The following is a 144,179-nucleotide window of genomic DNA, read 5'->3' as shown; positions in this document are numbered from 1 at the left end:
TTCAAGTTTCAGATGAATCATACCTTGCTAATCAGAAGATAGATTTAGAAGACTGATATCAGGGCCAGTTTTGACAAAGTTCGTGAAAAATTACCAAAAAATAAACTAGATATAGTGTAAATTCCCTGTTATCTCACACTTTTGGAAGCCATAGGTAGATATCATTGCTCATGGAGTTTTGGCCTGAAAAATAATCTAAACTGGTTAGATCCTTAGAAACTTCAAGCACCAGTAGTGCCAAAGGAACAAAGAAAAGAAGAAAACAGAAAGGAAAGGATAGAAAAGGAAAATATTTCCTCTTCATACTTGTAATTTCATGTCATTAGGTACAAGAATTGAGAGGATTTGTTTATTGTTTGAGGATTCAGGCCTCTCTAACATGAAAGCATTTATTTCAAATAATTATTGTATTACTACTATTCATTAACTTATTATTCTTGGAGATTGAACCCATGGCTTTGTACATATTAGTCTAGTTCTACAACTGAGCAGTACTCCAGGTCTCTTGTATAGTTTTGGAAATTGTTTATGAATTCTTCAATAGCTAGCTATTCTACTTTTCATCTTATCTTTTCTCTCCCAACTTTTCCCCTACATATTTTAGCTCATGTGTTGAAAACTTTCCTCAATTTTATCTTCTATACGTAGAATCTTGCTGCTGAGTTTACAGAGAAGTCGGTTGTTTTATGACACCTTTAAAAAATATATACACATATATGTAATTCACATGTATGATTGATTCTTAGAGTTCATTACAATAAGCAACATTTAATCTCATCATATGCATATAGGTATTGAGCCATTGTGATCCTCTCCTAGGAATAGCTTCCCTTCTTCTTGCTATGCGAATGCTTAGAGGGCTGTTAGTTAATCATGTCCAAGTGTAATTATTTGTCTTTTACTATCTATTGTATTAAATTGTAGATTTATGGACATGGTGCAATTATTACAAATGAGGAAAACCATGCAGCATATATTTAATTGGACCTGGCTTATTTCACTTAGTATCATTTTTTCCCAGTCTTTCCATTTCCTCAGGAATAGTGTAATGCCATTCTTTCCAATGGAAGCACAGAATTCCATCAATACAAGAGAATTGAAAACCCAGAAATGAATCCAATCCTATAGGCACATAATCTGTACTCAGAAAACTGAATTTAGATCCTTATATATCCCCCTTCACCAGAATTGATGCCAAATGGATCGCAGACCTCAATGTAAGTCCAGATACCTTGAGAATGTTACAGGAAGATTTAGAGGAAACCCGAGAGATCCTTGGCACAGGTCACAACTTCCAAAGTAAGTACGGATAAATGAGATTACATCAAACCAAATCAATCATTTGTCAGACTCAAAAGCAATGAAGAAAAAAGAGATACTGTAGCACAGATTTATTAGGGAGCAAACCTATAGATGAGAGTCTCAGCCAATGATAAACCCTTACTGCATTTTCTAACTAGGTTATTTATTATGGTTTTACATGAATACAAGTATTTTCTGATGGGGATTAGTAAGAAAACAACTAATGCTAAAACACAGATAGCATGTAGAATGTGTTGTAGCTGGAGAAAGGGCGGGATTAAGGCAGGGCGGGGGTGTAGTTCAAAGACTTGGTTTGGTGCCAGCTAAGTAATGTAAAGCTGCACAAAGGGAGAGGTGTAAAGCAGAGTGGTTATAAACAAAAGCACTGGTCTTAAGCCTCAAAATAAGGACCCCAGTCTGCGTGAACAAAACAGTCTCTAACATGAGATTCTTTTTAAATTAACAAGAACGATTTTAGATTTTTACAGAGTGGGATGGTGCATAGTCACAGGAAATGTCTGCTATGTCAGGTAATCCAGTCTGCTCTTTCAAATGTTACCCAATAGCCAGGTTTCAATGCAAATGACTACAATGAGATTGTACAAATGAGACTGTGACTTTTCCCTCTCATGAATCAAAATTCTGTCAAATGATTTCTGTCTTCCAGATGTTTGCACAACATTTCTCATGACCTTTTCTACTATTTTGTCTTCATTATTGATGTTCATAATATTTTTTGTAGTTGTCTTGTGTGTGTATGACATTTATAGGGCTTAAACTCAACGTTTATTGTATCCCTTGTATTTTTTTGTTCATGGCTGATGACAATCTATTCCTTGAGCTACATCTTCACCTTCTGCTTCTTGTCTGTTTAGGCTGACATTTAACCCAAATCTTCAGGTCTTTGCCTCCTGAGTTTCTAGGATTCTACACATGAGCCGCAAACACCAAGCTTTACTTTACTGTTATTTTAATTATGTGTTAGAAGAAAGTGGAAGCATATTTGTGTTAAGTGTGCGATTTTCAAATATAAGTTTGAATCAACTTGATATAATGTAACTGTTATCAATTTTAAGTTAAATCAATGAATATTACACATTCCCAAAGAAATATAATTGGAAACAAAAGGCATAATTTTTTTCTTAAAACAAGTAATGGAACCATGAATTTCCTTCACTTTACAAATAATGTTTTATATAACTTTAATTAGCAGATTTCCATGACTATAAGTAAATCTACTAATTGTATACCACAAGATGTAAAATGATTATAGTTAAGAGTAGATATTTCATCAGAACCAGAAGATAAGTTTTTGAGCATTCTCACTAAAAAGAAATGTTACACAACACATACATGAATGGGATTACCATTGAATACTTCATAAATATGTAAAAACTAATTGTGAAGCTAGGTGCTAGCGGCTCATGCTTGTAATCTTAGCTACTAAGGAGGCTGAGAGCTGAGAATCATGGTTCATAGCCAGTCTAGACAGGAAAGTCCATGAGACACTTATCTCCAACGAGCCACCAGAAAACAGGCAGTTGCTCAAGTCAGAGAGCAGTAGTTTTGAGCTGAAGAGCTGAGGGACAGTGTCCAGGCACAGATTTCAAGACCCATGACCGAAAAAAAAAACTAAAAAAGTTAAAAATAAACATAATTTGACATAAATATTAAAATATATTCTAAAAAATTTAATTTCCTTTTTCAAGTTTTTAAAGTTTTCATCATAAGGTCCTTCACTTCTTTGGTTAAGTTAATTAATTCCTAGGCATTTTATTTTTTGTGGGTTATTACAAATCTTTCCTAATTTCATCCCCACTTTTCTCATTGTTGTCATACAGAAAAGCCATTGATTTTTGAGGGTTAATTTTATACCCTGCTACTTTCCCAAAGTTTTGAATCAGCTTGAGTAATTTGGGAGTGGAGTCTATGGGATTTTTTAAATACAAGATCATGTCATCTGCAAAGAGGGAGAGTTTTATTTCTTCTTTCCCTATTTGGGTCCCCTTTATGTTTGCATCTTGTCTTATTGCTGTAGCTAGGCATTCTAATAGGTTGAAGAGAAGTGGAGAGTGTGGACATGCTCCTGGTTTGGAAAGATTAACATCGTGAAAATGGCAATACTTTCCAAGGCTATCTACAAATTCAATGCGGTATCTATCAAAATTCCAACCTCATTCTTCAAGGAAATAGAAGAGGCAATCCAAAAATTCATATGGAACAATAAAAGACCCAGAATAGCAAAAACCATCCTCAACGGAAAGAACACTGCTGGAGGAATATCAATACCAAATTTCAAACTCTACTATACAGCCATAGTAATCGAAACAGCTTGGTACTAGCACAAAAACAGACCACAGGACCAATGGAATAGAATTGAAACCCCAGAAATGAACCTACAGACTTATAGCCATCTATTCTTTGATAAGGGAGCTAAAAAAAAAATAGAATGGAAGAAAGTCAGCCTCTTCAGTAAATGGTGCTGACAAAATTGGTTAACTACTTGTAGAAAACTAAAGCTGGATCCTTCTATATCACCCTGCACCAGAATCAACTCCAAATGGATCAAAGACCTCAGAGTCAAAGCAGATGCTCTAAAAAACATTACAGGATGGAATAGGAGAAACTCTAGGTCTCCCTGGCTCAGGCCGAAATTTACTTAATAGAGACCCGGAAATATAACAAATCAAAGAAAGATTGGACAAATGGATTGCATGAAGTTGAAGAGCTTCTGCATGGCAAAGGACATAGCTAGCAAGATCAATAGAAAGCCTACACATTGGGAGAAGATCTTCACTAGCCATACAACGGACAAGGGTCTCATATCTAAAATATACTTGGAACTCAAAAAATTAAATCTCCCAACAACAAATCCTCAAAGAAACAACTGCCCAATAAATACGTGGGCTAATGACTTAGAAACTTCTCTGAAGAAGAAAGAAGTATGGCCAATAGACACATGAAGAAACGCTCAAACTCCCTAGCCATATAGAAATGCAAATCAAAACAACATTGAAATACCACCTCACATCAGTTAGAATGGCAAAAATCAAGAAATCTAATAACAACAGATGCTGGACGGGATGTGGACAGAAGGGAACCTTACTTCATTGTTGGTGGGAGTGTAAACTTTTCCAAACTCTTTGGAAAGTATTATGGAGGTTCTTCAAAAGACTCCACATAGAGTTCCCCTATGACCCACCAATCCCACCTTTGGGCATTTACCCAAATGTTTACAAACAAGACCACACTAAAGCTACCAGCACAACTATGTTTATTGCAGCATTATTTACCATAGCTAAGATCTGGAACCAACCCAGATGCCCCTCAGTAGATGAATGGATCAAGAAAATGTGGTATATATACACAATGGAATTCTGTGCCTCCATCAGAAAGAATGACATTGCCCCATTTGTTAGGAAATGGAAAGACTTGGAAAAAATTATATTAAGTGAAGTAAGCCAAGCCCAAAAAAACATAGGTCCCATGATTTCCCTTATTTACAATATCTAGTATACGTATGAGTCAAGCAGAAAAGGTCAGATAAGGTGATGTTAGGAAAATGAACCCTAAGATATGTATTTTAAATGTTTTTTTTCTTTCATGCATTTGTTTCTAACGCAATTATAAGATTATTTCTTTGTTGCTTTGTATGTCCCTCCCCCACAGTATAACCACTTCTTTCACTCTATTTGATGTCGGTATAATTTGTGGAGGGGAAGGGGAAAAACAAGTCGTTTAAATAAGGATACATGTGGACCTGTTGCAACAATGAGAAGTACAAGTTGTCATATAGAAAACGAACTTTACAACTTGGGGGGGTGGGAAGATTGTGTGTGGAGGGAGGGAGGATGGGAAGGGAAGGGAAGGGTAAACAAGGGAGGAGGCTACAATGCTTGATAAGAAATGTACTCACTATCTTGCCCATGTAATTGTAACCCCTCTGTACAATATTAAACTAAAATAACAAAAAAGAGAAAAAAATATTCTAAAAAATTTAAATCTTCAGTAGATGTAATAGTTTATATAAATGTAGAGCAGTGTTTTCTGGTTTTAGTTGTCATTGAGTCAATTGTGTAAATCATACATTTCTCACTCAATTCATATTTGTATGTTTATACACTAATATGCCATAAGTATAATTAACTGATAAGCGATAGGCAGTGCTGTTTTATTAATCTCCCTAGGGTTTCTAACATTAACCCTTCTACTCTAAAATCGATATGCCTTCAAACCTTGTAAAAGGTTTCATCTCATTAGATCAGAATAGTATAAGCCATAATCATTGTTTGGAACAAGTGTAACATTTTACATGCATTTCACTTAGTTTAAGAACCAAAACATTCAGGTCATCTTAACCATACCAGTAATAGCAAAATGTCTTCTGAGCTTTTCTGTCTCTTAAGAGATGAAAATCTTTAATTATACATCTTTTATTTTGTCTAACATCTTATATGTTAGGAATATCTTTTTGTGTAACCCTGTGTTCTTGATTAGAAGACCGGAACAAAGGCAATAATGAAAATAGCCAAGGAAAATACTTGAAAACAATTAAGCAATCACATACACTCTTGTTTTCACCGGTTTCAATGAGAATATGCGTTAAAGTTTCATGCTTTTTATTATCATTTAAAAAGCAATAATTAAACTTGAATTATCAATGAAGAAGAGAAAAGAAAACTTTGTTTTAAAACAACTTGACTGAACAATCCAACATAAGCATAATGAATTTATATCGTTTTTCTATGTTGTTGCCAAAATAATAGAGAGCAACACGCAAAAGCAGGAAAGTAACTAAGCCAAAGCAATAACGTTTTGCTATAAAATAATTGTGAGGTTCTGACTCTTTCAAAGTCAGGCTTGCAAAGAGGAAAAGTGTATTTGATTTAGTGTGAATAATAAAAAGTATAAAATTCCTTTATTAATGTTTTACATATCTTGACTAGGACTTCTCATGTTGGAGAAGAGGAAAGGTATGTAAAATTTCAAGATTGTTTGACTATTCCCCAAGATCATTCTTATTTATCAGCTATAGCAACACAAGTAGCTTTGGTTACTCTTAGAATCATGCTTGTTTACATTTAGAAGCTTTATTAGTTGCTGGGTTATAACTGCAAACCCTTGAGTATTAATAAAAATTCATTTCCTAAGTGAGGAAAATTGCTGTGAAAAGAAACATAAAATATCAAAGACTTAGCATAGTGGAAACTATTTTCTAGCTATATTACAATCTGTAGGTGTAGATTTTGTTTCACATTGTTCCAGGGGACCCATTTTTGTTATCTTCTTTTTCAACATCTAGTGATCCTATAACATCCTATGACATCCTGGGAATCTATATCTTCACTGGATTCTCTAATTTCTGTTGGAAATTTAGGAAGAATAGGAAATTGAGTTTCTGTTTCTGTCATGATATTTTGTATTAATTTACACACTATAACTCAAAATGACAAATTTTCTTTATAATATTAGGAGACAGATTTCATTTCCATATTCTTACGCTAGCCTTCTACATAAGTTTGGTAGTTAGTAATTCCAAAATGTGAAAATAAAGTTAGGGAGCTTCTTATTTAGATATTATTTAGAATTTCAAGACGTCATTAATTAAGGCCCTTAGTAGTATTTACATCATACACGTGTACAAAGCCTGTGGCAACTTTTTCTTATTCTCAGAAACTGGGACATGTGGTGTCCCTGTAGTTGCATCAGGGAAAGGCCGAAATTTAGTTAGTTTACAAAACCAAATCTCCTGCAAAAAAATTTCTACAAGTTAATTGGCTGGAATAATGCCTATTTTCATTTTACACTTCTAAAGGACAGAAATCTAAAAGAAGTCTCACTAGATTAAAATCAAGCCATCTACAGAGCTAAAATATTTTTCAGATGATTCTAGTGAAAAAGTCATTTACTTCCTGTTCTGCTTTCCACAAACTTCAGAATCTGGGTGGTTTTCCTTTATTTTCTAATGTAGCATCTTTACATATTTCTGATGGTTCTTACCTAATCATGTCCCTTTGAACTACAGCTGGGACTTTTAAGTACTTGTTTGAGTATACTTTCCCCATCTGATAATTATTGAAATTTGTGTTCCTTGGGTAATGAAAGGTGATTGTTTTACAAAATTATATATAAAATGTAAATCTACATTTGAGGGAATAGATATATGGGGACTATGTATATTTTGGGAAGGTATTTTACTGCCTACCACAGTAAGTGTGTAAGCATTCTTTCTATTATAACCTGTTATCCTTTCATTAATTTTGAACAACATATTTCTTCAATGAAATATAACTAGAAAAAAATTTAGTTCCTGAAAGCATTTAATCCTGATGAGAACATTGTTATGTACAAGAAATCTTAAATGCTAAAGAGCAGCTCTTGAAACAGTTCTGGAACTATCACATTTTATACACTTTGCTTAAAAATCTCTTTTCAAGAGCATTTGATTGTTATTATTTTGGAATTATGGTTAATATTTATTTGACTGCTATTTTTAAAGAACTCACCACCCAATACTGGTTCTTTTCTTTTAACATTTTTGGGTCTAATCTAGTTCTGAAAGAAACACAGTTATTTGAATTACATGAACTGCTTGTTGAAGTTGAATCAGTGCGGAGAAGAAAAGAAGAAAAAAGATGTCTCTGTGTGTTTGTCAGGTTAAAAATGTATCTAAAAGCTATGTATCTTAAAATCATTTATTTTTCATTATGTTTAGATTCTGATAAAATTTAGCCTCTCAACTCACACAGTGTTAATGCAGTCTTATTTCATACCTCATAGAAGCAAACAACAAATTACTATTTATTTTAGAAATATTCTTTTTAATTTTTAAAATTCTATTTATTTAAAAAAACTATATTTTTAAAAAAGTTAGCCAAAGCAAATGGTGTATTAGTTATTTAGAGTCATGTTCAGACTCTATGATGGAAGCCAGAAAGGGAAAATAGTTATGTTATTATTCTTACTCTTGCCACTCTGATTTACTTCATCTATTTCTGAAAGAATGAAATTCTGGCTTTGAAGCCTTTTGCTTGATATCCACAATGTGTCATTCTTCCTTTATTAATAGGAGAATTTGGAGAATGGATGAGAATTCACACTAGAAAAAGGAGAAGAGCAAAAGAGAAGGTGAAATCTAGATATTTTGTTCTTCCTCATCTCAATCACAAGGTCTGGATAATGATTGTGGATATTAGATACAGTGGTCTAAAGTGATTAAAAACATTTATAAAAAAGTTAGCCCCACAAGTGATCACATAGATAATGCTTATTTATTAAAAAATGCAATAGCATCAAACAGGAAGTGTTATCTATTTGTTTAGTACTTATTCAGTATTTGTTAAATTTTGGTGTGTTATAGTCAACTATCGTAAAGGTAAACAACAATGGTAAGAAACTAATATCTTAATATCATATTCTAATATTAGCTTAATTCTTCCTTGTTTGAGTTTTGCCTCAATTTCACATACTATATTCTCCCAGTATATAAGTAGAAAGAAGATTCCCTCTGTATATATTCTTTTTTTATAGCTAAGCGAAAAGAAGTTAGTTCTTAGAGAGTGACAAGGGGATAGAAATCTTCCCCTAAAAATAAAACCTTTGACCACTTCTGGTTCATTTTTGTAAGCTTAAGTATGTCACATGACCCATCTTGACATTGCAGAGTAGAGGTAAATCTCACCTACAGTAAGCTGATGCAGGGCAGAATAATATGCCAAGGTATGCAACACTTGAGATAAAGAAGAAAAAGAAGAGAACTATAACACAATCAAACATACTTGCCATCACATGTCTCTGCAGGAAGGAAGGTATTATGTACCTTTGTTTCTAAAACTACTGATATCTTCAAATTATTTCTGTTATGCTTGGATATTACTAGAATTAGAGAACATTTTGATTCTGAGACAGCATAAAATGTCAAAGAAATCTGGAGTAATCATTTCAATATTACATTTTTGTTTTGCTAGGAACAATACTTTATACTTTTTTAGCTAGTCTCTTTTGTTTCCAGAACTGGATTTTGATAATATATGTGACTATCCACCAGAAGAAATATCTTCATTTATCTGCATCTTGTGCAGATAGCATAGTCAATTATATGTATGTGCGAATTCATCAGTAACACTTTTAAAAAATGCAAAAAAATGTTGACAGGGAGCCAATATACATATATTCCCACCATCAACTTCCACATCCTCCTGCCTTCCTTGGAATCACACTCAATCACTAAAAGGCTGACAATTTTTGGCTCTTTTTTATTTTTTATTGTGAAAATACTGTACAGAGGGGTTACAATGACATGGGCAAGATAATGAGTATATTTCTTATCAAGCATTGTAGCCTCCTCCTTTGTTTTCCCTTCCCATCCCTTCCCATCCTCTCCCAGCCCCCCACCCAATCCTTCCCACCAAAGTGGTAAAGTTCATTTTCGACATAACAACTTGTACATCTCATTGTTGCAAAGGGCCCAGCTGTATCCCTAGTAAAACGATTTGATTTTGCCCTTCCCCTTCACAAATTATACCAACATAAAATACAGTGAAAACAGGGGTTATGCTGTGGGGGAGCGACATACAAAGCAACATAGAAATCACCTTATAAATATGTTAGAAACAATTGTGTGAAAGGAAAAAAAAACATTTAAATACTTATCTTGGGGTTCATTCCCCTAACATCAAGAAAATGTGATATATATACACAATGGAATTCTATGCCTCTATCAGAAAGAATGGCACTTGTTAGGAAATGGAAAGAATTGGAAAAAAAATTATATTAAGTGAAGTAAGGCAGGCCCAAAGAAACATAGGTCCCATGGTTTCCCTTATTTGCAACAACTAGTATTTGTCTGAGTCAAGCAGAAAAGTAAAGATAAGTTGATGTTAGGGAAATGAACCCTAAGATACGTATTCAAATGTTTTTTTTTTTACTTTCATGCCATTGTTTCTAACACATTTATAAGATCATTTCTTTGTTGTTTTGTATGTCCCTCGTCCACAGTATAACAACTGCTTTCACTGTATTTGATGTCGGCATCATTTGTGAAGGGGAAGAGGAAAAACAAATCGTTTGTCTCTTGACCTTGAAAGTGAAACAGAATGTTTTGGATGTAGGAGATGACTGTTAAATGTTTTTTTTTTTTTCCCCATAATAATGTTACATGAAACAGCCTTTTGAGTCCTGCAGTTCTTAACACTGTACTTCCTTAGTGATGTGATAGGAATGTCAACCTTACTGGACTTAGTATTGGTTTCCACATCCTTTTCTACCATCCAGTCTAAATTAAAATAATGGAATGAAAAAGTAATGCCATCTTAAGAAAGTCATTTAAGGCTATGAGAATGTGGCTTCGTAGCAGAGATTGCTTATCATGCATGAAACCCTGGGTTCAATTCCTCAGTACCACATAAACAGAAAAAGAAGTGGTGATGCGCCTCAAGTTGTAGAGTGCTAGACTTGAGCAAAAAAACGGAAAAGCTCCGGAACAGTTCCATGGTCCTGAGTTCAAGCCCCAGGACTGGTAAAAAAAGTCATTTAGCTAGTAAATGACAAATAAAGAAAGTATAATTGAAATATATAATTGTTCTTCCCAACTATGTCTAACAATCGTCCTTAATTCATATACTTTACCTATATTAGAATACTGTGTCGAAAGCAAAACAAAAAAAGGTTTGCTAATAGATCACAGCAATTAATGTTAGGAATGTGCTTAGATATCAGGTGAGGATTAATCCTGGAAATTCAAAGATTCCAGGCTTCTGAGTGGTCACTGCTAATAACAACGAGGATAGTCTAAGTGAGATTTGGAAAAATTTTGTTCAGTTATGGCACCAAAAATCACAGGCTAATTAATAGTTTTGACAGAAGTGAAGAAATAACTCCAGATGGAAGAAATAAATGATAATAATAAATAATTATACTGGAAACTGTTCTAGGGAACAAGTTTTGTTTATTGAAGAACTAGTTATCAACTATACTTATTCCTCATTGCCTTTATCTCTTAGGCTAGTTCTTAATCTCTGTGGGATAAGTTGTATCTATTTCTATGTTGTTTTTTCATACCGGATCTTCTTTGCTTTCTAAAAATCAGTCTTTCTCTATTTCCCTATTAACAATTATTGATACTAAGTCCACATTGGCAGACAGCAGAGGATGCTAATGTAAGAGTCATTAATGTAACAACATGGAAAAGGAGGACATATTTATTGCTACCTCAATTTTTCTGAAAACCTGCAATGTCAGATCATTTGATTCAAATTTCCATTCTTTGTCCACATAGTGTCATTAAGTGCACATAAATGCAAATATGAGCCGGGTGCTGGTGGTTCACGCCTGTAATTCTAGCTACTCAGGAGGTTGAAACAAGAGGATTGTAGATCAAAGCCAGCCTGTTCAGCAAAGTCCATGAGACTCTTATATTCAATTAACCACCAGAAACTTGGAAGTGGTGCTGTAGCTAAAGTGGTAAAGCACTCAACTGCAGCTGAAGAGCTGAGGGACATTGCCCAAAATCAGAGTCCAAGCCTCACGACCAATAGACAAAAGTGCAAATATGACATTAAGTTTCCCCCAAAAGAACTACAAAGTCAATAGTTATCTTCCCAAGCAGAAAAAATGATTTCAAAATGATTCAGTGTACCTACTTTTGCTGTTATTTGTTATGGCTTCTTTGTTGGACATATTCTCTTCTTTTAAAAATTGTCAAATATCAGCTTTATAATAAACTTCATCTAATATTTCTCAAATGAGAAGTCCATATAGTTGATGTCACTTGGCTTTCTTACTATCACAGTTCAAAGCCAACCCTGGCAAGAGAAGTTTGTCAAATTCTTATCTCTAATTAAACACCAAAAAAAAACCAGAAGTGGAGTATTTGTTCAAGCAATAGTGTACTAGCTTTGGGGTCAGGTGGGCAGGAAAGACAATTGTTCAGGGACAGGGTCCAGCCTCTGAGTTCAAGCCCCAGAACCAGCACAAACTAAACAAACAAAAAAATAACCCCACATATTTCTTTGGGACATCCTTTAACACTGTTTGAGAAAAGGCTCTTTTTGCTGATCATACGCACTGCATCCTGCTTTTGGGAATCTTTATTGCTATGGCAAACTCAGGACCAGATTAAAGGAATGGATAAAGGACTTCTGCAACAAAACAATCATGTCAGGAGTGAAATATCCATGCATAAGACATTTTAAAACCTCCATGTCTTTCTTTCTTTGCAGTAGAACACTTTAAAACAAAGTTATTTCGTTTTTTTTTTTTCTATGCTGGCCTGCGAATGGCATATTGTTTCTTTTTGTAATACTCTCAACTAGAAGTTTACAGAAAAGTTTTATATGAGTAAAGTACACACTCGAAAAAGTCAGGGACAGATTTTCCTTCCAGCCTTGTATTATTTTCTTTTTCAGTAAAAAGAACAGCACAAATTATCTTGAACTTTGTCATTTCTCTATGTTCAATTCCTGTCTTGGAATCATTTTCCACTGCCCATAACAGTTCCTTCCATCTACTTCCAATAACAATCTATGGTGCTGCTCCCAGTAAAAAGGAATATTTTCTGGATTCATTGAAATAGCACAAGTACATCTTTGGACATGAGGTAACATGTCTTTCAGAAACAACTTAGAAATGAGAAAATATGGAATTTACATGGCTTATAAAAATTATCCATGTACATATCGCCATATAAGATGATGTTAAGTGAAATGAATCCCAAGATAGGGACACAACATTTTTTTTTGCTTTCTTGCTATTTTTAATGTATCTAACATGTAATATGTCTTTTTTTTTTGGGGGGGGGTCCGGTGGTGGGTCCTGAACTCTGGGCCTGGGCGCTGTCCCTCAGCTCTTCAGCTCAAGGCTAGCACTCTACCACTTGAGCCACAGCACCACTTTTGGCTTTTTTCTTTTTGATTCTGTGGTTCTGAAGAATCGAACCCAGGGCCTCATGTATGCAAGGCAAGCGCTATACCACTGAGCCACCTTCCCAGCCCTACTATGTCGTTTGTTTGTTTCTGTTCTATTTTCATCCTCCACGGTATTTTTTCACCATATTTGAGTTTGGTGATCTGCTTCTTGCACATACATTTTCCTAATGTGGGGATGGGAAGGGAAATATCAAAATGCTGAAACAAGGATAAAGTATGATCCATTGTAACAATAAGATGAACAAGACACCATGTAGAGAACAAACTTTACAACTTGGGGAGGGGAGGAGTAAGTTGTGGAGGGGGAGAGAAAAGGGATGGCAGGGGACAAATAAAAGAGGAGCTAACAATGCTCGTTAGATAATGTACTCATTAGCTTACTTATGTAACTAACCCACAATAAAAAACATGAAAGAAAACATTATCCTGGAGTACATTAAGTATAAATTTCCTAAATGCTCTGTAAATTAAGCCCAATTTTAATTGGGAAGAAGGTTCTCAGAAACATTTTTTTGTGAGTGTGGGTGTTGTTCATTCTTTTCCAAGTGTACATAGGTTAACATTAGGAGAAACATTAGGAATAATAGGAGAAAGAGAAGTTTTGTGTTTAAGTATAATGGTTCAAAACACTATAGAAGACTCTGCAAATAAGACAACTTTGAAACAATAAGGTCAAGGCCAATATTTCGATCTATGAGTGTGATATAGAGAAAGCATTACTAATAAGTGGAACATGACATATGAGGCTCTTTCATCTCTTTCATCATGGTAGCCAATCATGTAAATTAGTGAAAATTACAGTGGAAGTATAATTTTGGTTCCTAGCAAGTCAGATATAAGAGCATGGACATAACTGGAAAAAAAAGGGCATGTTGATAGAGCAAGAATGATACTAGCAATGAACTGGTGGCTAAGATCACTTTTCTTTTTCTTTTTTCTTTCTTTTCCTTTCTCTCTCTTTTTTATGGTAGTGGGGCTTAAACTCTGGGGTTGGGAACTGTCCCTCTGCTATTCAGCTCAAGGCTAGTGCTCTACCACTTGAGCCACAGTGCCATTTCAGGATTCTGGTAGTTAATTGGAGAAAAGAGTCTCTGGGACTTTCCTAGCTGGGCTGGCTTTGAACCCCATCCTCAGATCTCACTGCCACCCTGCTTAAGATCACATTTTTAACAGTGTACATTCAGGATATGTAATGTGTATGTTCATCTATCTTTATATGTATTCTTGAGTTAAAAATTTGGGCTACAGCTCAGACTTTATACTCACAAAAATGTTTGTCATTTAAAAGTTGATACTCCTGGAGAAATAAAACCTAAGGATGTAAAGGAGTCTGGGAAGTTCAGTTTATATCTTGCCTGGGAAGAACAGGCTTTGAGACACTACCTATAATTATCCAGGCAGAAGCTGAATTGGAAGAAGTTCTCAGGTGATGGAATACCAGTCATGAGCAAGATGGCTGAATAAGATATTGAGGCTTTTGCATACATACATACAAATATACATATACACATACACTCAGAGGCACTTATATGTGCACAAACAAATACACAAATGAAACAACTCTCAGAATATATAGAAAAGTTAGAAAACAATAAAAAATATTTCCTGAGTAAGACTAGAATCAAGTGATAATTTTTAATATTAGAAAGTATTCAAGTGAACTTTCTTCAAAAAAGTTTGAGACTAATACATAGGTAGGGACTAGAGATAGTAAGAGAGTCAAGTAATCATTATTAATGGGATCAGATCCATGGAGGAATGAATCAGAGACACCTGCAGGTGCATCTGAAAATGTTCATATCCTGTGTCAAATGTTAGAACATCTTTCAAAAATGTACATAAACAGTCCAAGCAGTCAGTCTCATGGATAATATCATCAGAGAAGTTCAGAATTGCTAGTCTGTATATAGATTAAATAAACCAACAAACCATGGTAGGAGAATGTGATACAAGACAAAAATTCTAGCACTGAGACTAAGACAAGAGAATAGAGAGTGGAATTACATAGCGATACCTTCCCTGGACCAGTAGCATAATTTTGTCTCAATAAAACAAACCAAACAACAAGAAAGGAATACACAGTTTGAAGTTTGGGCTAATTTTGTCACTATGTTTTGAGATGTCAAGTTTCCTATTGACATGCAACTCATATATAATCCTCAGTTGTGTTTTAAATGCTCTTTTCATTACAGAACATTCCTAGATGCAAAATGACTCATGATTCCCAATGAAAAATTTGAAAAAGTAAGCATCATTCTGTTGGATTCCAAAGAAATGATGAAGTATTACGAAAGCTTAAGCCTGGAGAAATAGCAAAATTCATCTAATGTAGGACTTAGTAGACCTGGCTAAATTAGAATTTAGATTTAAAATAATGTTTTGGGTTTGTAATTTCATATTCTATAGGATATTACAAAATGCTTTTCAAGTAGATGATTTAATCCCATCCCTGGCCCCTGGCTCCTGAAAGCTTCTGGGTATGGACAGGAAAGTTCATTTATATCTGTCCCCAGAGGCCTCCTCCCCTCGCAGCATGTAGGGGCATGCCCCAGCCATCACTCTGGGCCAGGAACTGGCTCCAGAGCCAGGCCAACCCATCCCTCCTTCTCCCCTTGTGCCAGGACTCATGTGGGAGTTAGAGTCCACCCAGCCTTCTGTTCCCATGGCCGCCATGGGCCTCATGGTCTCCAGCCATTCCCACCCCCTGTCCCATGCCCCGGAGCCTGGATGCTAACTGCTCCCCCCTTTCCTGTTTCTCCAGGCCCCAGTTCCTGCATGTCCAGCAGTCCAGGCCATAAGTGTGCCTGCCCCTAGGACAAGAGGCCCACTGGAACCTTCCCGCATTTCTGTGCCTAGCACCAGATGGGCTTTTTCACAACTCTCCCCCTCGTCCCCCACCCCCCGCCAGCTCTTCCCTGCTCCACCCACTGCTGAGCCAAAGGGTGCTCCCTGTACACCATGCATCCTCCATTGCTCCTTCCTGGGCTTGATTCTGCACTGTGCTCTCCCTCTCCACCTTCCCCGTGCAGGAAGGACCTCTCCATGGCTGGATAAGGCTTGTGGGACATGCCCTTGCCCCCTCCCCCACCTAGGGAGCCAAAGGCGCAATCCCACCCCTCCCTCCACTCCAGGGAGACAGCTCACTAGGAGAGATGGACTCCCTGGTGGGGCAGGGGTAGGCCCAAGCACCTGGCTCACGTTTCTCCCTCTTCCTTCCTGGCCTGTTTCTGCTGTGGTCTCTGCAGGTGCATGCGGCCTCTCCCAAACCCTTTCCTTTGGAGATGGCTTTCCTCACCCCACCTGGGGAGGTCACCAGCTGATTCCCCCCCACACTCATCCCCAGCTCCTTCTTGGCTCCCTCTTGGCTGCCCAGCCCTATGCAACCAAGTCCGATCTGTGTGGGAAATCCAGAAGCTGGGCTGCCCCGTGGGAGGCTCCCCCGTCCACTGCTCCCAGATGTGTCTTGAGTTCCATCCCACAGGCTCGCCCATTTCCCTGGGAAATGACCTCACACACAGCCACAGCCACACACAGAGCTGGGTCATGTCAGCCACAGTGGGTCTGAATTAGAGAGGCCTCAGGAGCCAGAAGGGACCCACAGGTTGAGGGCAGCGTTTCCTATCTCCTACATTCCCCCTTCCCAGGATGTTATGCTGGGAGGAGGTAGGCCTCACCCACTGATGGTGCTGGTGCCCCGTGGCCCCACTGGTATGGTCGGATGTGCTGTAGCAAAGCCTGCTGGAGGCCTAGCCCCCCCCAGGCAGATGGCAGCAGCCCCGAGTTCCCCCTTCCACACTGCTGGGTTGGCCTGCTCTCCATTTGCTGCCCCTCCCTGGCAGCCCGGGTTGGTTCTCATTGAGAAAGCCCAGAACTCCTGCCTTCCTCTTCCCTGCTTGGCCAGCCCTTTCTCACTGACTGCTCTTGCCTCTCCTGCCCCTCCAATCCCTCTCCTGCTTCTCCTAACCATAGGGGGATAGGGGACCAGCAGCCAAAACACCAAGACTCCCTCCTTGATCCTCCATTTCCCTTATCGGCCCCACCTCCTCCATTCCTGGCCTGCCCCTGTCCTAAGTTTCATGCCCCTTCCACTTATGCCAACCCTCCTGGGCAGCCCAGCCCTCTCAGAATGGCAAATGCTCCATGGGCCATCAAGATTCAGTTCCCAGTCCTGGAGCTTGCTCCAACCTCTTCCCTTCCGGGCCTGCTCCTTCCAAAGCAGCCTTTCCTGGGGCAAAGTTCCCAGGTGCAGGCCCCCATTCCCCCTTCTACTCCCAACCCACAAATCTCTACTGAGGGCCCCGCTCCCCAAGGGTACAAAATCTGGCTCAGCTCCTCATTCCTCTGTAAAGGGCTCTGCAACAGTTCTCACTGGGTCTGGGTAGGAAAGCCCATGGGATTCAGAGGCCATGCAGGACAATAGCACCTTGGATCACCCATGTCTTACCTTCCAGCTTCCCAGCCTGTTCCCAACATGACTTCCTGTGGTACAGGGCCATCCCCTGATTTCCAGGAAATGACTTCTGGAGCTTTCCCACTCTCATGGGTTAACACGGGGAGGAGGAAGAGTTGCTGGGTCCTCAGCCTGGAGGTCTTGCCTGGGGTACCGGGGCTGCAAAAGGCCTACTGGGAACAAGGCACTGGTTTGTGGGTCTGACCTGGGATCCGGGATACAAGCAGCAGCAGGAAAAATGGGGTGGGACCAGGCTCAGGAAACAGATGTCAGCAAGCCTGAAAGGGCAGGGCCCTGGCACAAGTCTGTCTCCTGTGATGCAGGTGGGAGCAGGAGGAAGTGGGTGGGCTCAGTCAGGCCCCTGCATCTGTTCTGCCCTGAATCTAAGGGATGGCGGGAGACCTAAAGGGTGATTCCTGCCCAAGGTGCGGGTACTGGTGGGCAAACCGATGGGATGGGGCCCTAGTTCAGATGCTGCCCAAGGCACTCCTGCCAGAGAGTCCCATGGCAGAAACCACCCCAAGCACCTCTGCTGGCAGGCAAGCTAGGAGGTGGAGCCTTGGAGCTGGTCTTGTCAAATGATGCTGGTGCCTGCAGGCAAGAATGGATAGGTGGAGCCCAAGTGCCAGCAGGTGCCAGCCAAGGGGTGGAGGCCCGTGCTGTCTCCTCGAAGGCAGGGGATTCTGGAGGCTGAACTACGGGGTGGAGCCCAGGTGTAGTTGCCAGTCCCTCCTAAGACACCTCTGCTTGTGAGTGAATTGAGGGACAGAGCCCCGGTGCAGGTCCTGCCCCAGGCAGGGGGTGCAGGCAGGCAATATTAGGAACAGAGCCCCAGTGCCAGCGGGCTACATAAGGGGCAGATCCCTAATGCCGGTCCCGCCCTAGGCAGCCGAATGGGCAGATTCCAGGTGTGAACCTCCTTGAAAGCGCTGGTGCTGGTGCTGGCGGGCGAACTAAGGGGTGGAACCCTTGTTCAGGTCTCGCTTACTGGGCAGTGCAGGAGTGTGAACGAATGGGCAGAGCCAAGGTGTGGATGTTGTCAAAAGGACCGCTGCTGGTGGGCAGTCTGAGGGGCAGAGCCCCAGTGCTGATGTCGCCCAAGGCACCACCACCATCAACTAATTAATGGGTGGAGCCCACCGGCCATCTCTCAAGGTTGCCAGTACTGGCGGCTGAGTCAAGGGGCGGGGCCCCGATGCAGGTGTCATCCAAAGCACCTATGCCTGCTGGCAAACACGGGGGCGGAGCTCCTGTGTTAGTCCCACCCAAGGCGCCCTTACTGGCCATCTAATGGAGGAGTGGTGCAGGTCTCGCCCAAGGGTCAAGCCCCAAAGAGGGTCGTGACCTAATGCAGGGAGCAGGGGTGGTTGTGACCTAATGCGGGGAGTCCGGGGTTGGTCTTGCCAAAGGCCTGGGGACTGGTGGGCAAACCAAGTGTTGGAGCCTCCCTGCAGTTCTGTCAGAAAATTAGAAAACAAGATAAACTTACAAGGTTCATGGAACAGGGACTTTGAAGCCCGACTGGATTCAAACCGCCATCCTCTCCATGTCAGGTTCCTGAGTAACAGTTTGGGTAGCAGGCCTGAGCAGGTTCAAATGTCGTTCCATACTACCACTTCTTCGAACTCCACTCCGCTGCTGGATCCCCCCTAATGTGCATGACACCAGGGCCTGGGTCCTGGGACTATGCGCCTCTCTCCTCTCTCTATGTATATTCACATCAATACATTTGCCATATGTGTATTTATTTATACGTGCCCTTTTTCTGTACTGGACTTTTTTGACTTCGGTCATGCAGACTCTATAAATACACATGAGTATATATACACACATTCATGCATTTTGTCTCCGATGAATGATAGAAAAGTGAGGTTGCCCAACATTAATAAGCTAGGACCCGACTTGGGCAGGGCTTTTCTCCCATAGAAACTCTGTAGGGGACTTAGGTTTCTCCTGAGATCTAAAGCTTTGAGACCCTAAATATTGACAGGGAGAGACTTCAAGATGAATGTGGACCTAGATCTTCTCTTGGTTCCATAATTAGGGAGTCAGATGGCATTCTGAGGAGGTTGCCTGCACCTGCACCTGCCACCAATCCCAGTTCAAAGGAGAGAAGGCACCCAGACCCCTCACCCCCCACATTGGCCCCTTTCAGTGGCCATGTCAAGTGGGTGCATTCCTTTACACTGGAGGAAGGAGGTGTGGGGGGGGGTCTATGAGGAATATGCCTTTCCCCTCCAGTGACCTGAGACCTGTGGCCAGCTATGGGCTCCCGAACAGGACTGAGAAGTGCTAACACAAAGAGTGTTGCTTCTTGAGTCCTTCCTTCAACCAACCACACCTGTTTCCTTCCACGCTAGAAGCCAACTGAATCACTTCTGGAAGAAACCCATTAGCAGACAGTCTAGGATAGGGGCTTAGTTCCTTCTGGAAGAGAAAGACCAGCCTGGTGGAACACTCCAACTGGAAAGGCAAATGATAGAGAGATCCAGGCACCAGTTCTCGTTTGAAAGGAAGGGAGAGTTTACACACCAGAGATGTTGGAGGTCTTCTCTCCTCTAAGAGTCCCTAGTGTTAGGATGGAATGGGATTGTATGAAGCCAAGCCTGACACATCTCTGAGAGGCCATGAATGACTGAAATCAGGAATGGTATATCTCTAATTTCTGGGCAGGGTGTGTGTATCTCAGCACCTCATTCTGCACAGACCGCCATGGATAGTTCTTCACTGGCCTCTCAAAATCTTCCACATGGCGACGCCGTGCTTGCCGACTGCTCCCGTGCATGTACCAATCCCATATCAAGTAGCTTTAACTGGAGAAACCTGAGGCATCATGAGACCAGGAGGTGGTTCATGGTTTCTGAGCCAAGAAAGGATTTTAAGCTGAGTAAACACAGCCAGGAAGTCTGGATATGAACACATATGTTCTCATGAGTTCATGTGCACGACTTGAACTGAGGGTCTGGTTGCTGTGCCCGAGCTCTTTTGCTCAAGGCTGGCATTCTAACACTTGAGTGATACCTCCCTCCACCTTTGGCATATATATATTTGGTTCTTCATTGAAGAAGAGATACTTGTGAACTTCAGTCCCTGGCTGGATTTGAACCACGATGCTCAGATCTCAGCCTGCTCACTAGCTGGGTATTACAGACACGAATCATCGGTGCCAGGCCACATACATACGTTATAAGGGAGAAGCTGGTGGCCCACTGAAAAGATGTGGTTCAGGAACAGGAAACTGAAATGGGATGTGCAGCCTAGTAGAGTGCATGCGAGAATGTTCTAGTCTAGACACCAGGCACAGATAGAAAACAGGCCCTCCTAGAACACTTGAGAGGAGCTTAGGGTTGGCTCAAAGGGCATTGACCATGCACTACACACCAGCAGTCTGGTGAATGCAAGAATACTGAAGAGGTAGGCCTTTGGAATGAAAGCCCTGATGTAGGAGACACAAGAGGGCAGGGTGGGGCTCTAGAGTACCAGGCAAGGCTTCTGGGAGGACCAAAGGGAAAAAGGCCCAGCCACTAGGGCAGGAGGGACTTTTCTGTCAGGGGCCTAAAGTTGCTTGCTTTTGAATTTCTGCCCTGTGAGCCACATCCCCAATACAGTTTCTCAGCCAACCTGTCTGCCCATCTGTGTGACTGCTGATCATGGTAGTCACTCTGGCTGACTGTCATGTCTTTTTGACTGTTCAGGTAGATGAGCCTTAGGTGTTAGCTGCAGGTTCCTTAAGCTTCCTAGCTGAGCTTGGTCTTACAGGAACAAGGTTGGCACTGACTGGCAGTGTACCTGGCGGAAGCATAGCCCCACCTTAGGGAGACATAGAAAGGAGGTAGTGGCCTTCAAATGGTTTCTGGGGGTTCTGGCTGGCTGTCTTCCCAGAGCCCACTGGGCCCACTGTCACCAAGAAAAGGCATCTTGCTTCCCTCTCTCCTTGAATTTTCTGGGGCTCTCTGAGTCTTTCATGACATGCACCCCTGCCATCTCTTGCTCTGTTTGTCTCTTCACCTGATTGTTTCTGATTGGTCGGCCAGCACTTTTTCTCTCACTTCTCTGGCTGTCTTTCTCTTTGTCTCCCTTTCTGAATGCCTATCCATCTATCAACGAATGTTTTTTGTCTGTTCTCCTCTAATTGTGTCCCATCCATCTTGCTCCTGGGCCTCTGTTCTGTCTAGTTCAGTATGTGTCATGGTGTGTGTGTGTGTGTGTGGATTTTCCCCTCATCTTTCTCTTTCCCCTCTCTGGGTGCCTGTCTGTCTCTTTCTGACCTCTGATGGGGCCCCACCTCCATGCCGACCTTGCCTTTAGACCCCTATCAGGGTCTACAATGAATCCTTAATTGCCAGAGACCCGCATTCCAGATATTCATTGGGGCCCAAGTCTGTCCTGTCCAAATCTTTGGCCACCTCCTGGAGATTCTGGGTCAGCAAGGCCAGCTGGAATTAGGGTATCCGTGGGTCTTGTGGTGGGGCTTAGTCATGGGATGTCCTGTCCTTTCTTCAGCTGGATTTTTGGCTGTGCATCCCTCCCAGCAGGCTGGCAGTGGAGTGGGAGAAGGTAGGAGCATTTCCAGATGCCCAGAATACAGAGGCACAGACTTTAGATTCCAGGGCCATGGAACTGGGGAATGAGAGAGTGTTATGGACAATGCCTTAATTTTCTGGGGCATTAGCCTTGACCTGGCTATGCTCCCCTTGTGTATGCTCACTTTTTAACCCAGTGCTGGCCACATACCAGCCACTTCTGGCAGTGCTATGGAAGTGAGATCTAGGGTGACTGAAGTCTGGATTTATGGCCTGATTGGGGGTGGGGTGGAGGCAAAGGGTGTCTTTAAAATAAATCTTAGAACTGGAACTCAGGTTTTAGGCACTGCCCCTGAGCTTCCTTTGCTCAAAGCTAACACTCTACCACTTGAATCACAGCTCACCTTTCATCTTTTTTAGTAGTTTAGTAGAGAGAAGAGTCTCACATACTTCCCTGCCTAAGCTGGCTTCAAGTTGCCATCCTAAGAGTGTAGCTTCTTGAGTAGCTAGGATTGCTTGTTTGACCACTTGGCACCTACTAAGGATGTCCGTGTGTGTGTGTGTATGTGTGCGCGCGTGCACGCGCAAGTGTGTGTGTGTGTGTGTGTGTGTGTGTGTGTGTGTGTGTGTGTGTTTAGTGGGGCTTGAACTCAGAGCGTAGGTGGGTATCCTTTAGCTTGTTTGCACAAGGATGGTGCTGTACCACTTGAACTACAGCAGCTATGCTTCCCACCTTTTTGATGATTTATTGGAGATAAGAGTCTGCCCAGGCTAGCTTTAAATCTTAATTGATCCTCAGGTGTCAGCCTTGGATAGCTAGGATTATAGGCATGAGCCACTGGCACCCAGCTGCAAGGATGTATTTTCATCCTCTCTTCTGTTCTAACAGCTGTCTACTTGCCCTGGCCTAGATCAAGGGTGGGTATGTTTCATCTGAAGCCTGGGGTAGGAGGGGTAGCGGTAGATGGGTGCATGGCTTGGAGAAAGGTAGTTTGTATTAGCCAAGAAGGAAAGCGTGGCCAGATATTAATAGCTCATATTCTCATATTCCTAGCTCCTCAGGAGGCTGAGATATGAGGATTGCCATTCAGAGGCAGCCCAGCTAGAAAAGTCTGTGAGACTCCATTTTGCAAATAACCACCTGAAAGCTGGAAGAAAAGCTGTGGCTCAAGTGGTAGAGTGCTAGCCTTGAACAAAAAAAAAAACTATGGGACAGAGCTCAGGCCCTGTGTTTAAGCCCTAGTATCAAGATGTGTGCACACCCACACACACACACACACACACAGAGGAAGGTAGTAATGATGAGCTGAGCTAGAATTGTGGGCAGTCCTGAGGCATAGACATAGTAAACTCTCAAGGCAAATCAAGTAGTTTCTCCCTATCCTTCTTGGGCTGAGGATTCTGGGCCATGGCAGTTAGTGTCATGGAACCTGCCCCTCCATCCATGCATGGGGCCACAGGACCAAGGGAAGGACACTATGGATGCTCCTTTGTAGTCGGCCCACGATTGCAGACCTTCATATACCCCCAAGCACTGGTGAGGAAAGCAGGGCTCTGAGCCCTGGGATTCCAGAGATAGCCACTGCTACAAGCAGCAGACAGCTGGCTTTAGATTCTTGAGCCTACAAGTCTATCATGAGCCCAACTCAACACCCGCTCAAGGTGTGCCTGATGATTCACAGTTATGATACTCATGTAAGTGGGTGTTATCTGCTGTGCTATTTTGCAGCCCTTGCCCCTCCTGGCCCAGAACTATGATCTGAGATGTCAATTGCATGGTCTGATGCACACTGCACCCATGACAGATGCCGTTCTGATGACCTGACCGATGACCTCCGTACCCCAGGGCTCGATCCTTCTCTGATACTGTGGCCTGCTCTACAGGAAAAGGCCTCAGAAGAGGCTGCACTCAAGACTTGTAAGACACCAAAACATTAGGAGATCCTCAGGGGCCCACTGGAAAGTACTCTGCCTAGAGTCACAGAGTGAGGTCCAAGAAGGCCAGGTGTTGGTCACGGGGCTGTAATGCTAGTCCTGGGTGCTGTCCCCCAGCTCTTCAGCTTACCATTTGAGTTACAGGGCCAATTCCGTTATTCAGGACTTTGCTTTTAGATCATAGTCTCCCAGAATTCCTGCCTGGGATTGGTTTTGAACTGAGATCCCCATATCTCAGCTTCCTGAGGAGGTAGGAGAGGTGTGAGTCACTAGCACCTGGCTGATCTGACCTTTCAGGAGCTCCTGAAAGTTTTATTTTATTTTTTAGGTGCCAATGCTGGGCTTGAACTCAGGGTCTGGCCTCTGGTCTCTTAAATTTTTCCCTCAAAGCTGACACTCTACCACTTGAGCCACAGCTCCATTTCTGGCTTTTGGTAGTTCATCGGCAAGAAGAGTCTCACTAACTTTTCTCACCTGAGCTGGCTTGACCCATGATCTCTGATCTCAGTCTTCTGAATAGCTAGGATTTACAGGGGTTGAGCCACTTCTGGCATTGTGTTAGAAGCTTTTCTTAAGCAAGCATTCTTCCCTGTGTTTACCTTGAATCCTCCATGCAAAGGAGGCCTGAGGGTCAGGAGGTGTGAAAAATAAGCTTCCAGCCACAGGAAATGTCTGGGGTCCATGGTGAAAAACCAAGCTAATCTTCCCCCGGGCCCCATTCTGGTACCCCACCATTTGCCCTACCTGTGTCTCAACAAGCCTTGACCCAGCCTTGAATGTTCTGCCAGAATGTCTGAAGCCACAGAACCTTCATTCCACCTACACCACTTGCTCCAATCGACATCGAAGGACCGTTGTCCATCCATGATGGACCTTCTGCCTGAGGCTCTCTGTCCTTAGAACTCTTGTGGAATTTTGGCATTGGTTATATCACCTCCTGGAGCAAGTCTTTCCTTCCCTTCTACCTCTTTTTTTTTTTTTTAATATTGAGTTGCTATAGACGGAACTTTGTGCAGGGTGACTGGCAAATGCTCTATCTTGGTGTGTTGAGTGTGTGTGTGTGTGTGTGTGTGTGTGTATGTGTGTGTGTGTGTGAGCACGCGCGTGCACAGGTGCGAGCATGCGCGTGTGTGCATGCCAGTCCTGATGTTTGAAATTATGGCCTGGACATTGTCCTATCCCTGAGCTTTTGTGCTCAAGGCTAGCACTCTTCTACTAGAACCACTGCTCTACTTCTCGCTTTTTGGCTGTTTAATTGGAGAAAAATGTCTCATATATATTTTTATGTTTGTAATTGGGATCCTCAGATATCAGCCTCCTGAGTAGCTAAGATTACAGGGGTGAGCCAGCAGCACCTGCCTTCTACATTACCTCTTACTTGTAACCCCCGCCCTCCTCTGTGTCCCAAAAGAATATGTCTCAACAGACTCACTTTTTTTTCTTTTTGCCAGTCTTGGGGCTTGAACTCAGGGTCTGGGTGTGTTCCTGAGCTTCTTTTGCTCAAGGCTAGCACTCTCTCACTTAAGCCACAGTGCCACTTTTGGCTTTTTCTGTTTCTGTGGTACTGAGGAATGGAACTCAGAGCTTCGTGCGTGCTATATAAGCGCTCTACCACTAAGCCACATTCGCAGCCCAAGGTTCACTTCTAACAGGAGTTATGAGGGTGGGATTTATTGACTTACCCCTTTTGGCATAGAAATCACTGATTATTTCATGTCTATGCCAAGATTTGGGACTAGCCTTTGACTTGGCAATGAGGAATGATAGATGAGTGATAGCCACCAGGCCCCAGAGCTCTAGGCTCACATCCTACAGAGGGATAGAGACTATGGAGAGAGAACCTTGGACAACTCCTACAGCCTAGGGACTGTGGATTCTCTGGAGGCAGTGGCTGGCTGCAAAGTGTCCCAATGGGATGCCTCAGTCAGAACATTATGCACCCATTGCACACACTAGCCCAGGCAAAGCCTTCAGGGCTTCAGTTATTAAATGGCAGAGGGTGCTTTGTTCAAGCTGCCAGCTCACACTTAGAACTCTATATAATGCCCGTCATCCATACAGAGATCCATGCATGGAGTTATTGTAACCTTTTTAGGGGAGGGCAGGTACACTGTTGTACTATGATCCTAGTCCCTGTTCTTGACTTCCTTTTCTCAAGGGTAGCGCTCTGCCCTTGAGTCACAGCCCCATTCATGTTTATTTTTCCGGTGATCTCTTAGAAAGAAGAGTCTCCTAGACTTTCCAACCCCAGCTGAATTTAAATTGGCATTTTCTACATCTCAGCATCCTGAGGAGCTAGGGTTATAGGAAGGAGCCACTGGCACCTTACTTTCTTCTTGTTGTTCTTTTTTTCAATCATAACAGTCTGAAATTTTCAATGTGTCATTCCAATGGTTTGCATTCAAAGTAAACTACCCAGGCCTGGAGTTCGAATACTAGGACTGCCACCCACAAATAGAGGGAGATCCTGACAAACTCATTCCTGTTCATGTGAATGCTAATGGAATGTTATAAAAGTAATAAATGTGCCATTGATTCATGATTCTATTTTAGAATGCCACACAAAAAATATTGGATTTATGTGTTCCATTCTAGCACCATGGTATGATTAAGGATATTGAATAATTTTTAATTAATATTTTTATAAGTATTCAACAGTGATATTTCATTAAATGGAGGCATAATTTAATAACTAATAATTGGTAATAATATATATAATTTAATTTCCTCACAGTCCCTCTCTTTGTATATGTATATATATCAATGTATGCACATCTCTATCTATATCTATCTATCAATCTATCTATCTATCTATTTATCTATCTATCTAAGTACCAGGAACTCCTGTGGATTGATCACAGGTACTCAGAACTTCCTGGCAGCTCAGTTTGCCAAAGGCTGGTCTGATAAGACTGTGATCCCATTTATGGATTGGGCATTCTAGGCTGTGAGTTGAAATCGCAGGATGGCCAAAAATTTGTTCATGCAGTAAGAAGCCTATATTAGCACATTGTTTTCCTTTTCTGTTAAAGTCCATGGTCTCAGAATGATGTATAATCTATATTTACATATATCCTATGTGAGATGATGTAATAAAAGAAATGTTATATGTGTAATAATGCTAAATAAGTAAGGGTAATAAATGTCATATTTCTACAAAATTTTGGTCAAACGACATTCAACAATTCATCCAAAAAATCATACACCACGATCAAACAGGATTCATTTCAGGGATGCACAGCTGGTTCAATATATGCAAATCAATTAATATAATTCGTCACATAAAAAGGAGCAAGGATAAGAACCACATGATTATCTCAATAGATGCAGAAAAAGCATTTGCCAAGATCTAACACCCCTTTATAATGAAGGTTCTGGAAAAATTAGGAATCCATGGAACATTCCTCAATACAATAAAGGCTATATATTACAAACCAACAGCAAGCATTATACTTAATGGTGAAAAACTAAAGCCATTTCCTCTTAACTCAGGAATGAGACAAGGAGGTCCACTCTCTCCTCTTCTTTTGAATCTAGTATTAGAATACCTAGCTACAGGAATTAGACAAGATGTAAACATAAAGGGGATCCAAATAGGGAAAGAAGTAAAACTCTCCCTCTTTGCAGATGACATGATCTTGTATTTAAAGAATCCCACAGACTCCACTCCCAGATTTTTCAGGCTGATTCAAAACTTTGGCAAAGTAGCAGGGTATAAAATTAACCCTCAAAAATCATTGGCTTTTCTGTATGCCAACAATGAGAAAAGTGTGGCTGAAATTAGGAAAGCAACTCCATTCGTTATAGCCCCACAAAAAAATAAAATACCTAGGAATTAACTTAACCAAAGAAGTGAAGGACCTCTATGATGAAAACTTCACAAAACTGAAAAAGGAAATCAAAACAGAATTTAGAAAGTGGCGAAAACTCTGATATTCCTGGATTGGAAAGATCAACATCATGAAAAATGGCAATACTTCCAAAGGGTATCTACAAATTCAATGTGATACCCATCAATATTCCAACCTCATTCTTCAAGGAAATAGAAGACGCATTCCAAAAATTTATATGGAACAATAAATGACCCCAAATAGCAAAAACGATCCTCAATAGAAAGAACAGTGCTGGAGGAATATCAATTCCAAATTTCAAACTCTACTACAAAGCCATAGTAATCAAAACATCTTGGTACTGGCACATGAACAGACCTCAGGACCAAGGGAATAGAATTGAAAACCCAGAAATGAACTTACAGATTTATTGCCACCTAATCTTCGATGAGGGAGCTAAAAAAATAGAATGTCAAAAAGACAGCCTCTTCAGTAAATAGTGCTCGCAAAATTGGTTAATCACTTGTAGAAAACTAGAGATAGATCCTTATATATCACACTGAACCAGAATCAACTCCAAAAAGATGAAAGACCTCGGAGTCAAAGCAGACACTCTGAAAACATTACAGGGTATAATAGGAGAAACCCTAGTTCTCCTTGGGACAGACCAAAATTTTCTTAATAGAGACCCAGAAACGCAACAAATCAAAGAAAGGTTGGACAAATGGGATTGCATGGAATTGCAGAGCTTCTGCATGGCAAAGGACATAGTTAGTAAGATCAATCAAAAGTCCACGGATTGGGAGAAAATCTTCAGTAGCCATACAATGGAAAAGGGTCTCATATCTAAAATATACCTGGAACTCAAAAAATTAAATCCTCCTAAAATAAATCTAGACACATGAAGAAATGCTCAACCTCCCTAGCCATTAAAGAAATGCAAATCGAAACAACATTGAGATACACCCTCACCCCAGTTAGAAAGGCTATAATCACGAACTATAATAACAACAGGTGCTGGAGGGTATGTGTACAGAAGGGAACCTTACTGCATTGTTGGTGGGAGTGTAAACTTGTTTAACCACTTTGGAAAACAGTATGGAGTTTCCTCAAAAGACTCCACATAGAGCCTCCCTATTACCCAGCCATCCCACATTTGGGCATTTACCCAAATTTTCACAAACAAGAGCACACGAAAGCTACCTGCATGACTATGTTTATTGCAGCATTATTTACCATAGCTAAAATATGGAACCAGCCCAGATGCCCCTTAGTAGATGAATGGATCAACAAATGTGGTATATATACACAATGGAATTCTATACCTCTATCAGAAAGAATGACATTGCCCCATTTGTTAGAAAATGGAAAGACTTGGAAAAATTATATTAAGTGAAGTAATCCATGCCCAAAGAAACATAGGTCCCATGGTTTCCCTTATTTGCAATAACTAGCATATGTCTGAGTCAAGCAGAAAAGCTCAGATAAGTTGATGTTAGGGAAATGAACCCTAAGATATGTATTCAAATGTTTTTTTTTCTTTCATGCAATTGTTTCTAACACATTTATAAGATTATTTCTTTGTTGCTCCCCCATGGTATAACCCCTGCTTTCACTGTATTTGTTGTCGGTGTATTTTGTGGAGGGGAAGGGAAAAATCAAATCATTTAAATAGGGATACAGGTGGACCCATTGCAACAATGAGATGTATAAGTCGTTATGTCAAAATACGATCTTTACAACTGTGGTGGGGGTGGGGGACATTGGGGAATGATTGTGTGGGGGGATGGGGGGAGGGGAGAGAATGGGAAAGGATAGAGGGGGAAACAAAAAGAAGAGGCTATGATGCTTGATAAGAAATGTACCCATTATCTTGCCCATGTAATTGTAAACCCTCTGTGCAGTATTTTCACAATTTAAAATAAAAGAAAAAAGTAACAATTAAATTTTTGATTATATAAAATTATACACAACAATTATACTACATTGACTAATTTTCAATTAATACTTTATTAGTTATTCAATCATGTTACTTAAAAAAGGAAGGAATATTTTAAATAGCAATAATCGGTAGTAAAATTTATATGCAATTTCCTAGTATACAGATATCTTTCTCTTGTTTTATACATATGCATCTATTTATCTATCTACCAATCTACATGTTTTTTATTCATATTTACATATTCAATTTACATATTTATGTGTTCATACACTTGTCAGTCATGGGGCTCATTTGTAGATTGTTCACCTACTACGTACAAAGCCCTGGGTTCGATTCCTCACTACCTTGTGCACAGAAAAATCTAGAAGTCGTGCTGTTGCTTAAGCAGTCGAGCACTCGCTTTGAGCATAAAAGCTTCGGGACTGTGTCTAGACCCTTTCTCAAGACCCAGGATTGGCACACAAAAAAAAAATAGAATGTTCTGACTGCAACAATATAAGTATAGTACTGCAAATACCTCATCACAGAACAAGCATGGAGTTTGGTGCTTGCAGCTGCCATACTACCTGACTTAGCCAGAAATAAACCACTGCAACCCAGCTCCACGGAACCAGAAGCTGCTGGTTCACTCACCACTGTCATCCAAGATACTCGTGGGCTGATCTGTGAAACTCTGAGTTTGGTTCACAGTAGTAGAGATCTAGCCTTGAGCAAGAGATCTTAGAACAGTACCCCCAAATTTTCAGTGCATTCCCCGTGGCTCCTTGCAACGGAGTTATGATCTAGACGTCTGTAGCTGAGGTCTGTCACCCTGCCTACTCAAGAAACTGAGATGTAAGGATCTGGGTTCCAAACTATCCCAGACACAAAAGTTCCCATGAGACTATTATCTCCTATTCACCACTTAGAAACTTGAAATGGAAGCTAGGCACCAGTGACTAACACCTGTCATCCTAACTACTCAGGAGCCTGAGAGCTGAGGATCATGGTCCAAAGCCAGCCTGGTCAGGAAATTCCTTGAGATGGACAATTCTCTCCAGTGACCCACCAAAAACCTGAAGGGGTGCTGTAGCTTAAGTGGTAGAGTGCTTGGTTTTAGCTGAAGAGCTCTAGGATAGATAGCACCCAGGCCTAGACTTCAACTCTTCCAACTTACAAGAAAAGAAAAGAAAGAAAGAAACCTAAAGAGGAGGGGTTAGACTGCTTTGCATGTATGAATCCCTGAATTTGAATCCTCACTACCACATCACTAGAAAAAAGCCTGAAGTGGCCCTGTGGCTCAAGTGGTAGAGTTCTATCTTTGTACAGGAGAAACTCAGGAACCATGCTCAGGTCCTGAGGTCAAGTTCCAGGAAAGTGTATGCATGCGTGCACACACACACACACACACACACACACACACACACACAGATACCAGAAGTGAAGCTGTGACACCAAATGGTGGTAAAGCACTGAGCTTCTCTTCTGAGCTCATGGTCAGCACCCTAGCCCTGTGTTCAACCCCGAAACCTAGCCATCCAGGGCTCAACTAGGATAGGTCAAAGGTTTCACAATTTGATGCACTTCACCAACCCTAGATGACAGGAAACATTGGGATTTTGCACAAATGCTTATATTAGCAAGCTTCTGGAAACCTAGGGAGGCACCATTGCCAATTAGGAATCTTTTCATTAGGTTCAGCTCCCTTATTGACTGCCAGAAGGACCCATGAATTAATTGTAGCAGGTTATTTCAATACTGGAACATAATCTAACAAAGACAGGATAAGTGCAGGGAACTTGGCCTGCCACAGGAGTTAGCACAAATGAAAGCTTCCTGGGGAGAGAGATAGCTTAGAGTACAAAGAGGCCTTTTTCTCCTGGCCTTCAAATTCTGCCTACACTCATCCTCACTAATTGGCTCAGATGGAGTTGTTTGTTACACAGCTGTATAGGAATGAGTCCTTTTTGTCTGTCTGTCCAGACCATGAGGCAGACTTCCTCCAATAGCCTGGAGTGCACAGAAACCCTCAGGCAACACTGGGAACAGTGAGGGGAGCCCCAGAACAGGCATGTCTTGAAAACACTCTCTGTGCTATGAAATCATTCTATTCAAAGCAAATTTCCTAGCTGGGTGCCTTTCAACATAGCGACTCTGGATCTTCACCAATACAAATACATGCATACATACATGGGGAGACATGGATTTACTGGCTTTTTCTTTTTTGGCAGGTCCAGGGCTTGTACTATGAGCCTAGGCACTCTCCCAGAGCTCCTTTTGTTCAAGGGTGGTGCTCTGCCCTTGTGTTTCAGTCCCACTCATGGGTTTTTATATTCCTGTGATCCCTTAGAAATGAGAGTGTCCTGATCTTTCCTGTCCCGACTGAATTCAAGCTGCCATTCTCTAACTCTCAGCCTCCTGAGGAGCTACAATTACAAGTATGAGCCTCTGAGACCTGGCTTTCTTTTATTCTTGTTGTTCTTTGTTTTATCATGACAATCTGAAATCTTCACAGTGTCATACTAATGGTTTGCATTTCAAAGTAAATTACCCAGGCCTGGAGTTCAAATGCCAGGACTGACACCTACAAATAGAGGGAGATCTTGAGAAAATAATTCCTATTCATGGGAGTGCTTAATGGAATGTTATAAAAGTAACTATTAAATCCACAGTTTTTCATGATTCTCTTAAAGAATGCCACACAAAAAGTATTGGATTATGTCTTTAATTCTAGCACCATGGTATGATTCTCCTAATTAAAGAATACTGAATACTTTTACATTAATGCTTTAATAAGTTATCAACCATGATACTTCATTAAATGGAGGCTTAATTTAATAACTAATAATTCACAATATATATTATTCAATATCCTCATATTGTCACTCTCTCATATATATATAGAGAGAGAAAACTACACATCTATCTATCTATCTATCTATATCTATATTTAAATCTATATCAAGGCCACTACTATGGCTTGATCACACATCCTCAAAACTGGCTGGCAGCTCAATTTGCCAAAGGCTTTGTCTACAACTGACACTTTCATGAATTGGGCATTGTGGGCTGTGAGTTCATATCCCAGAATGGCCAAAAGTTTATAGGTGGAGTAAGAAGCCACATTTGACATATATTTTTCCTTCTCTGTAAAAGTCCTGGGTCTAAGGATGATGTAAAATCCACGTGCAAATATATCCATGTGATACAATGTAATAAATGAAATAAATATTATATATGTAATAATAATAAAATAAAGAATAAATAAATAAGGGTAATAAATGTAATATGGGGTAAACACATGTATGTAAAAAGATCTCATACATGAATATTATTTTTTCCAGTGCTGTGGCTTGAATTCGGCCCTGGAAATTGGTCTGAATTTCTTGTTTTCAATGATGGTGAGTTTCCTCTCCCCCACAGTGCCACAGAGTTACCTAGACCCTGAGTTCAAATCCCAGGCCTGCCAGAAAATTGGTGCAAATTCCAACCCAGGGCCTCATTTTTCTATGGCCAGGCCCGGGACTTGAACTCAGCTTGTATCAAGTCTGCCTCAGCTTTGATTATCCTAGGCTGGGGTGCAACCTCTGGACCCACAGCCCATCCTGAGATCCCAGGACCCAAGTTTAAATCTCGGGACTGGCAAAAAGAAAAAAAAGGTGAAGGGCTGGGATGGTGGCTCAATAGTAGAGTGCTTGCCTTGCATGCATAAGGCCCTGGGTTCGATTCCTCAGCACCACATAAGCAGAAACAAGCTGGAAGTGGTGCTATGACTCAAATGGTAGAACGATAGCCTTGAGCTGAAGATTTGAGGTATAGTGCCCAGACCCAGACTTCTGGCCCCACAACAGACAAAAAAAAAAAAAGATGGGGAAAAAAGGAGAAGTATAAAACTGGGAACTTCCGGAAGGCAGTTTTACATTTTTTTTTCCTTTGCATTGTGACCATCCTGTGTCTAAATGACAGGACCCGAAAACTGTACATGGCCTCGCATTGTTGAAGTTTGGTAGGCTATCAGGGAAGCCACAACCTGAACCAGGAACCTAGGTCCAGGGTTGGGATCCCGTACTGCTATCTACAAATGGCAGGAGATCCTAAGAAACATATTCTGTTAGACATCCATATGAATGGAATGTTGTAAAAGTAACAATTACATTAGTATTTAGTGTATGATTATATTAAAATTATACACAATAATCATAGTACATTGACTAATTTTCAATAAATCCTTTATTATGTATTTAACCATGATACTTAAATAAAGGAAGAAATAATTTGTTTTGGTTTAGTTTTCTCCATCATGAACATTCAACTTAGAGCCTAGGCACTGACTTTCCTCTTGGGCTCATGGCTAGTGCTCTACCTCGTAGTTAAGGACCCCCTTGGAGCAAAGTGTGTCTTTAGCTGAGGTCTGTCCTCCTGCCTTCTCAGGAAGCTGATGATCTGGGTTCCAAACTATCCCAGACACAAAAGGTCCCATGAGAATATTATCTCCTATTCACCACTTAGAAACTTGAAGTGGAAGCTAGGTACTGGTGATTCATGCCTGTCATCCTAGCTACTCAGGATCCTGAGAGCTGAGGATCACAGTCCAAAGCCAGCCTGGGCAGGAGATTCCTTGAGATGCTTATCTCCAGTGAACCACCAGAAAGCCTGAAGGGGCGCTGTAGCTCAAGTGGTAGAGTGCTAGACTTGAGCACCCAGTCCCAGACATCAACTCCTCCAACTACAAGAAGAGAAAGAAAGAAACCTGAAGTGGAGTGCTGGAAATGTGTCTTAGGGGTAGAGTGCTTTGCATGTATGAAACCCTGGGTTTGAATCCTCAGTACTACATCCCTAGAAAAAAAAAAGCCTGAAGTGGTTTTGTGGCTCAAGTGGTAATGCACTATCCTTGTACAGGAGAAACTCAGGTACAGAGCTGAGGTACTGAGTTCAAGCTCCAGGACTGGTGTTTGCACACACACGCACAGACGCACACAGACACACACCTACACACACACACACACACACACACACACACACACACAGATACCATAAGTGAAGCTGTGACACTAAATGGTAAAGGAAAGAGCTTCTGCTCTGAGCTCTTGGTCAGCACCCTGGCCCTGTGTTAAACCCCAAAATATAAACACCCAGAGCCCAACTAGGAGAGGGCAAAGGTTTCAAAACCTGATGAGTTTCACCAGCACTAGATGACAAGAAGCATTGTGATTTTGCACAAGTGCTTAGATTTAGCAAGCATCCGGAAAACTAGGGAGGCACCTTTTCCAATTAGGAATCTTTTCATTAGGTTCAGCTCACTTGTTTTCTGCCAGAAGGACCCTTGAATTAATTGTAGTAGTTTTTTCAACACTGGAAAATAGTCTAACAAAGACAGGGTGAGTGCAGGAAACTTGGACTGCCCCGAGAGGCAGCACAAATGAAGGCTTCCTGTCAAAACAGAGCACTGGGAGGAGAGATAGCTTGGTGTACAAAGAGGCCTTTTCCTCCTGGCCTTCAGAGTCTGCCCTCATCCTCACTATTTGCTCATCCTCACTAATTGCTATGGATGAATTGTTTGTTACACAGATGTTCAAGAGGGAGGCCTTTTGTCTGCCTGTTCCAACATTGAGGCAGACTTCCTCCAGCAGTCTGGGGTGCACAGAAGCCCTCAGGGTACACTGGGAACAGTGAGGGGAGCCCTGGAACATGCACTGTCTTGAAAGCATTCTCTGTGCTATGAAATCATTCCATTCATATCTTTCTTCATAGCAACTCTAGATGTTCACTGCTAGAAATACATGCATACATACACAGACACATGGAGTCACTGGCTCTATTTTTGTAGCAGGTCCTGAGGCTTGAACTGTGACCCTAGGCACCATCCCTGAGTTTCTTTTTCACAAGGAAGCACCGAATTGTGTCTTAACCCATGATTACCCTAGGCCGGTTTACCGCATTTACACCCACAGATGATCCAGTCATCCTAGGACCCCAGTTCAACTCCCAGCACTGGCAAAAATACATCAAACCAACAAAAATGGAGGAGGAAAAATCCAGAAAATTTTACACAACCGTTTTACCTTTGTTTCCTTTGCACTGTGACCACCATGGGTCTCAATATCTCGGCTTGAAAATTGTATGTGACCTTGCATGGCCAAAGGCTCACAGATTGTTGGTGAAGCCTGAGCCCAACCCAGATACCTAGGCCGTGAGTCCAATCCTCGGACTGCCACCTACACACAGCTGAAGATCCTAGGAATCTCGTTCCTATCAATAGGAACATTAATAGTATGTTTGGCATGTACAAATTGAATTACTATTTAGCTAGACTTTCTAATATAATATTGTACGCATAAATATATGTCATCGATTAATTTAATTAATAACTTATTAAGTCTTCTACCGTGATTAATTAATGGAGGCATAATTTTAGACCAAATAATTGGTAGTAATAGAATATATAATTTGTAGTAATAGAATATATAAAAATAAGATATAGACATCACTTTATATAAAGAGTTATACACTAGAATCTACATAAATGTCTGTCTCTGTATACATTATTTATAGATCCATATTCATATGTTAATACACACCCACTTCAATCTATATATCCAGGGCTTGATCTCAGGTCCTCAAATTTGCCCGACAACTTCATTTGCATCAGACTGGTGTGCTAACATTGAGCCATTCATGAAGTTGGCCTTCTAGGGCCGGAGTTCAAATCACAGAACTGCCAAAAACTTAATCCTGGTGGAAGAAGCCAATTGTCCCACTTGTTTTCTTTATGGGTGTCAAAATTCCTGGGTCTCAGGAATGATGTATAATACATAGGCAAATTTATGTCCTATGTAATAGGATGTAAAAAATGTTATATGTGTAATCATACTCACTAAAATACATAAAAAATACATAAAAATAAAATAAAATGAATAACTACACTAACTGCAAGATAAGTAAACATGTGTATGCAAATATAAATCATGTATTTAAAATGTATGTGAATATTATTTTTTGAGTGCTAAGACTTGAATTCAGTCCCTGGGAACAGGCCTGAATTTCTTGTCTTCCAGCACGGTGAGCTTCCCCTTCCCAGACAATGCTGCAGATTTACCCAGACACTGAATTCAAATCCCAGGCCTGCCAGAAAAAATGGCGTGAATTCCAAGCCAAGGAGCCTCATAATTTTTTAAAATATTTTTAATGAATTTATTTATATATTTTTAGTTTGTCAAGCACAGGGCTTGAACTCAGGTTGTGGCAACTCTGCCTCATCTTTAATCGCTCTAGACTGGGGTGCAACCACTGGACCCACAACCGAACCTGGGTTCCTGGGCCCCAAAGATTTACAGGAAAAATATAAATAAAATGACACAGATAAAAATCTGGCAACTTGCAGATGGCTGTCTGTTTTACATTTGTTTTTTTTGCAAGGTAACCATCTTAGGTCTGAATGACATTGCTGAAAATTTTGTAACCTGACATTGCTGAAGGCTGGTGGGCTACCAGGCAAGCCATAGGTCAACACTGCAACATAGGCCCTGTGGTTGAGACCCGGTCCCGACCCCTACCAATGGTGGGAGATCTTAAGGGTCTCATTCCTATTCATAGGAATATTGATGGAATATTATGAATATCAAGATTAAATTAATTGTTCCTGAATGATACTACTATAAAATTAGTGATTTTAGGAGGCTGATGGATTTTAAGGAATATTTTGACACATTAAAGAATATTATTAATTACATGGACGCAATAGTTTTGTGATAGTGGTTAATTAAATTAATAATTCATTAAGGATGAACACAATAATATTAATTACATGGGGGCATAATAAATACCCAAGCATTGTTAAAAATGTAGTCTATTTAACTGAAGAATATATAAACATCTCTGCCACTCTATAAAAATATATATTTATTTGTGTACTACCATCCACATGTCAATCTATCTTATTTTGTCAATCCCTGGGGCTGGATCTCAGGTGCTGGGAACTGCTTGTCAGCTCCATATGGCCCAGGCTGGCCGTGCTGACACTTACCCATTCATGAATTGGGCCTTGTAGGCTTTGAGTTCAGATGCCAGCACTCACAAAAATTGAATCGTGGAGTAAGAAGCACTGGTGACACATGTTTTCTTTTTCTGTGAGCGTCTGGGTGTCCAGTGTGAAGTTTCTTACATAGGCAAATCTATATCCCATGTAATAAATGTAATAAATATTCTATGAGTATTACCAGTCAATAAAATAAATGAATAAAACAACAAATAAAATGCATAACTACACTAAGCGCAATATGGGGTCAACATACGGGGATCAGTCTCATGGCCTGGGAACTGCCTGCCAGCTGAATTGGCTAGAGGCTGCTGTGCTGACAGTCACCCATTCATGAACTGAGCCTTCTAGGCCCTGAGTTTAGATCCCAGCCCTGCCAAAAATGCAATCTTGGTGTAAGAAGCCGAGAGTGACACATATTTTCCTTTTCTATGAAATTGCTCGATGTCAGGTAGGATGTATAATTCATATGCAAATCTATATGCTATGTAATAGGATATCATAAAGGTAAAAATGTCATAGGTGGAAGAATTGTCACTATAATAAATGAAAAACAGATTGAATTATTAGTGAATCATTCTGGGATAATATTAGACAAAATAATTATAGGATGTGGATTAAGTTTAATTACTATATTATTAAGCATTAACAGAATGAAAAGTAAATGGAGACATATTTAAAAACCTAATAATTGGTAGTAACACATGATGCATAAATTAATATAAATAGACGTATCATTCTATAAAATATGTAATTGTATGTATGGATGTATGTACATATATGATAAACAATAACAGTATATTGAGTAATAATTAATGTTTTATTAATTGTTCAACTGGGATCCATCTTTAAATGGAGACATCATTTAATACCTAATAATTGGTAGTACTATTAGCTATAATTTAATAATATGCATACCTCTCTCTCTCTCTTTATTTTTTTTTTGGGGTCCAGTCGTGGGCCTGAAGTCTGGGCCTGGGTGCTGTCCCTCAGCCCTTCAGCTCAAGGCTAGCACTCTACCACTTGAGCCACAGCACCACTTCCGGCTTTTTTTCTGCTTATGTGGTACTGAGGAATTGAACTCAGGGCCTCATGCTTGCAAGGCAAGCGCTCTATCACTGAGTCACATACCCAGACCACATATCTCTTTTTGTATATATAATATTTATATTCAGCAATCTCTATTTATACCTCATGCACTCCTGGGACTGGGTGGTTGAGTGCTCGCCTAGTAAGCAGGAAGCTCTGGCTACCATTCCTCAGTACCACATACAAAGTAAAACCTGAAGTTCTGCTTTCTTTCAATCAATTGTGTACTAGCCTGGAGCACAAATGCTTGGGGAGAGTGTCTAAGCCCTTACTAAAGGCCCAGGACTGCCGCCAAAAAAGGTAGACTGTTCTAACTGCAACTATAGAAAGTCAAGACTTCAAATACCTCATCACAGAGCAAGGTAGGAGTCGGGTGCTGACAATTTCCACCTAACCTGACTTATCCAGACGTAAATCGCTGCAACCCAGCTCCACCAAACCAGACGCTGCTGGCTTACCTCAGTCATTCTAGCTGCTCATGGGCTTTAAAACCCAGCCCTGGCAGGAAGTCTGTGAGACTCTTCAAAATGTGGTTCCAAGTAGTAGGGCTGTAGCCTTGAGCAAATGTTATTAGAACAGTATCCCTATATTTGAGTTCAAGCCCCATGGGTAACCTCCCCCCCTACAAAGAAACACTCCACTAAACCATTAGATGTGAACTTGTGTGGTTTGTGAAATGTTCCTCAAAGAATGGTGATACTGAAGAAAGCATGCTGATTCTAATGACAGCTTGTGGAATAGAGCTATGTGCTGAGTCCTTCATAGGGTGCTCTGTGCTGAGTAATGCACAGGGTGCTATATGCTGAGTCTTTCACATGATGCTGTGTGCTGAGTCCTTCAAACAGTGTCATGTGCTGTGTCCTTCACAGGGTGCATTTATTCATCTGGTCCTTGTAAGAGCTCCACAACTGAGATGCTTACGCAGATAAGAATATTGAGGCTCATATATAACCACATGGAAGGGACAAAATTAAGTATTACTGAAGACTAGTGAGTTGTCTCCTGCAGACCATTGTTTTGCTTTGTTTTTTTCTCAGTCATGAACCTTGATCTCAGGACCTATATTCTGACCCTTACCTCTTGGGCTCAAGGCTAGCACTCCACACGTGGAGCCAAGGATCCCTTTGCAGCAGAGTTCCATGGCCTAGGGGTCGATAGCTGAGGTCTGTCATCCTCCCTTCTCAGCAAGCTGAGATCTGAGGATCTGGGTTCTAAACTATCCCAGACACAAAAAGTCCCATGAGACTATTATCTCCAATTCACCACTAACAAACATTAAGTGGAAGCTTGGTGCTTGTGGCTCATGACTATCATCCTAGGTTCTCAGGAGGATGAGAACTAAGGATCATGGTTCAAAGCTGGAAAAGCTGTTGCTGCTATTGATGAATAACATACTGCTATTATTGGTCTTTTTATACAAATATATATATACATATATATAATTTGAATTTTTGGAAACTTTACCTGTGCTGTCAGCTTTGGAAAAAGTATCCCAGTTTACCATGTTGAGTTGGCATTGTACAGAAATTAATAGCCATATTGGTCTAGAAACGTTAAACTTAAGTTTTTTCCATTTGTACAGGGGTAAAAGCACTGTATTAAATATGTAAGGTCTTTTCTATGTGGGTTTGATTACAGAAACTAATAAAGTATTCTTTAAATAATGAGAAAAAAAAGAACTAAGGATCATGGTTCAAAGCTAGCCTCGGCAGGAATGTCCTTGAGACACTTAGCTCCAATGGACCACCAGAAAACCTGAAGTGGAGCTGTGACTCAAGTGATAGAGCACAAGACTTGAGCTGAAGAGCTCAGGGACAGCATCCAGGCCCAGACTTCAACTCCTACAACCGACAACATAAAAAAAAAAAAAAAAAAACCAGAAACAATCTAACAAACCTGAAATACAAGGCTGGGAATGTGCCTTAGGGGTAGAGTGCTTTGCATATATGAAACCCTGGGCTTGATTACTCAGGACCAAATCACTAGAAAAAGTATGAAGTGGTTCTGTGGCTCAAGTGATAGAAGGCTATCCTTGTACAAGAGAAATTAGGTACAGTGCTGAGTTCAAGCTCCATGACTGTATGTGTGCACACATGGACATAACCTCACATAGACCAGAAGTGAAGCTCTGACACAAAATGGTAAAGCACTGGACTTCTGCACTGAACTTATGGTCAGCAACCAGGCCCTGTGTTTAATCCCCAAACCTACCCACCCAAGGCCCAATTAGGAGAGGTCAAAGTTTCAGAACCTGATGATCTTCACGAGCCCTAGATGACAGGAAGCTTTGTTATATCAGACATGTGCTTGGATTTCTCAAGCTTCTGGAAAACCAAGGAGAGGTATCATAGGCCTATCATCGCCTGCAATGTAATATTTCATTATATATTATATTGAGCACTGTATCTGAGCACCGGAATATAGTCTCACAAAGGCAGGATAAGTGCAGGGAACTTGGACTGCCATGGGAGGTGGCACAAATGAAGGCTTCCTGTAAAAACAGAGCACTAGGAAGAGAGATAGCTTGTAGTGAAAGAGGCCTTTTTCTCCTGGCCTTCAGAGCCCACCCACACTCATCCTAACTAATTGGCCTAGATGGAGTTGTTGTTACAAAGCTTTACAGGTCTGAGGCCTTTTGTCTGCCTGTACAGAAAATGAGAGAGACTTCTTCCAGCAGGCCTGGGATGCAGAGAATTCCTCAGGCTACACTGGGAACAGTGAAGGTAGCCCTGGAACATACATTGTCATAAAAGTAGTCTGTGTTATGAAATCATTGTATTGAAAAAAAAATCCTTGCTTGGTGCCATTCATCATATCTACTCTGGAGATTTGCCTATAGGAATACACCCATACATACACAAAGACATGGAGGTATAGGCTCTATTGGGGGTGGGCAGGTCCAGGGGTTGAACATTGAGCCTAGACATTGTCCCTGAATTCCTTTTGCTCAAGGGTAGTGCATTAACCTTGAGTCACAGCCTCACTTCTGGGTTTTTCTGGGATCTCTTAGAAATAAAAATGTCATGTCCTTTCCTATGCTGGCTGGGTTCAAACTAAGATTCTCTACATCTCAGCCTCTTAAGAAGCTGGGATTACACTGACACCTGCCTTACTTTTCTTCTTCATTTTTTTAATCTGGACAATCTGACTTAATAACAGGATCATTCCAATAGTTTGAATTTATAAGTAAACTACCCCAATATTCTTTATAGCTGCTTTCTCTGAGAAGGATTTTCTCTCCTCATCTTCTCTGGTCACAGATTTGAAGCCAAAAGTGAGAAATGAGTGTCACAGGATTTGGGAGCATATGTCCACAAGACATGCCAGTTCTGTCACTTAGCATTGAGCTGAAATGATTTTACTGTCTCAAGATGAGAGTACTGAAGCTGGAGTGATCCTCATACTGTCTGCATTGCTCCTTTTGCCTATAAAATGATCTAATAATTATGAGTGTTTTGTGTCTCCAACCTTAAGTATCTGGAGAATACTAGAAGCAACTGCATGTTTCTGTTTTCTCTAGTACCTCCCGAGATTAAGACTAAGGGTTTGTGTGGAGAGGCTCCTCAGCGAATCCCTGAGAGAAGCCGCTTGAAACCTCCTTAGGAGATCGCCATCCAAAGTCAGCCCAAACAGGAAAGTCTGTGAGACTCTTATCTCCAATAAACCACCAGAAAACCAGAAGTGGAGCAGTGGCCCAGAGGGTTGAGCTCAAGCTTTAAGAGAACAAGCTGAGTGGGAGATTCAGTCCAGACGAGGCAGGAAAGCCTGGGAGGTGCTTATGTCCAATTAACAACCAGATGGCTGGAGCTGTGGCGGTGGTAGAGCCTCAGCCTTGAGCAAAATAGCTCAGCAACGCATAGGGCCCTGAGTTTAAGCCCTGGGATGGCCAAAAAGAAAATTCAAAAAGAGGAGGCCATGTTTATGAATCAGTGCCCTACCTATTTATGTGTGTAAATTACCTCCCTGAATGTAAACAGAGCACATGTAATGCTTCTGCTTTTATTTACTGATTTATTTTTCAGATATGTTCATTGGGCATACTACATCATTCTCTTCACTTAAGGCCCATCTCTTTTCTCTTCTAGGGTTCCTGGCCTCTGTCTTTATATGATGCACACTTAAGCAGCCTTTATTTACATTTTCTTATGAGGCCAATGCCAAAATTAGGCAGGGAAAGAGAAGATCAGGTTTCATAGTAGTAACCGGTATTCAGAAAATTAAACGTGAAATGGAAGCATGCTCAAGTAAAAACTACCATTAACAAAAAATGAGGGGGCTGGGAATGTGGATTAGTGAGAGTACCTAACATGCAAGAAGTCCTGGGTTTGATTTCTCAATAGCACATATACAAAAAAAGCCAAAATTGATGCTGTGGCTCAAGTAGTAGAGTGCTATAGACAGTGCCCAGGCCTAGAGTTCAACCCAAGAACTGGCAAAAAGATACCTAGCTGGCTAGGTAGGTAGATTGATGATAGATAAATAGATAGATACATAGATACATAGATAGATGATAAATGAATCTGATCTTGGTCGTTAGAAGGAAAGAAAGGAACAATTCTGTCATGAGGCCTTTTACAGTGTGCCAGACACCAGCATCGACTTCACACAATCACAGAGCAAGAAGACAGTCTCTGTCCCACTTCTCAGGCAGCCGATGGCCCCAGAGCCAAGAAGGCACAGCCAGGTTCTAACTCAGGTGCTTGGAGACAGTAAAGAAAGGGCATTGCCTCTCCTTGGACTGGGGATTTGCATTAATGACGTGGAGAATGAAGGAAGGAGAATGGCCTGGAAGAGGTAGAAGATGGGCCTTCAAATCTGACAGATGGAGAGTCAAAAATCCACTCCCTAAGTCCAGAGAGCATGGCGTTTCTACTCTGTTCCTGCCCTCTCCCCCACTAAACTGGCTCACTATTATGAACTTAATGATAGCTTGAAGCTCAGTTCACCTGAGGGAGGAAGGTTAATTAGTCATTGTTTGAAGAGGCTGAGAAAAGCCTGACCCTAGTGAAAGTCTAACAAATATTTCAAGTTTCCCCCTATTTCTGGCTGTGCCTGGAATGAATGAAGTGGTTTTGCAGCTCTCTTCACTGTTGAGTGTGTACATTCTGCCTCCTTATCCTGCAGGCCTAGGTCTCTTCACCTAGCCCGGCTTTTGAAACTGTTTTCTGTCCTCCCAATATAGTGTTTCAGTGGAGTTCTTCCTGCCAACAGGGCTAAGGCTTGGCTCCTGAGAACTTCATTTGAACCCAGGATGGGTCAATGATGTTTCTTTCCTGATTCTATAGCTCAAGAATTCTAAGAACATTTAGAATTCTTGAGCTATAGAATCAGGAAAGAAACATCATAAGAAAATTTAGAGTGCAAGTAACTTCTCATCACCAAGCGAAACACAGTAAGCTCTTGAACATCTGACCTTTCAGAAGTGGAAGTCAGAGTGTCATAGACTTTGCTGCCCTGGCTGGCTTCAGCCTGTGATACTGAGACCTCAGCCTCCTGTGCTAGGGTGATGGGCATGAGCTACTGGTACTCTGCTAGCTTCAGAACTGTAATGACATTGACAATAGAAGTCAACTGCTTATCACAAAGGGCTTGGGGATGATATTAATCCCTTCAACATTGGACCTTTCAGAACCCTGTAGGACACAAAGTTATAATGCTAGGGTCAGAGAGGCTGGGTATATGGATGTGTTCACTTGAACCTTGAGCTCTGACTCCAATTCTGGTTACATCTGTGTTCATTTTCCACAGGATGTTCTCATAATTAGCAAATAGGAAAAGTACTTTCATTAATCCTCACTTTTTTCCAGTTGTGTGTCTTGTATCAAGCCTGGGCACTGTCCCTGAGCCCTTCAGTTCAAGGTGAACACTGTACCACTTGAGCCACAGCGCCATGTTAGGTCTTTTGGTGGTGCATTGGAGATAAGAGTCTAACAGGCTTTCCTTGTGCAGGCTGTCTTTGAACTGTGGTGTTCAAATCTCAGCCTCCTGTGAAGCTAGGTTTCCAAGAGTGAGCCACTGGCATCTAGCCTATTGTTTTTGACAGTCCTGGGGCTTGAATTTAGGGCCTGGGTACTGTCTCTGAGCTTCTTTTTCTCAAGCCTAGTGCTGTACCACTTGAGCCACTCCACAGCTTCTGGCTTTTTCTAAGTATGTGGCTCTGAGAATTCAAACTTTGGCATTCATGCATGCTGAGCAATCTCGTTACCACTAAGCCACATTTTAACCACACCCTTGCAATTTTATCCGTCAATTTGCCTATCCTCAAGAAAAGGCTTCTGAGTATAAATCATGTAAAGAAATCCCTATAGGAAGATGCCATAGATAAGTAAGACAAGGTTCATACTAGGGACAGATTCTAAACATGTTAAGACTGTGACAAATACCTCCATTTTATTATGTATTTTGTTTCAACACGTAATATAGTATTAATGAAAAATGAGTCAATGTCCTAATTTATTTTGTTTTTTTTATAATACATGTACAACATGTAAAATATGTGTATAATAACACTAAATACAATAAACAATATATGAATCAAATAAATACATAATCAATAATAAAAATAATAATATGTAATAAACATACATATGTAAGTATATATCATCTATTACACATGCATGGAAATATTTTTTCCATTGCAGGGCCTTCATTTAGTTCCTGAGAACTCTAGACTGAATTTCTTTTCCTCAAGTACAGTGAACTTCACCTTCAACCTTGTTGCAAAAGAGTTACCGGGCAATGCAATCAAATCCCAGCAATGGCAGAAATACTGGCCCAGTTCCAAGACAGTGACTTGATTTTTTTAATGGAAGCAGTTATGTTTATTCAGTTCCATACTGAGCATTAAAAGCAAAGCAGTGTAGAATTTTGTACAGCTAGTTAGACATCCTTCCCTTACGCCTCAAATGCTTCTCTGAGCATTATATTGTTTTGTTTTTCTTTTGCACATTTATAATTGTAAAAATGTTGGACTGAGAGTTACAGTTACATGAACAAGGTAATGAGTACATTTTCTATTGAGCATTGTTGCTTCCTCCTTTGTTTTCCTCCTACCATCCCTTCCCTCCAATCTCCACATTTGCTCCCCGTGCCAAGGTCAGTGACTTAATTTTTTATTTTTGGCTTGGCATGGGGTTTGAACTCAAGTATTGGCAACTCTGAACCTTCCCTTACATTGCTACAGATATACCAAGACCCTGAGTTCAAATCCCAGGGTAGGAAAGAAAATTAGCATATATTTCATACCAGGGAGATTTTTTTTATTTAGTTAAATAATTAATTAATTTTGTATTTATTCTTTTTACTTTTGCCAGCCATGGGGATTGAACTCGGGTCGTGGAAACTCTGTCTCAGCTTTAATCACCCTAGGCTGTGGTGCAGCTTCCAGACCCACAGCCAGTCCTGGGATCCTAGGCTCAGAGGGTTTGCAGGACGAAACAAAAAGTGGGACAGCACAAAAAGTTACAAGCTACAGAGGGCTGGAGGTTTTACATTTTTTTTCTTTGCATGGTGACTCAGTTGCAAAGTGGACCTGACCTGCCATAGTTGAAGGCTGATGGACTATCAGGAAAGCTATAGGCCGACCTGTCAACATAGACCTCATTTTCAAATCCCAGTCCCGACAACTACCAATGGCAGGAGATCACAAGAGACTCGATTGAGAGAGTAGTTTGTGCATCAGTCAAGTCTAAAATTGGATGCAATAATCCTAGGATGCTGATGGATCTTTTTTGGGGGGGCGGGGGTGCATCCAGTCATGGAGCCTGAAATCTGGGCCTGGGCAATGTCCTTCAGCTCTTCAGCTCAAGGCTAGCACTCTACCCATTGAGCCACAGCACCACTTCCAGCTTTTTTCTTTTTTCTGCTTATGTGTTGCTGAGGAATCAAATTCAGGCCTCATGCATGCAAGGCGAGCGCTCTACCACTGAGCCACCTTCCCAGCCCCTGATTGATCTTAATTAATAGTTTATTAAGCATGGAAAGAATAATATTCCTTCAATGGCAGTATAATAAATACCTAAGTGTTGGTCGGAATGTAGTAGAGGTCATTCAGTTATAGATAGACAGCTCTGGCAATCTTTACCAATATATATTTGTTTGTATACCACCGTCTGGCTATTCATGTATTGCTGTTTTGGCCAAACCTGGAACTCGATCTCACTATGTGGGAACCACCTGACAGTTTCATTGTCTAGCGGCTGTCGTGCTCAAACAGACCCATTCATGAATTGGGCCAGCTAGGCCCTGACTTCAGATCCCAGCACTGCCAAAAATTTAATCTTGGAGTAAGAAGCTGAGTGTGACACATGTTTTCCTTTTCGGGGAGAGTCCTGGGTGTCTGGCATGATGGAGACCACATCTGCCAATCTAGATCCTATGTGATAGGATGTAAACAATGTAATAAATGGTATAGGTGTCATCAGAGTCAATAAAATATATGGTAAATAAATGCATAAAACAAGAAATAAAATGAATAACCACATCAAACATGATATGGACTGAATATCTGTATGGAAGTGTAAATCCTATCTTTAAAATCTACATAAAGAGTATGTTTTCCAGGACTAAGGCTTGAATTCAGGCCTAGGGAACAGGCCTGACTTTCTGTCTTCAAGCATGGTGAGATTCCCCTTCCCCCACAGTGCTGCATATTTGCCCAGACCTTGAGTTCAAATTCCAGGCATGGCAGAAAAAAAATACCACGAATTGCAAACCAGGGAGTTAAGCAATTTTTTTTTACTTTTTTTAGTTGTCTTAATTTTTTTCTTTTTTCTTTTCTTTTTTTATTTTTTTGGCCATGCATGTGGCTTGAACTCAGATCGTGGCAGCTCTGCCTAAGCTTCTATCACACTACCCTGGGGTGCAGCCTCCGGAACCAAAGCTGATCCTGGAATCCTAAGACCCGAGGTCTGACAGGAAAACAAAATGAAAATGGCACCAAAAAAAAAAAAAAAAGCCGCGAGCCACACATGGTAGGTGGTTTCTTGGCTTTGGTTCCTTGCACAGTGACCATCATAGGTCTGAATGACATGTCTGCAACACAGAGGTGACCTGTCATTGCTGAAGGCTGGATGGCTGTCAGAAAAGCCATAGGCCAACCACACAACAGAATGCCTGAGTTCAAATCCCCGTCCTGACACCTACCAATGGCAGAAGATCCCAAGAGACTCCTGCCCATTCATAGAAGTTCAGATGGAATGGTATCCAACTCATGATAGAATGAGTAGTCCGTGCAGAGGTCTAGTCTCAAATTAGATGCAATAATCCTAGGATGCATATTGAATTTAATTAGTGGTTAATTAGGCACAAAAAGAATAATATTCCTACAATTGAGGCATAACAAATACCAAAGACTTGGTAGGAATGTAGTAGATGTCATTGAATACTAGATACATGACTATGGCACTCTGTACTAATACACATTTATTGGTATACCACCACCTGCCTATCCATCTATGGCTATTTTGGTCACCCCTAATGCTCGATCTCAGCTCCTGACAAAAATTTCATCCTGGAGTTAGAAGCCAAGTGTGACATCTGTTTTTCTTTTCTGTGAGAGTGCTGGGTGTCAGGCATGATGGATAACAAGTCTACAAATCTAAATGCTATGTGATAGGATGTAATACATGGTTAGGTATCATCACAGCCAATAAAATAAATGGAAAATAAATGAATAAAACAAAAAATACAATAAATAACCACACCAGACTTAATATAGAATGAACATCTGTATGGAAGTTCAATCCTATCTTTAAAATATATATAAGGAGTACGTTTTACAAGGCTAGGGCCTGAATTCAGGCCTAGGGAAAAGGCCCGACTTTCTGGTCTTCAAGCACAGTGAGCTTCCACTTCCCCCACAGTGCAACAGAGGTACCTGGACCCCAAGTTCAAATCCCAGGCCTTGCAGACAAAAAATGTCACACATTCCAAGCCAGGGAGCGTCATTAGCATTTTAAATATTTTTTTAAAGTTCACTTTGCCTTTATTTGATACATTTTGATTTTAAAACATGAGAGTTTTTCAATAAAGGGGTTTAAACTTTTACATTTTAGCATAGCACATTGGTGTTTCTATTTTGGCCATCTGCCATGAAGAGTGAGAATGAAAATGAGGACATCATTTCTCCCTAGAAGGTTGGGAGAGTTGATGATATATTTTTTTTTTTTTTGGTTGGTCCTGAGGCTTGAACTCTGTGCTTGGGCGCTGTCCCTGAGCTCTTCAGATCAAGGCGAGCACTCTACCTCTTGAGCCTCAGCACCACTTCCGGTTTTCTAGTGGTTTATTGGAGATAAGAGTCTCATGGACTTTCTTGCCTGGGCTGGCTTTTAACCGTGACCCTCAGATCTGAGTCATTGGCACCTGGCAACTGATGTTTTTTTCAATTCAGAGTTACTTCTGTAATTATAAACTGTCTGCAATTTGTGTGAGTTTTCCTTGTGCCTACCACGAAATACACTAGGGGTGTCTTCATACCACAAAAGGTTGGGTTTGTGGATAAAAACTCACTTGTGTGAGGAGAGTAGTTACTTGTAAGCATTTTGGGAATAAACTGGATTGTAAAATTAAAAACAAAAACATTGGGACTGGGATGTAGCCCAGCAGTGGAGTAGTTGCCTAAAGAGCATAAGACCCTGGAAGAAAAGATTCCTAAAGCTTAGAATGTTAGAATTTTGTATGAACAAAGTTCTTTCTTCGGTGGTGGGGCTTGAACTCTTGGCTTGGGCGTTATCCCTGTGCTCTTCAGACCAAAGGCGTGCACTCTACTGCTTGAGCTACAGCACCACTTCCAGTTTTCTAGTGGTTTAATGGAGATAACAGTTTCATGGCCTTTCCTGCCAGAGCAGGCCTTGAAGCACCATCCTCAGATCTCTGCCTCCTGAGTAACTAGGATCATAGGCATGGGACTCCAATGCCTGGCACATGAACAAACGTCTTAAAGATTGATTCTGAAGAAAGAAACTTGGAATATACTTTTAGTACAAATAATTTATAATGCCATGGTTAAGGCACTAATTCAGAAGTATTTATTCATTGACTGGTTTCTTAGTTTCTTCACATATATATACATTATTAATATATATACATAACATACGTTATTAACATATACATATATATTACTAGAAACATAGCTTTGAAGTGTACCTAAGAACATATGTGATCATGTAAAGTTATACAACTGCACAAGCTTGATCTTTTTTTCCCTTTGTTTGGTACCCTAAATTAGGTGGGATTTGTGTACTGTTGTTTGTTCTCTGTTTTTGGAGGAGTTCTCTCCCCTTTATGCCCCAAACCCCCTCTCCCTGCACTTGATCTTAGCTTGCTCTTTCTTGGCTTTGTTTTTCATAGCTGATTTTCTACCAATTCAGCCATCCCTGTAACCTGGTTTTTGACCAGTTAATTGGAGATGACATCTCTCAGACTTTTCTGCTTGGATTGGCTTTGAAACTTTATCTTCCACTTCTCACCTCTGAGTAGCTGGGATTACAGATGTGAGCCACTGGGGTACCTATGGATAAATTAGACTTTGGTTGATGTATTCATTCTGTTTTTCTATGCATGGGATGATCTACTATAGAATTTCTGTGAATGTCCTGGGTCTGAAGTAAGATATATAATGCATATGTAAATCTGTATAGTTCTCAGAAGATGTAATCAATTTAATACATAAGTATAATAATAGTCAATAAAAATAATGAAGGAATGAATAATACAAAAAGTAAAATAAATATACTCAAAGCAATATGCAATAAGCATAAGTATGTAGATATTAATCATTATTTCAAATGTGGATGAATATTATTTTAACAGGGCTGGGGATTCAATTCAGGCCTAGGGAACAGGCCTGAATTTCTTGTGTTCAAAGTGGGTAAGTTTCTCTGTCCACAGCAGTGCATTAGAGTTACCCAGTCTCCGAGTTCAATTCCCAGGCCTGGCAGAAAAAAAAAGGCATGAATTCCAAGCCAGGGAGCTTCATTAGTTATATATATATATATATATATATACATTGGGACTTGAACTCTGGCCTTGGAAGATGTCCTTGGGCTCTTCAGCTCAAGGCAAGCACTCTACCACTTGAACCACAGCACTACTTCGCTACTTCGGGTTTTATAGTGGTTTAATGGAGATAAGAGTCTCAAGGACTTTCCTGCTTGGGCTGGCTTTGAACCGCGATTTTCAGATCTCAACCTCCTGATTAGCTAAGATTACAGGCATGAGCCTTTGATACCCGACTATTTTTAATATTTTAAAATTATTATTTATTTATTTATTTATTCGTTCATTTATTTATTGCCAAGCACAGGGATTGAACACCTAGGCCCTGAGTTTGAATCCTGATTATACCACTTACAAAGGGCTGGAGGGCCTACAAAATTATTGCCTGTCCCTAGGAGCACCAAAGGAATGTGATCAATGTCATGGTTGGATGAGTAGTTCATGAATCAGTCTGGCATAAAATTAGACCCAATAATCACAGGACACAGATTGATTAAAATTCATAGTCTATTTTGCATTAAAAGAATACCATTGATAAAATGGAATCCTCACTGAAGACCTGAGAATCCATAGGAATGTAGTATATATCATTGAATACCAGATAGACATTTCTGACAGTATCTAAATATCTAAATTTATATTTATTTATATACCATCATCTGCATAGAGAGTTATTGCTATTTTGGCCAAACCTGGGGCTTGATCCCAGACACTGGGATCCACTTGGCAGTTGAATGGGCTAGCGGCTGCCATGATGACACTCACCCATTCATGAATTGGGACTCCTTGGCTCTTAGTCTAGTTTCAATCATTGCCAAAAGTTTCTTTCTGGTGTAAGATTCCATGTGTGACACCTGTTTTCCTTTTCTGTGCAAGTACTGGGTATCAGGTATGATGTACATAATATATTTGCAAAGCTACATGCTATGGAATAGATTGGAATAAATGTAATAAACGTTATAGGTGCACTCACAGCCCATAAAATAAATGGTAAATCAATCTATCAATAATAAAATATAATGAATCACTCCAACAAACACGATATAGACTGAATATATAGATGTAAGTATAAATCATATATTTAAGATGTCTATAAATGTTACGTTTTTCGGGCTGGTGCTTGAATTCAGGTCTAGGGAAGAGTTGAGAAGTTAATGCATGATTCACATAGGAAATGATAGACAAGACCTTTGGCACAATGATTATTTTAAATTAAGACTTCATGAAGTGTGACAATAATACTTACGTTCAGGAAATCAAGGCATTGGGAAAGATCCAAGAATCGGTACTCACATGGTAGATAGGATTCCAACACGGTTCGCCACATCTCCTACTGTATACAAATAGGTATTTATTAGCACACAAGTTTCAGCATAAGAATGGAGGAATATGTTGCACCAGCCCCACTCTGGGGCTCAAGCTCAAGTTATGGGAATGCCCTAGCACCTTAGTGGCTCACAGGCTGATGTGCTCGCCTTGACCCATTCACCAATTTTGCTTGCTAGGCCCTGAGTTCAAATCCCAGTACTTCCAAAAGATCCATCCTGATGTGAGAAGTCCATCAATCTACCAGTTTTCCTGTCCTGTGAAAGTCCTGCACCTAAGTGAGGATGGAGAATGCTATATAGGCAATTCTAGAGCCATGGGAATAGGTTGTCATCCATGGCAGCACAGATATACCTGTCACCATACTCAATAAAATACACAATACATCCATGAATAAGACTCAAAATTAAAAAAAACTACATTGAATGGAAGATGCATACCACAACTGTATGTAAATAGAGATCTTATGTTTAAAAGAGATGAGCTTTATATTTTGTCTAGTGCTGGGGCTTCAAATCAGGCCCTGGACCAGGCCTGACATTCTAGTTTTCAAGGACGTTGAGCTCCCCTTCCCCCACAGTGTAATGGAGTTAACCAGACCTGAGTTCAAATGACAGCACTGACAAAAGTTTCATCTTGATGTCAGAAGCCAGTCATTGCACCTGTTTTCCTCTCATGTGGAAGTCCTGGGTCTCAGCTAGAATAGAGAATGAATGCATAGGCAACCCTATAACCATGGGAACAGGTCATCATCCATGTCAGCACAGTTCTATCTGACACCATACTCAGCAAAATGCACAATACCTCCATGAATTAGACCCAAAATAAGGAAAAGGAGTGCACTGAATGCAAGATGCTGTTCACACATACATGTCAATATAGATCCTATGCTTCCAGCATGAATCTATGCCTATCCTGGCCCTCCCTGGGGCTCGATGTCAGGTCCTGGGAACAGCCTAGCTCCTCAGTTGCTCACAGGCCAGTGTCCTCTCCTTGACCCTTTTGCCAATTGGCCTGCTGGGTTCTGAGTTCAAATCACAACAGTACCGAAACATGAATCCTGATATTAGAAGCCCATAGATCCACCTGCTTTCCTGTCCAGTGAAAGTCCTAGGTCTCAGCTAGGATGGAGAAAGCATAGGCAACTTCATGGACATGGGAATCGGTTTCCATCCATGTCAGTATAGTTATATCTGTCATCATACTCAGTAAAATACAAAATGCAGTCTTGACTAAGAAACACACTGAAAGCATGAGGCATTCCACACACATATGAAAATAGAGATCCCATGTGTAAACTAGGTAGGCATATGATTTTTGCCAGTGTTGGGGCTTCAGTTCAGGCCCTAGGAGCAGGCCTGACCTTGTAGTCTTTTTTTTTTTTTGGGTCCTGAACTCTGTGGGGCCTGAACTCTGTGCCTGGGCACTGTCCCTCAGCTCTTCAGCTCAAGGCTAGCACTCTACCACTTGAGCCACAGCACCACTTCCGGCTTTTTTCTTTTTGCTTATGTGGTGCTGAGGAATTGAACCCAGGGCGTCAGGCATGCAAGGCAAGCGCTCTACGACTGAGCCACCTTCCCAGCCCTGACCTTGTTGTCTTTAAGGATGGTGATCTTCCCCTTCCCCCACAGTGCAACAGTTACCCAGACCTGAATTCAAATCCCAGCTCTGGCAATAAAATGGCGTGAATTCTGAGAGAGGGTGCTTCATTCATAATTTTTTATTATTTATGTTTTTTTTTTTGCCAAACCCAGGCCTTGAACTCAAGTCGAGGCAACATTGCCTTTAATGCAATCATCCTAGGCTTTAGCCTCTGGACCCACAGACCATCCTTGGATCCTAGGAGCCCCAGGCTTGCAGAAAAAAAAAACAAAAAAAAAAAACAAAAAACGGCCAGAAGGGGAAAAAAGCAGCAGGAATTTCCACCTCGTGCTTGTACGTTTATTTTCCTTTGCATAGTGACCATGTTGGTTTGAACCCAGCGGCCTACAGAGTGAAGGTGACCTGGCATGGCTGAAGGCCTGCTGGCTATCGGGGAAGTCACAGCCAACCGTGCAACGGAGGGCATGGGTTGGAATCCGGGTCAGCCCCCCTACATTGTGGGAATGGTGGAAGATCCTGAAGTACTCCTTTCCGGACCTAGGAAGTGTGGAATGTGATCATCTCATCCTTGAATGAGTAGTTCCTGCAGGATGAGAGTAGGAAATGATAAGCAAGACTCATGGGGTATCCATTATTTTTTATGAAGAGTTGATGAAGTGTCACAATAATCATCACAGTCAAGAAATGGAGGCATTGGGGAAGATCTGAGAATAGGTAGTCACATGATAAATTGGATTCCATCACAGGTCGCCATGTCTCCTACTCTATTCAAATATGTACTTATTTGCATACTACCTTCAGCTTATAAATGGACAACAATTGTGCTCCCCCTCACTCCGGGCCTTGATCTCAGGTCCTGGGATTGGCCTAGATCCTTAGTGGCTCACAGGCTGGTGTGCTCACGTGGACCCATTCGCCTATTGGGCCTGCTAGGCGCCAAGTTCAGATACCAGCAGTGCCAAAAGATTCATCCTGATGTCTGAAGCCAATCATTGCACCTGTTTTCCTTTCCGGTGCGAGTCCTGGGTCTCCTCTAAGATGGAAAATGCATGAGCCACCCTGTGGCCATAGGAATAGGTTTTCATCCATGCCAGCCCAGTTATACCTGTCATCATATACTCAAGAACATACACAATACATCCATGAATAACACACAAAATGGAGAGGATAACTATCCTCAATGCAGGAGGAAGTCCACACATAGATGTGAATAGAAATCCCATGTTTCAATGATGCATTGAGGATTATTGTGGCCTCCCTAGGGCTAGATCTCAGTTCCTGGGAAAGGCCCAGCTCCTTCGTGGTTCACAGGCTGGTGTGCTCACATGGATCCAATGGGCAGTTGGGCCTCCTAGGCCCCAAGTTCGAATCCCAGCTCTGCCAAAAATTCACCCTGATGTGAGAAACCAGTCGTTGCACCTGTTCTTCTGTGCTGTGCAAGTTCTGGGTCTCAGCTACGATGAAGAATGCATAGGCAACTCTCTACTCATGGGAATCAGTTGTCATCCAGGGCAGCACAGATATACCTGTTACCATACTCAATAAAATACACAATACATCTATGAATAAGACTCAAAATTAAAAAAAAAAAAGCTACCTTGAAGGCAAGATGCATACCACCCCAGTATGGAAGTAGAGATCCTATGTTTAAAAGAGGTGGGCTTGTTATTTTGTCCAGTGCTGGCGCTTCAAATCAGGCCCTGGACCAGGCCTGACATTCTAGTCTTCAAGGATGGTGAGCTTCCCCTTTCCCCACAGTGCAATGGGGTTACCCAGATTTGAGTTCAAATCCCAGCACTGACAAAAGTTTCATCCTGATGTCAGAAGCCAGTCTTTGCACCTGTTTTCCTCTCATGTGGAAGTCCTTGGTCTCAGCTAGGATGGAGAATGAATGCATAGGCAACTCTGTAACCATGTGAACAGGTTGCCATCCATGTCAGCACAGTTATATCTGTCACCATACTCAGTAAAATACACAATACCTCCATGAATTAGACACAAGTTAAGGAGAAGTGCGCCGAACGCAAGATGCTATCTACACCAATATGTTAATACAGATCTTGTTTCAATTATAAATTTATGCCTATCCTGGCTCTCCCTGGGGCTCGATGTCAGGTCCTGGGAATGGCCTAACTCCTCAGCTGCTCACAGGCCAGTGTCCTCCCCTTGACCCTTTTACCAATTGGGACTGCTAGGCTTTGAGTTCAAATCCCAACTCTGCCAAAACATGAATGCTTCTTTCAGAAGCCCATTGTTGCACCTGTTTTCCTGTGCTGTGAAGTCCTGGGTCTCAGCTAGGACACAGTATGCTATATAGGCAACTCTATACACATTGGAATAGGTTGCCATCCATATCAGCAAAGTCATATCTGTAATCATATGCAATAAAATACAAAATGCATCCCTGATTAAGACACAAAATAAAGAGAATAACTACACTGAATGCATGATGCATTCCACACATGTAAGTAAATAGAGATCATCTCTGTAAATTATGAATTTATAACAATAATGGCCCCCACCAGGGCTCAATCTCAGGACCCGAGATGGACCTAACCCTCTATTGGCTCAGAGGCTGGTGTACTCACCATGACCCATTCACCGCTTTGGTTTTCTACGCCTTGAGTTCAAATCCCAGCACTGTCAAAAGATGAATACTGATGTGAGAAGCCAAGTGATCCTCCTCTTTTCCTTTGCTGTGAAAGTCCTGCTTCTCAGCTAGGAATGGAGCATGCTATATAGGCAACTTTATAGCCATGTGAACAGGTTGACATCCATGTCAGCACAGTTATACCTGTCACCATACTCAGTAAAATACACATTACTTCCATGAATTAGACACAAATTAAGGAGAAGTGCACTGACCTCAAGATGCTGTCCACACATGTATATAAATAGATGTCCTATGTTTAAATTATGAATTTATGCCTATCCGGGCCCTCCCTGGTGCTCAATGTCAAGTCCTGGAAATGGTCTAGCTCCTCAGTTGCTCACAGGCCAGTGTCCTCACCTTGACCCTTTCGCCAAATGGGCCTGCTAGGTTCTGAGTTCAAATCACAACACTGCCAAAACATGAATCCTGATGTGAGCAGTACATCAGTTCACCTTCTTTCCGGCCCTGTGAAAGTCCTGGGTCTCATCTAGGATGGACAAGGCAACTCTATAGACATGTGAATAGGTTGTCATGCATGTCAGCACATTTATATCTGTCATCATACACAATAAAATACAAAATGCATCTCTAATACAGAGAATAAAATCAATAACTACACTGAAAACATGATGCATTTCACACATGTATGTAAATAGAGATCCTATGTGTAAAATAGGTGGGCATATGATTTTTGCTAGTGTTGGGGCTTCAATTCAGGCACTGAGAGCAGGCCTGAACTTGTACTCTTCAAGAATGTTGATCTTCCCCTTCCCCCACAGTGCAACAGAGTTACCCAGACCTGAGTTCAAATCCCAGCTAAGGCAGTAAAATGGGGTGAATTCGGAGCTAGGGTTCTTCCTTCACAATTTTTTTTAACAGACTCAGAGCTTGAACTCAAGTCGTGGCAGCTCTGCTTCAGTTCCAATCATCCTGGGCTGCAGCCTCTGGACCTACAACTCATCATCCTAGGACCCCAGGGCTTGCAGGGGAAAAAAGCAGCGAAGGGGAAAAAAAAGTGGCAGGAAGTTCGATCTGGCGCTTTTTATGTTCATTTTCCTTTGCATGGTGACCATGCTGGGTCCGAACTCGGCGGCCTGCAGAGTGAAGGTGACCTGGGCTTCTGTTCAGGCCCTGGGAGCAGACCTGACCTTGTAGTCTTCAAGAATGGTGAGCTTCCCCCTCACCCACTGTGCTATAGTGTTACCCAGATCTGAGTTGGAATCCCAGCTGTGGCAGAAAAAATGGTGCTAATTCTGGGCTAAGGTGGTTTATTATTTATTATTTTTATTTTATTTTATTTTTTGCCAACCAAGGGATTTGAACTCAGTTCATGGCAACTCTGCCTCAGCTTCGATCACTTTAGGCTGGTGGGCTGCCATGGGCGCATAGCCGATCCTGTGATCCTAGGCCCTGAAGCCTTGCAGGAGATAAAAAAAAAAAACAAAAAAAACAAAAAAAAAAACCGCACTGGAAAATAGCTGCGGGATGGATTTTTTACATTTTATTCCTTTGCATGGTGACCAACCTGGGTCTGAATGACAAAGCTACAAGTTTACTTCACTTTGCATTGGCCAAGGCTAGCAGGCTATCGTGGAAGCCACAGGCCCATATGTCATCGAAGGCCCTAATATTGAATCCTGGTCCTGACACCTACCAGTGGGGAGATTTCCCAAGGGACTTGTTCCTATGCACGGGAATAACGATGGAATGTTTGCAAACTCATGAATGTATAAGTTTCTGCAGGCATCGGTCCAATCTAAAATGGGATGCAATGATCCTAGGATGCTGATTGATTTTAATGAATGGTTTATTAAGCATGAAAACAATACTACTCCTTCAATGGCAGCATAATAATACATAAGAGTTGGTAGGAATGTAGTTGATGTCATTGAATCCTAAGTAGATGTCTCTTGAATTCTATACAAATATATATTTATTGGTATACTGCCACCTGCCTATCCATGTATGGTTATTTTGTCCACCCTTGTGGCTCAATCTCAGGGTCTGGGAACTGTCTGGCAGCTTCCTTGGCTAGAGGTTGCCGTGTTGAATTAGGTCTGCTAGGCCCTGAGTTCAGATCCCAGCACTGCAAACAATTGGATTGTGGAATAACAAGTCAAGTGTGACACCTGTTTTCCTTTTCTCTGAGAGTCCTGGGTGTCAGACATGATGGAGAACACGTCTACAAATTTAGATACTATGTGATGGGATGCCATCAGTATAATAAATGGAATGCATATCATCACAGTCAATAAATGGTAAATAATTGAATAAAACAAAAATGCAATCAATAACCACAACTAACAGGATATGGACTGAGCATCTGTAGTAAATACAAATACTATCTTTACAATAAATATAAATAGTATGTTTTCCAGGGCTGAGGCTTGAATTCAGGCCTAGGGACCAGGCCCAACTTTATTGTCTTCAAGCATGGTGAGCTTCCCCTTCGTGCACAGTGCTACAGAGTTACCCAGACCCTGAGTTCAAATCCAAAGCCTAGTAGAAGAAAACAGCCTGAATTGCAAGCCAAGGAGGTAATTTATTTATTTATTTATTTTTGCGAAGCAAGGTCTTGAACTCAGGTCATGGCAACTCTGCCTCAGCTTCCATCATCCTAGGCTGGGGTGCAGCCACTGGAGCCACAGCCAATCCTGGAATCCTAGATCTCCAAGCCTTGCAAGTGGAAAAAATATGCACAGAAAAAAAGTGGCAGAGCCGGGGGCAGGTGGCTCACAACTGAAATCCAACTACAGAGGAGGCTGAGATCTGAGTATCGCAGTTCAAAGCTAGCCCGGGAAAGAAAGTCCGTTAGAGTCTTATCTCCAATAAACCACTAGAAATCCGGAAGTAACACTGTGACTCAAGCGGTAGAGTGTTTGCCTTGAGCTGAAGAGCACAGGGACAGTACCCAGGCCCAGAATTCAAGCCCTATGACCTACCAAAGAAAAAAATGTTGCATGATTGCACTTTTACATTTCCTTCCTTTGCACTATGACCATCTGGATCTGAATGACAAGGCTCCAAAGGGTGCTTCATCTTGCATTGCTGAAGGCTACCAGGCTATTGAGGAAGCCATAATCCCCCACAGGAACATAGGTCTAGATTTCGAATCCCAGTCATGCCACTTCCAAATAGTGGAAGATCTTAAGAGACTCGTTCTCATCCATAGGAATAACGATGGAATGTTATCAATGTCACAGTTGAATGAGCTAATCGTGAGTGCTACTCATATAAAATTAGACATCATAATTTCAGTAGACTGATTTTATTTAATATGAAGCATTAAAAGAATACAATTTCTTACAGGGATATAATAATTTCAGGACCTTGATTTACTTAATAGTTTGTTAAGGATGAAAAAATACTATTAATTACATAGAGGCATAATAAATACCCAAGAACTGGTAGAAATGTAGTCTATATATCTGAATAATGTGTAGACACCTCTGCCACTCTATAAAGATATATATTTATTAGCATAATACCATCTACATGTCAATTTGTTCTTATTTTGTCAACCCTAGGGGCTTGATCTCAGACCCTGGGAACTGCCTGTCAGCTCAGTTTGCCCCAGGATGGCGTTCTGATATTCACCCATTAAGGAATTTGGCCTTGTAGGCTTTGAGTTCAGACACCAACACTCCCAAACAATGAATCATGGAGTAAGAAGCTGATGGTGACACATTTTCTTTTTCTGTGAAATTCCTGGGTGTCAGGTATTAAGTGGAATACATATGCAGACCTATATCCTATGTAATCAATGTAATCAATGTAATCAATATTCTATGTGCCATAATACTCAATAAAATAAATGGCCAATACGTGAATAAAACAAAAAATAAAATGAATAACTATACTGAATGCAATAAAGAGTCAACATATGTATGTAAACATAAATAATGTATGTAAAATATACATGAAAAAGATGTTTTCTAATGCTGGGGATCGATTTCAGGCCTAAGGAACAGACTTGAATTTCTTGACTTCACGGAGGTGAGCTTCCCCTTCCCACACAGTGCAACAGAGTTACCCAGACCATGAGTTCCAATCCCAGTCCTGGCAGAAAAAATGGCACCTTCATACAATGTGACACCCAATTCTTAGATATTTCATTATGCCTCCATTTAATGAATATGATTGTTTAAATGCTTCATAAAGTGTTAGTTTAAAATTGATTAGAGTCCTAGGATATAATTGTGTATTATTTTATCCTAGAATCGTTCAAGAACTGCCCATTCAATCATGACATATATCACATTCCATTGGTATTCATATGGATAGGAATAAGTTTCTTAGGATCTCCTGCCATTTGGAGGTGGCAGGAACAGGATTCAAACTGTGGGCTCCAGCTTCCACCATTTAATCCTCAGGATAGGGAACTCACAAGTCTGTCCAAGAACATCAGCAATACTAATGATTAGGCAGGCACCCGTGGCTCTCAGTAGTTCTCCTTAATACTTACAAGTCTGTGATAGGAGGATCATGGTCAAAGTCACCCTTATCCAACTTCAGTGCCAACAAAGTCAGAAGTAGAGTCGTGTGGCTACAAAGGTTGAAGGCTAGCCTTGAGCAAAAGCAGCTCAAGGACTGTGCCCAGATCCAGAGTTAAAGGTCCAGGACTGGCAACAAACAGACATACAGAACAATCTGTGCAGCCATCCGGCTAAAGCAGGTCACCTTCGTTTCCCCAGCAGGATTGGACAGAGTTTCCTTGGAAAGCAGCTGCTCTCATCTTGACTCCGCCCATTCTGCCTGCATCACAGTATTCTGGTCACATCTCCATTCTTTCATGGTTCTTTCTGAACAATGGGATACAAGAATGGCGGCCACACCCAAATTCCATGCTGCCCAGAAGGACCAGGTTTCCCTCTGTTGGTTGACACCACTACCAGCAGTTGAGGAAAGTAGAGGTGGCTAAGTGGTGAGCAAGAGACTCCAGGTGACTTTGGAGTAGAGTACGAAATTGACATCCTAATCAGTGAGTGGGAGAAGACAGGATTTCCCAGAGCCTGGGAACGTGGCCAGCCCATCTTTCCCATCCTAGCGCTCAGATGTCTGAAACAACAAGACTCCATGAGAAAGCTGTGGGGATGAAACTGCCACCAGAACACCGGTAGAAGAATCCTCCTGACAGATCTGCAACATTCAAGAAAACAAAGAACATGGAAAAGGGAAGGGTCCGGCCAAAGGTGATGCCCACCACTGGCCTCCCGTGCCTTTGGACACAGTCACAGCCACGAGGTTCCAGAGTGTCAATGGTCCTGATACCACCAAGGATCTGCAGAGGTGCTACTGACACGTGGTGCCCACCCTGGGTCCCAGCAAAAGAAGAAACCAGGCACTCTATGCCAAGATCCAACCACTGAAGCAGGAAAAGTCAGACCTGCAGGATCAATGGAAGAAAGAGAGGCAGAAGATAGCCCAGGTGCATGCAGCACCTAAAATGGAGCTAGAGATCCACAAGGCACCCATACAGAGTTTGATTTCCACAGAAGGCAATTTACAATGTGCACTCGCCTGTGTGCAGCAGGTGGCCAATGACACAGAAAGGGAGCACGAAGCTCTCACCAGCTGCCTGCAGTCCGCAGAGCAGTGCGTGGTAGAGCTGGAGATGTCAGCTTCTGTGGTTACTGATCACAGAATGAGACTGAAATGTTCTTTGAACAGCTGCATGTGGTGACCCTTCTGCTCAAGGAAGGCGAGAAGCTTCGATGACCTGGAGCAAGTGAACTCAAAGTTACAGGAGAAGCTGGATGTGCTCTGGACAACAGGGAGAAAGGAATCTGCAAGTTCCAACAAGCACTGGTGGGGCATGAAGAATTGAAGAGACTACTAGACAATGTGAGCTGACTGGTGAGCACAGCGAATCTAGAGAGAGACACCTTCACAGAAGACCTGAGCATTGAGAGGACCACGTGGAAGGAGGAGGCCCGGCAGATGACCCAGAAGGTAAAACAACTGACAGAGGAGAAGGAGCGAGGGTAGAGGCAGGTGTTCGGCCTAGAGAATACTGGAAGAACCATGGCCCATCTCAGGCTGAGTGGCAGTTCCAGGCCCAGGCCTACTGCATAAAGATGGAGTTGAAAAACCTGGAGGAATAACTTCACATCCAGATCTAGGAAAACCAGAGGCTCCATCTCCAGAACGCAGAGCAGCAGGAGCAATTGTGCAGACTGGAGGAGAAGGCCATGAATTGGCAGGAGATCCCCGAGGCCCCATGATGTGCATATGTGTGTGACAGACAGCTGGAGGAACATCTGGCCCTGCTGTGGGAGGCTCTCCACAGGGTGATCAGTGAGGAGAAGGAGCTCGCCAGCATCCTAGACACAGCAGCAGGTGAAGAAACACCTGTGGGAACAGCTGGTACACACAGAGGAGAAGAGAGAGGAATGGAAAGAAGTGGCTGAGAGAGAAAGAAAGCCAAGCATCTCAGGACCAGCAGGAGCAGTCCCTGGCCCCGCTGCAGGAGCTCAGAGCCATCTATGAGCGGCACATCACCACCAATTAGCAGCTTAGCTCCGAGAAGGAGGCCCTGCAGCAGCACATAGAGAGGCAGACCCAACTCCTGGAACAGCTGAATAAAGTGCACAGCCCGACCAACTGAGGAGACCAGGTGGTGCCCTCAAAGTGGCAGGACACTCTCAAGTGCCTGAAAGTAATCAGACCACAGGAGGAGCGGCTGCAGGCCCAGCTGAGCTTCCTGGTGTTCCTTGGGAAAGGGGAAGTCTAAAACCCTGGAGAAGCAAAAGGAGAGGAGTCGACTCCCCACCACATGACCATTGCAGAGGATGGAGACATTCCCCAAACTGAGAGGGACATGGATTTGTGAGCACTCTTAGTGGCTGAAATCCACAGGGGGAAACTCCTGCAGCAGGAGTGGCAGGCCTGCTGCAGGCACCAGGTTCACCTGGCAGCTCAGTGCCAGAGAAAGCTTGAGCCACAAGCACTCCATCCCATTAGCTGGCACCACAGCTGTGTGGGGATGGGAAACGGGACACGTGGGCGTCTGAGAAGAAATTATACTTTGTCCACGACCTGCCTGATAAGATGGACTTCCATAGTCCAGCGGGTGATCTTCAACATAGATGTAGCCAGCTGTCGGCACAGATCGCACTGTTGAGGAGTCCCTCGTGGCATGTAAAGAGCAGATGTTCATTCTGGCTGAGCTGTATCAGAAGAAACCTGAGCGTGTGTATCAGCTGTCCTAGGAGAAGATGGAGAAATGGAGAGGGCTGTGGGAGCCGTTGTCACTCCTCACAGGGGAAGACATGGACAACGGGCTCCTGATGCCAGCACAGGCTGAGTCTCCTGTCACTGCCGCCACTTTGGATGACTCCAGGCTCCAGGGCGGGCGAAATGAGGGAGGAGAAGAAAGGTTTTAAAGAATTGCCACTTCAACACAGTGTGGAAACTACCAGAAGGGAGATCAAGATTCCCAACCCCATAGAGGACTCCCCCACAAAGCACATCCTGCCGCAGCTGCCCACATCCAGAGCTACCCACAGCTCATGGGCTTAGTTGAGGAATGGTCCCTCCCTTTCTTCTGTAGACTGATGTAGATGATGACTACGTGACATGATGATTCTCCAAAGCGTCAGCAGCCACCATAAGTAGGTGGCCAGGTGGCCTTCTCTCAGCCCTCCATCTGCTGGGTCATGGAAAGGGTAAACTGCGGGTTGGGTAGGGCAAAGGCTGCTGGGAGGTGGCCCATATTCAAGGGACATCTATTGGTGGCCAGGGAAGAGGCCCATGCTATGCTTATCACAAAGAAGAAATTGTTTTCAAAGGGAAAACAAGCCTCTAATAAAGATTTGTTCTTCCAGTCCTGGAGCTTGAACTCAGGTTCCTGAGCTCTTTGTCTCATGGCTAGCACTCTACCACTTGAGCCACAGGGCCACTTCTTGTTTTCTGATGGTTCATCGATGATAAGAGTCTCACACACTTTCCTGCCCAGGCTGGCTTTGAACCATGATCCTCCAGATCTCAGCTTCCAGATTAGCTAGAATGACAGGCATGAGCCACCAGTGCCCAGCTTTTGATACCTTTTGAAGGCATCTTGGCGAGTCTGTAAAAGGAGACCTAAAGGGCCTGGATAGACCTTGACCCAGTCAAGGAGCTGGGTGGGGGAAGGCTGACCTTCTAGCCATTCTGTTCCCCAAAATTAAAAATGCCAGGTGGTGTTGGATGCATCAAACACCTAGGCCAATAGCCACCAGACTCAGTGGGGAAAAGGTAGAGAATACCCAAAGATTTCAGTGTAGAAATCCTTGATTTTGCATGCATGTGGTGTGCGTGCGCGCGCGCGCGCGCGTGTGTGTGTGTGTGTGTGTGTGTGTGTGTGAACTCAGGGCCAACGCTCTATCCCTGAGTTTTCTTGCTCAAGACTAGTGCTCTGCCACTTGTGCCGCAGCCCCACTTGCTTTTCAATGGTTAATTGTAGGTAAGTCTCAAGGACTTTCCTGTCCAGGGTGGCTTCAAAGCGTGATGGGAGCCCCAGAGAAACAAGAGTAAATACAACTGATACAATCCTTATGGTGGACAAATCCTGCCTCCTCGTGGCTAGAGGTGGAACATGCATCCCTCTGCCATCATGGAGGACTATCGTCCTCTAGAGTTCAATTTGGGAAAGTGACCAGGGCCAACCTGACTTTCGCTCACCCTGAGTGATGATTCCAGAGCAGATCTGTTCCACCCTAGGCCAAGAGAGCTCCAGTAGGCCCTGCTCCTAGGGGCACAAGGAAGTGAGAAGTCAGCTCCAGGGCCAGCTAGGAGCCTTTGCCCATGGACACCCCAACTTGGCCTTCCTGATTACCATAAGGCCTGTCAAAGAACAACCCAAAAAAAACAAACCAAAATTGGATCTGTGAATCAAAGTGGTAGAGCTCTAGCATTGAACCAAAGAGCTCAGGGACAGGGGCCCCAAGCTTTGAGTTCAAGACCCCCAGCTGACCTTCCCCCATAAAACACACATTAGCTAAATGTGAATTAGTGGGATTTGTGAAGTGTTTCTGAAGAATGATGATACTGCAGAAAGCACCCAAATTCTAATGACAACTGAACTTGTGACATACAGGTATGTGCTGAGTCCTTCACAGGGTGCTGTTTTCTGAGTCCTTCCCACATAGGGTGTTTTTTCTGAGTCTTCAAAAACCATTCTGTGTGCTGAATCATCCCAAAGGGTGCTATGTTCTGAGTCCTTGAGAAGAGTAGGCTGTGCTGGATTTTTCAAAGGGTACTGTGTGCTGAGTCCATTACACAATGTACTTTATGCTGAGTCCTTCAAAAGTGTGGGATGCTAATTCATCCCAAATGGTGTTATGTGCTGACCGCTTGAGAAGGGAGGGACAGGTGAATTTTTCAATGGGTGCTGTGGGCCCATTCCTTTACACAGGGTACTTTTGCTGAGTGCTTCAAAGAGGGCTGTGTGCTGAGTTATCTCAATGGGTGCAATGTGCTGCATCCTTGAGAAGAGAGGATGAGGTGAGTGCTATGTGCCAAGTCCTGTAGACAGTGATCTGTACTGTCTTTCAAATAGCGGTGTGTGTTGAGTTCTTCCACAAGGTGGTATGTGCTGAGTCCTTCAAAACTGTGCTATGTGCTGAGTTTTTCAAAGGGTGCTGTGCACTGAGTGTTTTACACAGGGTGCTACATACTCAGCCCTTCAAAGGGTAATGTGTATGGAGACTTAACACAGGATGCTATATGCTGAGTCCTGGGAAAGGGTGCTACGTGCTGAGTTTTTCAAAGTGTGCCATGCACTGAGTCCTATACACTGCATGCTATGGATTCCCTCCTTCAACGGGTGCTCTGTGCTGAGTCATCCCAAAGGCTATTATATGCTAAGTCCTTCAAAGGGCACATTGTGCTGAGTCGTTTACTCAGAGTGCTTTGTGATGTTTTTTGAAGTATGCTGTGTGCTGAGTCATCCAAAAGGGTGCTATGTTCTGAGTCCTTGAGAGGTAGTTTTCCCCAACAATCTCTCTCAGTCTCTCTGTCTCTCAGTCTCTCTGCCTCTGTCTCTGTCTCTGTCTCTCTCTGTCTTTCTGTCTCTCTCTCTCTCTCTCTCACTGGGTCACTGTGCATGTGCTCGATATGTGGAGTGGAGAGGCTTGGAGGAGAGTCTCCTCTTGTCGTGGGGTTGAGGGGAGATTCGATCCCCTGAGCAAGTGCTAGGGTTGGTGGAGAGTGCTGAGTTGAGGTGAGGCTGTAATTCCCATGGCCTGGAAGCCTTAGGGCCCAGGCAGGGCTGTTCTTGTGGGCAAGGGTAGGGGGCAGAGCCAAGGGGAAGAGGGGACTGGGCCGAGGGGAGGAGGAGGCAGGGCTCAGGGTCCTCACTGTGGAGGCAGCAGTGGCCAGGATCTCACAGGGGCAGGTGCGCATACACAAAGGGTGTGAGGCGGCCCACGAGAGAAGTGGAGGTAGAGAGAGAGAGCAGAGAGTAGCTAGGACAGGCACGAGGGGAAGTGGCTTCACATGCTCTGTTCGTGGATCAATAGAAAAATAGCCAAAATGAGAAAAAGGCAACAAATGTACAGCCAAGAAGAATATAGTTAGAATAAAGGTAGAGGCAATAAAGGTGCAGCCAAGTGTATAGGAAGCCTTGAACCAACACCCCCTTCCTGCAGGCATGCTTCCATGAAGCTTATGCTTTGTCTGGCATGATCTCTCATGCAGATTCAGCAGGAGGTGTCATGGAAATTCTTCCTTTTTTATTTTTTTATTGAAGATCATGAATGTCTTGGTTCACAGAAGAGACAAATCTAAAGATCATCTGGAAAATGACTGGAAATATAAGAATAAGAATTGGGTGAATTGATCTGACAATGCAATTATAATTATTACATGAATCCAATCCAGAGGATTGAGGGCCTCCACGTTATGCTTAAATAACGCTGCCAAAGATTGTAAATTTTTTACATCTGAATGAGCTTTACTAACTGCTGTAATTTTGTCCTGTAAAACCTCCATAACATTAGAGATATCTTTATCTATCCAAACTCCTAACAAATGGTTTTTGGTGGCATTCCAATTAAAAGAAAATTTATATTTTAGAGCAGTAACACAGATATATTTAAAACTAGCCTGACATTTACCTAAGAGTTGTGTTTTTAAATTTTGAACTTCCTGACCTATAGACAGAACCACTTCCTCCAGAGCATTTATTTTCATTTCTAACTTTTTATCTATAATTTATTGTTTTACTAGGGCTAATGAAATATTTTTGCTTAAATAAGTAACAAAATGAGCAGTGTTTACTTCATTTATTAAGGCTGCTGTAGAAATCACTAAAGAGCTAATTATTGTTATTAAAGCACTTATTCCTAAAATCAAGGCCGCAACAAAGCCTTCTGGCTGCAACATAATATCCAGAGATTTCAACATTTGTAAAGCAGAATTTTTAAACCAAGAGTCATTTTATAGATCTACACGTAACATGACATACGAAGGTCTTTTTAAAATAAAAATTACAGAATATGTTTTACCCAGAGAAGAAGTAAAACAATTAGTAAAAATAAAATCTTTACAGCTAATATAATAAGATTTTCCTTGATTAATAATGATTAAATTATCTAGTTTTCCAGCTAAAATTCCCATAGGATAACCCACACATGCTCTTACCCCAATTGCAGTACTCTTAGTTTCCTTGGGCTTTTTCAGTAAAATCATGGTTTTTGCTGCAAAAATTCTGAACAAATCCAGCTGAATGCCCGTTTTATTGTGAAAGGGACAGTGACTAACCAAAATGGAAGCCACCCAGCCTGGAGTGAGCCATCTTTTCAGGGGTTCCCCGTGCGTATCAGGAGCATAGCCATTAAACTTTGATGAATTATGTTTTAAGTAGCAGGCATAATCATAATCGGGGTTAGCAATGGAAAAATCAAAAATACTATCTGGTGCCCAATAGGATTATAAAAAAGAGGCCTTTTGAAATCCACATTCCCACCATTTTGGTGAGGTAATTAATGCATCCCCAAACTGATCCTTGTCATGATATTTTCGTAGGCAGTTACCTAAATGTATATTCCTCTTGGGAATGTAAAAGGATTCATTATAAGTATGAAAGTCTAATGTCATCATGCCAATTTCCCACATCAATCTTTTTTTGAACTTTTTATCATTGGATTGATCAAGGGCATCAGTCAAAAAAGTTCTATAGTTTATAGGCAAACACCCAGGGAGATTTTCTCCTGATAGCGTTATACAAATTGGAGTTTTATCTGTCATTCCTTCATAATTAATTGTTTGAGAAGTCATATGAGAATTAGAATAGTCCTCCAAACCCCCTAGCAGGTCACTATTATTTGTCATTACTTAAATCTTCATCCCTCCCATCGCACAGGATATAGAAGAGGAGGATTAGGAACATATGCCCTGTATTGTTCTCCTGAAACAGACACTGACTGCATAGCAATAATGGCAAGCATAGGAACAAACATATTTTCAACTGTGATAGTCTTTCCCGTAGAAACCACAATCTCCTCCGCAGAATGGGTGATATTCTTAATTTGTTACCAGGTTGGTGGTTGAGCTTTTTTTGTTGCCTTTGCCTGTTGAGGAGAAAGGTGAAGACTTTTGAGCTTCTGCATCGTTTTCTTCATTTGCATCTTCTGTTTTTGTTTTTTTTTTTTTTTGCTGGGTTTCTCTTATCTTTGTAGAGGCACACGAGTCGGTTGAGATTCCAGATGGGTGACTCGGCATCCTGTGGAAACACACATGTATACCCTCTTCCGGAGGTGATTAATACATCAGGCCCTTTCCAGGTGCCTGTGAGCAAATCTTTCCTTTTAACTTTTGGCTGAACTTTAAATCCAATTTCGCTCCAATGTTTTTGCATAAGTGTAAGTTTTTGTTCATTAGTATTAAGGTGATTAATTACAAATAAAGCATGATGGTTTCTCTAGTTAATAAGTCAGCCATCATATTTCCAAATGAAAGAGGTGGGAAACCGCCATCTATTCCCTATAATGTAAGCTGGACCAAACTTAGTCATAACTGTTGTGGGAATCTTTCTTTTCCTTTTATTATCAGAGGTCCCTTTTTCTATAACTCTCTGTGCTTTTGGGATAACTCCTTCTGGTTTAGTTTAATTCATTAATTCTGCCTATTGTAACATATCTGGAAATTTTATATTTCTATATTTACTATGAAGGAGCCGTAAAACTGCTTTTGAAGTTGCAGGAGTTTCTGGAGGCAGCTTCCCATCAGATGATATATTGATTGGGGAATTGTCCACATCTAATCTTTGGTCCTAGTCTTTATTATATAGAGAAGCCATCTCTATTGGACTGGAAAGAAACAACATGCTCTGTTCATGGATCAATAGAAAAATAGCCAAAACAAGAATAAAGGCAGCAAATGTACAGCCAAGAAGAATATAGTAAGAATAAAGGTAGAGGCAATAAAGGTGCAGCCAAGTGTATAGGAAGCCTTGAACCAACACCCCTTTCTGCAGGCATGCTTCCATGAAGCTTATGCTTTGCCTGGCATGATCTCTCAGGGAGACTCAGCAGGAGGTAATGTGGCAGATGGGGTCTGCTCTTAATCATGCAATAGGTGTGGGGTAATGAAACAGAACATGGTTCTCTTTCATCATTACCCAATCTCCATGATGAAGGGAATCCTTCACTCTATTCAGTTTTGCAGCTGGGGAAAATGAGGCATGGAGAAGCCAGGTGATCTACTCATGACCCCCAGTGCACAGGAAGCTTGGCCTGACTTCTCTGCCATGCTCCCTAGGACAGTGGGTGCTATGCAGTCCACTTCTTATGGTGGGAAGTCCACTGCTTGTCAGTCGTGGGGTTTGAACTCTGGGCCAGGGCACTGTACCCAAGCTCCTCAGATCAAGGCTAGTGCTCTACCACATGAGCCACAGAATCACTTCCGGTTTTCTGGTGGTTCTGTGAGGATAAGAGTCTCACAGACATTCCTGCCTGGGCCAGCTCTGAACCATGATCTTCATATCTCAGCCTCCTGTGTAATTAGGATTATAGGCCTGAGCCACTGGCACCCGGCATAAGTGTAATTTTGTCCTTATTTATCTCTCTGTCTCTCTCTCACACAGGAACTGGTTGAATGGGTGTTGGAGGAGGTGGCCCAGCATCCCTATCTGGCTGGAACCCAAGGTGGTCCTCTCATTCTGGTTGTGGGCTGTGGGTCAGGAGCTGTGTCGGTCACCCTGTTGAACCAGCTTCATGAGGTAAGCCCCTCTGTGCACTGTCTGGACCATGATGGTTATGCATTGTCCATCCCATCAGTCCTTCCCCAAATCCCTCTGCTAAACCATTGAAGGAAATTGGATGAGGAGGCATTGTCCCCCTGCCTAGCACTATCCTGGGCCTCTGACCCTCACCCTCACCTATCTGGTCAGACCCTGGTTATAAGACAATGAAAACACTCAGTGTCTACTATCCTTTGTTAGGGTGTGTCATTTCGGTTAGGGGGGCGGAGTGCAGAAAATAAAACCTAGACCTGAAACCTCCCGGGGGACGTTTGTTCTTGTGACAGAGCCCAGTCATTGCTGTGGATAAGGAGGAAGCCACCATCAGACTGACCCAGAACAATGCTCAAAGATAGGAAGCCTGTTAAAGTATCAAACCCACTCATGTCTGCTTCCCACTCCCAACAATGGGGTGCAGTGTGGGTGGCTCAGCCCTGGGCCTAAGGGATCATAAATGGATGGTGGCGGTCAGGAGCTAGTGGCTCCGCCCCATCATCCTGGCTATTTGGGAAGCTGAGGTCTGATGGTCATGACTAACAGCCAGCCCGGGCAGGAGAGTCCGTGAGATTCTTATCTCCCAAGAACAACCTCCCCCTCAAAACCCACACACAGAAAAGCCAGATTTGGTGTTGTGGCTCAAGTGGTAGAGCCTCAGCCTTGAACAAAAGAAGTTCAGAGATAACCTGAATCCAAGCCCTAGGACTCACAAAATAATAATAAAATAAGTGAACTGTGTATACATTTTATCTGACAACCAAGACAGATGGATTCAGTCTTCACGCTGGTACCTGTAGCCAAAGATAAGGGGCTTCCCTTGATGTTCCCCAAAACTTCTCTTTCTCTCCTTTATCTGTCCAGGTTCGGTTGCAGGGCATAATTCAGATCATCCCCCTGGATGTGACCTTAGGTACCCTCCCCCATTCGTCTTCCTTGGGGTGACTATTCTGGATGCACTCCCTGCTGGAAAGATGTGGTACCGGAGAGATGGGGGTAGGTATCCCCGACAGACTCCCACACACCCACACCCACACACCCACACACACCACTAGGCCTACTCAGACTAGCCTTTTCCAAAGACATTGTATCTCCTTGGATTAACTGACCTAGGAGAGGATCTTGATCCCCTGAAACTGATTACTTTATCTTGGGCTTGCTAGTTGAAAGGGGAGCAATAAAATAATAGCCTTTGGTGCCCGTCAACCGGGGGTAAGGCTCACACTGTCATCCTAGCTACTTGGGAGGCTGAGATCTGAGGATCACAGTTTAAAGCCAACCATAAACTAGAAAGCCTGTGAGACTCTACTTTTCATGGAACCACCAAAAAGCCTGAAGTGGAGCTGTGGCTCAAGTGGTAGAGCCCCAACCTTGAGCACGAAAATTCAGAGACAGCTCCCAGATCCTGAGTTCAACCCCACACAAAGAAATGGCCCCATCTTCTTGCCACAGACTGCTTGAGCTTCGAGGGCCCTATCTCGGAGTGTGGTACAACACTTGTCCCTGGGTGGTGTATCAGTGCCTTCAGAAATCCGGTGGTGGAGCCCTTCCCCTTTGTGCATTCTCAACCCACACTGGACGGAAGACAGGGTGTGATAAGGCCAGAAGCCTGCAGAGCAGAGAGGTTCCAGCTCTGCCAAGGTGATCAGAACGGGCTTCTTAGAGGCATCACTTGAAAAGGGGGTCTTGCTTAACAAGGAGGAGCTGACAGGAAGCACAGAGAGCAAAGTTGCAGCAGATGATGGAGAACATAGCAGAGCGTGTTCATTTCCAGCCAGGACTGTTGGTGGGAAACATGGTAGTGATGTGCAAGACTGTCTGGAGACAGGCCCGATGGGTCACAGAAGAACAGCTATGCAGGGCTGGGATTGTGTCTTAGAGGTAGAGGGCTTGCCTAGCATGCAGGAAACCCCGGGTTCGATTCCTAGGTCCTGCATACACAGAAAATGTCAGAAGTGGCACCGTGGCTCAGGTGGAAGTGCTCACCTGGAGCCAAAGAAACTCGGGTTTACCACCCAGGCCCCAAGGCCAAGCCCAAGGGCTGTCAACATAAAACAGCTCTCCAAGGGACATTGGTGACCGGTGGATGGCTATGCCCTGTAGCTCTTAATAGATCATGCATGCTTTGTGTTTCCTTCTTTGACAGAAGTGAGCTAGACACTCCTTCTGCCCTGGAAACCCTGGACACATTATCAGCAACCCTCCCAACATCTTCCGCTGGGACATGGAACAGCTGGCCCCAGAAATTCTCAGGTACTGGTTGATTGGGACAGGGGGATACAGAGAAGGCACCAGAACTCCTAGTGGGTCTGATCTGTCCTGGACGACCAGGCCATACATAGGAGGCAAATGGTAGCTTAGACAGGCCTAGTGATGTGGAGGGGGCCCTTTAATGCCCATGGCCCCACCCAGATTCTGAGCTTCCCTTTGCTGTCCCTGAGGGAGGTAGAGGGGTGTCTAGGTGGTAACATCTAGAGGAGGACAAGCTGGAAATTCTGAAGGACAAGACACCTTAAGCTGTGTGCAGGTGGCTCACACCTGTCATCTCACGCCTGTTATCCTGGCCACTCGGGAGGTTGAGATCCAAAGGATCTCATTTCCCAGCCCAGGCAAGAGAGTCCCATGAGAGCCTCATCTCCAATCTGCAACTGGCAGTGGTACTGTGGCTCAAGTGGTAGAGCACCGGCCTTAAGGAAAATTAGAATTCAGGGACAGTACCGAAGCCCTGAGTTCAAACCCCGCAACCAAAATTCAAAGAAAGGAAGGAAGAAAGAAAGACAGCCCTTCCTTGCTTGCAAGAGATGTTGAAGTAGTGAGGTTGCTGTGGTTGGGAGACCAGGTGCTGGCCTCACTGTACAGACATTTCTAAGAACTCCCCAGGTTTGCCCCAGTGTGAAACCACAGTAGGATGGATGGTGCCTTACCAAGAACTCTATAGGTCGTGGCCTGTGGCAGGCAGGGAGTGGGTGAATGGGAGCAGGGGTGGGATATTAGGGTCAATTATATGCTCTCCATCCATGGAAGAATGGTTTTGGATGCTGGTGTCAAAGTCTGAACTGAAGGGTTGCATGTGGTTTGTGGCATGACCAGATGGGTTTCCCCTGGGTCTAAGAAGGTGGCTGAAGCCAGGCGCCGTTGGTGGCTCACACTGTGTCATCCTAGATACTAAGGAGGCTGAGATCTGATTGATGATCGTGGTTCAAAGCCAGCTTGGAAAGGAAAATCTGTGTGACTTTATCTCCAGTGAACTACCAGAAAGCCAGAAGTGGCACTGTGGCTCCAGTGGTAGAGGGCCCACCTACAGCTGAAGAGCTGAGGGATTGTGCACAGGCTCAGAGTTCAAACCCCATGACAGACCAAAAATAAGGTAGCTGAGATTTCTGCATAGTCGTGTGTACATTTAGGAAATTCCAGGCTGTGTTATGAGCCATTCCAGATGTGTGAGAGGCCATGAGTTTTGTCTTCAGTTGGTCTGAGGATAGTAGTACCATCTTCTTGGGGGTGGGATGTTCAGATTGCTCAGGGACTTCTGAGGTCTTGGGCTACTTGTGCGTGTGTGTGTGTGTGTGTGTGTGTGTGTGTGTGTGTGTGTGTGTGTGTGTGTGTATTTTTCCCTCTTCTTTCTCTGTCCACTTCCTGGGTGCCTGTTTGACTCTTTCTGCCTCAGATGGTGCCCTCCTCCATGCCGACCTTGTGCTTTAGCACCCTATCAAGGTCAACAATGAGTCCTAAATTGCCAGAGGCCTGCATTTCAGCGTTGCTTTGAGACCCAAGTCTGGCCTGTCCAAATCTTTGGGCACCTCCAGGGGATTCTGGGCCAGCAGGGCCGGCTGGCATAGGGTCTCCCCTGCCTCTGTGGGTCCTTAGTCATTCGATGTCCTGTTCTTTTTCTCAGCTGGGCCTCTGGCTGCATGTCCCTCTCCTTAGGCTGGCAGTGAAGTGGAGAAAAGGGGGTTTCTGGTGGCTCTGGCCAACTTGAGCTTGATATCTGACTGAAGGCTGCCCATGCAAGGAAGGTCCGGGGATACATGGGAGGTGAGGCCAAAGTGGCTTAGAAGTATCCGTTGGTGTCTAGGAAATGTCAACGTAACTTGTCGCAGGAAAGTCTATCTTCCTGCCCCAGCTTGGTCTCTCAGGTCGTTTTAGACAATTCTGGATGCCCAGAATACAGAGGCACAGACTTTAGATTCTACGTACAGGGAACTGGGGCATGAGAAACTGGTATGGCCAATACCTCAATGTTCTGGGGCATTAGCCTTGACCTGGCTATGCCCCTCTTGTTAAAAGTTCTCTTAATCCAGTGCTGGCCACACACCGGCCACTTGTGGCAGTGCTATAAAAGTGGCAGGAGTGGAAGTGAGATCAAGGGGTGACCGAAGTCTGGATTTATGGCCTGATTGGGGGTGAGGTGGAGGCAAAGTGTGTCTGTAAAAAAAAATCTTAGAGCTGGAACTCAGGGCCTAAGAACTTTCTCTGAGCTTCCTTTGTTCAAAGCTAAAACCGTGTCACTTGAACCACAGCTCACCTTTCATCTTTTTTAGTAGTTTACTGGAGAGAAGAGTCTCACATACTTTCCTGCCTGGGCTGGCTTCAAGCCGCCATCCTAAGAGCTCAACATCGTAAGTAGGTAGGATTGCTGGTATGAACATTGGGACCTCCTAAGGATGTTGTTGTGTGTGCTTTTTTGTGCATGAGTGTGTGTGTGTGTGTGTGTGTGTATTTGCGTGAGTGTGTGTGTATGTGTGTGTTCGTGCGTCTACCGAGGCTTGAACTCAGAGCCTATGTGGTATCCTTTACCTTGTTTGCACAAGGTTTGTGCTCTACCACTTGAACTACAGTACACATAAGCTCCCAGCAGCCCCTGACTGTGTCTGGGCCATGGCAGTAAGTTCCATGGGACCTGCCCCTCCATCCGTGCACAGGGCCACAGGACCAAGGGAAATGTCACTATGGATGCTCTTTTATAGTCGGCCCACGACTGAAGACCTTCATTGGACCTCAAGCACTGGTGAGCCCTGGAACTCCAGGGATAGCGAATGCTACAAGCACCAGCCAGCCGGCTGTGGATTCCTGAACCCACAACTCTTTCATGAGCCCAACTCAACACCCACTGGAGGTGTGCCTGACAGATTTGCACTCTTATGATATCTACATGAGTAGGCTTTACCTGCCATGCCACCTTCTGCCGCTCCTGGCCCAGAACCGTGGTCTGAGACATTGATTTACTGCTCAGACCCACACTGCACCCATGACAGATTTCATTCTGATGAGCCAGACAATGACCTCGATGCCCCAAGGCTGGACACTTCCCTGATAATGTGGCTCAATCTGTAGGCAAAAGCCTCCAAATGGGCTGCTCTCAAGACTTGTAGGATACCTAGACATTGGGAGAAACTCAGGGGCCCACTGGAAAATACTCTGCTTAGAACCAATAAGTGAGATCCAAGCAGGCCAGGTGTTGGTCATGGGTTGCTGTCACCTAGCTTCAGCTTACCACTTGAGCCTGAGGGCCACTTCCAGGTTTCTGGAGTTTCAGAGTCCCCGGACTTTCCTGCCTGGGCTGGCTTTGAACCGGGTCCCTCACATCTCAGCCTCCTGAGGAGCTAGGAGGACAGGCATGAGCCCCCAGTGCCTGGCTGATTTGGCCTTTCACAACAGTCGACTAGGAGCTCCTGAAAGCTTTTCTTTATTTTTTTTTGCCAGAACTGGCTTTGAACTCAGGACTGGGCTCCGGTCTCCTAACTTTTTCCCTTGAGGTTGGCACTTTACCACTTGAGCCATAGCACAATTTCTGGCTTTGTGTATTTCACTGGCAAGAAGAGTCTCACTAAGTTTCCTCCTCTGAGCTGGCTTTGCCCCACGATCTCTGAACCCAGTCTCCTGAGTAGCTAGGATTTACAGGAGTTGAACCACTGTTAACATTGGGCTAGAAGCTTTTCTTAAGCAAGAGTTCTTCCCTGCGTTTGCCCTGACTCCTCAATGCAAAGGATGCCTGAGTGTCAGGAGCTGTGAAAAATAGGCTTCCAGCCACAAGAAATGGCTGAGGTCCATGGTGAAAAGTCAAGCTAATCTTCCCCCTGGGCCTCATTCTGGAACCCCATCCTCTTCCCTCCCAGTGAATCAAGTACAAACCTTGACCCAGACTCGCATGTCCTGCCAGATTTGTCTGAAGCCACAGAACCTCCATTCCACCCACACCACCTGCTCTACACCACACCTCAGGACCTTTGCCCATGTTGTACCTTCTGCATGAGGCTCTCTATCCTGTTTCACGCCTTAGAACTTCTGTGGAATTTTGGCACTGGTTATATCACCTGCTGGAGCAAGTCTTCCCTTCCTTTTTCCCTCGAGATATGTGTGTGTGTGTGTGTGTGTGTGTGTGTGTGTGTGTGTGTGTGTGTGTGTGTCTGTGTGTCTGTGCCAGTCTTGGGGTTTGAATTCATGGCCTGGACACTATCCCTGAGCTTTTGTGCTCAAAGCTAGCACTCTACTCCTTGAATCCCAACTCTACTTCTGGCTGTTTGGGTGTTTAATTGGACAAAATTGTTTCATATAGACTGTCCTGCTTGTAATTGTGATCCTCAGAACTCAGCCTCCTGAGTAGCTTAGATTACTGGGGTGAGCCACAAGCACCGGCCCTCTACCTCTTTCCTCTAACCTCGGCCCTCCTGAGTCGGAGAAGAATATGTCTCACCATGCTCCCTTTTATTTTTTTGCCAGTGTTGGGGCATGAACTCAAGGTATGGGCATGTTCCTTAGATTCTTTTGCTCAAGGCTAGTCACAGTGCCACATTTGGCTTTTTCTGTTTGTGTGGTACTGAAGAATTGAAACCAGGGCTTCGTGCCTATTAGTTAAGCACTCTACCACTAAGCCATATTTGAAGCCCAAGGCTAACTTGTAATAGGAGTTATGAGGGTAGGATTTATTGGCTTACCCTTTGGCATAGAAATCGCTGACTATTTCATAACGTTGCCAAGATTTGGGACCAGTCAATGACTCGGCAATGAGGAATGATGAATGAGTGAGAGCCACCAGGCCACAGAGGCCTAGGCTCACATCCTACAGAGGATAGAGAATATAGATCCAGAAACTTCGACCACACCTGGAGGCAGTGGCTGGATGCTAGGTGTCCCAATGGGACACCTCAGCTAGAACATAATGCATCCATTGCACACACCAGCCTAGGCAAAGCCTTCAGGGCTTCAGTTATTAAATGGCAGAGGGATGCTTTGTTCAAGCTGCCGGCTCATACTTAGTACTCTCTGAGGGTTTGTCCCAGCCGGCCCAGGGGCTGCTGGGCATGGACAACCTGCTGAATGCCCATCATCCATACATCATCCATGCATACACAGAGACATGGAGTTACTGCTTCCTTTTTTTGGGGGGGGAGGGTGCAGGTATGGGGTTTAACTATGAGCCTAGGCCTTGTCCCTTAGCTACTTTTGCTCAGGGGAAGCACTATGCAACTTGAGCTACAGCCCCACTCATGGTGTTATTTTTTTCCTGTGATCTCTTAGAAATAAGAGTGTTGCCGACTTTCCTGCCCTGGCTGAATTGAAATTGGCATTTGCTACATCTCAGCCTCCTGAGGAGCTAGGATTACAGGCAGGAGCCGCTGACATCTGGGTTTCTTTTCTTCCTGTTGTTCTTTTTTTAATCGTGACAGTCTGAAATCTTCAAGGTGTCATTCCAATGGTTTGCATTCGAAGTAAACTACCCAGTCCTGGAGTTCAAATTCTAGGACTGCTACCCACAAATGAAGGGAGATCCTGACAAACTCATTCCTATTTTTGTGAATGCGAATGGAATGCTTTAAAAGAAATAATTAAATTTGCAGTTAATGCATGATTCTATTTTAGAATGCCACACAAGTATTATTGGATTTATGTCTTCCATTCTAGCACCATAGTATGATTCCCGAAATGGAAGGATATTGACTAATTTTTAATTAATGCTTTTATAAGTATTCTACCATGATACTTCATTAAATAGTGGCATAATGTAATAACTAATTATTGGTGACAGTATACATAATTGAATATCCTCACATTCCCTCTTTTTCTCTATATTATATATATATATATATATATATATATATACATACACACACACACACACACACACACACTCACATACATATCTATCAATGTGTATATTGGGCACTACTCTGGCTTGATCTAAGCTCCTCAGAATTTCCTCACAGCTCAGTTTGCTAGAGACTGGTGTGCTAAGACTGAGACCCCATTTATGAATTGGGCATTCTAGGCTGTGAGTTAAAATCCCAGCAAGGTCCAAAATTTATTCATGAAGTAAGAAGCCAATTTGACAAATTTTTATCTTTTCTGTGAAAGTCCTGGGTCTCAGTACGATGTATAATCCATATGCAAATATAATCTAGATGAAATGATGTAATAAATGAAGTGTTATATGTATAATACTAAATAAATAAGGGTAATAAACCTTATACGCATTAAACCCATGTATGTAAATAGATCTCATATATGAATGTTATGCTGAGGCTTTAATTCCGACCCTGGGAACTGGTCTGAATTTCTTGTCTTTAAGGTCAGTGAGCTTCCCCTTCACCCACAATGCTACAGAGTTACCCAGACCCTGAGTTCAATCCCAGGCCTGCCAGAACAATGATGCAAATTGCACGCCAGAGCCTTATTATTTATTTATTTACCTACTTACTTATTTGCCAAGCACAGGGCTTGAACTTAGGTTTTGGCACCTCTGCCACAGCCAACCCTGGTTTCCTAGGACCCGAGATCAAATCTCAAGGCTGGCAAAAATAATAAGGAAAAGTATAAAATTGAGAAGTTCAATTTTTTCCCTTTTTTTTACTTTTTTTTCCCTTTGAACTGTGACCATCCTGGGTCTAAATGACAAGGCCCAGAAAGTACACATGACCTTGCATTGCTGATGTTTGGTGGGCTATTAGGGAAGCCATAGCCGAAACCGGCAACTTAGACCTGGAGGTCGAATCCTGGGACTGCCACTAATGAATGGCGGCATGGTCTAAGAAATGCATCCCGATGTTACATCCATACAAATGGAATGTTATAAAAGTAAGAATTAATTTAGTATTAGATAGCTAGCTCACTAGGTAGGTAGGTAGGTAGGTAGGTAGGTAGGTAGGTAGATGATAGATAGATAGATAGATAGATAGATAGATAGATAGATAGATAGATAGATAGATAGATAGATAGATAGATAGATAGATAGGCGATCTGGTCTTACACATCAGGAGGAAAGAAGGAAACAATTCCCAGTCTTGAGACCTTCTGCAGTGCTCTAGGCCACCAGCATCGCCATCACACACCACAGAGCAGGAAGACTGTCCCTATCCCACTTTTCAGGCAGCAGAAGAGCCAAGAGGGCAGAGCCAGGTTCTAACTCAGGTGCTTGGAGATAGTAGAGAAAGGTCCCTGCCTCTCCTTGGACTGGGGATTTGCATTAATGATGTGGAGAATGAAGGAAGGAGAATGGACTGGAAGAGGTAGAAGAAGGGCCTTCAAATCTGACAGAGAGTCAAAAACCTACTTCCTAAGATCAGAGAGTAGGGTTTTTCTACTCTGTTCCTCCCCTCTCCCCCATGAAACTGGCTCTCTATTATTAACGTAAAGATACACTGAGGCTCCCTTCACCTGAGGAAAAAGGTTAATTAGTCATTGTTTGAAGAGGCTGAGAAAAGCCTGCCCCTGGTGTAACTCTAACAAATGTTTGAGGTTTCCTCTTTGCAGGCTATGCCTGGAATGAATAAAGTGGTTTTGCAGCTGACTTCCCTGTTGAGTGTGTACATTCTGCCTCCTAATCCTGCAGGCCTAGGTCTCTTCACCTAGCCCGGCTTTTGAAACTGTTTTCTGTCCTTCAAATTCAGTGTTACACTGGAGTTCTTCCTGCTAACAGGGCTAAGGCTTGGATCCTGAGAACTTCATTTGAACCCAGGATGGGTCAACAATGTTTCTTTCCTGTTTCTATAGCTTGAGAACTCTAAGAACATTTAGAGTGCAAGTAACCTCTCATCACCAAGGGAAACACACAGAAAGCTCTTGAACTTCTGACCTTTCAGAAGTGGAAGTCAGAGTGTCGTAGACTTTCCTGCCCTGGCTGGCTTCACCCTGTGATCCTGAGACCTCAGTCTCCTGAGCTAGAGTTATGGGCCTGAGCTACTGGTGCTGTGCTAGGTTCAGAACTGTAATGACATTGACAATATAAGTCAAGTGCTTATCACAAAGGGCTTGGGGAGCATATTATGCCTTTCAACATTGGACCTTTCAGAACTCTGTAGGACACAAGGTTATAATGTTAGAGTCTGAGAGGCTGGATATATGGATCTGCTATACTTGAACCTTGAGCCCTGACTCCAACTCTGATGTATATCAATGTTCATTTTCCAGAAAATGTTCTCATAATTAGCAAATTGGAAAAGTACTTTGATTATCCCTCACTCTTTTTCCAGTTGTTTTTCTCATACTGAAGCTTGGGTGCTCTCCCTGCACCCTTCAGCTCAAGGCAAACACTCTACCACTTGAGCCACAGTGCCATGTGAGGTCTTTTGGTGATTCATTGGAGATAAGAGTCTAACAGGCTTTCCTTGTGTAGGCTGTCTTGGAACTGTGGACTTCAGATCTCAGTCTCCTGAGAAGCTAGGGTTCCAAGAATTCCCCACCAGCAACTGGCCTATTGTTTTTGCCAGTCCTGGGGCTTGATCTAAGGGCCTGGGTACTGTCTCTGAGCTTCTTTTTCTCAAGGCTAGCACTCTATCACTTGAGCCACTTCACAGGTTCTGGGTTTTTCTGAATATGTGGCACTGAGGATTCAAACCCTGGCATTCGTGCATGCTGAGCAAGCTCTATACCACTAAGCCACATTCCCAGCCCCACCCTTAAAATTTTATCCCTCAACTTGCCTATCCTCAAGAAAAGGCTTCTGATTATAAATCATCTAAAGGAATCCCTATAGTAAGTTGTCAAAAGATAACTAAGACATAGCACATACTTGGGAGAGACTCTAAACATGTGATGACTGTGACTAATGCCTCCATTTAATTATGTATCATGTTTCAACATTTAATATAGTATTAATGAATAACAAGTCAATGATATGATTTATTGTGTATAATTTTATACTAGATGTACAAAACATAATAAATATTATGTGTATAATAATATTAAATACAATAAACTATAAAATGAATAAAATAAAATAAATACAAAATCAATAATTCTAATAATCAATATATAATATTCATGCATATGTACATATATATCATATATTACACATGTATAGAAATATTTTTTACATTGCAGGGCCTCAATTCAGGCCCTGGGAACTCTAGCTTGAATTTCTTTTCCTCAAGGACAGTGAGCTTCCCCTTCACCAATGGAGTAAAAGAGTTACCCGGAAATGAGCTCAAATCCCTTCAATGGCAGAAATACTGGCTCCAATTCCAAGACAATGACTTAAAATTTTTAATGGAAGCACTTATGTTTATTCAGTTCCATACTGAACATTAAAAAAAGCAATGTAGAATTTTGTACAGTTATTCAGATATCCTTACCTTACCCCCAAAGTGCTTCTTTGAGCACTACATTATTTATGTATGTTTTCTATTGTAAAAATGTTGTACAGAGGGGTTACAGTTACATTAACAAAGTAATGAGTACATTTCCTATTGAGCATTGTTGCTTCCTTCTTTGTTCTCCTCCTACCTGTTTGATCTTCATCTGTGCCGCGGAAGATGAATGGGGTCCGTGGAAAGGTAAGTGTGCTGCTGGCCCATTCGCCAACCTCCCGTAGCCCCGGAGACAGTCAGATGCAACAGGGAGTCAAGTCAAGCAGGAATTCGTTTATCACCATGCAGCAAGCAATTTTTAAAGCAAAAAACCACGTGGCATGGAAGGGGAAGAAAAGGAACCAACCAATCACTGTAGAGGTCATCCTATCATGCACCTAAGCTGTCTATACTTTCTCTGCTGTCTTTTGTGCTATATAACTACAGACGTCACTGTTCCTGGTTGTGGTACACAGTCAGATTTTAACATAAACAACTCCGACTCTGCCCACTCAACTGCCTCTCAGCGCCACCTTTGCTGTCCATGTGTCCTACAGATTCCCCCTTTTATAATGGCAAACCCACCTCTTTGCTGAGGTTCAGGTCAGGGCACCTCCTATGAGGTTCGCCCAATTGGCACCTCCTCTTTCCGTGGTTCACCTAAAGTATGGAGTAATCTTCAGCACTGAGCTTATCATAATAGACACAGAGAGCCATGCGTTGGATCTCTTGGTCTCCACCCTTTCCCATATAACTGCAACCCCCACATCCTGCTCATCTCCCAGTTAGTTATCCTTTTCCCTTCCTCAGTAAAGTTAATAAACGTCAGCCCCACCACAGTTAGAAATGTCCGAAGCAGTTCGATTACTTCTGGGACATATATAAAGTCACTATCTTATAAGGTTGACCTCTTTAAAGCATGGGAGCAGCCTGGATATGGGGGGTACCACACATGAGGCACAGTGCATCCTCGTGGGCCCCCTTGGTAAAGGGGGTCTCAATCTCCAACATCCCAGGATCCTCTAGCCAGGTCAAAGATGTCAAAATGCAGCTCAGGCCACCAGGTCGAAGGGACAGCATCTCTTTTGGTGCTGTTGATGATTTCTCCATTTGATCACTGCCCAGGTCACACATTGAGGTTGATGTGGATTCCGTAGGGCCATTGCCAGGACTAGGAGGGTCAGGAGAGCCAACAGCTGGAGTATCACCATCTGCAATTGTTAAAGAATGCAAGAGCTTCTCAAGGGCTGATTGCCCTTGGGGATGGTCAGTAATTATCTTTTTAGCTTTCTCTCTTTTAAACACAAGCCTCGACCAGCATAGCCATTTTACTTTCCTTGTTGGTTAGTTTATCCTTGGACTTCTTCCTGTATAGAAGAAATGGTTAAAACTTAAAGTTCCTGGCTGGGATCCAAATGAGGGCTGTCTCCCCTATGGAAAAAACATATCTGAATCCCCTGCCCATGGTAACTAGGGGGTCAGGTCTGCTCCATTGTTGTGTCAGGGAGTCCTTCCACCTGACTTTCACTTGGGGCTTAGGATTTAGTTGTCCCCAGTGTTTCTGAAACCTGGATTCAATTGCCCCTTTTGAAAAATTTAAAATGTTAATGGTAAAAAAAGCTTTCTGTAACTATATATGGGGGTTAACTCCCATTTCTTTCTATAATTGCTTGGCCTTGGAGATTATAGGGATTTCCTGTATGAGTAATATGCCATCTCTCAAAGAACTATGACATTGCTTTACTAACAAAACAATGTCCATTATAGTTTTAACATGTGCTACTAGACCCAAGGTGGCAAAGCATTGAAGAAAATGTGTTTCTGAATGTTTAGTTCTTTCTCCTGTATGTGCTGCAGCCCAACATGCTCCTGAATAGGTATATATAGAAACAAATATATATTTAAGCTTACCAAAGGCTGGAAAATGAGTCACATCAGGTTGCCACAGGACATTGGGTTTGAGGCCTCTGGGATTTACCTCTGGTGGTTGGAGCGGGGGTACTTTTAAGAAGGGCTGGCATGTTTTACGGGTATGTATTATCCTTTTGAGGTCCTTTACAGAAACCTGAGGAAATCTATGTTGAAAACCTCTCCAAATATTGTGGGTTAAATCATGTAAATGGGTGGCCTCTTGTAACATTAAAGCTTGTGGGCCAGTAGCTAACTGGTCTGTCCAATTATTGCCCATGGATAAAAACCCAGGAAGTTTTGAATGCCCTCTCAAATGTTGAATATGAATAAGGGCTCCCCGTCCATCTAAAAGGCACTTAAGGGTGTCCAAAATGGGAAAACAGGGTTTCCATCCAGCTTAATATGTGCCTGGGAAATATGAGGGAGCAAGTTAATCATATAAACTGTCAGAATACAAATCAAGGGGTTTTTGAATGTCCCGAAGGATCATAATTACAGCAAACATTTCTTTTTATTGTGCTGACCCTTGACAAGGTTGAAATCTTTGTTGGCTTGGGGTCTTTTGTTGCTCCTCAAAGGCTGCATACACAGAGCCTGTTTTACCTTCATCAGTAAAAACATGGAAAGCGCCAGGAATAGTTTAGGAGAAAATAGAGAAGGCATTATGAGGGGAAGTCACCATAACATGACGGTCCATTTAGATGACCCATAATGGCAGTCAATTTGACCTAGAAACCCTTCCAGGGAGAGAGCAAGTTGAGCATTGGCTCAAGTGAACACTCAACGTCTGCCTTCCGAAAAGGAAAAACAATGGAGTGAGGGTCAAGGCCATAATGCCTTTGGGATTGGGTCCTTCCCTTGAAAACAGCATCGGCAAGTTGGTCTGCCTGAGAGTACACCTGAGGTGTGCCCCCCAGAGGAGTGTGAACACACTCTAATGGCTCCCCCTCTTTGACTTAAAACTGCAGAAATCAATGTAATACCTGCAAACAACGAGAGGGAAATGGGCTTAAGAATAGAATACCTTTTCAGGGAAAGTTCATACAGGGCTCTTTGGAACTGTAAAAATATTGCCCGATGGCTGCTTGTAATTATAATAACTTCTTGGGGTGTCCTGTCTTTTAGTCTTGTGAATAAGGGCACAAGACTATTTTAGGGATGGGAACCCATGGAAACAGCCAATTGATTTCCCCTAAAAGACTTTGAAGTTTGGTTAAGGACAGAGATGCTGGAATATCCAGCAAAGGCTTAAGGGGGCTGGCCTGAGTCAAGGTAAGGTGGGATCCGAACACCTTAAAGGAGGTACCATTTGAATTTTATTTAGGGCTATGGTTAAAAAAAAAAAAAAACCCTTTTTTAATATGGTGAGAACCTGGGCTAGAAGACTCTCCAGGCGGCCCAGGTCTTGATGCCCCAGAATTATTTCATCCATGTAGGCATAGGCAAGGGAGGTGTCTGAACCCAGCACAGGCCCTAAAAGTGTGGCCAAGTATTGTTAGCAAAAGGCCAGGCTATTGGCCATTCCCTGTGGCAGCAATGTCCATTCAAACCCCTGATCAGGATGGGAAAAAATTAAGAGAGGGGATGGAGAAGGCAAATTTCTTGCAGTCATCCAGATGCAAGGGGATCAAAAAAAAACTATCTTTAATATCAATTACAACCAAGGTATATTCTGAAGCGGGAGTCCAGGGCATTCCTCTTAGGGAATTCCTACTAGCTCTATCCTTTCAGTTACCTTATGTAAATCTTGGAGCACAAACCAAGCAAGGATGCTTTTTGGATAACAAATACAGGTGTGTTCCAATGACCCACAGAAGGAAGTATGTGCCCAAATTTTATCTGTTCCTCCACCAAAAGGTGGCGTGCTACAAGTTTAGGTTAGGTCAATGGCCACTGCTCCACCCAAATAGGGCTTCTCGGTTTCCACCTAATGGGAGGTACTTGGGGGACAATTGCCTTTAGGATTGGGGGTGCACCCAAGTGGGTCCCTTATGTTCTTCTCTGTACTTATGAAAGTTAAAAAATTCTTTTTCTTAACTCCCTCTAGATCCTGTTTAAGTTTTTGTGATTTTACTCTATCCAGGATATCATCATAGGATGTCGATGATCTGTAGTGACCACAGCATCCATTTGTCTTAGCATGTCTTGCCCTAGTAAATTGGCGGTGAGGTTTTTTGTCACTAAAGGGCATATATTTCCCTGCTCTCCATCTAGGCTATTCCATTTCATAAGGGCGACCGACTCTTTGGACTGGGATTTGCCCCCTACCCCCAATATCGGGGGTCCGTGTGCAAGCTTCCAGTCCTAGGGAACTTCCTCCTCCCTGAGTATGGTTCAATCTGCCCTCACATCAATTAGGCAGTGAAACTGCTTTACCCCTATGAAAATACACATTTTAGGGTGGAGTCCTTCCCTCAGGGGGATGGTCCAATGGGCCTGGGTCGTCCTGCCATGAGGTTGCCTGGGCCTTATAGCAGAGGGGGTTCCTCCTTGAGCTAACGGGGCTGGAGGATGCCCCTCCCCTAGTTTAAAGGCTTCCCATCTAAATCAAATTTGGATCAACAATCCTTTTTCCAATGGTATCCCTTCCTGCACTTGCGGCAGGGTGTTGGGAGTGGTTTGGACCCCCCCTGGCTGGTTGGCAGTGGGTGGAGGGCAGGGAGGATTGTTTTGAACAGTCCCACTTAAAGGGGACCTCCTGTCTGCATTTAAAACAAGTCCCTCTCCCTGATGGCCTTGGGGTTCCTTGGCCCTGGGCTGCCAGAGCCTGGGTAAAAGCCTGCAGATGTCTGAGCCTGTAAAGGTAGATAGTGATTGGGCCTGGGGCTGTTGTGTTCCACATCCTGGGAGGCCACCACCCATGTGCTCAGGGAACACTCTCTCAATCCCACGCAGGCTGTGTGGTGGTCTGCATTCATCCCTTCCCAAACCAGTAGCTTTACAAACTGATCTCAGAGGTCCCCTGCTGGCGACTTGCGGTGAACACTCTGTTGGACTTGGTCTATAAAATCAGGTAGAAGCTCACCCAGGTTTTGTCTCACTCCTGCTATGGGGAACTTAGTGGGTCCTTCATCTAATTAGTACCACTCGCCAAGTCCGGCCTGCCTCACCTGGTCACAGTACGGGCCAGTTATTGAGTGATGTCTGTATCTTATTTTTATATATTATATTATTACAAATTATTTGGTATAAAATTATACCTCCATTAATTAATCACAGTAGGAGACTTAATAAAGTATTAATTAATGAATGACCTATATTTATTGCTTACAATCATACACTGGAATGACTAGCTAATTAGTAATTTAATTAGTACATTTCAAACATTGTATTTGTATTCCTATAGATAGGAACAAGTTTCCTAGATCTTCAGCCGTGTGCACTCCCGGGATCTAACTCAGGGCCTAGGTGTCTGGGTTGGACTCAGGCTTCACTGACAGTCTCCAGCCTTCGACCATGCAAGATCATGTACAATTTTCAAACCAAGTAATTGAGACCCAGGAGGGTCACAGTACTAAGGAAACAAAGGTAAAACTGTTGTATAAAACTTCCTGGTCTTTTCCTCTTCCATTTTTGTTGGTTTGATGGGGTTTTTTTTTGTTTTTTGTTTTGTTTGTTTTTTTGTTTTTTTGTTTTTGTTTTTGCAAGAGCTAGGAGTTAAACTTGGGTCTTAGGATCCCTGAATCATCTGTGGGTGTAAAAGCTGCACCCAGCCTAGGGTAATCATGGTTTAAGACACAATAAAATGCTTCCTTGAGTAAAAGGAGCTCAGGGAAAATGTCTAAGCTCACAGTTCAAGCCTCAGGAATTGCCACAAAAAAAGAGCCAGTAACTCCATGTGTCTGTGAATTTATCCATGTATTTGTATCGGTGAACATCCAGATTCTCTATGAAGAAAGGCACCCAGATAGGAAATTTGCATTGAATAGAAAAATTTCATAGCACAGAGAGTACTTTCAAGATGGTGCATGTTCCTTGGCTCCCCTCAATATTCCCAGTATAGCCTGAGGGGTTCTTCATACCCCAGGCTGCTGGAGAAAGTCTGCCTCATTGTTGGAACAGGCACAGAAAAAGCCTCACTCCTGTACACTCTGTAACAAACAATTCATGCAGGGCAATTAGCGAGGATGTGTGTGGGCAGGATCTGAAATCAGGAGAAAAAGGCCTCTTTGTATCCCAATGTTGGGTCTTCGTCCATCCCACAAAAGAAGGAAGGGGTCCTCCATCAGAAAGAATGACATTTCCCCATTTGTTAGGAAATGGATAAACTTGGAAAAAATTATATAAAGTGAAGTAAGCCAGGCCCAGAGAAACATAGGTCCCATGGTTTCCCTTATTTGGAATATCTAGTATATGTATGAGTCAAGCAGAAAAGGTCAGATAATGTGATGTTAGAAAAATGAACCCTTAGATATGTATTTTAATGTTTTTTTTTCTTTCATGCATTTGTTTCTAACGCATTTATAAGATTATCTCTTTGTTGCTTTGTATGTCCCTCCCCCACAGAATAACCACTGCTTTCACTATATTTGATGTCAGCATAACTTGTGAAGGAGATGGGGAAAAACAAGTCGTTTAAGGATACAGGTGGACCTGTTGCAACATTGAGAAGTACAAGTTGTCATGTCGAAAATGAGCTTTATAACGTTCTTGGGGGTGGGCGTGGGGAAGATTGGGGGGGAGGCTGGGAAGGCATGTGAAGGGTAAACAAAGATGAGGCTGCTATGCTTGATAAGAAATGTATGCATTATCCTGCCCATTTAATTGTAACCCCTCTGTACAGTATGTTCACGCAACAAAAATTAAATTAAATTAAACAAAAAAAGAAAAACTCTTTTATTAACAGAGAACAGCCTTTTTTAAAGCCAAAAAGGGCTGGTGGCATGGCAAGGGAGGAAGAGGAACCAATCACTGTCAAGGTCACCCCCTATCATTAACCTGAGCCTTCACGGGCTGGTTAGGCACTGATCGGAAGATCAATTGGGCCCTGCCCAATCTACTCTCTCCCAGCGCCATCTTGGCTGCCCATGTGCCCTACAGTAAATTGGGCTCTGCCCACTCTATTCTCTCCCAGTGCCATCTTTGCTGCCCATGTGCTCTATAGTAAACTAGGCTCTGCCCACTCAACCCCCTCTCAGCGCCATCTTTGCTGCCCATGTGCTCTACACCCCAAGCTATCTCTCCTCCCAGTGCTCTGTTTTGACAGAAAGTCTTCATTTGTGCCATCTTCCGTGGCAGGCCAAGTTCTCTGCACTCATCCTGTCTTTGTAAGCCTATATTTCAGTGTTGAAACAAACTGCTACCACTAATTCAAGAGTCCTTCTGGCAGACAATTAGGGAGCTGAACTTAATGAAATGATTCATTATTGGCAACGGTACCTCTGTGTGTGTGTGTGTGTGTGTGTGTGTGTGTGTGTGTGTGTGTGTGTGTGTGTGTGTGTGCATACACCAGTCATGGTGCTTGAACTCAGTTCCTAACCACTCTGAGTTTTTCTCCTGTATAAGGACAGCACTCTACCAATTGAACCACACAGCCATTTCAGGCTTTTTTTTCACTAGGGATGTGGTACTGAGAATTTAACCCTGGGTTTCACACATGCAAAGCAGTCTACCTCTAAGAAAAAATTCCCAGTGCTCCACTTCTGGTTTCTTTCTTTCTTTTCTTATAAGTTAGAGGAGTTGAAGTCTGGGCCTGGGTGCTGCCTCTGACCTCTTCAGCTCATGTGTAATGCTCTACCACTTTAGCTACAGCACCCCTTTAGGCTTTCTGGTAGTTTATTGGAAATAACCATCTCAAGGAATTTCCTGCCCAGGCTGTCTTTGGACCGTGATCTGGGATAGTTTTGAACCAAGATCCTCAGCATCCTGAGCAGGCAGGATGATAGACCTCAGCTAAAGACATCTAACCCTTGACACTTTGCTGCAAGGATGTCCTTGGCTCCACATGGTAGAACGTTAGCCATGAGCCCAAGAAGAAAGTCAGCAACTAGGCTCTGAGTTCAAGGTTCATGATGGAGAAAACAAAACCGAAACAATTGTCTGCAGGAGACAAGTCACTACAGCTCGGTGTATACATAAATTTGGCCTTGCCTTGGGGACATATATGAGCCTCTGCACAATTATCTTACTTCTGTAGCTCTTATAAGGACCAGATGAACCAATATAACTCATGAAGGACTCAGTATGTAGGACCCTGTGAAGGACTCAGCACACAGTACCCCATGAACGACCTAGCACCCCTGGAAGGACTCATCACATAGCTGTATTCCACAAACTGTCATTAGAATTAGGGTGCTTTCATCAGTATCACCATTCTTTTAGATACATTTCACAAACCGCACAAGTTCACATCTAACGGTTTAAAAAGGTCTTTTTTGTGGATAGGGTCATCAGCCTCTGGGATTGCACTTATAGGTTGGAGGTACTGTCCTGAGATCTTTTCCTCAAGGCTACATCTCTACCACTTTGAGGCACAGCTTATAGTCTGGCAGACTTCCTGCCAGGGTTGAGTTTTCAACCCACTAGTGTCTTATCTCATCCCCCGAGCAGCTAAGGGTGAGCCAGCAGTGTCTGGTTCCATGGTGCTGGGTTGCAGCTGTTAAACTCTGGCTAAGTCAGGTTAGATGCCAACCATCAGCTTCAGATTCCCAGCTTGCTCTGTGATGAGGTATTTGCAGTGTTATCCTTATATAGTTGCAGTCAGAACAGTCTATCTTTTTTTTTATGCCATTCCTGGGTCTTGAGTAAGAGTCTAGACACAGTCCCTAAGCTTTTATGCTAAGCTAGTGCTTGGCTGTTTGAGTAACAGCATGACTTCTGGATGTTTCTGTGCACACAGTAGAGAGGAATCGAACCCAGGGCATTGTATGTACTAGGAAAGCACTCTACCACTGAGCCGCAGGAATGACAAATGTAGAAACAGATATATAGATTGTTTCATAGATATATAGAAATATATATATATATGCATGTATGTATAAAGCAAGAAAAGGATATCTGTATATTATTTGATTTTATATACTATATTACTACCACTTATCGATAAATTATGCCTTCCTTTATTTAAGAATGGTGGTTGAATACATAACAAAGTATTAATTGAAAATTAGTCAGTGTACTCTAATTATTTTGCATAATTTTATAATATAATCATACACTACTAATGTAATTGTTAGTTTACAACATTCCATTCGTATGGATGTATATCAGAATGTATTTCTTAGGATCTCCCACCATTCATAGGTGGCAGTCCTGAGATTCGCACCCCGGGCCTATGTTGCTGGTTTTGGCTATGGCTTCCATGATAGTCCACCAAACTTCAGCAGTACAAGGTCATGTACACTTTCCGGGCCCTGTCATTTAGACCCAGGATGGTTGCAATGCAAAGGAATAAACTATGTAAAACCGCCTTCTGGAACTTCTCAGTTGTATCCTTCTCCTTTTTCCCCCGCTTTTTGTTCTTCTTTTTTTTTTTCGGTATTGGGCCCAGAACTCTGAATCTGGGTGCTGTCCATCAACTATTCAGCTCAAGACTATCGTTCTACCACTTGAGCCATAGCACTACCTCCAGCTTTATTCTGCTTATGTGGTGCTGGGGAATCAAACCCAGAGCCTTGTGCATGCAAGCAAAGCACTCTATTACTGATCCACCTTCCCAGCACTTCTTTTTTTTTTTTTTGCAAGTCCCAAGATTTGAACTCGGGTCATAGGATCTTAGGATGGGCTGTGGGTCCAGAGGCTGCACCCCAGCCTAGGATGATAGAAGTTGAGGCAGAGTTGCCACGAGCTGAGTTCAAGCTCCAGGCCTGGCCAAAAAAAATTAAGGCCCTGGCTTGGAATTTGCACCATTTTTCTGGAAGGCCTAGAATTTGAACTCAGGGCCTGGGCAATTCTGTGTCACTGTGGTGCAGAGGAAGCTCACTATCATTGAATACAACAATTTCAGCCCAGTTTCCAGGGCCCGAATTCAAGCCCCAGCACTGATAAATAATATTCATATATGAGATCTATTTAGATACAGGGGTTTATTCCTTATGACATTTATTACCCTTATTTTTCCATGAAAAGGTCAGTGTAGAGAAAAAGCCCTTTGCAAACTGAGCTGCCAGCCAGTTCTGAGGACCTGAGAACAAGCCATAGTAGTGGTTGATATAGATATAGAGATTGAGATTGATATAGAGATAGATAGATAGATGTGTAGTTGGCTATATATGAGAGAGAGAGACTATGTGAGAATATTATATTATATATATTATGAATTATTATTAAATTATACCTCCATTTAATGAAGTATCATGGTTGAATACTTATTGAAGCATTAATGTAAATGTAGACAGTATTCCTTAATTGGGACTATCACACCGTGGTGCTAGAATGGAAGACATAATCCAATACTTTTTGTGTGGCACTGTATAAGAGAATCATGAATTAACTGCAAATATAATTATTACTTTTTTATAACACTCCATTAAACATTCACTTGAATAGTGAAGATTTTCTCAAGATCTCCCTCCATTTGTAGGAGGCAGTCCTGGCATTCGAACTCCAGGCCTGGGTAGTTTACTTCAAAATGCAAACCATTAGAATGACACTGTGAAGGTTTCAGTTTGTCACAATGAAAAAAAGAACAAGAAGAAAAGAAAGCCAGGTGTCATTTGTGCCTGCCTGTAATCCTAGCTCTTCAGAACTCTGAGAGGTAGAGAATGCCAGTTTGAATTCAGCCAGGACAGGAAAGTCCACAGCACTGTTATTTCTGTGGGATCCCAGAAATAAAAAAAATTGCCATGAGTGTGGCTGTGGCTCAAGGACAGAGTGATACCTTTGAGCAAAAGGAGCTCAGGAAATGTGCCTAGGCTCATAATACAACCCCTGAACCTGCCAAAAAAAAGTAACTCCCTGTCTCCCCATATATGTATGCATGTATTTCTATCGGTGAAGGTCCAGAATCCCTAAGATGAAAGGCACCAAGCTAGGAAAATTGCTTTGAATAAAATGATTTCATAGCACAGACAGTGCTTTCAAGACAGTGCATGTTCCGGGGCTCCCCGATACCAGTGTAGCCTGAGGTTTTCTCGGCACCAGGGATTGCTGGAGGAAGTCTGCCTCATTGTTGGAACAGGCAGACAAAATCCTCACACCTTTACAGCTGTGTAACAAACAACTCCATCTGGGCCAATTAGTGAGCAGGAGTGTTGGTGGGCTCTGAATCCTAGGAGAAAAAAATGCCCCTTTGAAACTCAAGCTATCTCTCTCCTCAGTGCTATTTTGACTGGAAGCCTCCATTTGTGCCACCTCCTGTGGAAGGCCAAGTTCCCTGCACTTATCCTGTCTTTGTTAGTCTATGTTCCAGTGTTGAAATAACTTGCTACAATAAATTCAAGGGTCCTTCTGGCAGACAACCAGGGAGCTGAACCTTATAAAATGATTCATGATTGGCAACAGTGCCTTCCTAGTTTCTGGAAGCTTGCTAAATCTAAGCACATGTGTAATATCACAATACTTCTTGTCATCTAGAGCTGGTGAAGCTCATCAAGTTTTAAAACCTTTGAACTCTCCTAGTTGGGCCCTGGGTGGCTAGGTTTTGGGGTTGAACACAGGGCCTGGGTGCTGACCATGAGCTCAGAACAGAAGCTCAGTGCTTTACCATTTGGTGTCACAACATCACTTCTGGTATCTGTGTGTGTGTGTGTGTGTGTGTGTGTGTGTGTGCACGAATGTGTGTGCATACACTTGTCCTGGAGCTTGAACTCAGGACCTGAACACTGTACCTGAGTTTCTCCTGTACAAAGATAGCACTCTACCACTTTAGCCACAGAGCCACTTCAGGCTTTATTCTAGTGATGTGGTACTAAATAATCAAGCCCAGGTATTCATACATGCAAAGCACTCTACCCTAAGACACATTCCCAGCAATCCTCTTCAGGTTTCTTTCTTTCTTTCCTTGTAAGTCAGAAGAATTGAAGTCTAGGCCCGGGTGCTGTCCTTGCGCTCTTCAGCTAAATACAAGTGCTCTACCACTTGAGCTACAGCACCCCTGCAAGTTTTTGTTAATTCACTGGAGAGAATCCTCTCAAGGAATTTCATGCCCAGGCTGGCTTTGGAAAGTGATCCTCAGCTCTCAGGCTCCTGAGTAGCTAGGATGACGGTGCGAGTTATTGGCACCCAGCTTCCACTTCAAGTTTCTAAGTGGTGAATAGGAGATAATAGTCTCTTGGGACCTTTTGTGTCTGGGATAGTTTGGAACCGAGGTTGTCAAATACCAGCTTCTTGAGTAGGTAGGGTGACAGACCTCAGCTACAGATGCCTAGACTCTAACACTCTTTTGAAAGAGGGTTCTTGGCTCCACATGGTTCAGTGGCTAGGTCCTGAGTTCAAGGTTCACGACCAAGAAAAATAAACCAAAACAATTGTCTGCAGGAGACAACTCACTAGAGTTAGGTACATTCACAATTGGCACTGACATTGAGACATATCTGAGCCTCAAGATTCTCATCTGCACCATCATCTGACTTCTGGAGCCCTTACAAGGACCAAGTGGAAGAATTTACCCCGTGAAGGACTCAGCACACAACACCCCATGAAGGACTCATCACATAGCTGTATCCCACAAGCTGTCAGTGTTAGGGTGCTTTCCTCAGTACCACCATTCTTTCAGAAACACATAACAAGCCACATAAAGTTCACATCTAATGATTAAGAGGGATGGGGTTTTGGGGGGAGGTGGAGTCAGCCACGGGAACTGCACTGGAAGTTTGGGGGTACTGTCCTATGATCTTTTGCTCAAGGCTAGAACTCTACCACTGTGTGCCACAGCTCAGAATTTCACCGACTTCCTACCAGGGCTGGGTTTTAAACCCACCAGTGTCAGATCTCAGCCCCCGAGTATCTTGCATGACAAAGGTGATGGAGCCAGCACCATCTGGTTTTGTGGAGCTGGGTTGCAGCCGTTTACCTCTGGCTAAGTCAGGTTAGATGGCAGCTGTCAGCATCAGACTTCTGGCTTGCTCTGTGATGAGGTATTTGCAGTGCTATCGTTATATAGTTGCAGTCAGAACATTCTTTTTTTGGTGCCATTCCTGGGTGTTGAGTAAGAGTCTAGACACAGTCCCTAAGCTTTTATGCTCAAAGCTAGTGCTCCGTTGCTTGAGCGACAGCACAACTTCTGGATTTTTCTATGCACATTGTAGTGAGGATTGAACCCAAGGCTTTGTATGCACTAGGCAAGCACTCTACCACTGAGCCCCAGTAGTGCCAGTAGTGACAAGAGAATAAACAGATCAATTGTGTAGATTGGTAGATAGATAGATAGATAGATAGGTAGATAGATAGATAGATAGATAAATAGATAGATAGATAGATGTGTAGATATATATATATGCATAAAGAGAGAGGGAATGTGAGGATATTAAATTATATACATTATTACCGATTATTAGTTATGAAATTATGCCTCCATTTAATAAATTATCTTGGTTGAATATTTATAGAAGCATTAATTAAAAATTATTCAATATCCTTCCATTAGGGGAAATCACACCATGTTGCTACAATGCCAGATATAAATCCAATAATTTTTGCGTGGCATTCTAAAATAGAATCATGAATTAACTGCAAATTTAATTATTACTTTTATAACATTCCATTAGCATTCACATAAATAGGAATGAGTTTGTCAGGATCTCTTTCCATTTGTGGGTGGCAGTCCTGGCATTTGAACTCCAAGCCTGGGTAGTTTTCTTTGAATCCAAACCATTGGAATAACACCATGAAGATTTCAGATTGTTATGATTACAAAAAGACCAAGAAGAAAAGAAAACTAAGACCCAGGGGCTCCTGCCTGTAATCCTAGCTCCTCAGGAGGCTGAGATGTAGAGAATGCCAATTTGAATTCAACCGGGGCAGGAAAGTCCGCGACCCTCTTATTTCTAAGAGATTACAGAAAAAAAAAACATGAATGGGGCTGTGGCTCAAGGGCAGAGCAATACCCTTGACCAAAAGGAGCTCAGGGACAGGGCCTAGGCTGATAGTACAACACGGAACTGCCCCCCCCCCCAAAAGGAGGCAATAACTCCATGTCTCTGTGTATGGATGGATGATGTATGGATGATGGGCATTCAGCAGGTTGCCAATGCCCAGCCCCCCAACCTGGGCAAGCTGAGACAAGCCCTGAAGAGTACTAAGTGTGAGCCGGCAACTTGAACAAAGCATCCTTGTATGCCATTAAATAACTGAAGCTTGATGTTCTGGCTGAGATGTCCCATTGGGACAATTAGAAGCCGGCCACTGCCTCCAGGGAGACCACAGTTCCTAGACTGTAGGAGTTGTCAAAGTTTCTGGCTCCATATTCTCTATCCCTCTGTAGGATGTGAGCCTAGACCTCTGGTGCCTGGTGGCTATCACTCAATTATCATTCCTCATTGCCTAGTCACAGGCTGCTCCCAAATCTTGGTAAAGGTATGAAATAGTCAGCGATTTCTATGCCGAAAGAGGTATGCCAATAGATCCCACCCTCATAACTCCCTTTAGAAGTGAGCCTTGGGCTGCGAATGTGGCTTAGTTGTAGAGTGCTTGCCTAGCATGCACTAAATCCTCGGTTCGATTCCTCAGTACCACAGAAACAGCAAAAGCCAAAAGTCTCATTTTGGCTTAAGTGATACCCTTGAGCAAAAGAAGCTCAGGAACTTGCCCAGACCCTGATTTCAAGCTACAAGACTGGCACAAAAAGATGTGAACCTGGTGAGACATATTTTTTCTGGGACTCAGAGGAAGGCCAAGGTTATATGTAAGAAGTAGGGTAGAAGGCAGGTGCTGGTGGCTCACCCTTGGAAGTTACTCAGGAGGCTGAGATCTAAGGATCCCAATTGCAGGCAAGAAAGTCTATATGAGAACCTCTTTTCCAATTAAACACCCCCAAAACCAGAAATAGAACTGTGGTTCAAGTAGTAAAGTGCTAGCCTTGAGCACAAAAGCTTAGGGATAGGATAGCATCCAGGCCATTAATTCAAACCCAGGAGAGGCACACACACACACACACACAGACACACACACACACACCACACAAACACACACACACACACACACACACACACACACACACACACACACCAAGATAGAGCATTTGCCAGTCAGCCTGCAAAAATTCCATCTCTACCAACTCAATATAACAAAAGAGGTAGAAGGGAAGCAAAGACTTGTTCCAGGAGGTGATATATCCAGTGCCAAATTTCTACAGGAGTTCTAAGATGTGGATACAGGAAAGAGAGCCTCAGGCAGTAGGTACAGCATGGACAAAGGTCCTAAGGTGTGCTGTAGAGCAGGTGATGTTGTTGGAATGAAGGCTCTGTGGCTTCAGAAAAGTCTGGTAGAACATTCAAGGCTGGGTCAAGGTTTGTACTTGAGTCACAGGGCAGAGGGTGGGGTCCTAGAATGGGCCCCAGGAGGAAGATTAGCTTGGCTTTACACCAAGGACCCCAGCCATTTCCTGTGGCTGGAAGCCTATTTTTCACAGCTCTTAACCCTCAGGCATCCATTGCATGGAGGAGTCAGGGCAAACACAGGGAAGAACTCTTGCTTAAGAAAAGCTTCTAGCCCAATGCCACCAGTGGCTCAAACCCTGTAAATCCTAGCTACTCAGGAGACTGAGATAGAGATCGAGGGTCAAGCCAGATCAAGAGAGGAAAGTTAGTGAGACTCTTCTTGCAAATGAACTACCAAAAACCAGAAATGGAGCTGGGGCTCAAGTGGTAGAGTGCTAACCTTGAGGGAAAAAGTTAAGAGACCAGAGACCAGACCCTGAGTTCAAACCCAGTACTGGCACAGAAAAATAAAGAATAGCTTTCAGGAGCTCCTAGTCAACTCTGGTGAAAGGCCAGATCAGCTGGGCGCCGGTGGCTCATACCTGTCCTCCTACCTCCTCAGGAGGCTGAGATGTGAGGATCGCAGTTCAATTCCAGCCCAGGAAGGAAAGTCCGGGAGACTCTGATCTCCAAGGAACCTCCAGAGGAACGAACGTAGTTCTGTAGCTCAAGTGGTAAGCTTAAGAGCTAGGACAGAGCCCAGGTCCAGAGTTCAAGCCCCGTGACCAACACCTGGTCTGCTTGGACCTCACTGTGTGGCTCTAGGCAAAGTAGTTTCCAGTGGGCCCCCTGAGGTTCTCCCAATGTGTAGGTGTTCTACAAGTCTTGAGTGGAGCCTGTTTGGAGGCCATTGCCTACAGAACGGGCCACAGTACCAGAGAAAGATCGAGCCTTGGGGCATGGAGATCATCAGAATTGCATCTGTCATGGGTGCAATGTGGATCTGAGCATTAAATCGCCATCTCAGACCAGGATTCTGGGCCAGGAGGGGCAGGTGCAAGATGTCACACCAAGTAACGTCCACTCATCCGGGTATCACAAGTGTGTGAATTTGTCTGGCACACCTTGGGCAGGTGTTGAGTTGGGCTCATGAAAGCCTTTTAGGCTCAGGAATCCACAGCCAACTGGCTGCTGCTTGTAACAGTCGCTATCCCAGGAATCCCAGGGCTCGGAGTCCTGCTTTCCTCACCAGTGCTTGGGTGCAGATTAAGATCTGCAATCGTGGGCCAACTACAAACGAGCATCCCTAGTGTCCTTCCCTTGGTCCTATGACCCCATGCACAGATGGAGGGGTAGGTTCTATGGAACTTACTGCCATGGCCGAGACCCCTCAGCCCAAGGAAGACTTAGGGAGAAACCACTTGATTTGGCTTGAGAGTTTACTTTGACTATGCCTCACTACTGGCCCCAGTTCTAGCTCAGCTCATCATTACTACCTTCCTCTGTATGTGTATGTATGTGTGTGTTTGTGTATGTGTGTGTGTGTGTTTGTGTATGTGTGGTGTGTGTTTGTGTGTGGATGAGCAAGTATGATCTTGGTACTAAGGCTTGAACTCAGGGCCCAGGCTCTGTCCCTCACTTTTTTCATTCAGGGCTAGCTCTCTACCACTTGAGCCACATCTTTTCTTCCAGCTTTCAGGTGGTTCTGGGGAGAGGAGAGTCTCACAGACATTTCTTGCTGCACTTCCTCTGAATGGCAATCCTCAGATTTCAGACTCCTGAGGAGTTAGGAATATGAGACATGAGCTATTAGCATTTGGCCACACTTACCTTCTTGGCTAAAACAGACTACCTCTCTCCCAGCTAAGCACCTATCTACAGCCACCACTCCTATCCCAGGCTTCAGACGAAACATAACCTCCTCCCCTGAGGACAAAGAAATGGGATCAGTTTGACCTTTGTGGTCTCTACACAATCAGGGGCTGGTGGGAGCTGTTATGGAGGTCAAAGATCTTGGCCAGGGCAAGTAGACATCTGTTACAATAGAAGAGAGTATGAAAAGATATCCTTGCAGCTGGATGCCAGTGGCTATAATCCTGGCTACTCAAGGCTGAAATCGGAGGATCAATCAAGATTAAAAGCTAGCCTGGGCAGACTCTTATCGCCAATAAATCACCAAAAAGATGGGAAGAGAGCTACTGTAGTTCAAGTGGCACAGCACCAACCTTGTGCAAACAAGCTAAAGGATAACACCTAGGCTCTGAGTTTAAGCCCCGGGAAACACACACACACACACACACACACACACACACACACACACACACACACACACACACACACACACACAACCTTAGCAGTTGCCCGTGGCTCATACCAGCAATCCTAGCTACTCAAGGGGCTGAGCTCTTAGGGTGGCAACTTAAAGCCATCCCAGGCAGGAAAATAGGTGAGAAACTTCTGTCTACTAAACTACTAAAAAAAGATGAAAGGTGAGTTGTGGTTCAAGTGTTAGAGTGTTAGCTTTGAGCAAAGGAAGCTCAGGGACAGTGCCAAGCTCTGAGTTCCAGCTCTAAGATTTTTTAAAGACATCCCCCACCCCACTCCGGCCATAAATCCAGATTTTGGTCATCCTAGATCTCATTTCTGATCCTGCCACTTCCACAGCAGTAGTAGCTGGTGTGTGGCCATGGGCTAAGAAGTGAACTTACACAAGTGGGTGATAGCCATGTCAAGGCTAATGCCCCAGTACATTGAGGGACTGGTATATATCAGTCCCTTATCCCAGTTACCTGGTCCTGGAATCTAAAGTCTGTGCCTCTGTATTCTGGGCATCTGGAATTGTTTAGAAGCACCTGAGAGGCCCAGCTGGGCCCAGAAGATAGACTTGCCTGTGATAAGGTACCTTGACTTTTCCTTGATACTGTCTAACACTTCCCAGCCACCTTGGCTTCACCTCCCAAGTAGCCCCAGATCATCCTTGCTTGGACAGTCTTCAGTAAGCTATCAAGCTCGATCTGGCCAGAGCCACTGGAAACCACCCTTCCCCCACTCCACTGCCAGCCTGCTGGAAATGGGATATGCAGCCAGAGGAAAATGACAGAACAACGCATGACTGACCCTGCCACCCCAGAGGCAGGGGAGAACACATGCCAGCTGACCCTGCTGATTCAGAATCCCCTGGAGGCGGCCAAAGATATGGACAGCCGGACTTGGGCCCCAAAGAAAAGCTGGTATATGCAGGTCTCTGGCAATTTAGGACTCATTGTAGACCCTGATAGGGGGCTAAATGCAAGGCTGCCAGGGAGGAGGGGCATCATCCGAGATCAGGAAGAGGTAGACAGGCACCCTGGAAGTGGACAGAGATGAGGGAAATGCACACACACACACACACACACACACACACACGGGTAAGGCAAGGCCTCAGCAGTCCCTGATCACCTGAACATCCTAACCCCCAGAAAGATGGCTCTACAGTCCTCATATCAAATGTAGACAAAACTCAGAGCCTCTCACACATCTGGAATGGCTCATAATTCAGCATGGCACTTCCTACTGTACTCACTGCTATGAAGAAAAGCCAGCTACCTTATTTTTGGTTGTTGGTCATGGGGTTTGAACTTTGGGCCTGTGTGTAGTCCCCCAGCTCTTCAGCTGAAGGTGTGCGCTCTACCACTGAAGCCATAGCATCACTTCCGGTTTTCTGGTGGTTCACTGGAGATAAAGTCTCTCAGACTTTCCTGCCCAAGCTGGCTTTGAACTGTCATCCTCAGATCTCAGCCTCCTGAGTAGCTAGGATGTTATTTGTGAGCTACGGGCAGCTCCTGGCTTCAGCAACCTTCTTAGACCCAGCGGAAACACAACTTGTCAGGCCACAAAGCACATTCAAACTTTCACTTCAGACTTTGGCACCAGCATCCAAAACCATTCTTCCTTGGATGGAGAGAATAAAATTGACACTACCCTCCCACCCTTGCTCTCATTGGTCCACTCCTTAGGTAAGATAGGACACAACCTCTGGAGTTATTGGTAAGCCAATGCACACCCTGCTGTGACTTCTCACTGGGGCAAACCTGGGGAGTTCTTAGAAATGTCTGTACAGTGAGGCCAGCATCTGTTCTTCCAACCACAGCAACTGCACTCCTTCACCATCTCTTGTAAGCAAGGGGTGCATTCTTTTTTGTTTTTTTGTTTTTTGTTTTTATTTTTGGGTGAGGGGCTTGAAATCATGGCTTGGGTACTGTCCTCAATGATGATTTTTGCTCAAGGACAGTGCTCTACCACTTGAGCCATGGCACCACTTTTGGTTGGAGATTGGAGATGAGACTCTCATGGGACTTTCCTGCCTGGGCTGGGAAACAAGTTCCTCTGGATCTCAGCCTCCCAAGTAGCCAGGATGACAGGTGTGAGCCACCAGAGTGGGACTTATGGTTTCTCATTCCTTAGAATTTCCAACTCATTCTCCTCTAAACACTACCACCTAGACACTCCTCTACCTCCCTCAGGCATGGCAAATGGAGGCTCAGAATTGGGGTAGGGCCATGGGTATTAAAGGGCCCCCTTCACATCACTACCTCTCTCTAAGATCTCATCTGCCTCCTCTGGATGGCCTGGTCTTCCAGGGCAGATGAGACCACTAGGTGTTCAGCAGCCTGCCCTGTATCCCCCCACCAAACCCAAACAGTACCTGAGAATTTCTGGGGCCAGCTGCTCCATGTCCCGGTGGAAAATGTTGGGAGGGTTGCTGATAAGTGGGTCTAGGAGTGCTTAAGACAGAAGGAGTGTCCAGATCCCCGCTGTCAAAGAAGGAGACACAATGCATGGATTGATCTACTAAGAGCTACAAGGCATAGCCATCCACCTGTCACCCAGGTCCCGTGGAATGCTGTTTTATATTGTCAGTCCTGGGGCTTGACCTTGTGGCCCAGGCGCTGTTCCTGAGTTACTTTTGCTCGAGGCCAGCACTCGTCCACCTGAGCCAAGGTGTGACTTCTGGCTTTTTCTGTGTATGAGGAACCTAGTAATCAAAACTAGGGTTTCCTGAGTGCCACGCAAGCCCACTACTGCTAATACACAATCCCAACCTTGGAAAGCTGTTCTTCTGTGACCCCTTGGACCTGTCTCAGCACAGTCTTGCACATATTTACCGAGTTTCTCAACAGCAGCCATGGCTGGAAATGAACACACTCTGCTATGTTGTCCTTGATTTACAGCATCTTTGCTCTCTGTGCTTCTTGTCAGATCCTCCTTGTTAAGCAATGCCCCATTTCAAGTGCTGTCTCTAAGAAGCCCACTCCAAAAACCCTGGCAGAGGAGGATCTTTTCCACTCTGCAAGCTGCCAGTATTGTCATGCTCTGCCTTCCAGTTGATGTGGGTTGAGAGCACACAAAGGGGAAGGCCTGGCTTCCACCATCCAATTTCTTTCTGAAGGCTCTGATATACTACCCAAGGAACAGTGCTGTATTTAACTCCATGACAAGGCACTCGAGGCCCAGGCAATCTGGGGGCAACAAATGGGGCCATTTCTTTGTGTGGGCTTGAACTGAGGGTCTGGGAGCTGTCTCTCTGAGATTTTGTGCTCAAGGCTGCTACTCTATCACTTGAGCCACAGCTCCACTTCTGGCTTTTTGTTGGTTCCATGGAGAGTAGAGTGTCACTGACTTTGCAGCTTATGGTTGGCTACAATTTTTGATCCTCAGATCTCTGCCTCTCGAGTAGCCAGGTTGTCAGGTGTGATCCTGAGCCAGAGGTGACAGGCACCAGGGCCTTTCTTTTGAGATTTTGTTTATCTCATGTCAACTAGCAAGCCCTAGTTAAAACAATCATTTACAGGGGATCAAGTTCCTCTCCTAGGTCAGTTAATCCAAGGAGATAAAGTGCCTTTGGAAAAGGTTAGTCTGAGTTGGCTAGGTGAGTGTGTGTATGTGTTTGAGTATGAGTTTCTGGGATACCTACCCACATCACTCTGGTGCTTCATTCTCCCAGCGGTGAGTACATCCAGGATCTCCACCCCAAGGAACGTGGGTAGAATAGGGTACATAAGGTCACACCAAGTATGATGATCTGAATTCTATCCCACAACTGAAGCCGGGAGAGTTAATAGAGAGGAGAGGTTTAGTGGAACATCAAAGGAAGCCCCTTACCTTTGGCTACAAGTACCAGAGAGAAGACTGAATCCATCCTTTTTGGTTGTAAGATAACAGGTGCCCACTATTCATTTATTTTTTTTTGTGAGTCCTAGGTCTTGGATTCATTCCCTGAGCTTCTTTTACTCAAGGCTGAGGCTCTAACCCTTGAGCGACAGCACCACATCTGCCTTTTTGTGGGGGAAGAGGTGGTTTATGGGAGATTAGAATCCCTCAGACTCTCCTGCCTGGGCTGGCTCTTAGTCATAACCATCAGTCCTCAGCCTTCTGAACAGCCAGGATGATGGGTGAGAGCCCCTGGCACCTGACCGCCACCATCCATGTATAATCCACTAGGGCCAGTGCCGGGCCACCCTCAGTGCACCCTCCTTGTTGTGAGTGGGAAGCAGACATGGGTGGGTTTGATACTTCAACAGCCTACCTACCTTTGAGCATTGTTCTGGGTCAGTCTGATGGCTGCTTCTTCCTTATCCACAGCAATGACTTGGCTCTGTCACAAGAACAAATGTTCCCCAGGAGATGTTAGTTCTCAGGTCTTTCCACTGCACACCGCCCCACACCTCTCCGAAACAACACACCACAGCAAAGCGAAGTAGACATAGAGTGAATTCATTTTCTTATAGTCAGAGTCTGGCCAGATAGGTGGCGGTGAAGATCAGAGGCCCGGGATCGTGCTGTGCAGTTGGACAATGGAACACTTCCTCATCCACTTTCCTTTAAATGTCTTAGCAGAGGGTAGTGGGGAAGGTCTCACCAGACGGGCTGACAAGGAATAACCATCACAGTCTATCCCGGGCACAGAGAGGCTTACCTCAAGGAGCTAGTTCTACAGGCTGAGCGAGACAGCTCCTAAACCACAGCCCACCTCCAGAATGAGAGGGACACCATGACTCACAGCCACATGGGGACGCTGGGCCACCTCCTCCAACACCCATTTAACCAGTTCCTGTGAGAGAGTGAGAGAGAGAGAGTCAGAAATACACTTAAGCCGGGTGAGAGTAGCACAGGCCTATAATGGTAACTACACAGGAGGCTGAGATATGAGGATCATGGTTCATAGCAGCCCAGGCAGGAATGTCTGTGAGACTCTTATCTCCAAAGAACCACCAGAAAACCGGAAGTGGTGCTGTGGCTCAAGTGGTAGAGTTGTAGCCTTTATCTGAGGAGCTTGGAGATAACGCCCAGGCCCAGAGTTCAAGCCCAACAACTGACAATAAGTGGACTTTCCACCACAAGAAGTGGACTGAATAGCACTCATTGTCCTAGGGAGCATGGCAGAGAAGTCAGGCTGAGCTTCCTGTCAGCTGGGGGTCATGAGTAGGTCACCCAGTTTCTCTGTGCCTCATTTTCTCCAGCTACAAAACTCAACAGTGAAGGATCCCCTTCCTCATTGGATAGTGTAAGGATGAAAGGGAGCCATGTTTTAATTCATAATCCCATACCTGCATCACGATAAATAATAGGCCCCATCTGAGCTCTTTCCAGGTATCTTCCTGTCATATGTTCACATAATTGCCAAGAACCATATCTGATGACCACTCCCTCAATGCCTGGTTCTACCCCACAGATCCCCCTGTATTGATCCCTTCTTTCCTCACAACTGTCCTGTGAAGAGACTGAGGTCAGAGTGTTGAGGCTCAATGCAGAGCTTCAACTGTGGTCAAGAATCAGCTGCCATGGATTAAGAGTTTGGGACAATCCATCTAACCAATGACTGAGCATGGCGTTATATGTCTAGCATCCCAACTAGAGAAGGACCAGGCATGGTGACCAATTCCTGTCACAGGAGGACCGCAATCCAACCCAGCCTGAGCATATATTGAGTCTCTATCTCAGAAATGACCAAGACAGAAAGGCTTGGCTTCTGTGGTAGAAGACCTGACTGGAAAGCCTAAGGCCTTGAGTTTATACCCTAATATACCGAAAATAATCAGAGGCCCACTGCCAGAGGCTCGTGCCTATAATCCTAGATACTTAGGAGGCTGAGATCTGAAGATCACAGGTCAATATTTAAAATAGGGTTGGCCTCTTCCATCAGACATCATGATGAGAAGACCCAGTCTGACCCATGCAAATATGCTCCATACTAACGGGGCTCACATCCATACTAAGTGCTGGCCACGTTCCCTGTTACCCTGGTGAGCCACCCCCTGTGGGCCCCACCCCCAGGTCCTCCCAATCTCCCTCTGTCACCAACCAGGCCCAAGGGAGTGAACAGTTCCAGGGCACACAAATCCCTTCATCTTATAATTTAGCAGCCCTGAGTCCCCTTCAAGTCTCACCCTTCCAGGCCCCCAGACCTCAGCCATAAAGCCCATTCACCCCCCAAAGACAGCGGTTAGAAGTTATCAAAGATTCAGGTGCTCCTTGTTACAACCCACTTCTATACACACACACACACACACACACACACACAAAGCCAGCTCAAGTGGCTCCTGTCTGTCATCCTAGGTACTTAGGAGGCTGACATCTGAGGATCACTATTCAAAGCCAGCTCATGCAGGAAAGTCTGTGAGGTCCTTATCTACAGTGAACCACCAAATAGCCAGAGGTGGAGCTGTGGCTCAAGAGTCAGAGCAATAGCTTTGAGCACAAAACTCAGGCACAGCACCTAAGCCCTGAGTTCAAGGCCACTTTTTCTACCTCCAAACACACACAGACGCAGACACAGACAGACACACACACATACACACAGACACAGACACAGACACACACACACACACACACACACACACACACACACACACACACACACACAGACATGTATAGCCCAAGACTTCAGCAGTCCCTGAGAACGGAACCATGAACTCCCTCCATTAGGGTCATATCCCACCCCCAAGAAGCTGGCACTCCCGACTTCAGACCCACTGTAGACAAAACAATAAGCCTCTCACATATCTGAAATGTCTCACAACCCAGCATAGAATTTCCTACCATACACAATGCTATACAGAAAGCTTAGTCACCTCTTATTTTCTTGTTGGTCATGGGGTTTGAACACTAGGCCAGGGTACTGTCCCTCAGCTCTTCAGCTGAAGATGAGCACTCTCCAATTGAGCCAAAGCACTACTTCCTGTTCTCTGGTGGTCCATTGGCCATCGAATCTCACAGACTTTCCTGCCCAAGCTGGCTTTGAACCATGATCTTTACAGCTTTATGAGTAGCTAGGATGACAGTTGTGAGCACCGGCGGCGCCCGGCTTCAGCCACCTTTATATACCCAGAGGAAACCCAATTTGTCAAGCCACAAACTTCTTGCAAACCTTCACTTCAGACTCTGACACCCAGCATCCAAATCCATCCTTCAATGGAGAGAATACAGACACAACAATCCCACCCCTGCACCCATTCACCCAATCCCTGCCTGCTACAGGTCACGTCCTCCTGAAGCTGTGGCTTCAAACTGGGGGAAAATTGGGGAGTTCATAGAAATGTCTGTACAGTGATGCCATCACCTAGTCTCCCAACCACAGCAACCGCCTGCCTGACCCCCCCCCCCCACCTTCCCCACCCTTTGCAGGCAAAGATGCCTGACTTTCTTCCTTTTTTCTGTTGTGGGGCTTGAACTCTGGGTCTGGGTGCTGTCCCTGATCTCTTCAGCTCAAAGCAAGCACTCAACAACTAGAGCCACAGCTTCACTTCCAACTTTTTTGGGGTGTTTAATTGAAGATAATGAGTTCTCATTGACTTTGATGCCAAGGGTGGCATGCAACTACAGTCCTCAGATCTCAGTCTCCTGAGGGGATAGGATGACAAGCATGGAAAATATCTTTCACTGGATGCCAGTAGCTCATGTTTGTCATCCTAGGTACTCAGGAGCTGAGATCTGAGGACCATATGTCAAAGCCAGCCTGGTCTGGATAGACCCTGAGACTCTTGTCATCAAGGAACTGACAGAAAACCGGAAGTGGTAGTGTGCTAGCTTTCAGCATCAAAGCCAAGGGATAGGACCCAGTTCCTAGTTTCATGCTTTTTCTAGCAAAGACCCACCCAAGAAAGAGAAGCAGTTGGGCACATGGGAGCTCGAAGTTAACACATAATACTCAAGACTCCCAGAACAGGCCCCATCATGCTCTGATTCTTTAGATTCTATGTCCTACATCATGACAGTCTTAGATGGGACTGACCATGCACCTAGTTAGGACATTCAAGTACAATCTCATACTGAGGATCCCCTGACCTTATCAAAGACTCAGGATCTCTCACTGTACTGCCTCATTACTGAGCAGTGAGGTGAGTTCTAGTTATCCAACCACAAGATGTGGGAACGAAAGGATTTCTGGGCCAAGGGTCCCTCTCTCTTCGAAAGGAGAAAAGGGCTCATCCATCCCAGGAATGTTCCTAGGTGGTGAGTATCCTCAAAGAAACAACAATGCTCAGAGCCTAGTGCCTCTAGTTTTCCCACCAGCCTCTACCCAACGTTTCCCCACCTTTAGTTGGCCCTCTCTGAGTCCCAGATCTGCCATCTAGACTAAAGGCTGAGCCAGCAAAGACATCCACCTCTGCCTCTGAGAATGGCAATCACAGGGTCCTAATGCCCACTCGAGGAAGACTGGCACCACTGAACCCGACTCCCGCCCTCATTCCCTGTCTATCCTGTACCAGTGGCATGCTCACCTCTTTCTCTGGTCGAGAAATGAACACCGGGGATGTGACCTTCAGATTGAGCCTGGAAATCCCAGTCCCCAAAGTCGTACTGCACAGGCTCCTGCGGTGGATTATAGCCAGGTGGTCAACGGGCACCAGGACATTTAATTGCAACGTGGCTGGGTCAAAAGCTCTATCAGTGATGGTCTAGGTTGACAGGCGAGGTCCTGACACACCTGAACTGGGATCATCCTCCCTCTTCATCTTCCTTTTTATTCCTTGCTCCCCCCTCTTGACACTCCATCACCCCAACACCTCCCTAGCCCTTACACATTTCCTTCTTATCTGACCAGAAAATAAACTCCTTGGGGCCGGAGATGATTGAAACCTGGTGACCCACCCTGAGCCCAAGGGTCTACTCGAGGCTGCTTCCCGCTGCAGTCGGTGACCACCAGGCTTCTGGATGTCATGAAGTTGCTGAGGGGTCTGTGGCTTGGTCCTACATACTGCCTTTATGCTCTGAAACTGTCCCCACAGAGATGTGAATGGTTGGCTCCTTGATCCAGGGACTCCAAACCAAGGTTTGCATGTTCTTCCTTCTTCCTTCCTTTCTTCCTTTTCTCTCTCTGTAATTCCCTCCTCTTTCTCTTTCCTTTCTTTCTCTCACTCCTGGGCCTTGAACTCAGAACCTGGGTTATGTGACTGAGCCTATTTACTCAAGGCCAACAGACTACAGCTTCAGCCACACAAACACTTCTACTGTTTTCTTTTTGTTAGTTAGTTGTACATAACAGTCTTACAGGCTTTCCTGCCCCGGCCTTAAGCCTCTATCCTCCCATCTCAGCCTCTTAGTAGCTAGGATGACAGGTGTGAAGCATCGGCATCCAGCTCAAACCAAGGTTTCTTCATGTACTGTGGAATCTGCACTGGAACCTTTCATTGTCTATCGACCCCCTGGAGCCTGGCTCACACTGTAACTGTTTTTTGGATAAATAAATGAGCATCTTCCTATGACAATACTACAGAAAAGTCCCATCTGATACAGCTAAGCATCCAGGTGGGAGGGGGAAGCCTGATGTAGCTCTCCCACAGTTCTCTGTCTTCCCTCTTCCTGCCCTCCTGGTGCCACTGCACTTAACTGTTTTGGCTCCGAGGAAGTGAGCCACGATGTACTTGCTGGATTCCGGGGCCTCTGGGATGCCTATCTTCTCAAAGATCTCTGTCCAGTGGCTGACCATCTCTGTGGCACTCAATTCCCCACACAGGTGTGAACGAGGTTGCCTTGAGCTGAAGGCCTGGCTGAAGGGGCCTCCTCTTCTCCTCCTAGGGCTAGCCAGGATGGTCTACCATATCCGGCCCCCAAGATTCATGTTGCAGAGAAAGGATCCTTGAAGGATCCCGGGTTTCTGAATCTCCAAGAGTCCAGTGCAGATGCTGGGAATAATCTCTGCTCACAGCAGGAAAGCTGGAGATGGTGAGGTCACAATCTCTGCCCCACCCCCATGTCCTCGACTGTGGTGGTCACCCTAGAGAGAGCAAGAATAGAATCAACAGCTGCCAGAGAAAGGCAGTCAAGGCATGATGTTCATAGCAGGAGACCATCTGGCTAGGGAACTCTGCCTGTGGTGCTTTGAATGTCATTGTTTGGTGGCTGAAATGGTCTGTCAAATTTGACCCATAATCCCAGATGTTAGTGGAAATTGCCAGCTTCATGATAAAACCCTGGAAAACATGGTATTTAATTTGTCCCAATCAAAAGGTTCCAAAGTCAGCTGTCCCCTTTTCTTTCTAGACAGACTACAGCAGGTTACAGAAACTGGCATTCAGAGGAGTTCCTGGAAGATGGCGGAGGAGAAGCTCGAGGCTCAGCAAGCTCTCGCAAAGAAAGCAGTTTTAGAGTTCCAGTGAACAGTCCTAAGGGAGAGAATCACACCAAGTGTACCAGCACAGGACAGAGAGTTAGGCCAGAGAGGGAAAATCCAGGCAAGGAGACAGATCTGAGCTATTGCCAGCAGCGGCCGCCGCTTCCGTTGCTGCGGTGGCCATACCGCCATACCTGAAAGAGAGAGAGTCTGGGAAGAAAGAGCCAGATGCGGCAGGCAAGCGGATTCTACTCAACACCACCAAGGAGCAGCCATCTTCATCCTGCAGTTCACAGAACAGAGACAACCCAGGAACCAAGACTCGGCATGAGTAGAAGCCTGACATCCTCAATCCTTCCTAGAGAGCAGAAGAGGGAAGGCCACCCATCCCCCCCAGTATGGGAGATCTCAATCTTGGATACCAACAAAGCTCGGCGGAGCTGCTAGCTCCAACTCAGGCCTTCGAATAAAAGGCGTCATTTATCAGGTCACAAGAACTTAACGGCATGAACTGCCAGACTCAGCTCCACCCAGGGAAAAGTCACCCAGTTCGGGTGCCAGCCCTAGGAGTGGCTTTCTTCACTGGGTAATCAGAGCCAGAGGCTGCCCCTACCTTTAGCAGCCTCTATATCAGTAAAGAGAAACCCTGAGAGTGGCTCCAGGCTGGGCTCTGTGAGTTTCTCACAAACTAGCCCCTGGGAAAAGCTACTGTTTACTGAAAGGCCTCAACTCTACCCAGAACCTAGCCTCATCACAGCATCTCCAAACTTGAGGAAAAAGCCATCACCCTCTTTTGTGATAATCAAAGCAGACCCCCTTCCCATTGAACTAACTTGGGAGGAGGATCGCAAAATTATGGGTAAAGCAGAGCATTTTTCTGCCTGTCCAAACAAACTGACTTAAGAAATCAACAAAGCCACAGGACCACAAGCAGACCATAGACTGCAACCAGAGGCTGATTACAGACACAAGGGAGATACAGGATTTTTCCCAACCCTCCCAAAAAAAATCGAAGAATTTTTTCTTCTTCTTCTTTTTTATACCTTTTACAAAAATTTTTTTCTTTTCTAAAACTTTATTTTAATTTTTAAATTTTTTGAAAAAAATTGTTTTCTAGAAACATTTTTCCCCTTATAATCTTTATTTTAGTGATACATGCGTGTGTGTGTTTTTCATTTTTTTCCCTTTTTAAAAAAATTATTTTTTCTTTTTGTTTTTTGCTTAGCTTGACTGAACTTCTGATCTTTTTTTTGCTTTCTTCCTTATCCTTCTCAACTTTTTCTCTCTTTCATTCTTCTTTATGGGACTTAATTGTTGTTCTGCACATCCTCACATAAACCCGTAGTTGACTCTTAGACCCTATCCCATATTGAGTACACACTTAATCCACAAATTTATTACTCAATTCAAAACCTCTGAGACTTAAATTCCTTAATAGCAGTACTACCTCTTTATACCTATATAATATTTTAAGTATTTTTATTTTTAAATTTTTCACATCTCCTTTATATCCCTCCCTTTCTTTCATTACATTCACGTTCTTTGAACAGTTTGTTCTGGTTTCTGCATATTATTAATTTTTATTTTTGTATTTTTTCTGGTCTCTTTTTTTATTGTTTTCTCTTTCCTCTTGAATTCTCTCTCTCTACTTTCATCCTATCCAACCTATTTCCTGCTTTGAGACTAGGACTTAGTTAAGTTAACTCTCCCTGTACCTTCCCATATCACACTATTCCTATATTTTACCTGCAACTCTCCCTAACCCTAATAATTTCTGGTTTATCAAATTCTTCTTTGAGGTTCATAGTCCATTAATATATAGCTGTTTGATGTTGAATAGAGGTATCTGTTGAACTAGATTGTATCTGCAGACTATTGACTGTGCAAATTCAGACTTTCATTGATGCTTGCCTTAAGTTAGTGTTCTAGCACAAAACTGGTGTTCTTTTTATCGCAAATGGGCAGAGTAGGCTGGAAAACCACAAGAAAAATGGCATTATAATCAGGGGACAGAACAGATAATGAATAATCCAGAGGAAAGTTCCCAAATAGCTCTACAAACACTGCTGACAAACATGATAAATGAAAACATACAAAGAACCCTGTATGAGCAAGATAGGAAGAGAGAGGAGGCAAACAAAAGGTCAATACAGGAAAAGATTGAAAACCTACAAAAGACTCTGTATGAGCATGATAGGAAGAGAGAATAGGCAAACAATAGGTCAATGCAGGAAAAGATTGGAATCCTACAAAGGACTCTGTATGAGAGTGAGAGAAAGAGAGAGGAGGCAATCCAAAGGTTTATACAGGAATATCATGAGTGTGAGGAAGCTACTCAAAAACTGCTACAGGATTTGCATGAGCAGCTTGAGAATACTCAAAGAGAAAGGCAGGAATGGTGTGAACAGGCTGAGAACACTCAAAGAGAACTACAGGAATGGCAAGAACAGGAGGAAGCTAAGCAAAGAGGAATACAAGAATTGAGAGAGCAGGATGAGAATACAGAAAGATCACTAAAGGCATTCATGGGATCCATTAACAAAGAGTTGAAGCAAGTCAGGGAGACCACAAAGGGAATGCTGAATGGAACCCAACAGAAGGAATGGGAGTCCAAGGAAACCATAACCAATAAACTAAGTGATTTGAAAATAAACACTGAACACCAAATTAAGGAAGTAAAGAAGTTCATACAAGATCTAAAACAAAGCTTCAACAAAGAATTTGAAACCATCAAAGCTGACCAATTGGAAGGAAAAGAAATAAAAAACAAAGTAGAAAGTCTTGACAGCAGGTTAGACCATGCAGAAGACCGAATCTCAGGGATTGAAGACAGCCTGGATATTATAGAGAAAGAACATACAACCATCCAAGACAAGTCCAAGAAATATGATAGATCTATCCAACACTTGGAAGACACCATCAGAAGACCTAATCTAAGGATAATGGGTGTAGAGGAGCACGTTGGAACAGAAGTTAATGGTCTAGGAAATTTGTTTAACAGGATCCTAGCAGAGACCTCCCCAAACATGCAAAAAGATGGACCTATTCAGATACAAGAAGCTTTTAGAACTCCAAATAAACCATCCCACCGTCACATTATAATCCCCACAGGATCAACTCAGACCAAGGAAAAGATCCTTAAACCTGTGAAGGAGAAAAGATTAATCACCTATAAAGGAAAAACAATTAGAATCACCTCAGATTTCTCAGCAGAGACAATCAAAGCAAGAAGAGCCTGGAATGATGTATGCCCAGCCCTAAAAACAAACAACTATCAACCAAGAATACTGTACCCATCTAAACTCTCCTTCATAACTGAAGGCCAAATATAAAACTTCCATATCAAAGAAAAATTGAAACAATACATCTCTACCAAACCAGCCCTACAAAAGATTCTTAAAGATGTCCTACATATAGAAAACCAACAAGACCACAATAAAGGTCAAGAAACTGCACCCAAACTGAGAATCCAAGAACCATAGGAAGAACTCAGTTTTTGCAACGCCCAAGAAGGTGGATAACATGGCAGGAACTCCCAAATACCTCTCAGTCCTATATCTTAACATTAACAGACTTTACTCTCCAATTAAGCGACATAGACTGTCTAGTTTGATTAAAAACAAGATCCTTCTATCTGCTGCTTTCAGGAGTCACATGTTGCCCATAAAAACAAACACAATTTCAATGTTAAAGGCTGGAGAAAAATCTACCAAACAAACGGACCCCATAAACAAGCTGGAGCTGCAATCCTAATATCAGATAAAATAGGCTTCAAATTAAAATTCGTGAGAATATATAAAGAAGGTCATTAAATACTAATTAAGGGATCCCTCCTTCAGGAGGATATTACAATTCTAAATATCTATTCGCCAAACAATGGAGCACCCAAATTTATCCAACAAACACTACTTTCCCTCAAATCCCACATAGATCCAAAGACATTAATTATTGGGGATTTTAACACACCACTCTCCCCACTAGATAGATCAACTCTGCAAAACTCAACAGAGAAACCGCAGATCTAAACACCTGCAAAATCAACTAGATTTAACAGACATCTACCGAATATTTCACCCAGCAATATCATAATACACGTTTTTCTCAGCAGGACATGGAACATTTTCTAAAATAGACCACATTTTAGGCCACAAAGCAAACTTGTCCAAATTCAGAAATATTGAAATTATACCTTGCATTCTCTCTGACCACAAGGAAATAAAATTAGAACTCAACACCAAAAGCCACCAAAGAAAGTCCGGTAACACATGGAGGCTGAGCAACACACTACTGAATCATGAATGGGTCATGGAAGAGATTAGAAAGGAAATTCAAATGTTCATGCTATTCAACAAAAATGAGCACACAAATTACCAGCTCATCTGGGACACAGCAAAGAAAGTACTCAGAGGCAATTTTATAGCTCTGAGCTCCTACATCAACATATTGGAGAGATCTGAAACCAACAATTTAATGACACATCTGATACTCCTTGGAAAAGAGCAGCAAGATAAACTCCAATCCAGTAGATGGAAAGAAATAATCAAAATTAAATCAGAATTAAATGAATTAGAATCCACAAAAACTACAGAAAGAATCAACAAAACCAAAGTTGGTTCTTCGAAAAAATTAACAAAATTGACAGACCCTTAGCAAATCTTATCAGAAAAAGAAGAGGACACACCAAATAAATAAACTCAGAGATGAGAATGGAAACATCACCACGGAAACAACCAAGATTCAGAACATTTTAAGGGAATACTTCTAAAAACTTTATGCTAAAAAGTTTGAGAACTTGACAGAAATGGACCTTTTCCTAGCAAATATTGACATTCCAAAACTAAACCAAGATGAGTTAAACCATCTTAACAGGCCCATATCAAGCATTGAAATAGAAACAGCAATAAGAGACCTCCCAGCTAAGAAAAGTCCAGGACCAGATTGTTTTACAGTGGAATTCTACAAGGCCTTCAAAGCAGAGCACACACCAATACTCCTCCAACTCTTCAATGAAATTGAAAGGGAAAGTTCACTACCGAACACATTCTATGAAGCCATCATAACCCTCATCCCAAAACCAGGCAGGGACTCATCAAAGAAAGAGAACGATAGACCCATTTCTTTGATTAACATTGATGCAAAATTCTCAACAAAATTTTGGCCAATCGACTCCAACAATTCATCCAAAAAATCATACACCACGATCAAACAGGATTCATTTCAGGGATGCACAGCTGGTTCAATATATGCAAATCAATTAATATTATTCATCACATCAACAGTAGCAAGGATAAGAACTACATGGTTATTTCAATAGATGCAGAAAATGCATTCGACAAGATCCAACATCCCTTTATGATGAAGGTTTTGGAAAAATTAGGAATCTATGGAACATTCCTCAATACAATAAAGGCTGTATATGACAAACCTACAGCCAGCATTATACTTAATGGTGAAAAAATAAAGCCATTTCCTTTTAACTCACGAACAATATAAGGACGACCACTCTCTCCACTTCTCTTCAATCTCGTATTAGAATGCCTAGCTACAGCAGTAAGAAAAGATGCAAACATAAAAGAGATCCAAAGAGGGAAAGAAGAAAAAAAACTCTCACTTTTTTGCAGATGATATGATCTTGTATTTAAAGAAACCCATAGACTCCAATTCCGAATTACTCAAGCTGATTCAAAACTTTGGAAACGTAGCAGGGTATAAAATTAATCCCCCAAACTCAATGGCTTTTCTGTATGTCAACAATGAGAAAAGTGTGGCTGAAATTAGGAAAGTAACTCCATTTGTAATTGCCCCTCAAAAAATAAAATACCTAGGAATTAACTTAACGAAAGAAGTGAAGGACCTCTATGGTTAAAACTTTACAATCTTGAAAAAGGAATTCAAAACAGAACTTAGAAAATGGCAAAACCTCCCATGCTCCTGGATTGGAAAGATCAACATCGTGAAAATGGCAGTACTTCCCAAAGCTATCTACAAATTTAATGCGATACCTATCAAAATTCCAACCTCATTCTTCAAGGAAATAGAAGAGGCAATCCAAAAATTCATATGGAATAATAAAAGACCCAGAATAGCTAAAACGCTCCTCAAGGCAAAGAACACTGCTGGAGGAATATCAATACCAAATTTCAAACTCTATTATAAAGCCATAGTAATCAAAACAGCTTGGTACTGGCATAAGAGCAGACCTCAGGACAAATGGAATAGAATTGAAAACCCAGAAATGAACCTACAGACCTATAGCCATCTAATCTTCGATAAGGGAGCTAAAATAATAGAATGGAAGAAAGACAGCCTCTTCAGTAAATGGTGCTGGCAAAATTGGTTAACTACTTGTAGAAAACTAAAGCTAGATCCTTATATATCACCCTGCACCAGTATCAACTCCAAATGGATCAAAGACCTCTGAGTCAAAGCAGACACTCTGAAAACATTACAGGATGGAATAGGAGAAACCCTATGTCTCCTTGGCTCAAGCCAAGGGTCTCTTAATAGAGACCCGGAAACACAACAAATCAAAGAAAGGTTTGACAAATGGGATTGCATGAAGTTGCAGAGCTTCTGCATGGCAAAGGACATATCTTGCAAGATCAATAGAAAGCCCACAGATTGAGAGAAGATCTTCAATAGCCTTACAATGGACAAGGGTCTCATTTCTAAAATATACTTGGAACTCAAAAAATTAAATCCTCCAACAACAAATCCTCAAAGAGACAACTGCCCAATAAATAAGTGTGCTAAAGACTTAAAGAGAAACTTCTCTGAAGCAGAAAGAAGGAAGGCCAATAGACACATGAAGAAATGCTCAACAACCCTAGCCATAAAAGAAATGCAAATCAAAACAACATTGAGATATCACCTCACCCCAGTTAGAATGGTTATAATCAAGAACTCTAACAACAACAGATGCTGGAGGGGATGTGGACAGAAGGGAACCTTACTTCATTGTTGGTGGGAGTGTAAACTTGTTCAACCACTTTGGAAACAGTATGGAGGTTCCTCAAAAGACTTCACATAGAGCTCCCCTATGACCCAGCAATACCACTTTTGGGCATTTACCCTCATGTTTACAAACAAGTCCACACTAAAGCTACCAACACAACTATGTTTATTGGAGCATTATTTACCATAACTAAGATATGGAACCAACCCAGATGCCCCTCAGTAGATGAATGAATCAAGAAAATGTGGTATATATACACAATGGAATTCTATGTCTCCATCAAAAAGAATGACATTTCCCCATTTGTTAGGAAATGGAAAGGCTTGGAAAAAATTATATTAAGTGAAGTAAACCAAGCCCAAAGAAACATAGGTCCAATGGTTTCCCTTATTTGCAATATCTACTCATGTATGAGTCAAGCAGAAAAGGTCAGATAATGTGATGTTAGGAAAATGAACCTTTAGATATGTATTTCAATGTTTTTTTTGCTTTCATGCATGTGTTTCTAACTCATTTATAAGATTATTTCTTTGTTGGTTTGTGTGTCCCTCCTCCACAGTATAACCCCTGCTTTCACTATATTTGATATCTGTAATTTGTGGAGGAGATGGGAAAAAACAAGTCGTTTAACGTTTCAACTTTGAGAAGTAGAAGTTGTCATGTCGAAAACGAACTTTACAACTTTGGTGCGGGAGGGGTGGGGAGGTTGTGTCGGGGGGGGGGGCGGGTGGAGTCTGGGAAGGGATATGAAGGGTAAACAAAGGAGGAGGCTGCAATGCTTGGTAAGAAATGTACTCATTATCTTGCTTATGTAACTGTAACCCCTCTGTACAGTGTGTTCACAAAAAATAAAAATTAAAATAAAAAAAAAAGAAAGTGGCATTCAGAGGGCCCTTGCTAACTGCCATGGCCTGATAACGAGCGGGATCCGCAGCGGGAATGCACGTGCCTACCACTGTCCAGCTGGAAACTGCCCAGGCGGGACACAGATTGGAGTTTTCTGGACCCCAGAGATGATTGACCACTGGTACAATGCCGCACGAGGGAATCCATGTCACCAGTGGGGGTCCAGAGCACCCTGCCCAGATTGCCATGGACACAGTCAATGCTCTGGGTAAGTTTGCCTTCTCATCCTTGGTCGTGGTGAACCATGTGCCATGTCACACTGTTCACCACTCTCCAAACCCTCCTAGCCTCACAGCCCCTGCCCTTCTCCCTCACCCCCCCCCCCCGCATTTAATTCCTTAATTATATTTGGCAGGCACATTCTCAACCCTTGAATTAGCTCCAAGTATACACATGAGAGCAGACTGTCTGGCTAGAAGAATACGGCTGCATTCACACTTGCCTCATCATCCTTCTGGCTGAAGACAGAAGGACAGGTGTCCACTCTGGTCTGCAATTCACACAGGCCTCCTAGGGGAGACCCACACAGGCCCAGCAGCTACTATGGGCTAGAGGAAATAGGAAAGAGGTAGGTGGAAAGGAACGTCTACTGAAAATTTCTCCAAAAAGGAGCCAAGAAACGTTCAAGGAGAAAACAAAAATTATGGCTGGACTCATACTTGGCATTGATGAAAAAAGAAGCATACATACACACACACACACACACACACGCATACATATAAAATGCTTTTGCTCTTTTTAGACACAATGACTTAAATATGTTTTCATTGTTCTCCCTGTTCTCCGAACACACACACACACATAAATCCAGACCTGTGACAGAAGACTCCTCCATGCAGCACCTGCAATTTGCCAACTGATCACTCACCTGAGCACAGACAGGCAAGTGTAAGGAGAACGATGATCTCTCTCTCCTTCTCTCTCTCCCTCTCTGTCTCTCTTCCTCTCTCTATCCCTCTCTCTCTCTGTCTCTCTCTCTTCCTCCATCCCTCTCTCTCTCTCTCATGCATACACACACACACACACACACACACACACAGATGCACACACAAATAGACCCAGCAGTGTCTCTCCTGAGTTTGTTGGTTCCTCCTCTGGGACAAGGTACAAGCTGGAGCACAGGGATTCCCTTGTCAAACTAGTGGCTCCCACCCAAAGGAGCACCGCTCTAATAACGCAGAACCACTCTGCCTCTCCCTTTCTCAAGGGCCAGACACTTTCCCTTGGGAACTACCAGCATTTACTCACCATTCACCAAAATCCCAGGCCAGGATTCTCTATGAAGGTGTCCTGAGATAGGTGGATCCTCAGAGCCAGGATTAAAAACAAGCAGGGGTGTCACAGTGTCCCAGAGGGGTGTCTGACCTGGGGTGGGGGCAGTGTTGCAAAATGCATGGGGTCCTAAAGGCTACATACATGGACAGACTCCCTATTTCCAGTCTAGATGCTTCTGGGTGACTTCGGGGATTCTTCTGAAGGACTAGGAGAGCAGATGGAATGTGAACCAGCAGATACTGGGAGAGCTAGGAAATGTGATCACCCTGTGAGAACTGTTGACAGCTGATGTGGGGGGACAGGTCAGGTATATGCGTGTCAGAGGGGGTGTGTTCTTCCCAGATATTCACCTTCTATCTGATTCCAAGTGCCCTCACATAACTATTGGGCTTTTCTGGGACCCTCCTCAGGTGAAAGGGTGACCGAGCACAGAACATAAGGGCTCACACAGCAAGGAGGGCCTATCTTTTGCATCCAACACCCACCACCCCCAGCAAAAAGCAAAAGACCCAAGAAGGCAGGTGTGGAGGTGCTGCTTCCCACCTCTGACTAAAGCCACCAGGTTCCCAACAGGGAGCGGAAGGGTGCAGATGCACAGCTGTGTGGCTCCCACTGTTCCAGGCCACGAGCTCTGTGGCGACCCCTCCTCACCCATTCCTGCATCACTCCATTTCCTGGTACACCGTTTACTAGTGTGGGGGTGGGATCCCGGGGTCAACACCCACTCCCACTCTCCAACCCTGGGGTACATTTGTGGCAGGGACATGACAGGCTGTGGGGCATGGGGCACACAATAGCAGGACAGGAGAGGGGAGGCAGGAAGGGCGGGTCCATGTCAGCAGGAGAGGGTCTTTTGGCAGGAGGGTTCCCAGGGTGCAGGCCCATGGGGCAGCCACTCATGTGTGCTACTGGGAGAAGCTGTAGGCAGAGGCTCCAGAGGCATGCAGGCCCAGAGTATGAGGACTAGGATCCGAGACCTGCTAGGGGCTGCAAGCAAACCAGGGGCATGCTATCTCTGCTGGGCGACTTCAAGAGGCACCATGGGTCTGAGCCAAAAACACCATGTTTGAAACGCGATGCTGCAGGAAGTGGGCAGGCTCACGTCTGCGGGGCATGTAGGGGCTGCACATGGCCTCTGCTCCTCCTCATCAGCCAACACTGCCCCCACCTCAGCCACCTCCACTGCCATACTCCCTGTGCAGGAACCTCAGACTCAGGCCTGCCATGGCCACCACACCTCCGAGTAGCTGCCTGTGGCAATGTCCTGCTGCATAAGCTCCACATGCTCTGTGCTCCCCGAAAGGACATGTGCTAAGATTTGGGAGGTTGCCAGCCTATAAAGCTGCTTGCCTTTGTGTGTGTGCTCACTCTTCGATCTGCTCTCTCTCTCTCTCTGCCCTCACTCCTCTCCTGGGCTGCCTTGTCCCCACGGAGTGCACCCGCCCCCTGCTGCGAACACAGTGTGCCCTGGGTCCTACCCCTCCTCCCCTTGCCATGCTCCCTTCCCCTTTGCCCCCGCCCCCACCCCTGCTGCAAGCCCAGCCCTGACTGGGCCCTAAGGCTTCCAGGCCACGCAATTGTAGCCTCACCTCAGCTCATCACTCCCCCCTAACCCCAGTACCTGCCCGGGTGATCGAATCACCCCTCAGCCCCACCACGGGAGGAGACTCTCCTCCTTCCCCCTCCACTCTACACACCAAGCAAGTGTACAGTGACCCTTGTGTGCGTGTGTGTGTGTGTGTGTGTGTGTGTGTGTGTATGTGTGTGTTTGTTTGTGTGTGCTTGTTGGGGATAACTTCCTCTCAAGGACTCAGAACGTAGCACCCTTTGAGATGACTCAGCACACAACACACTTCAAAAAACAGCCCAAAGCACCCTGTGTAAAGGACTCAGTACACAGCTCCCTTTGAATGACTCAGTATATAGTACACTGTGTAGAGCACTCAGCACACAGCATCCTTTGAAAGAGGGAGTCCATAGCCCACAGTGTAAAGGACTCAGCACATGGCATGCTTTGAAAAACTCAAGCGCACAGCACTGTTTCCCAGGGACTCAGTACATAGCATCCTGTGTTAAGACACACACAGCCCCCTTTGAAAGACTGAGTACATTGCACTCTGTGTAAAGCACTCAGTGCATAGCACCCTTCAAAAACTAAGCAGATAGCACAATTTTGAAAGACTCAGCACATACCACAGTGTGGAAGGACTCAGTACATACCACACTGTCAAAGGATTCAGCCCATCGCACCATTTGCAGGACAGTACAGAGCACCCTATTTTAAGGTCTTGGCACAAAGCACTTGAAAAATTCACCTCCTCCCTCACTTCTCAAAGGCTCAGCACATAGCAGGACCCTTTGGGGTGAATTAGCACACCGCAACTTTTGAAGGACTCAGCATATAGTACGTTGTGTAAGGGACTCATCACACAGCACCCTTTAAAAAACCCAGCATGGCCCACTCTTCTCAGGGACTCAGCACATAGCACCCTTTGGGATGACTCAGAAAACAGCACCTTTTTGAGGACTCAGCACAAAACTCCATGTGGGAAGGCCCCAGCAAACAGCACCCTGTGAAGGACTCAGCACATAGCTGTATGTCACAATTTCAGCTGTCATTAGAATTAGGGTGCTTTCTTTAGTATCACCATTCTTCAGAAACACTTCACAAATCCTACAAGTTTACTTTAGCCAACCTGTGTTTTATGGGGCAGGGTCAGCTGGGGGTCTTGAACTCAAAGCTTGGGGGCTCTGTCCCTGATCTCTTTGGTTCAATGCTAGAGCTCTGGCACTTTGACCCATAGCTCCAATTTTGTTTTTTGGGGGTTGTTCTTTGTCAGATCTTATGGTGATCAGGAAGGCCAAGTTGGGGTGTCTGTGGGCAAAGACTCTTAGCTCAGCCTGGAGCTGACCTCTCCCTTCCTTGTGCCCCTGGGATCCTGGACTCCTGGCACTCTCTTGGCCTAGGGTGGAACAGACCTGCTCTGGCATCAGCACCCATGGTGAGCAAAAGTCAGCTTGGCCCTGGTCACTTCCCCCAATTGAAATCTAGAGGAAAATGGCACGGCCTCTCATGTTCCACATCTGGCCAGCAGGGGGCAGGAGTTGCCCACCATGGCGATTGTACCTGTGAGTTGTGTTTACTCTTGATCCAAGCCAGCTTGGACAAGAAAGTGCATGAGACTCCTACCTACAATTAACCATCATAAAACAAGTGGGACTGTGGCTCAAGTGGCAGAGTACTAGGCTTGACCAAGAAAACTCAGGGATAGAGCCTAGGCCCTGAGTTCACACACACACACACACACACACACACACACACACACACACACACACACACACACACACACCTCATGCATGCAAAATCAGAGATTTCTACACTGCAATCTTTGGGTATTCTCTACCTATTCCCCACTAAGCCTGATAGCTGTTGGCCTAGATATTTGATGCATACAACACCAACTGGCATCTTTAATTTTGGAGAACAGAATGGCTAGAAGGTGAGCCTTCTCCCATCCCAGCTCCTTGATTGGGTCATGGTCTATCCAGGCCCTTTGCGACTCCTTTTACAGACTTGACAAAATGCCTTCAAAAGTCATCACAAGCTGGGCACTGGGGGCTCATACCTGTCATCCTAGACACTCAGGAAGCTGCGATCTGGAGGATCATGGTGCCAAGCCAGCTTGGGTAGGAAAGTGTGTGAGACTCTTATCTTCGATGAACTATCAGAAAACACTCAACTGGTAGAATGCCAGCCTTAACCAAAAAGAGCTCAGGGACAGGGGCCAGGCCCTGAGTTCAAGCCAGAGGCCTTGAAGAACAACTCTTTGTTGGAGGTTTTTCTTTCCTTTGAAAACAATTTATTGTTTGAGATAAGCATAACATAGGTCTCTTCCCTGGCCACCAATGGGCTATTAGATGTCCCTTGAATTCGGGCCGCTTCCCGGCAGCTTCTGCCCTAACTGACCTTCAGTTTACCCTTCCCATCACACGGCAGATGGAGGCCTGAGAGAAGGCTACCTGGCCACTTATTTCTGGTGGCTGACGTGGCTTTTGAGAATCAATATGTCACATAGAGAGTCATCATCCACATCAGTCTATAGAAGAAAGAAAGGGAGCGCTCCTTGACCAAGCCTACCAGCAGTAGGTGGCTCTGGATGTGGGCCATCTGCTGCAGGATGTGCTCCAAAGGGGAGTCATCTATAGGGTCGGGAACCCAGACCACTCCTCTGGCAGTTTCCAAGCTGTCTTGAAGTTGCAATTCTTCAAAACCTTTCTGCTCCTCCCTCATTTTGCCCACCCCAGAGCCTGAGGCATCTGAAGCAGCTGCAGTTATGGGGGCTCATCCTGTGCCGGCATCTGGAGCCTTCTATCTGCCCCTTCCCCTGCAAGAAGAGACAGCAGCTCCCCCAGCTCTCTTTTCTCCATCTTCTCCTGGGAGAGCCAGCACACACGCTTGGCTTTCTCCAGACACAGTTCATCCAGGATGAACATCTGCTCTTTACACGCCATGAGGGACTCCAAGACAGTGCAGATGTGTGCCAACAGCTGGCTGCATCGATGGTGGTGCTCATCTGCTGGACTATGGAAGTCCACGTCATCATGCAGGTCATGGATGAAGCAGATTTTGTTCTCGGATGCCCCCTGTCCCATTTCCCATCCCCACGCCTGCTCTGGTGTCAGCTCATGGGGCAGGAGGCCTGTGGTTCCAGCTCTGTCTGCCACTGAGCTGCTGTGTGGTGATCCCTGCAAAGGGGTCACCACTCCTGCAGCAGGAGTTTCCCCCTGTGGATTTCAGCCTCTGAGTGCTCGCAGAGCCACATCCCTCTAGGTCTGGGGAATGTCTCCATCCTCTGCGATTCTCAATTTCTGGAGGTGTCACCTCCTCAACTTTTGCTTCTCCAAGGCTCACAACCTATATTGTCATGCAGGACAATGCTTCCACAATAACCCGCCATTAAAAAATTAGCCCCCTGGTTTGCAATTCGTGCCATTTTTTCTGCCAGACCTGGTATTTGAACTCAAGGTCTAGGTAAATATGCAGCACTGTGAGAGAAGGGAATCTGACCATGCTTGAAGACAAGAAAGTCAGGCCTGTTCCCTAGGTCTGAATTCAAGCTTCAGGCTGGGAAAACATACTCTTCATATCCATTTTAAACACAGGATTTATACTTCCATACAGATATTCAGTACGTATTGTGTTTGGTGTAGTTATTCATTTTATTTCTGGTTTTATTCATTTATTTAGCAATTATTTTATTGACTCTGATGACACCGCTACCATTTATTACATTGTTTACATCCTATCACAGCATCCAGATTTGTACATATGATATCCATCATGCCTGACACTCAGGACTCTCCCAGAAAAGGAAAACATGTGTCATACTCGGCTTCTTACTGCAAGATTATATTTTTGGCAGTGCTTGGATCTGAAGTCAGGGCCTAGCAGTCCCAATTCATGAATGGATGTGTGTGAGCACAGCAGCCTCTAGCCAATGAAGCTGTCAGGTGGTTCCCAAGTGCTGAGATCCAGCCCCAGTTTTGGCCAAAACAGTGATACATGGATAGGCAGATGGTGGTATACAAATAAATACATATTGGAAAGTAGCACCAGATCTGTTTGTCTATGATTGAATGAAACCTACTATATTCCTAACAACTTTTAGGCATTTATTATACTGCCACTGAAGGAATATTATTCTTTTCATGTTCAATAAACTATTAATTAAGATCAATCCGTATGATAGGATTATTGCATCCAATTTTAGACTACACTGAAGCATGAAGTACTCTTTCAATAGGTATTCCTATGCACAAGAATTAGTCTCTTGTGATCTCCTGCCATTGGTAGGTGTCGGGATCGGGATTTGAACCCAGGGCCTATGGTTGACAGGTAGGCCTATGGTTTCCCTGATAGCCCACCAGCCCTCAGCAATGACTGGTCAGTTCCAATTGCAGCTGTGTCATTCAGAACCAGGATGGTCACCGTGTAAAGATAAAAAATGTAAACCCCAGCCCTCTGCAGCTCACCACTTTTTGTGGTATCCTACTTTATTTTTCTTCGTGCAAGCCCTCTGGGCCTAGGATCCCAAGATCGGCTATGGGTCCAGAGACTGTACTCCAGCCTAGGGCGATCAAAGCTGAGGCAGAGTTGCACAACCTGAGTTCAACCCCTGTGTTGGCAAAATAAAGATTAAATTAAAAAATTAATTAATCATTTAACTAAATAAAAAAATAAAGCTCCCTGGTTTGGAATTTGTGCCAGTTTTCTTTCCTAGCCTGGAATTTGAACTCAGGGTCTTGGTAAATGTGTTGCAATGTGAAGAAAAGTTCAGAGTTGCCACTACTTGAGATCAAACCCTGTGCAAAGCCAAAAATAAAAAAAAATAAGTCACTGAGATCGGCAGGGGGAGTAGATGTGGAGATGGGAGGGAAGGGATGTTTTGGGGAAAACAAAGGAAGAGGCAACAATGTTCAATAGGAAATGTGCCTTGCTCATTTAACTGTAACCCATCTGTATAATATTTTTACAATAAAAAAATGAAAAAAGTCATGCTCAGAGAAGCCTTTTGGGGGTAAGGGAAAAATGTCTGAATAGATATACAAAATTCTACACTGCTTTTTCTTAATGTTCAGTATGGACTGAATAAGCATAACTGCTTGATTTTTAAAAATTTAGTCACTGTCTTGGAACTGGGGGCAGTATTTCCATCATTGCTGGGATTTGATCTCACATTCCAGGTAACTCTTTTGCACCATGGGTGAACGAAAAACTCACTGTCCTGGAGGAAAAGAAATTCAGGTTAGAGTTCTGAATGAAGGACCTGCAATAAAAAAATATTTCTATATATGTGTTAACTATTATATATTTACATGTGTATGTTTATTACATATTATGATTTTAATTGATTTTGTATTTATTTTATTTTATACATTTTATAGTTTATTGTATTTAATATTATTATACACATAATATTTATTATGTTTTTCACATCTATTAGAAAATTATACAAAGTAAACTAGGTCATTGACTTGTTTTTCATTAATACTTTATTAAGTGTTGAAACATGATACATAATTAAATGGAGGCATTAGTCACAGTCATCACCTTTAGAGTCTCTCCCAAGTGTGAGCTTTGTCTTAGTTATCTTTTGACAACTTCCTAAGGGATTTCTTTAGATGATTTACACTCAGAAGCCTTTTCTTGAGGATAGGCAAGTTGTGGGATAAAATTTTAAGGGTGGGGCTGGGAATGTGGCTTAGTGGTATAGAGCTTGCTCAGCATGCATGAATGCCAGGGTTTGAATCCTCAGTGCCACATACTCAGAAAAACCTAGAAGCTGTGGAGTGGTTCAAGTGGTAGAGCGCTAGCCTTGAGAAAAAGAAGCTCAGAGACAGTACCCATACCCTAAGATCAAGCCCCAGGAGAGTAGAAACAATAGGCCAGATGCCAGTGGCTCACAACTGTATACCTAGCTTCTCAGGAGACTGAGATCTGAAGACCACAGTTCAAATACAGCCTAGGCAAGGAAAGCCTGTTAGACTCTTATCTTCAATGAACCACATAAAGACCACATGTGGCACTATGACTCAAGTGGTAGAGTGTTCATCTTGAACTGAAGGGCTCAGGGACAGTGCCCAGGTTTGAGTTCTAGACAGACAACTGGAAAAAAGTGAGGGTCAATCAAATTACTTTTCCTATTTGCTGATTAGGAGAACATTCTCTGGAAATGAACGCTGATGTACACCTGAATTGGAGTCAGAGCTCCAAGTTCAAGTGTAGCACATCCATATGCCCAGTCTCTCAGACTCTAGAATTACAACATTGTGTCCTACAGGGTTCTGAAAGGTCCATTGTTGAAAGGCTTAATATGCTCCCCAAACCCTTTATGATGAGCCTTGACTTGTATTGTCAATGTCATTATAGTTCTGAACCTAGCGGAGCACCAGTACCTCACACCTGTCATCCTAGCTGAGGTCTCAGGATCACAGGGTGAAGCCAGCCAGGGCAGGAATGATTATGACACTCAGGCTTCCACTGCTGAAATGTCAGAAGTTCAAGAGTTTCCTGTGTTTCCGTTGGTGATAAGTACTTGCACTCTAAATGTTCTTAGAGTTCTCCAGGTATAGAAGCAGGAAAGAAATATTATTGACCCATCCTGGGTTCAAATGAAGTTCTCAGGATCTGAGCCCTAGCCTTGTTAGCAGGAAGAACTCCAGGGTAACATTGTATTTGAAGGTAGAAAACAGTTATGAAAGCCCTTCTTTCCTCCTGACATCCAAAACCAGATTCATCTCTCATCTTTCTATGTATCTATCTATGTATCTATGTATCTACCTACCTACCTACGTACCTATATACCTAGCTATCTCTTTGCCAGTTCTTGGGTTGAACACAAGGCCTTGGCACTGTCTGTAGCTCTCTACTACTTGAGCCACAGAACTAATTCTGGCTTTTTCTGTGTATGTGCTACTGAGGAATCGAACCCAGGTCTTCTTGCATGGAAGGAAATGACTCTCAGTAATCCACATTCCCATCCCCTTCATCTTTTTTTAATGGTAGTTTTTATGCTACCATTTTATGTTCCAAAGTTTAATTTTCTGAATATTGATTACTTCTAAGAAACCTCATCTTCCCTTTCCCTGCCTGGTTTGTGCTTGTTCCTGCATTGGCCTCAGCATAAAATGTAAATAAAGGCTGCTGAGGGTCACCTGTTTTACCTGGATGGCTGCACAGATTGTTCTGTATATCTGTTTGTTGCCAGTTCCAGATCTTGAACTAAGGATCTGGGCACAGTCGATGAGCTGCTTTTGCTTAAGGCTAGCCTCTTACAACTGGAGCCATACGCCCCAACTTCTGTTTTGTTGGCACTGAAGTAGGAAAATGGGCTCAAGGACATTTCCGCCTAGGGTGACATTGACCATGATCCTCCTATCACAGCCTTATAAGTATCAAGGAGGAATGCTGAGAGACACTTGTGCCTGCCTTATCACTGCTCTTGCTGATGTTCTTGGACAGACAGGTGAGTTCCCTATTCTCAGGTTTAAGTAGTGGGAGCTGGAGCTCACATTTCGAATCCTGATCCTGCCACCTTCAAATGGCAGGAGAGCCTAAGAAACTCATTCCTATCCATATGAATACCAATGGAATGTGATGTTTGTCCTGATTGAATGGGCACTCCTTGAATCATTCTAGGATAAAATCATACACAATTATATTATAGGACACTGATCGATTTTAATTACTAAATTATGAAGGATTTAAACAATCAAATTCATTAAATGGAGGCAGGATGAAATACCTAAGAATTGGGCATCACATAGTATAGAGATGCCATTTTTTCTTCCAGGACTTTCTTTAGTTAATCGGTATATACCATTTTCTGAATGTAGTTTAGTATATGAAACTAGGATATATTATATCTGACCAGAAAATCAATTATTTAAACATATTTTATCAGTAATGCTTAAAGCGAATTGTAGAGGTACATCCAAATTACGTATATTTGAAGGCAATGCTTGGTTAGTCCTCTTCTCACATTCCCCATTCCTTTCAAGAGAATAATACACATTTTAAGGAAATACTTAGAATGTTTTGGAGAAATAGGTTGACATTAAACCAGTGAGTTGCTCTATGATGCATATTGTTATTTTATATCCAGAAAAGCTAAATTCTTACTTTATCATTTTCCTTAGGCTTTATATTCAGACTTAATCTCTGATGGGTGACAAAGATATAAACATTTTTAAACAGTGGCTGAATTTAGGCTGAGGTATCTAGGTACAATGATACTCATGCAGATAGGCCTCATCAGTCATGAGACCCTGATATCCAAATGTTAACCAATGCTTTTGGTGTCATGCTTATGAGATTTTGTGTATTATAAACAGTGGCTATTAGAATTGTTTTGTAATCAACATCATTTCACGGGTTAGGAACGGAAGTGAGACATTACACTCACAACAAAATTTAAGGAGGCATCCAAAATTAGTTACCAAGTTATACATCATTTAACACAATGTTTTAAAAATAGCAAACTAAAGGAAATAATTAATGAAAAAATCAACATTTACAATAAATACAGAATCAGTATGACTGATTTATCTTTTTAATTGTGAAAAGTACTATACAGAGGGGTTACAATTACATGAGCAAATAATGAGTGCATTTCTTATCAAACATTGTAGCCTCCTCCTTTGTTTCCCCTTCCCATCCCTTCCCATCCTCCTCCCGCACCCCCATCATCCTCCCCCCACCAAATTTGTAAAGTTCATTTTCGACATAACGACTTTTACATCTCATTGTTGAAATGGGTCCACCTGTATCCCTATTTAAACGATTTGTTTTTTCCCTTCCCCTCCACAAATTATACAGACATCAAATACTGTGAAAGCAGGGGTAATACAGTGAGGAGGGACATAAAAAGCAACAGAGAAATCATCTTATAAATGTGTTAAAAAACAATCTCATGAAAGAAAAAAAAACATTTGAATATATATCTTAGGGTTCATTTCCCTAACACCAACTTATCTGACCTTTTCTGCTTGACTCAGACATATACTAGTTATCACAAATAAGGGAAACTATAGGACCTATATTTCTTTGGGTCTGGTTTACTTCACTTAATTTTTTCCAAGTCTTTCCATTTCCTAACAAATGGGGAAATGTCATTCTTTCTGATGGAGGCATAGAATTTCATTGTGTATATATACCATATTTTCTTGATCCATTCATCTACTGAGGGGCATCTGGGTTTGTTCCATATCTTAGCTATGGTAAATAATGTTGCAATGAACATAGTTTTGCTGGTAGTTTTAGTATGGTTCTTGTTTGTGATCACTTAGGTAAATGTCAAAAGTGGGATTGCTGGGTCATCAAGGAGCTCTATGTAGAGTCTTTTGAGGAACCTCCATACTACTTTCCAAAGTGGTTGAACAAGTTTACAATCTCACCAACATCCCGTTCAGGATCTGTTATTATTAGAGTTCTTGATTATAGCCATTCTAACTAGAGTGATGTTGTATATCAGTGTTGTTTAGATTTGCATTTCTTTTATGGCTATGGGGGTGAGCATTTCTTCATGTGTCTATTGGCGATCATACTTTCCTCTTCGGAGAAGATTCTCTGTAAGTCTTTAGCCCACTTATTTATTGGGCAGTGGTTTCTTTGAGGATTTGTAGTTGGGGGATTTAATTTTTTGAGTTCCAGGTATATTATAGATATGAGACCATTGTCCCTTTTATGGCTAGTGAAGATCTTCTCCTAATCCCTGGGCTTTCTATTGATCTTGAGAGCTTTGTCCTTTGCCTTCCAGAAGCTATGCAATTTCATGCAATCCCATTTGTCCAACCTTTCTTTGATTTGTTGTGTTTATGGGTATCTATTAAGAAAATTTAGTCCTGTTCCAAGGATATCTAGAGTATCTCCTATTTTGTACTGTAAAGTTTTTAGAGTGTCTGCTTTGACTCCGAGGTCTTTGATTCATTTGGAATTGATTCTGGTGCAGGGTGATATATAAGGATGTAGCTTTAGTTTTCTACAAGTGATTAACCAACTTTGCAAACACAATTTACAAAAGAGGCTTTCTTCCATTCTATTTTTTAGCTCCTTTCTTCAAGATTAGGTGACTATAGATCTGTGTGTTCATTTTCTGGGTGTTCAATTCTATTCCATTGATCCTGAGATCTGTTTTTGTGCAAGTACCAAGCTGTTTTGATTACTATGGTTTTGTAGTACAGTTTGAAATTTGGTATTGATATTCCTTCAGCACTGTTGTTTCTGTTGAGGATTGTTTTTGCTATTCGGGATCTTTTATTGTTCCATATGAATTTTTGGATTGCTTCTTCTATTTCCTTGAAGAATGAGTTTGGAATATTGATAGGGATCACATTGAATTTGTAGATAGCCTTGGGAAGTATTACCATTTTCATGATGTTGATCTTTCTAATCCAGGAGCATGGGAGTTTTTTTTTTTTTTTTTTTTTTTACCACTTTCTAAGTTCTGATTTGATTTCCTTTTAAAGTTTTCATCATAAAGATCCTTCACTTCTTTGATTAAGTTAATTCCTAGGTATTTTATTTTTTGTGGAGTATTATGAATGGAGTTGCTTTCCTAATTTCAGCCACGCTTTTCTCATTGTTGGCATACAAAAAAGTCATTGATTTCTGAGAGTTAATTTTATACCCTGCTAATTTGCCAAAGTTTTGAATCATCATGAGTAATTTCTGAATGGGTCCATGGGATTTTTTAAATACAAGATCATGTCATCTCAAAGAGGGAGAATTTTACTTCATCTTTCCCTATTTGGATCTCTTTTTTATGTGTATCTTTTCTTATTGATGTAGATAGTCATTCTAATACTAGATTGAAGAGAAGCAGGCAGAGTGGACATCCTTGTCTCCTTCCTAAGAGAAAATGGCTTTAGTTTTTCACCATTAAGTATAATGCTGGCTGTAGGTTTGTCATATAAAGCCTTTATTGTATTGAGGAATGTTCCCTGGATTCATAGTTTTCCCAGAGCCTTCATTATAAAGGGGTGTTGGATCTTGTCGAATGCTTTCACTGCATCTATTGAGATAACAATGTCTTTCTCACCCTTGCTCTTGTTGATGTGATGAGTTACATTAATTGATTTGCATATATTGATTCAACTTTTCATCACGGAAATAAATACTGATTGATCGTTGTGTGTGAGTTTTTGGATGAAATGTTGATGTCTATTGGCCAAAATTTTGTTGAGGTGTTTTACATCAATGTTCATCAAAGAAATGGGTTTATAGTTCTCTTTCTTTGATGAGTCCCTGCCTCGCTTTGGGATGAGGATTATGATGGCTTAATAGAAAGATTTCTGTAGCGAACTTTCTCTGTCAATTTCATTGAAGAGTTTTTGGTGTATTCGTGTGAGCTCTGGTTTGAAGGCCTTGTAATATTCCTTTTTAAATCCATCTGGTCCTGGGCTTTTCTTAGATGGGAGGTTTCTTACTGCTCTTTCTATTTCTATGCTTCTTATGGTCATGTTACTTGATTTATCTCATCTTTGTTGAGTTTCTGCAAGTCGATATTAGCTAGGAAAATGTCCATTTCTGCCAGGTTCTCAAACTTATTAGCATAATGGTTTGAGAAGTATTCCCTTACAGTGTTCTGAATCTTGGTTGTTTCTGTGGTGATGTTTCAATTCTCATCTTTGAGCTTATTTGGGTGTCTTGTCTTCTTTGGTAAGAATTGCTAAGCGTCTATCAATTTTGTTAATTTTTTTTGAAGAACCAATTCTTTGTTTTGTTGATTCTTTATATGGTGTTTTTGGATTCTAATTCATTTAATTCTGATTTAATTTTAATTATTTCTTTCCATTTCTTGGATTGGGGTTTATCTTTGCTGCTCTTTTTTAAGGAGGTTCAGATGTCTTATTAAATTGTTGGTTTCAGATCTCTCTAATTTATTGATGTAGGAAATCACAGCTCTCTGTACTGCCTTTGCTGTGTCCCAGAGGAGCTGGTAATTTGTGTGTTTATTTTTGTTGAATATCATGAACATTTGTATTTCCTTTCTAATTTCTTCCATGACCCATTTGTGATTCAACAGTGTGTTGTTCAACCTCCATGTGTTACAGGACTTCATTTGTGGCTTTTGGTGTTGAGTTCTAATTTTATTCCCTTGAATGCAGTTCTCACCCTTTACTGTGGTCTTGTTCATTTTCTATGAGTAGGACACCTTTAAGTATCTTTTGTACAGCTGGTTTGGTGGAGATTTATTGTTTCAATTTTTCTTTGAAATGGACTCTTTTTATTTGACCTTCGGTTATGAAGGAGGGTTTAGCTGGGAACGGTATTCTTGGCTGATACTTACTATCCTTAGGGCATGGCATACATCATGCCAAGCTCTTGCTTTATTCATCTCTGCTGAGAAATCTGAGATTATTCTAATTGTTTTCCTTTTAGAGGCGACTGATCTGTTCTCCTTGACAGCTTTAAGGATCCTTTCCTTGGTCTGAATTGATCCTGTGCAGATTACAATATGACGGTGGGATGTTCTGTTTTGGTCTAGTCTACATGGGGTTCTAAAAGCTTCTTGTATCTGAATAGGCCAATATTTTTGCATGTTTGGGAAGTTCTCTGCTAGGATTCTGTTAAATAAATTTCCTAGACCATTAACATCTGTCTCTAGGTGCTCCTCTACACCCAGTATCCTCACATTCGCCTTCTGATGGTGTCTCCCAAGTGTTGAATAGATCATATTTCTAGGATTTGTCTTGGATAATTGTATGTTCTTTCTCTATAATATCCAGGCTCTCTTCAATCCCCGAGATTCGATATTCTGCATGGTCTAACTTACTGTCAATCTTTCTACTTTGTTTTTTATTTCTTTTCCTTCTAATTGGTTTGCTTTGATGGCTTCAAATTCTTTGTTGGAGATTTGTTTTAGATATTGTTTGAACTTTACTTGCTTAATTTGATGTTCAGTGTTTATTCTCAAATCACTTAGTTGATTGGTTATTGTTTCCTTGGACTCCCATTCCTTCTGTTGGGCTCCATTCATCATTCCTTTTGTGGTCTCTCTGAATTGTTTCAGCTGTCTGTTTATGAATTCCATAAATGCCTGTATTGATCTTCGTCTAATCTCATCCCACTCTCTCAATTCCTGTATTACACTTTGATAAGTTTCCTCACATTCACACAATTCCTGTAATTCTCTATGACTGTTTTCAGCCTTCTCATGTTATCCCTGTATTTCTCTTTAACTGTTCTCAACCTGCTTATGCAATTCCTGTTTTAATCTTTAAGTAGCTCCCTAATGCTCACAAGATTCCTGTATTAATTTTTGTTTGCCTCCTCTCGCTCTCTATCATACTCACACTGAGTCCTTTGCAAGTTTTCAATTATTTCATTCACCATGTTTACTAGCAGTGTTTGTAGAGCTTTTGATAACTCTCCTCTGAATTATTCATTAACTGTTCTGTCAACTGATTGTCATGAGTGGGAGTTCAGACACCTGGACTTGCCATTTTTCTTGTGTTCTTCCAGCTTATTGTGCCAATTTGGTATGAAAGTAACACCAATTTTGTGCTAGAATATTATTTTAAGGTAAGCATCAACCAGAGTCCTGTAGTCGCACAATCAAAATGGCTTCAAATACAATATAGTTCAACAGATACAATCTATTCAACATCAAACAACCATGGATTAATGGGTTACAAACAGCAAAGAAGGATTTGGCAAACCAGAAATTATTAGCTTTAGGTAGAAATGTGTGGAAAAATAGGACTAGAGGGATGTGGACAGATTAAAGGAGAGTAAATTGAACCAAGTCCTAATGTCTGAGAGGGAAATGGATTGGGCAGAATTATAGGAGAGATATTTTAAAGAAAAATGGGAAAACAAAAATTCAAGTTTAAGAAGTGAAACACAATTTATGTAAGTTTAAAGAAATGATATTGAGAGAAGAAAAGAATAGGACGAGAAGAGGGGAGGAGAGAAGGAGACATGAAAAATTAAAAAATAATTTTTTATATTGGTTACTAGAAAATTATGTAGGTATAAAGAGATAAGAATGCTCGTAAAGAATTTAAGCCTAAGAGGTTGTGAATTGAGTAATAAATTTCTGTATTAATTATGTACAAAATGGGGGATAAGGTGTAATAATTGACAACAGGCATATATCTGGGGATGAGCGGAACAGCAATTAAGTCATGCAAAAAAGAAAGAGAAAATATGAAAACAATAAAAAGGACCAAAAGTTCAAAAGATATTAAACACACACACATACACCAAAAAAAAAATTATGAGAAAAATATTTACAGAAAACACTTTAAAAATGAAAATTTAAAAAAATCATAAAAGAGGTCTTTGGTTTTTTGAGTTTTTTTTACTGGGGCGGGGAATGGGAAGAACCTGTATCTCCCCTGTGTCCATAACCAGTCTATTCCTCGAGTCTCTGGTCTGTTTGTGGTGTTTGGTTTTCCTATAGCTTGACTGGTTTCTTAAGTCAGTTTGTTTGGGCAGAAAATGCTCTGTGTTAGGCAGGATTTTGTGTTCCTCCTCCCAGGCTAGTTCAATGGGAGGGAGATCTGCTTTGAGTATCCGAAAAGAGGGAAATGGCAATTTCCTCTAGTTTGGAGAAGCTGTGATGAGGCTAGGTTCTGTGTAGATTTGAAGCCTTTCAACAAACAGTAGCTTTTCCCTGAGGGGCTAGCTCCTGAGACACAGAGTCCAGCTTTGAGTCATTCTCAGGATTTATGTTTACTGAATTTCAATTGTTTGTCTAGGCTTCTGTAGGGAGGGACAGACTCTGCCTCTGTTTACACGGTGAAGAAAGTCACTTCTCTGAGGACAGAGCTCTCTCTGCCTGGGCGGGGTGACTTTCCCCTGGGTGGAACTGAGCCTGGCAGGTCCCTTCTAGTTCCTGTGATTTGCAAAATGACTCTTTTGTTTTCTTCAAAGGGCTGAGTTGTAGCTACCTGCTCAGCCAGGCCTTTGTCAATATCAAAGATGGAGATTTCCAGTGGTGGAAGGGGAGAGGGCTGGCATTCCCACCTCTGCTCCCTGAGAAGGAGTGAGGATTTCAGGGTTCTACTCCTGTCAGTATCTTAGTTCCTGGGCACTCTCTGGTCTGCAATCTGAAGGATGAAGGTATCTGCTCCTTCTCAGTTCTTGCTGGTGTTGAGTAGAATCCCCTGTCCGCTGTGTCTGGCACCTTTGTCCTGGGATCTCTCTGTTGTAGGGATGATGGCTATGGCCGCTGCTGCTGCTGCTGCAGCCACAGCAGCCACGGCTACTAGCAAGTGCTCAGATCTGTCTCCATGACTGGATTTTCCCTTTCTGGACACACTCTCTGTATTGTGATGGCACATTTGGTGTGATTCTCTACCCTAGGACTGTTCACTGGAACACTAAAACTGCTATCTATGAGAAAGCTTTTTAGTTTCCAGCTTCTCCTCCACCATCTTCCTCAGAACTCCCTTAACACTTTATTATGACATGATATTGTGACATCATATTGACATTGTGATATTACTCTACCATTCTGTTTTCACACACCTATTATGACATCACATGTTAGAAAACTCATGGGTTTTAGGACTTCTATCTCCTTCCTTGAACTCTTTTCCTCATTGTAAACTAGTAGCAATTGAAATCAGACATGTGATTGTAATATTACAAACTCATAATGACATCCATATTCCATGGTTGACCTCATGACCCCAGTGATATCACAAACCTATTGCATCATCACATTGCCATTGTGACATCACCAGCACATTGTGACGTTTTAATCAGTTATGACCTCTTAGCATCTTTGAAACAGCATATGGCCTTTGTGACAAAAAAATTCATTAGTTTACCTATGTATTCATTGTGGTCTAACAATTGAGATCAGTTATACCATTGTTATATTACAAACCCTTCGAATCAGAATCACCAGTGTGACATCATTAACGAGTCCTCTCCTCATAAATTTGACATGATGCCCTTGTGATACATAAACCCTTTTTGATCTGATAATCTGTTTTTTACTTATTTCAGGTATGACATGTGATATTAGAAATGCACTCTGATATCATGAAAATTATGTCATCACTTTGTCAGATATCATGCACATTGTAATCCATTGTGACATTACATACTTGTTGGGAGTTCATAACGTTTGGGATAATGCATAACTTTGTAGATCTCACAATCCCATTCTGGCTTTATATTCACATTTGTTAAAGGAAAATTGAAGTCTAGCATGTCATTGTGACATCATCAATCCATTGTGACATCATAAACCTATTGTGACCTCACCACCATTATGGCATCACCAACTAATTATGACATCAAAATATTATTATGACTTGATATTGTGACATCATATTGCCATTGTGATATCATTGTCCCATTGGGTATTGCAAACCTATTATGACCTTATAACATTTTACAAAATTCATGGCCTTTGACACTATTAACTTGTAAACTCGTATACATATGTTGCACAAAACACAAGACAATCTAATAAGGCACATTGAGGATAACTTTATTTATGCTAGTAATGGGCCTGCATTTACCTTGTCCTGGGCTGTACACACATTGACAAGCCAGCCCCAAACACCAAATCTCAGACCTCCAATGGGCAACCCTGCACATAGTTAATTAGTGTGCAAACCACCAACCCCCCACATTATCATCTCGAAACTCCACACTTCAATAGGTAAGGCTTTTTCCTTTTTCTCTTACTCCCTCCTTCTTTATAGACATGTCCTTCATTTCCCTTTTTCCCTTCCATCACTTCCTTCTTCTCTTTAGGCCTCTCCACTATCCACAGGCCTACACTTCTCTGGCCTGGTGGCCAATTGGCATCCTTCTCCTCCTGCACTCCCTCAAATTCCTCTCCTCCCAAGTCTTTCTCCTCCTGCTATCTCACCACCTCCTTCCTTCAAGGTCTTCACTTGATTTTCTCCAATTCCATTGCGCTGACCATGCAGCCTATATATAGGTTGAACCCCTCTCAGACCCAGTGGGTCTCTTGCCTAACAGTTTTCAACCATCACTTCATGAACTGCACATTCCTCAGTAACTTCTTCACAGCTCATTTGAGAATGACATCCTACCCCCTCCAGCAGCATGCCCTGTCCCCGTTTGTGGCATGACCCATGCACTCCTGTGGGCCAGGACATGGGGCCACATTGATTAGTGGGTCATGCTGATTATTAGGGCTTTGCTGCTTTATACATCCCCTACTGGTTTTCATGTCAAATCAAATCCTTGATTCCTTCTTACCAAATCCTAAAAATTCCCATCTCTCCACCCACTGAACAGGCTTAAAATGTAAATTTAATTTTAAACAAGTAAATTATAAAAACACACTAGTTATTACTAATTAACACTTAGTAAGTCTTATCCTTAAGGGACCCTCGGAGTGTCTGCACAGTCCATCTTGTAGCCTTCTCTTTATATGGGTCCACTGCCTATTTCACTAGAGACTGATGTATCTAATGCTGTTTTTCGTGCTAATATAATAGGCAACAGTGAAGTTAGCACGACCAAGTAAGGTCCTTGCTTCTTCGGTTCCAATTCAGGAGTATGATGCAGTTTTACACACACCAGCTGTCCAGGCTAGGAAGAGTGGGTGGAGTTTCTTTTTTTTCTTTTTTCAACTCAATTTCTTAGTTTATTTCATTTACTTGAGGTCTAGCTTTTGAATTTAATGCTGAAGTGAGACTTGCTATAGAATACACTACATTACTCTCCCCAAAGAAATTTTCCTTCCAACTGGATTTAATTTCTTATTTTATATTTGAACTTATTTTATCGTCAACCTAATGTTTATTTATTTTTACACAGTTTTTATTATTATTATCTATAAGTAGTTTTACAAAGAAGTTCCCATCCTACAAAACAGTACATGAATACAAGGTGTCTGACAACATTATCACTCATCCTTCATAACCCTTCCCTTCTCACACGTTTTGAAAAAATCGAGATAGGTGATTACATATATTTCACATATTTCACAGTATTGTGGAATTGTGATACTTAGTAAAGTCACAAACACTTTTTAACCTTGACAAGGCAAATTATTGTTATCATGGTCTAAAGTTTGTTAATTATATGAGCTTTGACAATCCAAATTATTTTTCCCACCTCAGATGATGTTTACATTTTTTCCTTTTGCTTAGTGTAGGCTATTCCCTCTTTCCCTCTTTCCCTCTTTCCCACTCATTCCTCCCTTCCCATCACTGTGTTTGGGTTGCTTAGTTATTTTTCTTCTATGTCCAGTGCAGCTGATGGGCCACTTTGTTGTATGTTGTTCCATTTTCCACTTATTGTGTTCCTCCTCCTGGCTTCCCTCCATTGCGTGCATATTTCAACCCTGTACATGGTCAAGAACATGGGGTCATTAATGGTGATACAACAAAATGAGTGGCTGTCTTTTGTTTCTCGAGTCCTGTTTACTTTGTCATAACTTCTTGCATTTTGGCTTTAGCCTCCACATATCAGGTAGACCCTGTGCCATTTGTCTTGTTGTTCTTGGCTTACCTCACTCAAATAATTTGGTCTAGTTCCATTCATTTCCCTGCAAATGCCATCATTTTGTCCTTTTTAAAGGCTGCATAGTGTTCCATTGTATATAGGTACTACAATTTTTGGATCCACTTATCAGTAGTGGCTCATCTGGATTGTTTCCAAATCTTGGCTATTGTGAACAGTGCTGCAATAATCAATGAGGTGTGTGTCTTTGTATACTGGTTCCTGTTGTTCATAGTAGATGCCTAGGAGTGGTATGACCAGTTCATAGGAGAGGTCGATATTGAGCTTTCTGAGGTTCTTCTAGACTGCTTTCCAAAGTGGTTGTATTAATATACATTACCACCAGCAATGCAGTAATGTTTCTCTTTCTTTGCATCCCTTCCAGAATTTGTCATTAGCTAAATTTAGGATGTGGGCCATTCTGAATGGAGTAAGGTGGTATCTCAGATTTGTTTTTATTTGCATTTCTTTTAAAACCATGGATTATGAACATTTCCTCATGTGTTTCTTTGCTGTTTTTTTTCTCTTCTTCTGAGGACTATCTGTTTAGCTCCCTTGGCCATCTTAAGATTGGTTTGTTAGATTTATGAAGAGTTAGATTCTTAAGTTCATCATATATAATGGCTATTAGACCCTTGTCTAATATATTGCTGGCAAATATTTATTTTATTTTATTTTTATTGTGAAAAAACTGTACAGAGGGGTTACAATTACATGGGCAAGTTAATTGCTGGTAAATATTTTCCCCAATTATTTGGCTTTCTTTCTAGTTTGATTGCTATTTTTTTATCTGTGCAGAAACTATTTATTTCAAGGTAGTACCATCAAGTCATTCTCAAATTTGTAGTGACCCTGGAAATCTGTTCTGGAAGTTCCTGCCTATGCCTATAAGTTCAAGTGTCTCTCATACTCAGTCCTGCAGTAGTTTCAGAGTTTCAGGCTTGATGTTAAGATCTTTAATTCATTTTGAGTTGATGTTAGTGCATTGTGATAGGCTAGGATCCACTTTTAGTTTTCTGCATGTGGCTAATTTTCCCAACACCAGTAGTTGAAGAGGTTGTGTTTCTTCCACTGTATGTCTTTGGCTCCTTTGTCAAATATCAACTGACTGTTCAAATGTGGCTATATTTCTGGTTCCTCTAACCTGTCTCATTTATTTTTGGGTCTCTTTTTGTGTCAGTACCAAGCTGTCTTTGTTAATATGGCTCTATTGTATAGCTTGAAGTCCTGTATCATGATCTCTCCTGCATTCTTTGTTTTGCCTAAAATTGTTTTGGCTTTGCTAGGTCTTTTGTTGTTCCATATGAATTTTTGGACTATTTTCTCTATTTCAGAAAAGTAGGCCACTGGAATTTTATTGGAAATAGCATTGAATGTGTTTATTAATTTTGGCAGTATGGCCATTTTCACCATATTAATTCTGCCTATCCAGGAATACGGGAAATCTTTTGATTACTGGTATCCTCTATTGTCAAGGTCTAGTGTGTTGGGATCCCTGGGTAAGGGTCACGAAATCAACAGGACACAGGGGATGCAGAGTGCAAACAGCAATTGCCACTGCATGCTGTGTTTTATTGTTAGTGGTTATTTAAAGACAAGCAAGCATGATCTTTGCCAAGATTTGGTCAGAAAACCTTCACACAAAAATTTCAACAGATACATTTTTACTTGACATATGAGACAATGTCTTGGTATATTATTATCTAAACTATTTTAGAGCAAGCTCAAAACACTTCTCCAATCTCAGGAAAATGCTTGACCAGCTGTTCATCTATGCTTAAGCAAGCAGAAAAGCTACTTCCTCAGCTTTCAGGAGTCTGTGACATGTGTTTTGAGATAGGGAGAGAGAAAATTTTCCCTCTCTAGCCCGGCGTGCCAAGAGCTTTCCTAATCCCAAACACAGTCCTCAGATAATCCTGAGGCTGGAGCCTGTATCATTCTGCCCCCTCAACATAGACCCTGAGTCTTCACAATTTCCTTTTTTTTTCTTTTGTTTTAAAAGTAAAGCTTTCCACAGGGTTATCATGAAGCTTGCATTGGGTTCATAAAAATCAAATATAACAGCACAAGTGCAAACAGAATAATCACAATCATAATTCCCATACCATTAGCAGTATGTGACATGGTTTGTAGTATTCTTTTCAGATCCAATCCTTCCAACTGTTTAATAAATGTATCAGCAATATTAGAAGCATCATCATTGGCAAATTGTTTACAAAAAATATCATGTACATTAAATTGTAACTGAGCAATCAATTGAGCAGCAGTAGAATTTCCAGATAAATACTGCTGTAATCCATTTCAATCATGTATAGATTTATTATATTTTACATTAGTAATGCAAAAGGTAGTAGAATTCCAATCACATTTTAACAATAACTGTTTCTCCAAAACCAATAACTCTTTCCTAACCCCTAACTCTTTCCTAACTCTTTCCTAATCCCACTGTCTGTTTAATAATATTAATCTGTGTTTGTAATTGAGCATCAATTTTTGCCTGTAAGACCCACAATTTACGTCAATCCCGGTGCCATTCTTTCACAAAGTGTTTAGTTTATAAGGAAGTGTGTAGGTCAATTCCAGACACCGCAGCAACAGTGGTAATAGCAATTTCGATTAAAATCACAGCTATAATGGCTCCAATCATACGTTTTGTACGTTTTAGTAGTTTGGTAAAAAATTCAATAACAACACTATCCAAAGGATTTTGGGACCATTCTCTTCCTAATTTAACAGGTAGCCAAATATGAGTTCTTTGTGGAAAATCATAATACTATCACTGTCATTAAAATTAAGAGAGGAATTAATGCAAGAATACAGGGGACAATTAAAACAAAAAATAGTAGGATAAAATGTAAAATTTCCCACTTAAAATACATAAGGCAGAGGCACACAAGCAGTTACATTATAAGATTTGTACAAAGTAAAATTATAAGTGGATGCAGAGTTCGGCATCCCCGAAAACAATCCATTTGGTAGCATCATGGGTTTCAGCGCCGATGCGATCTTCTAAAGATGAGTTTGATCAGCAGTGGGTACAGACATGAAAGGCCATCGAGCATCTGTAATGCCCCCATCTCCCCAGGCCATCAATCGAGCTCCAGTAAGCGATCCATTAATGGCATCCGGCATCCTAGTGACATTTGATAAATCACATCTGGTAATATTTCATTCTGAACATGTGTTAATAAATTGTCCAAAAGTTCCCCAATTAATACAATTATTGAACATTTTCCCAAATGTTCCTCTACACTCTTGCCACACAAAAGGCTGATATTTTAAATCAATATAAGTAAAATCAGGGCACATTGATAAGGATAACTCGCCATCAAAGGTGACTCTTTCCCAGCTACTATTAATGGACTAAGTAGTTAATCACTGCAGCTGTGTTTTAGAATTGGAAGTGTGTTTCCCAGGTAAAACCCAATGTTGCCAATTCATAAGTAAACATGGAGGAGGCTCCAGAAAAACAGGCAAGGAATGAGTATAGTAAGTAAAATTTAAAAAGCTATCATTATCCTTACTGTAAAATGTCAAATTATTCCAAGGAGGAGATAAAACAGCAGGAACAGTATAGACGGTTATATCCATGTCTCCCCAAACAACAGGTTCCAAAAAAGGAGGGTTAGGAACAAAGGCCCAATAACTTACATTAGCATTAGCATGGACAGGATTCACAGTAAGCAGGGCACACATGGCCAGAACAAGTTCTCACCTGTGACAGGTTTACCAGTGTGTTGTTACATCATTTGTCCTTCTCCAGTCAACTTTTAAACCTGCCCCCAGGCGGGCAGTGGTGATTTATTCTTCCTCAACTGGTGGACGAATTCTTGCAGGATATGGGGCTGTCCTCACTGGGCCGCGTCTATATCCATCGTACAGGAAGCCAGTATTGTTTGCCATCCTGTGTAGACACAAAACTCTATCCTCACCCCTTATGTAATAATGTTCCTAGTTGCCATTCTGCTTTCAATGTAATCTTAATCCATGTGGGAGCATTTAAATAATGTTTTTGTGATATTTGTTCAAAATGGCGCTCAGCTCTAGTTAAAATATCTCCTTCTGGTAAGTTTAAAAAGTTAAGAGCAAAAAGAGCTTGATGTAAAATTATTTTAGGTTTTTGCATGGAAAACCACAAATTATTCATACCTTCATCCAACCTTTTCCTCCTTTTTAATTTTTTAATTTGTTGTTTTAGTGTGCCATGAACTCGTTTAATACTAGTTTGTCCTTCGGGGTTATATTCTATTCCTGTAATATGTACCACATCATAAAGTTCTCAAAATCTTTTAAATTTGATATTTTTAGGCTGGTCCATTATCAATCTTTATTTTGGCAAGCACTCCCATAATGTCAAAAGCTTCCAAGAAGTATTCTATTACATGGTTAACAGTTTCTCCTATAAGGGCAGAAGCCCAAACAAATTTTGAATAAGTATCTATTGTAACATGTACAAACGAAAAATGGTCAAAGGCTTGTACATGGGTTATATCCATTTGTCAGAGCTTGTTAGGTGGTAATTCTCGAGTATTTACTCTAACAGGTACAACTCTCAAATGCATTGGTCTGCAGATAGGACACCTTTTAATAATTTGTTTAGCTTGAGAATAAGGTATTTTATAATGCATATGTGAATGGCCAGCATTTGTATGTAAATGAGCATGATCCTGTTCAGCAGAAGCAAAACTAACTAATTTATCAACCTGATTATTGCCATATACAAGGTACCCAGGTAATGAAGAATGACCCTTAATGTGAGTTCCAAATACTTTGGCTTTACGTTGTTGCAGTAATGCTTGTAATTGTTTAAATAACTGAGTTAGCTGGGGTTTAGATGAATAGGTAATAGCAGTGACTATATTAGTCACATCTAC

This window comes from Dipodomys spectabilis, unplaced genomic scaffold, assembly GCF_019054845.1.
Source record: "Dipodomys spectabilis isolate Male_0828 unplaced genomic scaffold, ASM1905484v1 ptg000404l, whole genome shotgun sequence".
NCBI lineage: Eukaryota > Metazoa > Chordata > Mammalia > Rodentia > Heteromyidae > Dipodomys > Dipodomys spectabilis.
Note: the sequence above shows the minus strand (reverse complement) of the source record.